Raw genomic sequence first — 144179 nt, forward strand, 5'->3', positions numbered from 1 at the left:
TGAAGGTTCCCACACCTTCTCTGAGCTACTAAGAATAGCAGTTGCTATCTTAGCAAACTCATCAGCAAATCTCTTTGGAGCTTTGCCTTTCGTGGCCCTTTCAGATCTGCGTACTAGACGCAAGTCTTCTGCACTCACCTCCTCCTTCTTAGGAGAAAAGTGACCAATGGTGAACAGTGGTTCTTCCAGTTCATTGTCAGACGCATCAGATGGTCTGACTGAGGCCTTTGCGCTCTTGTAGTCTGCTGTGTCATCACTGTCGCTGACATCAGCAGCAGCGCTGCCCACTGAGCTGGAATCCGAACTCTGATCATCATCATCATCCTCAGCTTCCTCTTCTACCTCAACATTATCTGCTTTTTTCACATCACCTTCATCTTCCTCTGGGTAACTCTGGAAAATCCCCACATTCCCCCCCCCCCACTTAGGATTGTACGCAACACTCTTTGTGAACTTAATGGACTTAGAATCAGTCATCCATACCCTGTATGCACCTTTTTCTTACCCCATGAACAAACCATGTGCCCCACGCTTCCCAAGCTTGTTGCTCTGTGGGGTGTGTACCCACATGTCAGAACCAAAGATTCTCATGTGTTTGACGTAAGGTTTCTTACCAAACATCTTTTCATAGGGAGTACAACCAATAGGTGATGACAGTCTCCTGTTATAGGAATAAACCAACGTTGATAAAGCCTCCCCCCAATACTTCCCAGGGAGATTGGCATCATGCAACAAGGTTTTTAGGCCTTGAAGCAATGTCTGGTTTGCTCGCTCCACAAGTCCATTCATCCATGGCGATCTAAACATTTACAAGTCATGCTGTATTCCCTTCTCAGTCAGGAAAGCTTCAAACTGCTGAGAAGTGAATTCCCCGCCCTGATCAGTAAAGAGACAGCCAATACGTTTACTGTGAACATTCTCCAACCAAGCACAGAATGCCTTGAACCTAGGAAACGCTTCCGATTTCTGCTGCAGCATAAACACATGAATGTACCTGGAAAAAGAATCAATTAGAACCATGAAGTACCTTGCTCCACCCAAAGAGGGCGCAAGTGGACCAACCAGGTCTGCGTGGACTAGCTGGTAGGGTTTGGAAGCCTGCCTGCTAGACTCCTTGCCTTTTGGAGCAACCTTCACCTTGTTCTCTGCACAAGATACACATTTCATGTGATACTTACAGGGCTTGATGTTCAAACCCTGAACCAACTCCGGCATCTTGGCCAGTGCCTGCCAAGACATGTGAGCAAACCTTCTGTGTGCCTTGTGAATGCATCCTGCATGAAGAACTTTGTTAGTTTGTGCAACACAACAAGAATCAACATTTGACACAGCAGCACCATTGTCATCATAAGTTATACAGAATAAGCCATCCATAAACTTTGCATGCAAAATGTCCTATTTGCCTTTCCTGATGACACAGATGCTCCTCTTGAAGGAAATCTCAAAGCCACACCCAGTCAGCTGTGGGACACTGAGCAAATTGTCTGCAGCACCTGGAACATAAAGTACATCTTTGATGGTAGTGTGCAGACTTGCAAGTCTCACAGTCCCTTCTCCTGCGATTCACAACGTCTTTCCATCAGCCTGGTGGATCTCTCCGTCTTGAGGTGTGAAGGAGATAAACAGATGCTTATCTTTTGCCAGATGGTGGGTGCATCCCGAATCAACAATAAATCTGGCTTTGGCCTTTGGAGCAGCTTTTACAGCAAGCAAAACCTTGTTTTCCACCGGCGTGGGCTTTTGCTGCTTGCCCCCCTGCTCCTGGCCATCAAACAGGCATCTGTCTCTGTTTACTTCTGGCCTTCTGGCCTCTGCAAAGACGATGACCTTGGCTCTCATGGGAATCAGAGCTCTCAGCTGCCGACTCCTTGGCTCCCCCTGGAGGCTGGAATGCTGCCTGGGATGACATCACAGTCAGCTCCCCCTGCAGCTTGCAACCGGTGCCCTCAGCATCCCTGCATTCACTCGCATTCTGGGAAACAGCCAGGACCTCCGATGCAGTCAAACTCTGGGCTGGGATGACTGGCAGATGAGCTACTTTCAAAGCATTCCACATCTGACGTGCTGTCGTATTGCCAGCTAGCGTAGCAATTTCCTCCAGAGAGACGGACAAGACAATTACGTCTATGGCCCTTGAATCTTGGGCCCTCCATCTATCTGTCAGAGGAACTAGTGGGGCTTCACACACAGTATGCCACACTCCAAACTGACGAAGTAGACTCTCACAGCAACTTGCCCAAGTCTCATAATTGTGCCTGTAACTTTGGGCACTCAGTGCCTTCAGAGGCTTGGAAAAACTCCATTCCAGGCTTTTACTTGAGCCGTGAGCCTTTATGCCTTCAAAAACTTCTTATCTCGGCAGCTCATAAATCACGAAGCGCGGCTCCCAGGTCAATTAAGCCAGCCGGACATCAAAGTCACTCTGCCTCGGCAATTTTTCCACATAACTCACAGCAGTCTGTCGCAGTCTTACTCTCCTGTAAGTGCTGTGAATCTGGGACCATAACCTGTTGTTGAGATACTGCCAGGGAGACAAAGGCCATCATGACCCCACGTCGATTCCGGACGATCCATCGATCTCCCGTAGACACGCAGTATCATTCAATTAGCAACACGAGCTCCAGAAATAGCTTGCCACATTCCAGAGCTGGTGCACGCTCTATCAGCAGAATTTGCACAGCGAAAGATGCACGCAGGAGAGCATTATTTACAACTTTATTCAGCATTGGTCAGAACAAAGAAAACATGACTGCCTGCGTTGATGTCTCGGGCACATAGAGAGAAACGAAAGCAATAGACAAACAGAAACTTCCTGTGAGCAGGAAATACGTAGGTTGTGAATCACAACAGCCTGTCCCCTTTTTAAGGTGGAACGGAAATATCCTAACAGACATGTCATCCCTACTCCACTAGAACAGCCAAGGTCATCCTTGCCGTCACAAACTGATAAAGGAGAGGGCTCTGAGCACTTGTTTATACAGCTGGGTTTTGGCTCAAGAGCTCAAGTTAAAGCATTCTAGAAATGCTCCCTTGGAAACAGAAAAAAGTGGATTTTGGGTCCCTGCACAGAAACCCATTCCTTCAATAGCGTATGCAGCCGAAAAATAACCGGGCCTTGTACTTGGACCAACAGATACTTCTTAACTTTTATTTTTGTTGTTGTTGTTGTTTGGATTTGGCATAGAATGTCATATGTTATGGGCCTTCTACCATCACTGCTGGGAGGCAGCAGCCTGCGCCAGCCCCCCAGTGCCCTTCACACTAAGAAATCTGCACAAGGGTCTATGGAGTAAATAGCCTTACAGAAGGAGGAGATTGCAGCTGACTGGATGTTATAGAGTCTTTGCTGCGCGACCCAGCTCCCTAAAATGTACCAAGTATTGCAGAACCTCAGCCTTGGTAGGGGGTGTGTCAAGCCTAGCATTTTTTAATTTGCCTTGAAACTCCATAAAGTCCAACCAAGCCTTTTTATGATGTCTAAGCGTGGATGGGACTACTAAAGCCAATACTCACTTCAGGACATCATGTTCCAAAGGTGCTCCAGGAATGGCTGTGGCAATTGCTGCGCCTCTGGTGCTAATGAGCGGAAACAGTCCATCTGAAAACGAGACAGAGCATGCACGATGTCATTGTTAACCCTAGGTGTAAATTTGGCAGAGAAATAGGTGGTTAATTCTAAGCACAAAAGGACAAAGCACCGGAGCACGTTTGCCACCCTAGGAGAGTGTGATGATTGTTTAGACAGGACACTGACAACCGCTTGATTGTCAGTCCAGAAGCATACCTGGTGATTCCTGAACTCATCAGCCCACAAGTGCACCAGAACTACGATAGGAAAATTCTAAGAAGGTGAGGTCACGCGTGATAGGTTTTCCTTGCCAGCTGGTAGGCCAACGCTGAGCACACCAGCATCCCCTAAAGTAGACACCAAACCCCAGGGAACCAACTGCATCAGACTGTACCTGAAAGTCTGAACGCAGCATCAAATTGTCCTGCCACAAAGAATTCCCCTGTACTTATCCAGGAACTTTAACCAAACCTCCAGGCCTTACTTGATCACTTTAGAGAGGCACACTCTGTGTTGAGGAGCATGCAGTCCCGCTGACAGCTAGCCAATTTCCTACAAAAGGGGCAGCCAGGGGGCACTACCCGGCATGCAAAGTTGAGGTGACCCAAGAGTGATCGACTCTGCCTAAGGGTGACCTTCTTGAGAGGAAGAAGTTACAGAATTAATTCCTTAAGTGCTGCTAGCTTCTCCCTTGGTAGGCTGATGTCTGTGCGATTGTGTCCAATTCAATACCCAAAATAGGTTATGGTCGAAACTGGACCCTCTGTTTTGTCTGCCACCAAAGGTACCCCAAGCTCCTCAGCCAGGGAGGTGAAAGCCTCTAAAGAGAAGCGCAATCAGGGCTATTACTAGTGATGCACAAGCTACTGAGCACCCTATTGGCATAAATTTGTCTATGAATAAGCCCTAAACCTAAAACCTAGCCACAGAAAGTCCTCTGGGTGAATTGGCAGGAGGCAAAAGGCTGACTCAATGACACACTTAGCCAAGAGTGCTCCCCTGCTGAACCTGCGAATAAGCTTTTATAGCCTGATCAAAGGAGGCATATTTCACAGAACAAGGCTCCTGTGGTATTGCATCATTGACTGAGCCACCTCTAGGGTAGGATGGGTTGTGGCTCATACGATACTCTCCTGGAGACTTTTTAGGGACGATGCCTAAAGGTGAAATGTGTAAAGCCAGTATAGGCGGCTCCCTGAAGGGGCCAGCCACCCTCCCAGCCAGAATTTATTTGTTTATTTTCTTTTTGCAATAGCTAGCATTTCCCTAACTGGTTTGTTTGTTTTTTGTTTGTTTGGTTTAGGGGGTCCCCTGAGTTAGGAGGGATCTAAGACGTGAGAGCTTAACAGAAGAGAACGCCAAAACCATGGGCCAAATTAATACCGGTTTGCGGCTGAATTAATACCGGTTTGTGGCTGTTCTTTGGGCTGGTCTGTGAGCATTTCAAGACCCCTGGTGGAAATGCCCCCTACCGCCCAGAAAGGGCTGTTTACCTTTAAAACATGAGGACGCCGGGTAGTTACCTAGGCACTTTTCACATTCATGTGCATACTTACAATTTGGCCCCTGGCACACACCCAGCAAACCTCACGGTGAGGGACTCGCTTAGCTTTGAATTTCCAAACTTAGAGGGATCTGGCTGCTTCTTTTCCACATAGGGACCCACGTGCTCCATCCAGTAATTCTGGTAGCTCAGGTCCCAGCAGGTGGTGGGCAGCAGGGAAGCATTTCTGAATTGTCCTCGGAATCAGAAGGCTTACTTCTCTTGCTCTTCTTGGCCGAATGCTTCTTCTTACTTAGACTTCTTTCTCCCTTGCCCATCATTGGAGACTGGTGCTGTTCTGCAGCCGCTGACACTTCCTGTTGCCCCTGCATCTCTTCCTCCGATGATGTTTCGGAGCCCCCTTCCGTAGTAAGGTTGTGAATCCTGTAGAATACTGGGAAAGTCTGGGGTATAGTGAGAGGCAGAAAGGTTATAATTGGTGGGTTTCTGGATGAAAAATCGGCTCTGGATCCATTCCAGTCCGGCTTCCGCGCTGGTCATGGGACCGAGACGCCTCTGGTCGCCCTAACAGATGATCTCCGCAGGCAGCTGGATCGAGGCGGGTCGGGGCTGCTGATTCTTCTAGACCTGTCAGCAGCCTTCGACATGGTCGATCACGAACTTCTGGACCACCGCCTTGCCGACGTGGGGGTCCAGGGCACAGTCCTTCAATGGCTGCGCTCATTTCCCTCCGGTCGGGGACAGAGGGTGGCACTTGGGGGGGAATTGTCATCGCGCCACTCCTTGGTGTGTGGCGTGCCTCAGGGTGCGATTCTCTCCCCGATGCTTTTTAACATCTTTATGCGCCCCCTCACCCAGCTTGTCCGGAGTTTTGGGCTGGGCTGCCATCAGTATGCTGATGACACCCAACTCTATCTGTTGATGGATGGCCATCTTGACTCGGCCCCAGACACACTGATCAGATGTTTGGAAGCTGTGGCTGGATGGTTACGTGGGAGCCGGTTGAAGTTAAATCCTTCGAAGACAGAGGTCCTCTGGCTGGGACGGAGCGATATGGGATTGAGGGGGCAACTCCCATCTCTTGCGGGGGTGCAATTAGTGCCAGCACCGTCCGTTAAGAGTTTGGGTGTAATCTTTGACACCTCCCTTTCCATGGAGGTCAGATTGCATAACAAAGGCGGCATTTTTTCATCTCCGGCAAGCTAAGCAGTTGGCTCCTTACCTCTCTCGCCCTGACCTAGCCACTGTGATCCACACAACGGTCACCTCCAGACTGGATTATTGTAACTCACTCTACATGGGGCTCTGGTCCATGGGGTCACGAAGAGTCGGACACGACTAAACGACTAAACAACAACAAGCACAACTGGGAAAGGAAACATCCATGCTCCTATCATGTACTAAGGAAGAGGAAAATAAAAGTACCCAACTTTACACAGAACCCTTTTAGCAGATCTTGAGATAGTTTGAGTGAGTTTGCTTCCTTAGACTAAAGAATGCAAGTTCCTAGAGAAATGATCTTTAAAGGAAAATTGAAGTGAACAGTTTTTTCCTAAGATAGGGAGAGGATCTTTTATTAAGCATAGTTAATTCAATTGACATAATCACTCACAAATGATTAAAAGAGCCATAGAATTAATCAATTAAAATAAAATTAAAATTAAAATTAAAAGGAATACAAAAGTGAACATTTTTTCTGAACTTGCCTAGGAACAGTAAGCCTAATTAAGATTTTTTAAAACAACCACACATAGGAAAGTGAGATTCAAGGTACCTTTAGAAAAGATTGCCCCCCCTCCCCGTAGTTTCCTTTTAAAGGAAGCTTACTCAGGAGTAAATTTACCTGGCACAGAAGTAAGAAGGGGGAAAAAACTGAAAGAGACTGATACAAGGGGGGGGGGGGCATTTTCCAAGAAAAGAGGCCAGGAAGTCTTATAGAGGCTGGTATCAGGGCTCAGATAGACAATTGCTGGCTATGGAAGCTTCTCCCTTTTAATAACAATTTTCTTAGAAGGAACACCATATTTTCATAGGCATATGCTTAATGAAATACGTACACTGCATATTAGCTTGAGAGAGCAGTTGGCTCAACTAGGCTTTTGCAGCAGAAACATTAGTTTCTTCACAGCACATTTCAAAATACTGGAAAAAAAGACTGGAACACGGATGTAGGCTCACAAACTCAAAAGTTGCAACAAAACATCATTTACCGTCAACTTAAAATCATAATCCTCACTTAAGCTACTCGGAGGAAGACTCTTTGGAGCCTCTCTCAAATAACAAACATTTGCACGCTTCATTCTCATTTTTGTCCTGTTTAAGATTGCTAAGGCCCTTATATTTAAAAATTTTGAAGCAAGCTTGCAATTTTAAAACTATGTGCATTTAAGAACAGTCTGTGGATGCCAAAGCCAATGTAAACACAAACCCTTTAAATATTTCTAAATCTTTGAGTACATCTCTTATTCATTTTTTTTAGAGAAACTAAGATCTCTAATGCGTGGGCTCTCAGGCTGGGCTGTTATTATATCTACTGCCTTCTGAGCACCATTAAGTTTACGGTTTCACATTCTAGCTTTAGGTTATAGTTTATAGTTTAACAACACAAATTTGATGTGTTCAGCTCTCCCTAAGGGTTCACACCCTGATTTTGTTGAAGGATCTCTGAGGTGGCCGCTGTGCCCTGGGTTCCAGGTGGTGGGCCTAAGCCACCCACTAAAAGTTACAACGGTCTCGCAATTTGTACTTGGAAAGACCATTTTGCCCCTTTATTTTATTTCATTTTATTTTTCCCAGTTGCAGATGACAAACTGGAGGGGCGTATCAGAATCCTCTCTGGGGCAAAAAGGCTTCATGGAAGCTTTGTTGCCAGGAGGAGTCCAGCTAGGGTGTTTAGAAGAGTGAGCTCCCATTTTCCCTCTAATACTGAGGGGGGGTTGCTCAGTAGATTACACTAGGAGATAGAAAAACAAGCACAAGAAAGGGACAGAGAAGGGGGGGGGTAGAGAGAAGAATATTCTATCAGTACTTGATTTTTTTCCCCTTCAACTAAAAGGCAATCCCTGCCTACCAGAAAACCACAGGCACTAGCCTGGAAACCACGGGTCTCTCTAACCCGGTAAAAACCACGGATTCGGAATTTATTCAGCGCTGCTTACAAGACTAATACTCCGAGGGAAGACGTGGGGGAAAGAGGAAAGGAGACTTTCCACGGTTTCCCCGGTCAGGCTCCGAGAGGGAAATCGGGAAAGAGAAAAGGAGAGAAAGAGTTTAGGACGCTTCCAGGCGACTCCGAGGGAAGACGTCAGAGATGGAAAGAAGAAAAGCCCAGCTGTCATGGAGACGTTACTTTCCCACCCCCTCCCAATGTATTAACTTCAAACCATACTCACATTCGTAGATGTCCCTCGTGGATCCCGGGATCCTTTCTCTTTAGCCAGCTTGACCTTGCCTTTGCTCCCCCTGGCTGGGCTTTTGGTGACAATTGATTACCGCCCGCAAAGAGGAGGTAGGGAGAGGAAAAAGGGATCCCTGGGCTAAGGTTGCCCAGTGGCACCCGATCCCCTCCATCTCCCCCCTCACCTTCACAGGAGGACCAAGTGTCCCTGAGCATGGTCGCCAAACTGTTACCAGAAAAATCTGAGGGCTCCCTTGGACAAAACAAAGACACCAACCAGGATAACTTGGAGCAAAACAGCAGCCTGTAGGGTTGGCCTTTATTGAACTGTTGCAACAGGGTGTTCCCCTCACTTGCAAGAGAGAGAAAAGACACAGAAAAATGGTGTGCAAGGCCTTATAAAAACTTTTGAAATTCTCATCCTGTAGGTCAAGCCCACCCCCAGAAACATCATGCATACATCACAGAAAGGAGGGGTTGAGGGAGGGGTGGTGGTGGTAACCTGAGTGTCCTGTCACCTGGCTGGTTCCCTTCTCCCCCTCCCCATGAGTCATTTTCCAGGTGACAGAGGGGACTTTGCAGTTTCCTGCCCCCAGAGGGAAGAGCTGATTATTGTCCTTTGTTCCAGTCTGTGCCAAATCCACTCCCATATGCAAGTTCTTGTGATCTTGATTGTCTTCTGTCTGGGACCATCAGGGTTGTAGAATCATAGAATCATAGAGCTGGAAGAGACCACAAGGGCCATCGAGTCCAACCCCCTGCCAAGCAGGAAACACCATCAGAGCACTCCTGACATATGGTTTTCAAGCCTCTGCTTAAAGACCTCCAAAGAAGGAGACTCCACCACACTCCTTGGAAGCAAATTCCACTGTCGAACAGCACTTACTGTCAGGAAGTTCTTCCTAATGTTTAGGTGGAATCTTCTTTCTTGTAGTTTGGATCCATTGGTCCGTATCCGCTTCTCTGGAGCAGCAGAAAACAACCTTTCTCCCTCCTCTATGTGACATCCTTTTATATATTTGAACATGGCTATCATATCACCCCTTAACCTCCTCTTCTCCGGGCTAAACATGCCCAGCTCCCTTAGCCGTTCCTCATAAGGCATCGTTTCCAGGCCTTTGACCATTTTGGTTGCCCTCCTCTGGACACGTTCCAGTTTGTCAGTGTCCTTCTTGAATTGTGGTGCCCAGAACTGGACACAGTACTCCAGGTGAGGTCTGACCAGAGCAGAATACAGTGGCACTATTACTTCCCTTGATCTAGATGCTATACTCCTATTGATGCAGCCCAGAATTGCATTGGCTTTTTTAGCTGCCGTGTCACACTGTTGGCTCATGTCAAGTTTATGGTCAACCAAGACTCCTAGATCCTTTTCACATGTACTGCTCTCAAGCCAGGTGTCCCTCATCTTGTATTTGTGCCTCTCATTTTTTTTGCCCAAGTGCAATACTTTACATTTCTCCCTGTTAAAATTCATCTTGTTTGTTTTTGCCCAGTTCTCTAATCTGTCAAGATCGTTTTGAAGTGTGATCCTGTCCTCTGGGGTGTTAGCCACCCCTCCCAGTTTGGTGTCATCTGCAAATTTGATCAGGATGCCCTTGAGTCCATCATCCAAGTCGTTGATAAAGATGTTGAATAAGACCAGGCCCAAGACAGAACCCTGTGGCACCCCACTAGTCACTCTTCTCCAGGATGAAGAGGAACCATTGATGAGCACCCTTTGGGTTCGGTCAGTCAGCCAGTTACAAATCCACTGAGTGGTAGCAGAGTCAAGACCGCATTTTACCAGCTTCTTTACAAGAACATCATGGGGCACCTTGTCGAATGCCTTGCTGAAATCAAGGTAGGCTACATCCACTGCGTTCCCTTCATCTACCAGGCTTGTAATTCTGTCAAAAAACGAGATCAGGTTAGTCTGACATGACTTATTTTTCAGAAATCCATGCTGACTATTGGTGATCACAGCATTCCTTTCTAGGTGCTCACAGACTGTTTGCTTCATGATCTGCTCCAGAATCTTCCCAGGTATTGATGTCAGACTGACTGGGCAGTAATTATTTGGGTCCTCTCTTTTCCCCTTTTTGAAAATAGGGACAACATTTGCCCTCCTCCAGTCTGCCGGGACTTCGCCTGTTCTCCAGGAATTCTCAAAGATGACTGCCAGTGGTTCTGAGATCACATCTGCCAGTTCTTTTAATACTCTTGGATGCAGTTCATCTGGCCCTGGAGACTTGAATACATCTAAACTAGCCAAGTATTCTTGTACTATCTCCTTAGTTATTCTGGGCTGTGTTTCCTTTGCTGAATCATTTGCTCCAAATTCTTCAGGTCGGGCATTGTTTTCTTTCTCGGAGAAGACTGAGGCAAAGAAGGCATTGAGGAGTTCAGCCCTTTCTGTGTCCCCTGTTTGCATTTCACCATCTTCTCCTCTGAGTGACCCCACTGTTTCTTTGTTCTTCCTTTTGCTACGAACATACCCATAAAAGCCTTTTTTGTTGCTTTTAACCTCTCTAGCCAGCCTGAGTTCATTCTGTGCTTTTGCTTTTCTGACTTTGTGTCTACACGTGCTGGCTATTTGTTTGAATTCCTCTTTGGTGGTTTCCCCCCTTTTCCATTTTTTGTACACATCCTTTTTTAATCTTAACTCACTTAAAAGTTCTTTAGATAGCCACCCTGGCTTCTTTAAGCACCTTCCATGTTTCCGTCTCATTGGTATTGCCTGACGTTGTGCTTTTAGTATCTCCCTCTTAACAAACTCCCAGCCATCATGAACTCCCTTTCCTTTTAGTATTACTGTCCATGGGATCTCACCCAGCACTTCCCTAAGTTTTATGAAGTCGGCTTTCTTAAAGTCAAGAAATTGAGTCCTAGTATGCTTGGCTGCTCCTTTCCGCTGTATAGTAAACTTCAGATGAGCATGATCACTCGCGCCTAATGATCCTTCCACTTCTACCCCACTAACCAGGTCATCAATATTGGTTAGGACCAGATCTAAAATGGCTGTTCCTCTTGTTGCTTCTCCCACTTTCTGGACAATGAAGTTGTCTGCAAGGCCAGTGAGGAATCTGTTTGACCGTATGCTCTTGGCTGAGTTTGACATCCAACAAATATCCGGGTAATTGAAGTCCCCCATTACTACTATCTCCCTTCCTTTTGCATGCTTGGCCATCTGTTCCAGGAAGGCATCATCTATGTCCTCCGTTTGGCTTGGGGATCTATAGTAAACTCCCACAATGAGATCTCTGTTATTCTTCTCTCCCTTAATTTTGACCCAAATGCTCTCACTTTGGCTTTGAGGTTCTAAATCTTGGATCTCTTCACAGGTATACACATCCCTGACATATAACGCCACTCCTCCTCCTTTCTTGTCTGGTCTGTTTCTCTGAAATAGATTGTATCCCCCCATTATTACATTCCAATCGTGGGACTTATCCCACCAGGTTTCAGTGATTCCTATTATGTCATATGTATTTTGCTGTACCAAGAGCTCAAGCTCATCTTGTTTATTTCCCATGCTTTGCGCATTAGTGTACAGACATTGAAGTCCATTAATCATTCCCCCGTGTCTCTTATTTAAGGATTTTTTCCTCCCACCACTAGGTCTGCGTGCTGTTTGCTCCATTTGGTCTATGACATTTGGATGATCATCTTCATCAATTGATAGACTCCTACCTTCAGGAGCACTGTCTCCCTCCCCCACATTAGTCAGTTTAAAGCCCTCCTGATGAGGTTTCTGAGATTTTTGGCAAAAACATTTCTCCCAACCGTTGTGAGGTGCAGCCCATCGCTTGCCAGAAGTCCATCTTCAAGAAACTGCAGTCCGTGATCTAAGAATCCAAACCGTTCCTGTTTTCACCATTTGCGAAGCCAGCTGTTCACTTCCACGATTTTTCCCTCTCTCCCTGGGCCACGTCGTTCAACTGGGAGGAGAGATGAGATGACAATTTGTGCATTTAGTTGCTTCAATTTCCTGCCGAGAGCCTCGTAGTCTCTTTTGATCTTCTGGAGGCTATTGCTTGCAGTGTCATTGGTTCCCACATGAACCAAGAGGAAGGGGTATTCGTCAGTGGGTTTTATAATTCCTTGCAGTCGTTCAGTTACATCTTGGATCTTAGCCCCGGGGAGACAGCACACTTCCCGAGACATCTTGTCAGGCCCACAGATCACTGCTTCTGTTCCCCTCAGTAGGGAATCCCCTATCACCACTACACGCCTCCTCTTAGGTTTGGTCGGGGTTCTTCCGTGAGCTGTCCGTTCCAAGGTCGCCTGCACATTCCCTGAGGACTGACTTTGCTGCTCGTTTTCATATACCTGATCGACTGTAATGAGGGAGAGATCCTCAAATGGAGTCTGCTCTTCGTCTTCCATGCTAGGGGAGAGGACTAGGGGAGAAATATGCCTCGATGCCGGAATTGGAGGCTTCCATTATTCTAAGCCCAATACACAATCAAGATCCACAGCTTTTGTCAAATTTTGACCCGCTAGCAGTACCGACGCAAGATGCAGCTGTTGACCTGCTACCTGTACAGCCTATACGGGTCTGCAAAACCCTTGCTCTGCAAAAACCAGCTGAACATCATGATACATCAGCTGAACAACATGATATTTGTAACAGTGTCATCGAAGATCCTCTGGGCCAAATCAACCTATTGGCCCCTCAGTTAAAGCTATCACACCTACCTAGGGACCAGCGACCTCAAACCTGGAACCACCAAGCAGGGCAGAAAGAGGAGGAGCCCAGCTCAGGAGCCTCAAACCACCGGAAAAGAGATTGACTGCCACTATTTCCACCATCACCCTATTTCCACATCCTTTCTTGGAATGTGGCGGGATGGCTATCTAAGCAGGGTGATGTCGACCTTCTGGATTTCCTTACAAAATTTCAGATTATATGTCTACAGGAGACATGGTGTCTAGATCTCCATGTCCCTTCTTTACAGGGATACGAAGCCTTTGCTACCCCTGCGATAAAACCAAATTCCCGAGGCCGACCTAGTGGTGGTTTAGTCACTTTTGTTTCTACCAAGCTAAAGTGCAAGGCCCGGCAACAGCAGTGGGTGAAGAGCAACAATTTACAAATCTTACTTATTTCTAGCAGTGAAGGAGGAGATTTCCTTTGCTTTAATATATATATCCCTCCCATAGGCACCCCTCCCCAGTCGTTACAAATCTGGGAAGATTTAGAGCTATGTTTGGAGAAGGCTGAATTAGAATTCCCTGGCATGGATATCCTGCTGGCAGGTGATTTCAACGCCAGGATAGGAAATGACATTAATACGTACTGCTCTAAATCCCAGTTCCTGCCAGAGGCAGATTGCTTTATTCCCTGGTCCTCTGACGATAAGGTCTTGAATAAGGCAGGCATTACATTAATGGAGACTGCCTTCAAACATAATTTGTATAATTTGCATGGTACCCATATGGACAGGTCAGGGGGTTTCTTTTCTTTTCTTGGACCTAGAGGTGCGAGCGTTATTGATTATATCCTGGTCTCCCCAAAACTCTTGGAGAGGTCACAGGGCTTCAGGACTTTCAATAGAATTGAGAGTGATCATCTTCCTATATCAGTTTCACTAATTCCCCGTGGTTTGGAGGATCCGCAATACCGCAATCACTGTGCAGACCCACCTCCAACTCTGGCCCTTCGTAGGCGTAAATGGAACAGCGGCCTGGAATCTAAAATCAAACTACACCTGCATTCATCAGACTTACTGGCCTTGAGAGACCAGTGTATCTCATCTAATTCTGACCCCTTTTCAACATTTCAGCAGGTCTCAGAGTCGCTCTTCCCACTACTCACGAATTCCAACCCTCCCAAACAACAAAACAACTCGAGGGCCTGGTTCAACAAAGACTGTAGGAATCTAAGATCTTTGCTTAGGAAATTACAAAATAAGGTAAAACAGGAAGGGACCCTGTCCTCAGTGGAAAACCTGCACAGGTGGCGTTCTCATTATAAAAATACTCTAAAATTTAAGAAATCCCTCTACAGAAAGGAACAATGGGAGGCACTTGACAAAGTGATCAAATTGTGGGACGACAAAAAGTTCTGGGAAATAATTGCTCAGGGAGTTTCACCCAAAGGGAAAATTGTAACCAACAGTATTTCATCTAACTTATGGTACCAACATTTTCCCCGGCTATATACAGCTCCAAACATTGCTAAACCGAGCCAGTTTCCTCCTCTTAAAAACGATCTATTAATGGGCTGGGATCCTGTTACCAAATCAGAATGTTTACAGCTAATTAAAACACTCAAGAATGGCAAAGCTCCCGGTGAAGATATGATTCCTCCTGAGGTGCTTAAATTAAATGCCTAGTGGTGGGCTGCTATTTTGGCCCAACTTTTTACAGCAATAAATGATACATGCAAAATCCCAGAAAACTGGAAACTGAGCCTGGTAGCCCCCATCTATAAGAAGGGAGACCCCCAAGACCCCTCAAACTATCGCCCCATAAGTCTCCCGGACATTGTGTATAAACTTTATACTCGATACCTGCTAAATAAACTGGTTGACTGGGCTGACCACTCTAACTTGCTTAATCCGGAACAGGCAGGGTTTAGAAAGGGCCATAGTACAACAGGCCATTGTTTGGTACTAGACAATGATAGAGAAGTATACAAAGGTACATAAGAGCAAACTTTTTGTGGCTTTTGTAGATCTCACATCCGCTTTTGATTCAATCTGTAGGGACAAATTATGGCAAAAACTATATGAAACAGATATTGATAGACGACTTCTTATCAGAGTTTGCAGGGCAGCGGCGCGCGAAGTTATACACATCTTTTAGAATTAGGGGAGCTAGTCTCAAACGTTTGTTGGGGGAGACCTAGGGTTTTTTTGTGGGGGAAGTTATTTGTCCTGTCTTCAAGCTTTTTATGATGGAGGACCTCTGTAGCCACCCCCAACGACACGATCTCAAGATGGAAGGGGAGGGAACAGCTGCAGTCACCTGCGATTCCTGCGCAATGTTTGCCATCTTGCCAAAGGTTGCAGAGGACAGGGTCACACTTCAAAACGACCTTGACAGATTAGAGAACTGGGCAAAAACAAACAAAATGAATTTTAACAGGGAGAAATGTAAAGTATTGCACTTGGGCAAAAAAAAATGAGAGGCACAAATACAAGATGGGTGACACCTGGCTTGAGAGCAGTACATGTGAAAAGGATCTAGGAGTCTTGGTTGACCACAAACTTGACATGAGCCAACAGTGTGACGCGGCAGCTAAAAAAGCCAATGCAATTCTGGGCTGCATCAATAGGAGTATAGCATCTAGATCAAGGGAAGTAATAGTGCCACTGTATTCTGCTCTGGTCAGACCACACCTGGAGTACTGTGTCCAGTTCTGGGCACCACAATTCAAGAAGGACACTGACAAACTGGAACGTGTTCAGAGGAGGGCAACCAAAATGGTCAAAGGCCTGGAAACGATGCCTTATGAGGAACGGCTAAGGGAGCTGGGCATGTTTAGCCTGGAGAAGAGGAGGTTAAGGGGTGATATGATAGCCATGTTCAAATATATAAAAGGATGTCACATAGAGGAGGGAGAAAGGTTGTTTACTGCTGCTCCGAGAAGCGGACACGGAGCAATGGATCCAAACTACAAGAAAGAAGATTCCACCTAAACATTAGGAAGAACTTCCTGACAGTAAGAGCTGTTCGACAGTGGAATTTGCTGCCAAGGAGTGTGGTGGAGTCTCCTTCTTTGGAGGTCTTTAAGCAGAGGCTTGACAACCATATGTCAGGAGTGCTCTGATGGTGTTTCCTGCTTGGCAGGGGGTTGGACTCGATGGCCCTTGTGGTCTCTTCCAACTCTATGATTCTATGATTCTATGATTCTATGATTCTATGATTCTCAAAATACTTAGAGAGTTACATTCAGACACCACAGTTAAAATCAGAACTGGGATGTCAGGCAACTATACTGACACATGTGGTAGCGGTTTTTGTGATGAAGGCCATGAAAGCCAGGGAAAGATTTATGGATGACAATGTAAAGACCCCTTCATCGTCTGTTTAACTCATTGCTGGTTTTCCCTCTCTTTCTATTTTGTGGGATGAAGGTTTTGTTGGCATAGTATGTAATGAATTTTAATATTTTTAACTATTGTTGTGTTGATGTTTGTGTACAGGCATGGTCCTCACAATAAACGGATTTGTTGTTGTTGTTGTTGGTTTAGGGTTACGGTTAGGATTATGGTTAGGGTTAGGGTTTGGGTTGGGGTTAGCGTTAGGGTTAGGGTTGGGGTTGGGGTGAATGACCACCGAAAGAACAATCCAAGCTTATTCGTCCTCTTCCTATTCAGATGGAACCCAAACACCTATGCTTGATTTGGGCTGATAAAAAACATTTCACTCTGCGATTTTTGAGTGAATGTGCATTCTAACCCCCAAAACAGCAATTTGAAATAAGCCCAATCAGGCCTTTCTCATCTTCTTTTTATGCAGATGGAACCCAAAGCACCTTTTTGCTGTGGTTGGGGGTGATTCTGGTCCACACCCCAAAAACACCATGCGAATTGAAATAAGACCAATCAAAGCTTATTCGTCTTCTGTATACACATATGGAAGCCAGGAGACTGTGTTGTTTTATTTTGGTCTCATTACACACACTTTGCGATTTCAGGGTCAATGTGCATTAACACCAAAGAACACGACATGAAATAAGCGAAATCCAAGATTCTTCTTTCTATGTAGCTGGAACCCAAAACAACCTGTTTGGCATTGTTTAGGCTTATTTTACTTCGCTTTGCTATTGTTAGTGTTAGTGTTAGTGTTAGGGTTAGGGTTAGGGTTAGGGTTAGGATTAGGGTTAGGGTTAGGGTTAGGGTTAGGGTTAGGGTTAGGGTTTTGTTTTTTTTTTTTTTTATAAAATTTTTATTGGTTTTACAACATTTTTAAGAAAAACAGACAAACATTAAGAATGACAAACATACACGTATAGTTTCAAACATACTTTCATGAACCTCCTTTCTAGGACTTCCCCATACCCCCCCTCTCTGCATCCCAATGTCCATAGTTCAACTAGCAACTCCCAGTTATTACTTTCCAATCTCTATCATCTTAGTCCTCTCTTACACTCTGACCTTATGTCCCTGTACCCCTTTGTTTCTAGAAACTACGACATTTTAACATTCATTAAGTTTATAGTAGTCCTTAAGATAGCTTTTAAATTTTCTCCATTCTTCTTCTACCGTCTCTTTTCGTTGGTCACGGATTCTGCCTGTCATCTCGGCCAATGTCATATAGTCCATCACTTTCATCTGCCATTCTTCCAAAGTGGGTAGGTCTTGTATCTTCCAATACTTTGCGATGAGTATTCTTGCTGCTGTTGTGGCATACATAAAAAAAGCTCTATCTTTCTTTGTCACCAATTGGCCGACAATGCCCAAGAGGAAGGCCTCTGGTTTTTTAGAAAAGGTACATTTAAGTACCTTTTTCATTTCATTATAGATCATTTCCCAGAAGGCCTTAATCTTCGGGCATGTCCACCAAAGGTGATAAAAGGTACCTTCAGTCTCTTTACACTTCCAACATTTGTTATCGGGCAAATGATAGATTTTTGCCAGCTTAACTGGGGTCATGTACCACCTGTATACCATTTTCATAATGTTTTCCTTTAAGGCATTACATGCCGTAAATTTTATACCGGTGTTCCATAACCATTCCCAGTCAGCTGACATAATGTTATGTCCAACATCCTGAGCCCACTTAATCATAGCCGATTTAACTGTTTCATCCTGTGTGTTCCATTTCAACAACAAGTTGTACATTCTAGATAAATTCTTAGTATTGGGTTCTAACAATTCGGTTTCTAATTTTGATTTTTCCACCTGGAAGCCGACTTTCCTGTCCTGTTTAAAAAATTCCATTATTTGACGATATTGGAACCAATTTTCCACTTTATGCTTCAATTTCTCCTGACTTTGTAATTTGAACTTATCTCCATCCTGTTCTAAAATTTCCCAATACTTCGGCCATCCGACCTCCATATTGAGTTTTTTCACTGCATTAGCCTCCACTGGTGACACCCATCTAGGGGTTTTGTTTTCCAATAGATCTTTATATCTTATCCAAACATTAAACAATGCTTTTCTGACAATGTGATTTTTGAAGGCACTGTTAACTTTATCATACCAAAGATATGCATGCCAACCAAAAGCGTTATTGAAACCTTCCAGATCCAAGATGTCTGTATTCTCGAGGAGCATCCATTCTTTGAGCCAGCAAAAAGCTGCTGCCTCATAATACAATTTTAGGTCCGGCAGGGCAAAACCCCCTCTTTCTTTAGCATCTGTCAGTATTTTAAATTTAATTCGGGGCTTTTTGCCCTGCCAGACAAATTTCGAGATATCTTTGTGCCACCTCTTAAAACATTCCATCTTATCAATAATCTGCAAGGTCTGAAACAAAAATAGCATTCTAGGCAATACATTCATTTTAATTACTGCAATTCGGCCTAACATTGACAGTTTCAAATTTGACCATATTTCTAAGTCTTTTTTAATTTCTGACCAACATTTTTCATAGTTGTCCTTATACAAATTCTGATTCTTGGATGTTAGATAAACCCCTAGATATTTGACCTTTTTGACCACAGTCAAACCTGTTTCCTCTTGAAATTTCTCCTTTTCCATATCTGTTAGGTTTTTCCCTAAAACTTTGGTTTTTAGCTTGTTCAACTTAAATCCAGCTACCTGGCCAAACTGTTGTATTATTTCTAATACCTTTTTCGTACTAGTGTTTGGCTCTTGCAAAGTCAATACTAAGTCATCTGCGAACGCTCTTAACTTGTAATGTTTAGCTCCGACCTGCACACCTTTAACCTGCTGGTCATTTCTTATCATATTCAGCAACACCTCCAGAACTGAAATAAAGAGTAATGGGGAAATCGGGCACCCCTGTCGTGTTCCTTTTTCTATCTTAAGCTCCTCAGTCACAACATTATTTACAATCAGTTTGGCTTTTTGTTCAGAGTATATTGCAGCCATACCATTCTCAAAACCCCGGCCTACCCCCATCCTATGAAGATTCTTCTTCATAAAACTCCAAGAAATATTGTCGAAGGCTTTCTCCGCGTCCACAAAGATCAATACTGCTTTAGTGTTTATATTCACCTCTAGCTTTTCCAGAATGTCTATAACATTCCTTACATTGTCCGCCAGGTGTCTTTTAGGGAGAAAGCCTGCTTGGTCCTTATGAATCATCTCCATCAAAACTCTTTTGAGTCTTTTTGCCAAAATGTCTGCAAAAATTTTGTAATCCACATTGAGCAATGATATTGGGCGGTAGTTCTTGAGTTGGGTCTTTTCAGTCTCTGACTTTGGTATGAGTGAAATATATGCCTCTTTCCACGATTCAGGTGCCCTTTTTCCTTCAAGGATCTCATTACAAACTTCTCTTAATGGTTGAATCAACCATTCCTTCAGCGATTTGTAGTATCTAGAAGTCAGTCCATCTGGTCCCGGAGATTTGCCCAGTTGCATATTCTGAATGGCAGCCTCTATCTCTTGTTCTGAGATTCTCTGGTTCAGGTCCATCTTACTTTGCTGAGAGATGTTTTGTAATCCATATCTTCCAAGGAATTTGTCTATATCTTCTTCATTTTGCGGGCCTTGAGTGTAGAGTTTTTTGAAATAACTTAAAAAGCAATTTCTGATTTCATTGGGTTTAGATATGTTCTTTCCATCCACCTCTAGACTTGTAACTGTATTTAGTTTCTGCCTTTTCTTCAATTGCCATGCCAAAAGTTTACCACATTTATTTGCTGATTCAAAAGTTTTTTGCTTCATTTGCTTTATCTTCCATTCAATCTCTTGGTTCATCAATTCCATATATTGAGTTTGATATAACTTGATCTCTCTTAAAATGTCCTGAGACTTTGGTTTTGTTCTTAATTTCCTCTCTCCTTCCTTTATCATTTCCAAGATCTTCTCTTTTTTCTCATTTTGTTTTTTCCTCTTTATTGAATTTTGTTGAATCAAAAATCCTCTCATAACCGCTTTACTTGCATCCCAGATCACTCTTTTCTCCACGTCGGTCCTCAAATTTATTTCAAAATAGTCTTTTAGGGTCTTTTGGGCCTTCGTGAGAATCTCCTTATCTCGAAAGAGGGTGTCATTCATTCTCCATCTAAATTGACCAGTTATTGTGAGTTTCATCTCCATCTTCACGGCGTTATGGTCGGAGCAAGTTTTTGGGCAGATTTCCACTTTCTTAATCTTTGGAGCCAGTCCACTAGTAACCCAGATTTGGTCAATTCTGGTCCAGGTCATCATTGCTTGGGAGAAAAAGGTTCCCTCTCTCTCCAGAGGGTTCCTTGTTCTCCAAATGTCTATCAAGTCCATATTTTCTGTCATTTCGAAAAAAGTCTTAGGGAGTCTCCCTTCTTTAGTGACTGTTAGTCTTTGTGCCTTGTCCATATTAGTGGAGACCACGCCATTCATGTCTCCCATGATTATCATATTGTAATCCAAATAGTCCGTCAAAGTTTCATGAAGTCTCTTAAAGAAGTCAGATTTGCCTTCATTTGGTGCATAAATTCCAACAACTAAGAATTTTTCTCCTTGTACTTGTATCTCCACAGCCAGATATCTCCCTTGTTCATCTTTGAATATCATTTTTGGAGCCCATTTCTCCTTCACATATATTACAACTCCTCTCTTCTTAACTTTATCTGATGAGATAAATTCTTGTCCTAGCCTTTTATTTGAAAGTAATCTCCTATGGGCTCTGGTTATGTGAGTTTCTTGTAAGCATATCAAGTCCAATTGTTCTTTATTCAATATATGAAATACTTGTCTTCTCTTCAAAGGCCCATTGAGCCCATTACAATTCCAACTAAGGAATTGCAGAGCCATCTTGTTATTTTCTTAAGGCTCCTCCAACAGCTCCAAGTTGTTGCTCTTCTTCTGATGGTGGTGGTTTTTGTCCAAACGAGAGATTCAGGATGTCCAGTGCTCTCCTCTGTTCTGCAAGTACGTCCACAGTCCCCTTCTGTAAATCCTCCTGGTATCTTGCCAAAAATTTGTCTTTATCTTGAATTGTCTTTATTTTCACTTTCTTTGCCTTGTAGTCAAATGACAGTCCTTGTGGAAACTCCCACCTAAAGCGAATAGTGTTCTTCTTTAGCAAGAGAACCAAGTCCTTGTAAAAGTTTCTTAAATCCAAAATGTATTTTGGGATGTCTTTGAAGATCTGTACAGCTGAATTTCCAATTTGCAGGGCCTTTTCAAAGTGTAATCCTAATATTTTGTCTCTTTCCTCCTTGGATCTGAGTGTGATCAAACAGTCTCTCGGTGTCTTTCTATCTTGCTTTTTACCCAATCTGAAGGCAGTCGTAATTTTAAATTCGTCTTCCTCAAGGTCCCAGCAATCCGCAAACTCCCGTGTCAAGTATTCCACAAGGCTGTCTCTTTCGTTCTCCGGAATCAGTCTTAATTTTAAATTTCTCTCTTTCCTCTGTAACTCCCACAAGGCCAAAGTTACATCATGCTCATAGACCTTCTTGGCAAGCGGCTCTAGCTTCTCCTGTGTCTCTCCGGCAGTGGCTTTGGCCTCCTCGGCAATTTGGCGCGTAGTGGCGTTCTCCTCTACCAATCTATTTATAGATTCTGTATTCTGGTTTAATCTTGCTGATATTTCTGTTAATTTTTGTGTGTTCTCTGAAGTCTGTTTTGTCAAAGACTCCAGGGTTTGGTTTATCTTGAGCAGGGCCTCTGTCACAGCTTCCATAGAAACGGCTGCTCCTTTGTCTTGACCTGTTGTTCCTGCTGATCCGGCTGTTGCGCCTGAGATTGAGCCTCTTTTCTTTGCCTGTTGCAGCTGCAACTGTTGTTGTTGCTGTTGTTGCTTAATCTTGGCTCTTGTGACTATCTCTTCTTGTGGGCCACTCATGTCAAGGTCAATTCCCACGGGATTTGTTCTCCCTTGGAAAATTCCACTGTCTTAAGCCGTGCCGAACTTTACTTTATCCTCTAGAGGGAGCAAATCAAAATGGCCATAGGGCAAAATTTCCAAGTACCAAAACAAAGGAGACAGTCCAAAAAGTAAGAAAAAGGGAGATTAACACAGTCAAAGTCAATGTTACTAAATACTTATAACTTCAAATTGCCACAGTTGCCCAATTTATACTGTTTCTTCTTATGATATACAATAGTCAGGCAGTGTGGAAACTTTGTATCAAAGTATCACTTCACAGGGAAGAGTCAGTTCAGTGTACTAAGAAGGCAGACCGTTTCGTACATTCAAACAGATGAGACAGCAGAGGTTTTTTTCCTCCAAATAAGTCATGCAGTTAATGGTCAGATTCGCCTCCCCTCTGCCCTGCTTGCTAGAGGGGAGATCAAAGGTTTAAATGTCTGGTTTAGCTGATCAAAGGACGGATTTAAACGGATGCAGGTTTAGAGCTCCGTTGCTTTCGCTTTCATGCAGTCGGGGGGAGGCAGACTTCCTTTGTTTAAATCTCCCCCGTTTTTAGCCCAATTTTTAAAATTGAAAGAGTCCCGGTTATTTTTCAGTTCTTACTCACGGGGAATCAGTCCGAATTTCTTTTCAGGAAGGAATCGGCGCTCTCCGCTTATGGCGACGCGGCTTCACTTCGCAGGCTGGGTAGCGACTCTCAGCACCGCGCTCACTCCCGATGTCGATCCGTAGCCTTTAAAAAGGCTCTTTCACGGTACCGGGGGGCGCGAAGGTGCCCACCGAGTCTCCTTGTTCTCAGGCTTCAGCGCCTGGGATTTTAGGGGTCCCCCGCTTGCCGTAGCGGGTAAGACCCGAACTTGCGAAGCAGTCCTTCTCCGGAGCTCGGAGCTAGGACCGCCATTAAGCGCTGGCACCGACCGGAAGTCCTCTAGGGTTAGGGTTAGGGTTTTGGTTAGGGTTAGGGTTAGGGTTAGGGTTAGGGTTAGGGTTAGGGTTAGGGTTAGGGTTAGGGTTAGGGTTAGGGTCAGGGTCAGGGTCAGGGTCAGGGTGAATGACCACAGAACGAACAATCCAAGCTTATTTGTCCTCCTTCAATAGAGATGGAACCAAAACACCTATCCTTGATTTCCGCTGATAAGAAACATGTCATTCTGCGATCTTTGGGTGAATGCGCATTCTAACCCCAAAAACACCAATTTGAAATAACCCAATCACAGCTTTATCATCTTCTTTTTATGTAGATGGAACCTGTCAGGGCTGCCTCAGGTCTCAGGTCACAAAAGACCAACGCCAGGTTCTTCTTATATACAAGGATGTTTATTGCAGTTCATTATTGGTTCCACAACCGAGGCGCGCAGCCCCGTGTCTCTTAGCCTAGACGTTTGAAGTCCCCTCTGAGTCGGTCCCGCCCCTACACCAGCTTAAGAGGCTTGTGCTAGTCCACCTCTTCCTGTCTTTCCTTTTCCGCAGGGTCTTTCTGCCCCCCTGGGTTCCTTCCCTCCTGCTCTCTCCTGAAGCGGATTCCTCAGATGCCTGTTCCCCCCGCCTTCGTGCTTTGGGGCCAGGCTCCTCCTCCGGGCTCTCTCCATTTCCGCGCGCCTCCACATTTGAACTTGGCGCGCGTTCGCTACCCCTGACCTTCCTCTTGACACTTACACTACTCCCTGTACTACTCTCCGCCTCTTCCGGCAGGACGTCCTGCCCCGATCTCCTTCCCCTGTCTCCTTCCTGCTCCGCTCCGTGTGTCACACTGGGAATTCCACTCTCTTCACTTCGTTCCTGCTGGGAAGCCGGCCCCGATCTCCCACTCCCACTCGGGGTTTCCCTGCTGCTTCCCTGCTCCTGGCAGGTCCCCCCTGTGACCCCCCTTGGCCTGACTAGGGGTGCCCCCTTCTGGGAATCCTCCGATTCACTTGAGAGACTCATGGAAGACATCAAGTCATTGTCATCCTCTTCCTCACTGTCCTGGGATTCTTCCCCATCGCTCTCCGTCTCCCCCCTCACCTGTGCCTCTGTCTCTGAACCCCTGACAGAACCCAAAGGACCTTTTTGCTTTGGTTGGGGGTGATTCTGGTGCACACCCAAAAAACACCATGCGAATTGAAATAAGACCAATCAAAGCTTATTCGTCTTCTCTCTACGCATATTGAAGCAAAAAGACGGTGTTGTGTTATTTTGGTTTCATTACACACACTTTGCGATTTCTGGGTCAATGTGCATTAACACCAAAGAAAACGACTTGAAATAAGCGAAATCCAAGATTCTTCTTTCTATGTAGTTGGAACACAAAACAACCTGTTTGGCTTTGTTTAGGCTTATTACACTTCACTTTGCTAGGGTTAGTGTTAGTGTTAGTGTTAGGGTTACGTTTAGGTTTAGGGTTGGGGTTGGGGTTGGGGTTGGGGTTGGGGTTGGGGTTGGGGTTAGGGTTAGGGTTAGGGTTAGGGTTAGGGTTAGGGTTAGGGTTAGGGTTAGGGTTAGGGTTAGGGTTAGGGTTAGGGTCAGGGTGAATGACCACCGAAAGAACAATCCAAGTTTATTCGTCCTCCTTCTATTGAGATAGAACCGAAACACCTATGGTTGATTTCGGCTGATAACAAACATGTCACTCTGCGATTTTTGAGTGAATGTGCATTCTAACCCTAAAAACACCAATTTGAAATAAGCCCAATAAGGACTTTATCATCTTCTTTTTATGTAGGTGGAACCCAAAACACCTTTTTGCTTTGGTTGGGGGTGATTCTGGTGCACACCCAAAAAACACCATGCGAATTGTAATAAGCCCAATCAAAGCTTATTCGTCTTCTCTCTACGCATAGTGAAGCAAAAAGACGGTGTTGTGTTATTTTGGGCTCATTATACGCACTTTGCGATTTCTAGGTAAATGTGCAGTAACACCAAAGAAAACGCCTTGAAATAAGCGAAATCCAAGATTCTTCTTTCTATGTAGGTGTAACACACAACAACCTGTTTGGCTTTGTTTAGGCTTATTACACTTCGCTTTGCTAGGGTTAGTGTTAGTGTTAGTGTTAGGGTTACGTTAAGGCTTAGGGTTGGGGTTGGGGTTGGGGTTGGGGTTGGGGTTGGGGTTGGGGTTGGGGTTAGGGTTAGGGTTAGGGTTAGGGTTAGGGTTAGGGTTAGGGTTAGGGTTAGGGTTAGGGTTAGGGTTAGGGTTAGGTTCGGGGTGAATGACCACCGAAAGAACAATCCAAGCTTATTCGTCCTCTTTCTGTTCTGATGGATCCAAAACACCTATACTTGATTTGGGCCGATAAAAAACATGTCACTCTGCAATTTTTGGGTGAATGTGCATTCCAACCCCAAAAACACCAATTTGAAATAAGCCCAATCAGAGCTATATCATCTTCTTTTTATGTAGATTGAACCCAAAACACCTTTTAGCTTTGGTCGGGGGTGATTCTGATACACACCCAAAAAACACCATGCGAATTGAAATAAGCCCAATCAAAGCCTTATTCGTCTTCTTAATACGCATATGGAAGCGGAAAGACGGTGTTGTGTTATTTTGGTCTCATTACACACACTTTGCGATTTCTGGGTCAATGTGCATTAACACCAAAGAACACCACTCAAAATAACCGAATTCCAATATTATTCTTTCTATGTAGCTGGAACCCAAAACAACCTGTTTGGCTTTTTTTGCCTTATTGATAAAGCTCTGATTGGGCTAATTTCAAATCCAAGATTCTTCTTTCTATGTAGCTGGAACCCAAAACAACCTGTTTGGCTTTGTTTAGCCTTATTACATTTCTCTTTGCTAGGGTTGGGGTTATGCTTAGGGTTAGGGTTACTGTTAGGGTTAGGGTTAAGGTTAAGGTTAAGGTTAAGGTTAAGGTTAAGGTTAAGGTTAAGGTTAAGGTTCGGGTTCGGGTTCGGGTTCGGGTTCGGGTTCGGGTGAATAACCACCGAAAGAACAATACAAGTTTATTCGTCCTCCTTCTTTTTTATATATATAAATTTTTTATTGGTTTTACAAAATTTTTCAAACAATACAAACAAATAAAAAGACATACAAACATGTATAATTTCATAGCCCTTTTTTCATATCCCTTACTTCTCGGACTCCCCCATACCTCCCCTTCGTGCATCCCAATGTCCAAATTTCTTTCAGCAACTTCTAAATAATTTTATCAAATATATGTCTTGCTAATCTTTTCTTCAACTTAATCTTATGTCGCTGTAAAGAAAGGAGGAGGAGTGGCGTTATATGTCAGGGATGTGTATACCTGTGAAGAGATCCAAGATTTAGAACCTCAAAGCCAAAGTGAGAGCATTTGGGTCAAAATTAAGGAAGAGAAGAATAACAGAGACCTCATTGTGGGAGTTTACTATAGATCCCCAAGCCAAACGGAGGACATAGATGATGCCTTCCTGGAACAGATGGCCAAGCATGCAAAAGGAAGGGAGATAGTAGTAATGGGGGACTTCAATTACCCGGATATTTGTTGGATGTCAAACTCAGCCAAGAGCATAAGGTCAAACAGATTCCTCACTGGCCTTGCAGACAACTTCATTGTCCAGAAAGTGGGAGAAGCAACAAGAGGAACAGTCATTTTAGATCTGGTCCTAACCAATGCTGATTACCTGGTTAGTGGGGTAGATGTGGATGGATCATTAGGCGCAAGTGATCATGCTCTTCTGAAGTTTACTATACAGCGGAAAGGAGCAGCCAAGCATACTAGGACTCAATTTCTTGACTTTAAGAAAGCCGACTTCATAAAACTTAGGGAAGTGCTGAGTGATATCCCATGGACAGCAATACTAAAAAGAAAGGGAGTTCATGGTGGCTGGGAGTTTGTTAAGAGGGAGATAGTAAAAGCACAACGTCAGGCAATACCAATGAGACGGAAACATGGAAGGTGCCTAAAGAAGCCAGGGTGGCTATCTAAAGAACTTTTAACTGAATTAAGATTAAAAAATGATGTGTACAAAAAATGGAAAAGGGGGGAAACCACCAAAGAGGAATTCAAACAAATAGCCAGCACGTGTAGACACAAAGTCAGAAAAGCTAAAGCACAGAATGAACTCAGGCTTGCTAGAGAGGTTAAAAGCAACAAAAAAGGCTTTTATGGGTATGTTCGTAGCAAAAGGAAGAACAAAGAAACAGTGGGGTCACTCAGAGGAGAAGATGGTGAAATGCAAACAGGGGACACAGAAAGGGCTGAACTCCTCAATGCCTTCTTTGCCTCAGTCTTCTCCGATAAAGAAAACAATGCCCAACCTGAAGAATTTGAAGCAAATGATTCAGCAAAGGAAACACAGCCCAGAATAACTAAGGAGATAGTACAAGAATACTTGGCTAGTTTAGATGTATTCAAGTCTCCAGGGCCAGATGAACTGCATCCAAGAGTATTAAAAGAACTGGCAGATGTGATCTCAGAACCACTGGCAGTCATCTTTGAGAATTCCTGGAGAACAGGCGAAGTCCCGGCAGACTGGAGGAGGGCAAATGTTGTCCCTATTTTCAAAAAGGGGAAAAGAGAGGACCCAAATAATTACCGCCCAGTCAGTCTGACATCAATACCAGGGAAGATTCTGGAGCAGATCATGAAGCAAACAGTCTGTGAGCACCTAGAAAGGAATGCTGTGATCACCAATAGTCAGCATGGATTTCTGAAAAATAAGTCATGTCAGACTAACCTGATCTCGTTTTTTGACAGAATTACAAGCCTGGTAGATGAAGGGAACGCAGTGGATGTAGCCTACCTTGATTTCAGCAAGGCATTTGACAAGGTGCCCCATGATATTCTTGTAAAGAAGCTGGTAAAATGCGGTCTTGACTATGCTACCACTCAGTGGATTTGTAACTGGCTGACTGACCGAACCCAAAGGGTTCTCATCAATGGTTCCTCTTCATCCTGGAGAAGAGTGACTAGTGGGGTACCACAGGGTTCTGTCTTGGGCCCGGTCTTATTCAACATCTTTATCAACGACTTGGATGATGGACTCAAGGGCATCCTGAGCAAATTTGCAGATGACACCAAACTGGGAGGGGTGGCTAACACCCCAGAGGACAGGATCACACTTCAAAACGACCTTGACAGATTAGAGAACTGGGCCAAAACAAACAAGATGAACTTTAACAGGGAGAAATGTAAAGTATTGCACTTGGGCAAAAAAAATGAGAGGCACAAATACAAGATGGGTGACACCTGGCTTGAGAGCAGTACATGTGAAAAGGATCTAGGAGTCTTGGTTGACCACAAACTTGACATGAGCCAACAGTGTGACGCGGCAGCTAAAAAAGCCAATGCAATTCTGGGCTGCATCAATAGGAGTATAGCATCTAGATCAAGGGAAGTAATAGTGCCACTGTATTCTGCTCTGGTCAGACCACACCTGGAGTACTGTGTCCAGTTCTGGGCACCACAATTCAAGAAGGACACTGACAAACTGGAACGTGTCCAGAGGAGGGCAACCAAAATGGTCAAAGGCCTGGAAACGATGCCTTATGAGGAACGGCTAAGGGAGCTGGGCATGTTTAGCCTGGAGAAGAGGAGGTTAAGGGGTGATATGATAGCCATGTTCAAATATATAAAAGGATGTCACATAGAGGAGGGAGAAAGGTTGTTTTCTGCTGCTCCAGAGAAGCGGACACGGAGCAATGGATCCAAACTACAAGAAAGAAGATTCCACCTAAACATTAGGAAGAACTTCCTGACAGTAAGAACTGTTCGACAGTGGAATTTGCTGCCAAGGAGTGTGGTGGAGTCTCCTACTTTGGAGGTCTTTAAACACAGGCTTGACAACCATATGTCAGGAGTGCTCTGATGGTGTTTCCTGCTTGGCAGGGGGTTGGACTCGATGGCCCTTGTGGTCTCTTCCAACTCTATGATTCTATGATTCTATGATTCTTTTTCTTTCTCAAAACCTCGCCATTTTAGCATTCATCTATTTTATAATAGTTCTTAAGATAGATTTTAAATTTCTTCCAATCCTTTTCCGCCGTCTCTTTCCCCTGGTCACGGATTCTGCCAGCCATCTCAGCCAGTGTCATGTAGTCCATCACTTTCATCTGCCATTCTTCCAGAGTGGGTAGATCTTGTGTCTTACAATACTTTGCGATGAGTATTCTTGCTGCTGTCGTAGCATACATAAAGAAAGTTCTATCTTTTTTTAACACCAATTGGCCGACAATGCCCAAGAGAAAGGCCTCTGGTTTCTTAGGGAAGGTACATTTAAGTACCTTTTTCATTTCGTTATATATCATCTCCCAAAAGGCCTTAATCTTCGGGCACGTCCACCAAAGGTGATAGAAAGTACCTTCGGTTTCTTTACATTTCCAACACTTATTATCAGGCAAATGGTAAATTTTTGCTAGCTTGACTGGGGTCGTGTACCACCTGTAAATCATTTTCATAATATTTTCCTTTAAGGCATTACATGCCGTGAATTTTATCCCGGTGTTCCACAACCATTCCCAGCCAGCAAACATAATGTTATAACCAATGTCCTGTGGCCACTTAATCATAGCTGATTTAACTGTTTCATCTTGTGTATTCCATTTCAGCAGCAAATTATACATTCTTGACAGATTCTTAGTATTGGGTTCTAACAGTTCAATTTCTATTTTTGATTTCTCCACCTGGAAGCCAATTTTCCTGTCTTGTTTATACACCTCCATTATTTGATAATAATGGAGCCAGTCTCGTACTTTGGGTTTCAATTTCTCGTGACTCTGTAACTTCAACTTATCTCCATCTTGTTCCAAAATTTCCCAATACTTTGGCCATTCCGCTTCCATATTAAGTTTTTTCAACGCCTTAGCCTCCAAGGGTGACAACCATCTAGGGGTTTTGTTTTCCAACAGATCTTTATATCTTATCCAAACATTATATAAAGCTTTTCTGACAATATGATTTTTAAAGGCCTTATGCACCTTAATTTTATCATACCATAGATATGCGTGCCAACCAAATGCATTATTAAAACCTTCCAAATCCAAGATGTCTGTATTCTCGAGGAGCATCCACTCTTTCAGCCAGCAAAACACAGCTGCTTCGTAGTACAGTTTTAAGTCCGGCAGGGCAAATCCCCCTCTTTCTTTTGCGTCCGTCAGTATTTTAAATTTTATTCTGGGCTTTTTGCCCTGCCAGACAAATTTCGAGATATCCTTCTGCCACCTCTTGAAACAATCCATCTTGTCAAGAATTTGCAATGTTTGAAACAGAAATAACATTCTGGGCAATACATTCACTTAATAACTGCAATTCGGCCTAACATGGACAATTTCAAATTTGACCATATTTCTAGATCTTTTTTAATTTCTGACCAGCATTTTTCATAGTTATCTTTATACAAGTTCAAATTCTTAGATGTCAAATGAACCCCTAGATATTTCACCTTCTTAACCACTGTCAAACCTGTTTCATTCTGGAACCTCTCCCTCTCCATGACTGTTAAATTTTTTCCCAAAACTTTAGTCTTTTGTTTGTTCAGTTTAAATCCGGCTATTTGACCAAATTCTTGAATTAACTCCAACACCCTTTTTGTACTAGCATCTGGCTCTTGTAAAGTAAGTACTAAATCATCTGCAAAGGCCCTTAACTTATAATGTACACCTTTAACCTGCTGGTCATCTCTAATCATATTTAGCAACACCTCCAGAACAGAAATAAAAAGTAATGGGGAAATTGGGCACCCCTGTCGTGTCCCTTTTTCTATCTTAAATTCTTCAGTTATCACATTATTTACAATCAACTTGGCTTTTTGTTCAGAGTATATCGCACCCATACCATTCTCAAATCCTTGGCCTACCCCCATCCCATGAAGATTCTTTTTCATAAAACTCCAAGAAATATTGTCAAAGGCTTTCTCCGCATCTACAAAGATCAGAACTGCTTTAGTGTTTATATTCACCTCCAATAGTTCCAAAATGTCAATTATGTTCCTCACGTTATCTGATAAATGCCTTTTTGGGAGAAAGCCTGCTTGGTCCCTATGAATCTTCTCCATCAACACTCTTTTCAGTCTTTTTGCCAAAATGTCTGCAAAAATTTTGTAATCCACATTAAGTAATGATATTGGGCGGTAGTTCTTAAGTTGAGTCTTTTCAGTCTCTGTCTTTGGTATGAGTGTAATATACGCTTCCTTCCACGATTCTGGCGCCCTTTTCCCCTTTAAGATCTCATTGCAGACTTCCTTTAACGGTTGTACCAAGCACTCCTTTAAAGCTTTATAGTATCTGGAAGTCAGTCCATCTGGTCCTGGAGATTTGCCCAGTTGCATGTTCTGAATGGCACCCTCTATCTCTTGTTCTGTTATTCTCTGGTTTAGATCCACCTTACTTTGATGAGAGATTTTTTGTAATCCATATTTTTTAAGGAATTCATCTATATCCTCTTCCTTCTGCGGTCCTTGTGAATATAATTTTTTAAAATAACTCAAAAAACAGTTTCTAATCTCATTGGGTTTAGATATATTCTTTCCATCCACTTCTAGGTTTGTAACTGTATTTAGTTTCTGTCTTTTCTTCAATTGCCAAGCCAGAAGCTTACCACATTTGTCTGCAGATTCGAATGTCTTTTGTCTCATTTGCTTTATCTTCCATTCAATCTCTTGGTTCATCAGTTCCATATATTGTGTCTGATATAGCTTAATCTCTCTCAAAATCTCCTGGGACTTTGGTTTTGATCTCAATTTCTTCTCTCCTTCTTTTATCTTTTCCAGGATCTTTTCCTTCTTCTCATTTTGCTTTCTCTTTTTTACTGAATTTTGTTGAATTAAAAATCCTCGCATCACAGCTTTACTTGCGTCCCAGATCACTCTTTTTTCTACATCATTTTTTAAATTTATTTCGAAATAGTCCTTTAAAGTTTTTTGGGCCTTTCTGTGGATCTCCTCATCTCGAAACAGGGTGTCATTCATCCTCCATCTAAATTGACCAGTTGTTGTAGGTTTCATCTCTACCTTCACGGCGTTATGGTCGGAGCAAGTCTTTGGGCAGATTTCCACTTTCTTGATCTTCGGAGCCAGCCCACTAGCAATCCAAATTTGGTCAATTCTGGTCCAAGTCATCATTGCTTGAGAGAAAAAAGTTCCCTCTCGAGAGAGAGGGTTCCTTGTTCTCCAAATATCTATTAAGTCCATATTTTCAGTCATTTCAAAAAAGGTCTTTGGAAGTCTCCCTTCCTTGGAGATTGTCTGTCTTTGTGCCTTGTCCATATTTGTAGAAACCACACCATTCATGTCTCCCATGATTACCACATTGTAGTCCAAATAGTCCATCAGAGTTTCATGCAACTTCTTAAAAAATTCCGCCTTCCCTTCATTTGGTGCATAGATTCCAACTATTAACAGTTTTTCTCCTTGTATTTGTATTTCAATTGCCAGGTATCTTCCTTGTTCATCTTTAAACATCATTTTTGGGGCCAATTTCTCCTTTGCATAAATCACCACTCCTCTTTTCTTAACTTTATCCGATGAGATGAATTCCTGTCCTAATCTTTTGTTTATAAGTAGTTTCCTGTGTACCCTGGTCACATGAGTTTCTTGTAAACAGATCAAATCCAATTGTTCTCTTTTCAAAATATGAAAAACTTGGCGTCTTTTCGTAGGAATGTTCAGCCCATTACAATTCCAACTAAGGAATTGCAGGGCCATCTTGTTATTTGTCTTCTACTCCTCCAACCGCTCCAAGTTGCTGCTCTTCCTCTGATGGTGGTTTAAGTCCAAACGATAAATTCAGAATGTCCACTGCTCCTTTTACCTCTAAAATTGGGTCTACCGTTCCCTTCTGCAAATCCTCGTGGTTTCTCTCCAAAAACTTCTCTTTGTCTTGAACTGTTTTTATTTTCACCTTCTTTCCCTTGTAGTTGAAGGACAGTCCTTGTGGAAACTCCCACCTAAAAGGTATGTTGTTCCTTTTCAGCAGGTAGACCAGATCTTTATAGAAGGCTCTCACCTCCAGGATGTATTTAGGGATGTCCTTAAAGATTTGTATATGAGAATTTTCAATTTCCAAGGCCTTTTGGTAATGTAGGTTTAGTATTTTGTCTCTTTCTTCCTTGGATCTGAAAGTAATCAGACAATCCCTCGGGGTCTTTCTATTCTGTCTCCTGCCCAGTCTGAATGCTGTTGTTATCTTGAATTCTTCCTCCAATTCTTCCTGCCAAAAGTCAGAAAACTCTTGTGTAAGGAACTCCACAAGGCTGTCCCCTTCACTTTCAGGAACTAATCTTAATTTCAAATTTCTCTCCTTTCTCTGTAATTCCAGCAAAGACAAGGCCACATCATGTTCATTCACTTTTTTGGAGATCGGTTCTAATTTTCCCTGTGTCTCTTCAGCAATATTTCTGGCGTCCTCTGCAATCTTGCGTGTTGCAGAATTTTCTTCAATCAACTTATTTATAGATTCTGTGTTAGATGTCACACTTTTCGTATTCAAGTCCAGCCTTGATGTTAATTCTGTTAATTTTTGTGAGTTTTCTGTACTCTGCTTTGTCAAGGCTTCTAAAGATTGGTTTATCTTGAGTAACGCCTGTGTCATTGAATCCATGGAAGCAGCTGTCACTTTTTCTTGCCCGGCTGCTCCTGCTGGTGTTACACTTGATATTGAGCCCCTTTTCTTTTGTGCTTGTTTTGCTTTAGCTCTAGTTGTTATCTCGTCTGCTGGGCCACTCATATCCCAAGGACTTTCTCACAGGAGCAGTTTCCTGATGGAAAATCCCACTGTCCTATTCCGTTGCTCTGCAATTGTTACTCCTCAACCCTCTAGAGGGAGCAATCCAAAATGTCCAACTGAAAAAGACAAAGAATAAAGAACAAAGAAACCAGGAATCCTCTGTATAAATGCTGCAACACTTTTTCTATATAGTTTCTCTATCAACACTGTCCAATAAATTGTTGCAGCAAAGCCCCAAAACTTTGTATCAAGTAGCACTCCAACTATGTAACTTTGTAACAAGTTTCTAAATGCAGATCACTGTCCTGGTACTTTACTTTGGCAGTCCGTTTCAGGAGATTAAGGCAGCGGAAAACTTTTTTCTCTCAATAAGTCATGCAGGTTAATAAAGTCACTTTTTCTCCCCTCTGCCCCTGCTTGCTAGAGAGGAAATTCGTATCCAATGCCAAGGTTAGACAGTCTTAAGGTTATTTTCGTTCTGATGCAGCTTTATACTTTCGTTGCTTTATCTATCATGCAGTCGGGGGAAGGCAGACTTCCTTATTTTTAGCCTTTCCTGTTTCCAGCCGAATTTTAAAATTTTATTTTTAGGGTCCCAGGTAGTCATTCAGTCCTACTCACGGGTTTTTCGATCCAATTTCAATTTACAGGAAGGAATCGGCGCTCTCCGTTCATGGCGACGCGGCTTCGCTCCGCGGGCTGGGTTGCGACTCTCAGCGCCGCGCCCACTCCCGATGCCGTTCCGGAGCCTTTAAAAAGGCTCTTTCGCAGTAAGGGGTGCGCTTCTGATGCCCACCGAGTCTCCTTGTTCACAGGCTTCCGCGCCTGTGATTTTAGGGGTCCCCCGCTTGCCGTAGCGGGTCAGACCCGAACTCGCGGAGCAGTCCTCCTCCGGAGCTCGAAGAGAGGACCGCCACTGAACGCTGGCGCCGACCGGAAGTCTATTCGTCCTTCTATTGAGATAGAACCGAAACACCTATGGTTGATTTCAGCTGATAACAAACATGTCACTCTGCGATTTTTGAGTGAATGTGCATTCTAACCCCAAAAACAACAATTTGAAATAACCCAATCAGGACTTTATCATCTTCTTTTTATGTAGGTGGAACCCAAAACACCTTTTTGCTTTGGTCGGGGGTGATTCTGGTGCACACCCAAAAAACACCATGCGAATTGTAATAAGCCCAATCAAAGCTTATTTGCCTTCTCTCTACGCATATTGAAGCAAAAAGACGGTGTTGTGTTATTTTGGTTTCATTACACACACTTTGCGATTTCTGGGTCAATGCGCATTAACACCAAAAGAAAACGATTTGAAATAAGTCACATCCAAGATTCTTCTTTCTATGTAGCTGTAACACAAAACAACCTGTTTGGCTTTGTTTAGGCTTATTACACTTCGCTTTGCTAGGGTTAGGGTTAGGTTTAGGTTTAGGGTTAGGGTTGGGGTTAGGGTTAGGGTTAGGGTGAGGGTGAGGGTGAGGTTTAGGGTTAGGGTTAGGGTTAGGGTTAGGGTTAGGGTTAGGGTTAGCGTTAGGGTTAGGGTTAGGGTTAGGGTTACGGTTAGGCTCAGGGTCAATGACCACCTATAGAACAATCCAAGCTTATTTGTCCTCCTTCTATTGAGATGGAACCAAAACACCTTTGCTTGATTTCGGCTGATAACAAAAATGTCACTCTGCGATTTTTGAGTGAACGTGCATTCTAACCCCAAAAACACCAATTTGAAATAAGCCCAATCAGAGCTTTATCATCTTCTTTTTATGTAGATGGAACCCAAAACACCTTTTTGCTTAGGTCGGGGGTGATTCCGGTGCACACCCAAAAAACACTATGCGAATTGAAATAAGACCAATCAAAGCTTATTCGTCTTCTTTCTACGCATATGGAAGCGAAAAGACGGTGTTGTGTTATTTTGGTCTCATTAGGCGCGAGTGATCATGCTCTTCTGAAGTTTACTATACAGCGGAAAGGAGCAGCCAAGCATACTAGGACTCAATTTCTTGACTTTAAGAAAGCCGACTTCATAAAACTTAGGGAAGTGCTGGGTGAGATCCCATGGACAGCAATACTAAAAGGAAAGGGAGTTCATGATGGCTGGGAGTTTGTTAAGAGGGAGATAGTAAAAGCACAACGTCAGGCAATGCCAATGAGACGGAAACATGGAAGGTGCCTAAAGAAGCCAGGGTGGCTATCTAAAGAACTTTTAACTGAGTTAAGATTAAAAAAGGATGTGTACAAAAAATGGAAAAGGGGGGAAACCATCAAAGAGGAATTCAAACAAATAGCCAGCACGTGTAGACACAAAGTCAGAAAAGCTAAAGCACAGAATGAACTCAGGCTTGCTAGAGAGGTTAAAAGCAACAAAAAAGGCTTTTATGGGTATGTTCGTAGCAAAAGGAAGAACAAAGAAGCAGTGGGGCCACTCAGAGGAGAAGATGGTGAAATGCAAACAGGGGTACATGCAGTACATGTGAAAAGGATCTAGGAGTCTTGGTTGACCATAAACTTGACATGAGCCAACAGTGTGACGCGGCAGCTAAAAAAGCCAATGCAATTCTGGGCTGCATCAATAGGAGTATAGCATCTAGATCAAGGGAAGTAATAGTGCCACTGTATTCTGCTCTGGTCAGACCTCACCTGGAGTACTGTGTCCAGTTCTGGGCACCACAATTCAAAAAGGACACTGACAAACTGGAATGTGTCCAGAGGAGGGCAACCAAAATGGTCAAAGGCCTGGAAACGATGCCTTATGAGGAACGGCTAAGGGAGCTGGGCATGTTTAGCCTGGAGAAGAGGAGGTTAAGGGGTGATATGATAGCCATGTTCAAATATATAAAAGGATGTCACATAGAGGAGGGAGAAAGGTTGTTTTCTGCTGCTCCAGAGAAGCGGACACGGAGCAATGGATCCAAACTACAAGAAAGAAGATTCCACCTAAACATTAGGAAGAACTTCCTGACAGTAAGAGCTGTTCGACAGTGGAATTTGCTGCCAAGGAGTGTGGTGGAGTCTCCTACTTTGGAGGTCTTTAAGCAGAGGCTTGACAACCATATGTCAGGAGTGCTCTGATGGTGTTTCCTGCTTGGCAGGGGGTTGGACTCGATGGCCCTTGTGGTCTCTTCCAACTCTATGATTCTATGATTCTATGATTCTACACACTGCGATGTCTGGGTCAATGTGCATTAACACCAAAGAACACGACTTGAAATAAGCGAAATCCAAGATTCTTCTTTCTATGTAGCTGGAACCCAAAACAACCTGTTTGGCTTTGTTTAGGCTTCTTACATTTCTCTTTGTTAGGGTTAGGGTTAGGGTTAGGGTTAGGGTTAGGGTTAGGGTTAGGGTTAGGGTTAGGGTTAGGGTTAGGGTTAGGGTTAGGGTTAGGGTTAAGGTTAAGGTTAAGGTTAAGGTTTAGGTTTAGGTTTAGGTTTAGGTTTAGGTTTAGGTTTAGGTTTAGGGTTAGGGTTAGGTTTAGGTTTAGGTTTAGGTTAACGTTAAGGTTAAGGTTTAGGTTAACGTTAAGGTTAAGGTTCGGGTTCGGGTTTGGGTTCTTTGGCAATTAAATCCTGCCGTCCAGTCAGCACAGCTCTGCTTGGGGCTTGAGGCCGACCTGTGCAGGAAGACAGAGTCGCAGCGGTCCTGCAGTCCGTGTGAGATAGAGAGATAAATGAAGTCCAGAGACATTTCATTGCTATCTCTAAAAAGCGTTTATTTACAAGCCATAAATCAGTCACATTCCATCGGAGCTTTCCGGCATCTTTCCCGTGCTAAAAGCACACACAATCTCTCTTGCAGCATCTCTCAGTCTAAAGTGAAACCAAGTCTCCCAGACAAAGCCTCTGACGCACTTCCCTGCGTCAGGCCCCTCCCCAGATACAGGACACCAAGGAGTTTTAACCCTGTAAACTCCAAACTCCACACCCCCTCTTGCCCTGCATCTGGGGAAATAAGCAACAATGCTCACCCCAAACACAGACCTTCACAGAACTCCTCGTGCTTCTGGAAGGTTAACGGTTTTGTGAAACCACCAGCGAGGTTCTTGGTTGAGGGACAGCATTTTAGAGCAAGTAGCCCTTCACGAACGCTCTGACACACATTCTGAAAACGTATGTCCAAATGTTTGGTCCTGGCCTTGAATTGCGCCGTCTCGGCCAATTTGAGGCATGGTTGATTGTCTTCATGCACCACGACGGGCAGACAATGCTCTCCACAGAGTTCCTCGACCAAACACACATAGAACTCCAACTCTCTGCAAACCTCAGATAGCGCACTGAACTCAGCTTCGGTAGATGAAAGCGCTATGAGACTTTGCTTCCAGGACCTCCACCCAACTACTGAGTTCCCAAACTTCACCACTAGGCCTGACACTGATTTGCGGTCCTCAAGGTTAGCCCAATCTGAATCCACCCATGCAGTCAGCTTGACACCGCCCTCAGCTGACATCTTGAGGCAAAAATCTTTGGTATCTTGCAGGTAACGTAGCACCCGTTTAATACCATTCCAGGCCTGCACACTAGGACTTGAAGCCTCTCTACTGAGCAGATTGACAGCAAACGCTATGTCTGGTCTGCTCCACTGTGACAGATACAATAGACTACCCAGAGGTGACTGAAAGAGTTCAGTATTTTCGAACACAGCACGTTCTACTTGCTGACATTCTTTCACGTAACCAGCCTCCATGGGTGTTTTGACACCTGTACACTCAGACATTCTGAACTTCTCAAGCAACTGCTCAATCTTACCTTTCTGGCTGAGCAAAAAGCTTCCATCTCTTGCTCTCATGATCTCTATGCCTAGATACGACTTGACCTCTCCAAGCTGCTTGAGCTTGAACCGCTTTCCAAGCTCCCTAGCAAACTTCTCCACTTGTTTACTTGTCTGTGCCATGATCAAGATATCATCGACAAAAACCTGAGCAGCTTGCTGTGTCTCACCTGATCCTTTAAGGTAGAGACAGCTGTCCGCAACACTTCTCCTGAAACCTAGCTCTTCTAAGGCTTCATTCAGACACATGTTCCAATTTCTGGCAGATTGGCGTAATCCATAGATGGATTTGTGCAACCGCCACACAGTGCCTGGCACACTGACTCCAAACCCTGGAGGAGGAAGCATGTACAACTCCTCCTGGAGGTCTGAGTTCAGGTAGGCAACATCCACATCAAAATGGTTCACCTTCCAACCTCTCTGTGCAGCAACCGCTAAAAGTGTCCTCAAAGTCTCTGCTCTCGAGGTCGGCGAATAGACCTCCGTGAAGTGGACACCCTTCTTCTGTGTGAATCCACGAGCTACTAACCTAGCTTTATACTGTTTTTCTCCAGCTTCTGTGGGTTTAAGATGGTAAACCCATATGCAACCCACAGCCTGATTGCCAGACGGCAGCTGAGTGAGTGAGAACACACCAAGAGACTCCATTGAGTTCATCTCCTTCTGCATCGCCTCACGCCATTTGCTAGCTTCTTCCTGAGGCAACTTCTGAACATCCTCAAAGGATTCAGGTTCACATCTAGCCACACCTACCCAGACACTAGTGGCTTCATACCTTTCCGGTGGCTTTCCCTTGGTTGACCTTGCTTTTTTTTTTATAAAATTTTTATTGGTTTTACAAAGATTTAAACAACAAACAAACACTTAAATGAACAAACAAACATGTATAGTTTCATCGCCTATTTTCATAAACCTCTTTTCTCGGACTTCCCCATACCCCCCCTTTTCTGCATCCCAGTAAACAGTATAAGCTAAGAGCATTTGCAGACGACCTAGTATTGACTTTGCAAGAGCCAAACACTAGTACGAAAAGGGTCTTAGAAATAATCCAACTGTTTGGCCAGGTGGCCAGATTTAAGTTGAATAAACAAAAAACCAAAGTTTTAGGAAAAAACTTAACAGATATGGAAAAAGAGGAATTCCAAGAGGAGACAGGGTTGACGGTGGTTAAGAAGGTTAAATACCTAGGGGTTTATTTGACATCTAAAAATGTGAATTTGTATAAGGATAACTATGAAAAATGTTGGTCAGAGATTAAAAAAGATCTAGAAATATGGTCAAATCTGAAATTGTCAATGTTAGGCCGAATTGCAGTGATTAAAATGAATGTATTGCCTAGAATGCTATTTTTGTTCCAGACCTTGCAGATTCTGGATAAGATGGAATGTTTCAAGAGGTGGCAGAAAGATATTTCGAAATTTGTCTGGCAGGGCAAAAAGCCCAGAATCAAATTTAAAATATTGACAGATGCTAAAGAAAGAGGGGGTTTTGCCCTGCCGGACTTGAAATTGTACTATGAGGCAGCAGCATTTTGCTGGCTGAAAGAATGGATGCTCCTCGAAAACACAGACATCTTAGATCTGGAAGGTTTCAATAATGCTTTTGGTTGGCATGCATATCTATGGTACGACAAAGTTAACAGTGCCTTTAAAAATCATATTGTTAGAAAAGCATTGTTCAATGTCTGGATAAGATACAAAGATCTGTTGGAAAATAAAACCCCTAGATGGGTGTCACCAGTGGAGGCCAAGGCAGTGAAGAAACTCAATATGGAGGTCGGATGGCCGAAGTATTGGGAAATTTTGGAACAGGATGGAGATAAGTTCAAATTGCAAAGTCATGAGAAATTGAAACATAAGGTACAAAATTGGTTTCAATATCATCAAATAATGGAATTTTTCAAACAGGACAGGAAAATTGGCTTCCAGATGGAAAAATCAAAACTAGAAACTGAATTGCTAGAACCCAGTACTAAGAATTTATCTAGAATGTATAACTTGTTGCTGAAATGGAATACACAGGACGAAACAGTCAAATCAGCTATGATTAAGTGGGCACAGGATGTTGGTCATAACATCATGTCAGCTGACTGGGAATGGTTATGGAACACCGGTATCAAATTTACGGCATGTAATGCCTTAAAGGAGAATATTATGAAAATGGTATACAGGTGGTACATGACCCCAGTCAAGCTGGCAAAAATTTATCATTTGCCCGATAACAAATGTTGGAAATGTAAAGAGACTGAAGGTACCTTCTACCACCTTTGGTGGACATGCCCGAAGATTAAGGCTTTCTGGGAAATGATCTATAATGAAATGAAAAAGGTACTTAAATGTACTTTTACTAAAAAACCAGAGGCCTTTCTCCTGGGCATTGTCGGCCAATTGGTGTCAAAGAGGGATAGAACTTTCTTTATGTATGCTACAGCAGCAGCAAGAATACTTATCGCGAAGTACTGGAAGACACAAGATCTACCCACTCTGGAAGAATGGCAGATGAAAGTGATGGACTATATGACATTGGCCGAGATGACAGGCAGAATCCGTGATCAACGAATAGAGACGGTGGAAGAAGAGTGGAGAAAATTTAAAAGCTATCTTAAGGACTATTACAAACTCAATGAATGTTAAAGTGTTCTGGTTTTCAGAAACAAAGGGATACAGTGACACAAGGTCAGAATATAGAGAGGACTAAGATGACAGAGGCGGAGAGTAACAATTGGGAGTTGCTATAAAACTATGGACACACTTGGTTGACCTTGCTGACCTCCTCAGTGTGAACTCTGGAACTGCGCCTGATTCACTTGGACCAGCCAGACCATCCCCTGTGTCAGAACCCCCCCCTGACCTGCTGCGCCTTTTTGGCCTCACAGCTGGGTCTGCTGGCGAGGATGGCTCACTCCTTGGCTCAGACTTGACAGAGACCTGTGGAGGGGTCTTGGGACTCCCCTTTGGAGAGGTTCGGAGCCTCTGCCTTGGAGATCCCGGCTCTGGACTCTGTGGCTATGGACTGTCTACCTCAGCAATAGGTTCAGCTTCGTCCTCCTCCTCTTCCTCATCTGAGTCTGACAGAACATCCGGGTTCCCGTGAATAGGTTTCCACCCACTCTGCTCGCAAAACTCAGCACTGCCGCTAATAAGCAGCTTAGACTGGTTGCCAGTAGGGTATGCAAAACGCCACGCCTTTGAGTCTGGCTCATAGCCTACAAAGATCGTTTTCCTAGATCTTGGTTCACCCTTTCTGCGGGTGGCCTTTGGAATGATGACCCAAGCCTCACAGCCAAACACACACAAGAAATCCACTTTGGGTTTTTTCCCATGCAGCAGAAAATACGGTGTGTCACCCACACTTGAATTGAACACCCTGTTCTGAACAAAACATGCCGTCTTATAACTCTCAGCCCAAAAGCGCTGTGGCAGACCCGAGTCTGCCAGCATAGCATGCGCTGCTTCCTGTAGGGTGCGGTGTTTTCTCTCCGCAATTCCGTTCTGTTGCGGAGAGTAGGGGGCAGTCAATCGATGACTGGTACCTTTCTGCCTGAAGAAAGATTGCAGCCCAGAACCTGTGAACTCGCCCCCCCCCCCCGATCAGATTGAAAGGAAACCACCCTGGCGGAGAAACGCAGCTCTACCGCTGTGATCCAATCCCTGATCAGTGCAGCCGCCCCCACTTGTGTTTAAGTGTAAACAGCCAGGTGTGTCTCGAAAAATCATCAATCAGAACCAAAACATGCTTCGATCCACTTAAAGAAGCTATTTGCATCGGCCCAGATAAATCTGCATGAACCAGCTCAAAGGGTTTGCTGGTCCTCTTTTCTGACCTGGGATATCTGCATGTCGTGACCTTCAATTTTTTTACAAGCTTGACAATCTAAGTATTTATCACATGCCTTGAACCCACACCCAATTGTGTTCTCTGCGGCCCTTTTAACATATGACCACCCTGCATGTCCAAAGCGTCTGTGCCAGAGGTGTAAACAATCATGGTGTGGTGGTACATTTGCACACTGCACTTGTGCTTCTTCAGGGGACTCTGCAACAGTAGCATCAGTGACAGGCATCTGCACCAGAAAGAGCCTGTCCTTCCCCTCAACACTGTAGAGCTTCTTCCCATCCCTGTAAAAATAACACGTATTGTTAGTAAACAACACATCAAACCCATCGGCAACAAGAGCTGATACACTTAAAAGAGAATGTGCAAGCTCGGGCACCACGTAAGCTTGCACCTCATGATCTATAAAGGGACAGTATAAGAAACCAGTTTCAGTTAGCTGTCTCTTAGATCCATCTGCCATCGTGACAAAACGTCCAGATTTAACTGTCTTGCAATTTTTCAGGAGCCCACCAGATGGCACAAGGCTGTGGGTCGCTCCAGTATCAACAACAAGAGATAACGTGGCTCTCTGGCTATCTTCCAAAGTTGCCATGGCAATGTTTGCACCCCCACCAGGGCCTCTGCCAGTGTCCTTCCTGGTTGCCATTGTTGCTGCAAGGCCTCTGCTGGTGTTCTCACGCTTCGCCGTCTGAGAACCGTTGCTTATCTGCCTTAGCAGGTGGCTGACCTTGCATTCCAGAGCCTCTGCAGAACAATGCCCTTCGCTGTTGGACTTCGCCTCAGAGCACAAACAACTCTTGGGGACTTTGGCTTTCCCAGAGCTCTTGGAACGGCCTGCACCCCAACTCCTGGGTGCCCAGCTGCCTGAGGAACGGTCTGCTACTGCCTTCCTCTTCCCAGCTCTCAGCCTCTCTCCCGGACCATCACACAGACGTGTTGAAGCATAGAAGCAGCTTCCCAAAACAGTCCCCGCCCCCTCTGGGCTTAATGCTCTCTCTGGGCATCTCCTAGCCCCCTCTGGTCTGGCTCCCACTGCGGCCTGACATGCTGTCTTCAGTGTGTGCCATGCGACCCAGGGCTTCTTCCCTTGGAGCTTTGGCAACAGCCAAGCATCAACGCTGGCCCTTAAAATGGCTAGCACCCTTTGCTCTCTTTCCAGAGCAGCAGCCACGTCTGCTTCACAAGCTTCCACTGCTCCTGCAGACCTCTCAACCTCTGCAGCTGCAGCACCAGGCTGGGCAAGGACTGGTTCGGCTTGTGGATGTTGGGAAAAAGCACCAATGCAAAAGCCAGCTCCAGATGGCTGGAATGCAAAACAGGATGTTGTGTTTTGCAGATCTACTGTTGGAGAAAAGGTGGAGCCTATTCTCTGTACTGAGCACCGGATGTTAGCTCAGAGTGTTATCTGACCTGTGCTGGAAGTACAGGGGAGGAGTTGAGTCTCTTCTGATGGAGTCTGAAGGGAACAGACGCATTTCTATGTACTGTTGAGTGACAGGAATAAAACATGTAGAAAGGACTCCTGTCTGTCTCATTTCTCCTCCCTGGGAGAATGCAGGGAGGGAGAGAGAAGCAGAGTAGCGGAGGGTGTGTTCTCTTCACGTCTGATTGATGAGGAGAATCGCCGGAGTTATGACCTAGCCTGCCGGGAGACGCAGCGGAGAGGTCATCAAGTATCCAGCTTAATTGCCTCGGGGGAGGCCAGGTACCTCTGACTGAAGCTGAGATACTAACATAGTGGCAGCCTTCGGATGGTTTCGATCCATCGTACATCTGCATGAGAGGCTGGTGAATTGTCCTCCTCTGCTCCATGGAAGCCTGATTTGAGAGGCTGATTCTCTGCAGCCAGAAGCTGACCAGAAGAAGCTGACAGCCAAGCCGATGCCCAAGGTATGAGATTATAAGGGCTTAAAAGTGTGAATGCAGAATGGTTCATTCTCTGCTTCACGGAGAGCGAGTGTGGGAAAGCAGCTCCAACTTAGAAGAGGCCTGCATACCAGGCATTTTTGTGGTTTCCTGTCTGAGGAAAGGAATGCGCTGTTGCTAAGCAACGTCCTTCAGAAGGCTGTGCCTCAGAGAGGAAAATGGAAAGAAACTCGAGAGGGCTGGACAGTCAGACTATGCCTCAGAGAGGCGAAAACAAAGTTTTGTTATGACTAGGTCCTCACGAACTGCTGGAAGGGACTTTCCAACCCAGCCAGTGTCAGAGTTGCCAGGTGTCAAGAGAGTAAACAAGCCAGCTATTGGATTTTAGAGGCTTGTGTTTTAGAGTCAATGCAAGGACTCAAAATGGATGCTAAGAAGGGGGGAGGCTTGCCTTCTCCACCCCTCCTGACCAATGACAATTATTCATCTTGGTCTGTAAAGATGAAGGCCCTGCTGCAGAATCAGAGACTGTTTGGGGTGATTGAGAATCCCATCCCTGCAGCACCAACGCGTGCTTGGGAGTCACAGAATGTGAAAGACAGAGGGAGGCAAGAACAGAGTTCAAATCTTCCCACTGCTGAATCTACTGGAGAGCATGCCGTAGCATTGAGTGCCGTCCGATGCCACAATTGTGGACAGACTGGGCATCTACAGCGAAACTGTAGGAAGCCGCGACAGTCAAGAGGAGCAAAGAACAGCTCTACGAAGCCTGAGGCGTCAGGCAAAAGCCGTACCAAATACCAGGTGAAACCTGCAAAGGCTATGATGGCGAAAGGAACCACGCCAGATGTTGGGAACGCGTTCATAATCGACACGGGATGTACAAAGCATTTATGCCCGCACCAAGGACTATTTTTGACGTTGAAGAAGCAAAGCTTCACTGTGAAACAGGCCAACGGTCAAGAGTTGGAAGCGACCGGAATTGGAACTGTGTATCTTGAGAGTCTGAACTTGACTATAAGTGATGTTTACCTGGTTCCAGAACTGAAATTTAATCTGCTGAGCGTGTCGCAGATTGCAAAGAAAGGACTGAAACTGTCCTATGATGCTAAAAGCTGCAAGATCTACAAAGATGGAGAACTGTTTCTTACTGCCAAAGAGAAAGATGGACTGTATTTGTTGACTTTTGATCAAAGTGATTACATGAAATGTAATTCTTCTGATTCTAACGAAATCTCTCTTGCAGGTGTGACCAAGAGCGCCCGGAAGGTACCGAAGGTTGACAGAGCGTTTCAGCGGGTGTATGCTGATGTGATTGGTCCTCTAGAACCATCTAGGGGCAATGCAAAATATTACCTTTTGTGTGTGGATTGTTTCACTAATTATTCTTGGGTTTATATGATGGAGAAACCGCAAGAAACTTTAGAAAAGTTTCAGGAGTTTTGTGACAAGGTTAAGAGTATGCATGATGCTAACATTGATTGTCTTTTCACAGATGAGAAGCAAATTTTTCTGTTACAGAAGTTTCAGAAGTTTCTGGATGGAAAAGGGATAGACCACAAAGTTGCTGTCTCGCCAGAAGCGTGGAACAAGGGGGTCTGTGTGAGGGTGAACAAAGAATTGCAAAAGGGGATGAATGCGCAATTGCTGAGTTCACATTTGCCACATGATTATTGGGCCGAATCTCTAGCGTCCTATCTTCATGTGTGGCTGAGAAAAGTCTCAACAGAGTTGGGATGTTCTCCTTTTGAGAAGCTGTTCAATAGAAAACCTTCTGTTGCCTATTTTAAGGTTTTCGGGTCTCATGTGAGAACAGAAGCTCCAGGTGGAGTAAAGAATGCCAGAGGCATTTTTGTGGGTTATGAAAAGGGTCTCTACAGAGTAATCTTGTCTGAATCTGGTCAGGTGATTCTCACAAAGTTCCTAGAGAGTGCTCCAGAGCAAGAGCGGGTTGTAGAACAAATATTTCCCACAGGTGGCGATTCAGATGATGATGATTTTTCTGATGTCACAGATTACAGTGGTACTGATGATGACACTGATAGCTCAGAGAGTTCAGTTGTAACAGTCATTGAGAGAAAATCTCACACAATGGATAGACCTTCACAGGTGAAGGAAGAACCACTGATTGCTACTGGTTCTCAACAAAGTCCAGAGGTTGAACCAGTAAGCACAGAGGATCAGAACCTCATACGCAGGTCTGAGAGAGTCACAAAGGGTGTACCACCACAGAGGTACTCAAAAGAGTTTGCTAACTTAGCTGTTGCATGTGTTGCTATTGTTAACAACTCAAAGCAAATTAAAGCAGTGTCTAAGTCAGAGACAAAGACACAACAGAGAGTAGCTAACCAAGGTAATGCAGAAGCACTCATTCCTTGGAAGCCAGACAACCAGAGAGGTACACTGGTGAAACCAGTGGTGGGGAGTTCCAAGGGTGGAACTGAAACAACAGGGGACTGTTATATGAATAACAACTGTTTGTTTTCTTCTCTGGATCATGTTTTGCCAATTGATGCTTTTGGGGGAGGATGTTGGGAAAAAGCACCAATGCAAAAGCCAGCTCCAGATGGCTGGAATGCAAAACAGGATGTTGTGTTTTGCAGATCTACTGTTGGAGAAAAGGTGGAGCCTATTCTCTGTACTGAGCACCGGATGTTAGCTCAGAGTGTTATCTGACCTGTGCTGGAAGTACAGGGGAGGAGTTGAGTCTCTTCTGATGGAGTCTGAAGGGAACAGACGCATTTCTATGTACTGTTGAGTGACAGGAATAAAACATGTAGAAAGGACTCCTGTCTGTCTCATTTCTCCTCCCTGGGAGAATGCAGGGAGGGAGAGAGAAGCAGAGTAGCGGAGGGTGTGTTCTCTTCACGTCTGATTGATGAGGAGAATCGCCGGAGTTATGACCTAGCCTGCCGGGAGACGCAGCGGAGAGGTCATCAAGTATCCAGCTTAATTGCCTCGGGGGAGGCCAGGTACCTCTGACTGAAGCTGAGATACTAACAGTGTACACTCCCAAAGCTGCCTTTCTGCCAGCCAGTAGTACATGCGCTTAGACCAGGCTTCCCAATTGGCCCCATGCAGTCTTTCACCGGGGTAGCTCTCATGGCCTTGCTGTTGCTGAGCAGCAGCCATCTTCCTCCCCCCGGGGCTTAAGTGTACTCACGAGTTGCCAGCTAGCTGGTCCTCTGAAACAGCAGCCTCCTCTTGGCTCCGTTCTCCACCAGCGTCTCCCACAGCCCTTCCTGGCAGGAGCTCAAAGCAGCTCAAAGCTGGCAGCCTTCTTCCCTCCTCACACTTGGCAGGAAACACGGAAGAGCCATAACCTTTGGCAATTAAATCCTGCCGTCCAGGCAGCGCTTCCCCTGCGCAGCTCTGCTTGGGGCTTCAGGACGACCTGGCCAGGAAGACAGAGTCACAGCGGTCCTGCAGTCCGTGTGAGATAGAGGGATAAATCAAGTCCAGAGACAGTTCGCTGCTATCTCTAAAAAGCGTTTATTTACAAGCCATAAATCAGTCACATTCCATAGGAGCTTTCCGGCATCTTTCCCGTGCTAAAAGCACACACAATCGCTCTTGCAGCGCCTCTCAGTCTAAAGTGAAACCAACTCTCACAGACAAAGCCTGTGACGTACGGCCCTGCATCAGTCCCCTCCCCAGATACAGGACACCAAGGAGTTTTAACCCTGTAAACTCCAAACTCCACAGGTTCGGGTTAGGGTGAATGACCACCGAGAGAACAATCCAAGTTTATTCATCCTCCTTCTATTGACATAGAACTGAAACACCTATGGTTGATTTCGGCTGATAACAAACATGTCACTCTGCGATTTTTGAGTGAATGTGCATTCTAACCCCAAAAAACACCAATTTGAAATAAGCCCAATCAGGGCTTTATCATCTTCTTTTTATGTAGGTGGAACCCAAAACACCTTTTTGCTTTGGTTGGGGGTGATTCTGGTGCACACCCAAAAAACACCATGCGAATTGTAATAAGCCCAATCAAAGCTTATTCGTCTTCTTTCTATGCATATGGAAGCAAAAAGACGGTGTTGTGTTATTTTGGTTTCATTACACACACTTTGCGATTTCTGGGTCAATGTGCATTAACACCAAAGAAAACGACGTGAAATAAGTCACATCCAAGATTCTTCTTTCTATGTAGCTGTAACACAAAACAACCTGTTTGGCTTTGTTTAGGCTTATTACACTTCGCTTTGCTAGGGTTAGGGTTAGGGTTAGGGTTGGGGTTGGGGTTGGGGTTAAGATTAGGGTTAGGGTGAGGGTTAGGGTTAGGGTTAGGGTTAGGGTTAGGGTTAGGGTTAGGGTTAGCGTGAATGACCACCGAAAGAACAATCCAAGCTTATTTGTCCTCCTTCTATGGAGATGGAACCAAAACACCTATACTTGATTTGTGCTGATAAAAAACATGTCATTCTGCGATTTTTGAGTGAATGTGCATGGTAACCCCAAAAACACCAATTTGATATATGGCTCAGAGCTTTATCATCTTCTTTTTGTGTAGATGGAAACCAAAACACCTTTTAGCTTTGGTCGGGGGTGATTCCCAAAAAAACACACAAAAAACACCATGCAGATTGAAATAAGACCAATCAAAACTTATTCGTCTTCTCTATACGCCTATGGAAGCGAAAAGAGGGTGTTGTTTTATTTTCGTTTCATTACACACACTTAGCGATTTCTTGGGCAATGTGCATTAACACCAAAGAACACGACTTGAAATAAGCGTAATCCAACTTTCTTCTTTCTATGTAGCTGGAACCCAAAACAACCTGTTTGGCTTTGTTTAGGCTTATTACACTTCACTTTGCTAGGGCTTGGGTTAGGATTAGGGTTAGGGTGAGGGTGAGGGTTAGGATTGGGGTTAGGGTTAGGGTTAGGGTTAGGGTTAGGGTTAGGGTTAGGGTTAGGTTTAGGTTTAGGTTTAGGTTTAGGTTTAGGTTTAGGGTTAGGTTTAGGGTTAGGGTTAGGGTTAGGGTTACGGTTAGCTTTAGGGTTAAGGTCTGGGTGAATGACCACCGAAAGAACAATCCAAGCTTATTCGTCCTCTTTCTATTGAGATGGAACCATAACATCTATGCTTGATTTGGGCTGATAACAAACATATCACTCTGCGATTTTTGAGTGAATGTGCATTCTATTTTTTAAAAAAAATCATATTTATTGAAATTTCCAAAACTCAAAATAGAAAAAGAACAAAAGAAAAAGAAAAAAATAAACCTTTACAATTAAAGCCTTATTTTCATTAACATCTTTTAGGACTTCCCCATCCCTCTCCCTATTGTATTCCCCTTTCATTAATTTAGTTCCACAAGTTCTTACTCCCAATTTAAAACTTATTTTGTTTAACCCAATAATCAATTTAGTTATATAACCACGTTCCCTTTAAATTCCACCATCCCTCATCATTAAAAGAAAGTTTTCCCCCCAAGGTCCACCCCAATTTCCTTCCACGAATTCCCGTTTTGGTTAAACACGTCCAAACAAAATAAAAAATATAAAAAGATTCAAAAAATAGTTTTACACCCTTTGGATTCCAAATCTCCCCCCACCCTTCCCCGGTTTCGATTCCCCATGTCCATCAGTCTATCTACTATCAGCCTGAAGATCTCACGTCCATAGCCGATTTTTTTTTTTTCAGTTCCACCTTGCCGGTTTTTTTTAATAATGTTTAACTTCAGACGCCCAGTCTTAAAGAGGCCCCTGACAGGCCTTTGGTTTTCCTTGGTCTTTCACAATAATTTGGCTCCTCCCTTGTTCTTTCCAAGTCGTCATCAGTCCTTTGTTCTTTTTTCTCACTTTCTCAGGTTTCTTTTCCTGTTCCGCTGCAAGAACATTCTAATTCAGAAATTTAATACCTCTACAGGGGTTGTTGTTAGTTCAGGAACAAAAACTTGCTTCCAGTCCCTTCCGTTCTTCAATAGATATTTCTATTGTCTCCTTTAATATAAACACCTCTGTAGACAAAATACTGTTTCGTTTTTGCAGCTTTCCCAGAAGATAACAAATCCTGTGGGATTCCAAGAGTGTTTTTCCACTTACAACCGTTCTTGTAATGTCCCGAGACCCCTCTAGGGGGATTATAGTAACTTTGTTTCCTCAAATCCAAAAGTCAAATTGTTATTCCTTATTTTCGACAATTTATATCCAAATTGTAACAAATTTAACCAGCAAAGTCCTCATAGCAAAGTTCTCTTTATATTCTCCAACTTTGACAGCTACTTTGACAGCTGTCAAGGTCTCTGTCTCTCTTCACCAGGCTCTCTCGCGGATCACCGTGGTTCCCGGGGGGTTTGCACTTTCACTCTCACCCTCCACTCTTCTCCTCCAGCACAGTTCTTATAATTTCGCATTGTGGAATTAATATTTTTTATCAGAAGCAAGCTCCTCTTACGACCTTAGTTGCCAAATCCTTGTTTTAAAATGTCTACAATAGGGGGGAGACTGACTTCCTTTTTGGATCTCCCCCGCTCGTGCCAAATCCGAAAAAAAAAATTCCTCCTTTTAAGTCCGATTTCCAAATTACTCACGGGTTGTTGTTTATAGTCCAAATTTTCAATAGAAGAAGTCAGCGCTCTCCGTCGAATGGCATGCGGCTTCGCTCGGCAGGGAAAGCAGAGGACTCATAGCACCACGCCACTCCCCGGCACCCGTTCCGTAGCCTTTAAAAAGGCTCCTTCACGAGTCAGGAGGGCGCTAATGGTGCCCGCCGAGTCAACCATGTCCACGGGCTCCGTGCCCGTGGTTTTTGAGGGTCCCCGCGTCGCCGGTGCGGTAGGACCCAACCCCTGCCGAGCAGACTCCCTCCGGAGCTCGGAGGGAGTCCGCCATTCGGCGATGGCGCCAACCTGGAAGTCAGAGTGAATGTGCATTCTAACCCCAAAAACACCTATTTGAAAAAAAGCCCAATCAGAGCTTTATCATCTTCTTTGTATGCTGATGGAACCCAAAACACCTTTTTTCTTTAGTTGGGGGTGCTTCTGGTGCACACCCAAAAAACACCATGCAAATTGAAATAAGTCTAATCAAAGCTTATTCGTCTTCTTTCTATGCATATGGAAGCGAAATGACAGTGTTGTGTTATTTAGGTCTCATTACACACACTTTACGATTTCTGGGTCAATGTGCGTTAACACCAAAGAACACGACTTGAAATAAGCGAAATCCAAGATTCTTCTTTCTATGTAGCTGGAACCCAAAACAACCTGTTTGGCTTTGTTTTGCCTTCTTACACTTCGCTTTGCTAGGGTTAGGGTTAGGGTTAGGGTTAGGGTTAGGGTTAGGGTTAGGGTTAGGCTCAGGGTGAGTGTTTTTTTTAAATAAATATTTATTGCAATTTTTTAAACAAAAGAAAAACGAACCAATAAACATATAAAAACCCATCACCATACACCATAACAAAGACAACAGAAAAAATTAGAAAATACACATACCCTAAAAGAAAAAAGTACAAAGTCAATTTATCTTTAAATCTTATTTTCATGATCTTAGGACTTCCTCGCATCACCCTTTCCTGCGTTCTCAGCCATATAGTTATAAACAGCAAATTATTGCCTTATTTCAATTCTTGTTTTATAGTTCTCAAATATTATGTCTCAAATTTTCAATAATTTATCATATACTGACCTGCTTAACTTAAACATAATATTGCTTCAAATTTCATCCTTTTCTTAGTCATCGCTTATTCATACAATCATACAGCTAAATTACTGATGCCATGTTGTTTTCTATCATGCATTCTCTTAGCATTCATACAGTTTATATTGCTTTTGTAAATAGTCTTTAAATTTTTTCCAATCCTCTTCCATCGTCTCTTCTCCCAGGTCTCGAATTCTGCCAGTCGTTTCAGCCAGTTCCATATAGTCTATCAGTTGCGTCTGCCATTCTTCTAGAGTGGGCAAATCTTGTGTCTTCCAGTACTTTGCGATGAGTATTCTTGCTGCTGTTGTTGCGTACATAAAGAAAGTTCTATCCTTCTTTAGCACCCCTTGTCCCACAATGCCCAAGAGGAAGGCCTCTGGTTTCTTGAGGAAGGTATACTTAAATACCTTTTTTAATTCATTATAAATCATTTCCCAGAAAGCCTTAACCCTTGGGCATGTCCAGCAGAGGTGAAAGGATGTTCCTTCAGTTCCTTTACATTTCAACATTTATTGTCGGGCAAATGATATATTTTTGCGAGCTTGACTGGGGTCATGTACCACCTATATATCATTTTCATAATATTTTCTTTCAAGGCATTACATGCCGTGAACCTCACTCCGGTGGTCCATAATTTTTCCCAGCCAGCAAACATAATATTATGCCCAATGTCCTGTGCCCATTTTATCATAGCTGATTTGACCGTTTCATCCTGAGTATTCCATTTCAACAGAAAGTTATACATTTTTGAGAGTACCTTGGTCTTAGATTCTAACAATTCTGTTTCTAATTTCGATTTTTCCACCTGGAAACCTGTTTTTTTGTCCAAATTAAAGACCTCACTAATCTGAGTGTAATGTAACCAATCTCGCACTTTATCCTTTAATTTCTCAAAACTCTGCAATCTCCAAGTATCTCCTTCTTTTTCTAATATTTCCCAATATTTCGGCCATGCGGCCTCCATATTGAGTCTTTTCTGGGCCTTGGCTTCCATTGGTGAGAGCCACCTTGGGGTCTTGTTCTCTAATAAGTCTTTATATTTTGTCCAGAATTAAACACTGCCTTTCTGACAATATGGTTCTTAAAAGACTTATGGATTTTAACCTTGTCGTACCACAAATATGCATGCCATCCAAAAGCATTATTAAACCCTTCCAGATCTAGGACATCAGTGTTCTCAAGAAGAAACCAGTCTTTCAACCAGCAGAGAGCTGCAGATTCATAATATAGCCTCAAATCTGGCAGGGCAAACCCCACACTCTCCTTAGCATCAGTTAGTATTTTAATCCCAGAAACACCAATTTGCATTCTAATCCCAAAAACACCAATTTGAAATAAGCCCAATCAGAGCTTTATCATCTTCTTTTTATGTTGGTGGAACCCAAAACACCTTTTTGGTTTGGTTGGGGGTGATTCTGGTGCACACCCAAAAAACACCATGTAAATTGAAATAAGTCCAATCAAAGCTTATTCGTCTTCTTTCTACGCACATGGAAGCGAAAAGACGGTATTCTGTTAGTTTGGTTTCATTACACACACTTTGCGATTTCTACGTCAATGTGAATTAATACCAAAGAAAACGGGTTCGGGTTAGCCTTAGGTTTAGGGTTAGGGTTAAGGTCAGGGTCAGGGTCAGGGTCAGGGTTAGGGTTAGGGTTAGGGTTAGGGTTAGGGTTAGGGTTAGGGTTAAGGGTTGGGTTTAGGGTTAGGGTTAGGGTTAGGGTTAGGGTTAGGGTTAGGGTTAGGGTTAGGGTTAGGGTTAGGGTTAGGGTTAGGGTTAGGGTTAGGGTCGGGGTGAATGACCACAGAAAGAACAATCGAAGCTTCTTCGTCCTCTTTGTATTGAGGTGGAACCAAAATAACTATGGTTGATTTGGGCTGATAAAAGACATGTCACTCTGCGATTTTTGGGTGAGTGTGCATTCTAACCCCCAAAACACCAATTTGAAATAAGCCCAATCAGAGATTCATCATTTTCTTTTTATGGAGATGGCACCCAAAACACATTTTTTCTATCGTCGGGGGTGATGCCCAAAAAACACCATGCGAATTGAAATAAGACCAATGAAAGCTTATTCGGCTTCTTTCTACGCATATGGAAGCGAAAAGACGGTGTTGCGTTATTTTAGTTTCATTGCACACACTTTGCGATTTTTGGGTCAATGTGCATTAACACTAAAGAACACGACTTGAAATAAGCGAAATCCAAGATTCTTCTTTCTGTGTAGCTGGAACACAAAACAACCTGTTTGGCTTTTTTTAGCCTTATTACACTTCGCTTTGCTAGGGTTAGGGTTCGGGTTAGGGTGAATGACCACCGAAAGAACAATCCAAGTTTATTCGTCCTCTTTCTTTTGAGATGGAACCAAAACACCTATGCTTGATTTGGGCTGATAACAAATAATAAATAATAATAATAAATTTTATTTATATCCCGCCCTCCCCAGCCGAAGCCGGGCTCAGGGCGGCTAACAACACTAAACTAGTGCAGCATTATAAAACATCATAAGAATGTCACTCTGCAATTTTTGAGTGAATGTGCATTCTAACCCCAAAAACACCAATTTGAAATAAGCCCAATCAGAGCTTTATCATCTTCTTTTTATGTTGATGGAACCCAAAACACCTTTTTGCTTTGGTCTGGGGTGATTCCCAAAAAACACCCAAAAAACACCGTGCAAATTGAAATAAGACCAATGAAAGCTTATTCGCCTTCTTTCTACGCATATGGAAGCAAAAAGACGGTGTTGCGTTATTTTCGTTTCATTACAGACATTTTGCAATTTCTGGGTCAATGTGCATTAACACCAAAGAACGCGACTTGAAATAAGTGAAATCCAAGGTTCTTCTTTCTATGTAGCTGGAACACAAAACAACATGTTTGGCTTTCTTTAGGGTTATTACACTTCGCTTTGCTGGGGTTAGGGTTAAGGTTAGGGTTAGGGTTAGGGTTAGGGTTACGGTTAGGGTTGGGGTTGGGGTTGGGGTTAGGGTTAGGGTTAGGGTTAGGGTTAGGGTTAGGGTTAGGGTTAGGGTTAGGGTTAGGGTTAGGGTTAGGGTTGGGGTTAGGGTTAGGGCTAGGGTTAGGGCTAGGGTTAGGGTTAGGGTTAGGGTTAGGGTTAGGGTTAGGGTTAGGGTTGGGGTTAGGGTTAGGGCTAGGGTTAGGGCTAGGGTTAGGGTTAGGGTTAGGGTTAGGGTGAATGACCACCTGTCAGGGGTTCAGGGACAGAGGCACAGGTGAGGGGGGAGACGGAGAGCGATGGGGAAGAATCCCAGGACAGTGAGGAAGAGGATGACAATGACTTGAGGTCTTCCATGAGTCTCTCAAGTGAATCGGAGGATTCCCAGAAGGGGGCGCCCCTAGTCAGGCCAAGGGGGGTCACAGGGGGGACCTGCCAGGAGCAGGGAAGCAGCAGGGAAACCCCGAGTGGGAGTGGGAGATCGGGGCCGGCTTCCCAGCAGGAACGAAGTGAAGAGAGTGGAGTTCCCAGTGTAACACACGGAGCAGAGCCGGAAGGGGCGGAGAGTAGTACAGGGAGTAGTTTAAGTGTCAAGAGGAAGGTCAGGGGTAGCGGACGCACGCCAAGTTCAAATGTGGAGGCGCGCGGAAATGGAGAGAGCCCGGAGGAGGAGCCTGGCCCCAAAGCACGAAGGAGGGGGGAGCAGGCATCTGAGGAATCCGCTTCAGGAGAGAGCAGGAGAGAAGGAACCCAGGGGGGCAGAAAGACCCTGCGGAAAAGGAAAGACAGGAAGAGGTGGACTAGCACAAGCCTCTTAAGCTGGTGTAGGGGCGGGACCGATTCAGAGGGGACTTCAAATGTCTAGCCTAAGAGACGCGGTGCTGCGCGCCTCGGTTGTGGAACCGAAAATGAACTGCAATAAACATCCTTGTATATAAGAAGAGCTTGGCGTTGGTCTTTTGTGAGCTGAGACCTGAGGCAGCCCTGACAGTAAGTCCCCTCCCAAAGATACGCAAAATTTTTTTTTTGCAAAGCTCACGAAGTTTGGCAGCCATGAGTATGGAGCAGCAGATAGCTGAGCTACGCAACACAGTCTCCCAGCTTACCACTGAGGTAGTGGTCTCCCAGAAGAGGGGGGAAGAGGCGGAAAAGTGGTGCCAAGATCTGCAAGCCAGGTGGGATCATGCATGCCAGGTGGGGTTCCCGGGGGCCAAAGCTGCTGGAGTAGCACTAGGCAGAAGAGGAGGCACCTTGGTAGCCCACTTCGATGGGAACCTGAAGCAGTACCCCAGTTTTAAAGCAGACATAGAATATGCGTTGCATTTGCTTCGCGATGACTTTAAAGATGAGGAGGAGAAGGTGGGTTTCATTGTGTCCCACTTGCATGGGGAAGCGAGGGCTTGGCTGCGCAATCTGTGGCGCGAGGATTGCCCTGCTCGAAGGGACTCTGCTGAATTTATCAAATGCATGGACGCTTGCTTTCAGTTTAGCGTGGATGTGGATGTGGCACGCCAGCAGATGCATGGTTTAAGGCAAGGCAAGGCTTCAGTACGCCAGTACCATGCTCGCTTTTTCGCCTTGCTGAATGTGCTGCGATGGGAGAAAGATTCTCTGGCAGTCAGAGACTTGTTTTGGGAGGGGCTCTCTGGCCCTGTGAAAGACGAACTGGCAAGGGGGGACCGACCTAAAACCCTGGCAGACGTGGTGCAGCGGGCGCTTGCCATTGGAGTACGCCATGAAGAACGCCCTTGGTGCGATGAGGGGGGTAGCCAGCTTCACGCACCGTCTAGAGTGCCTCCGTTCTTTCCCAGAGATCCAGGACGTACGCGTCCCTCACCTCAGCTGCAGGCAGGGGAGGAACCGATGGAACTGGGGAGTGCAAAGGCTCAGTCAGCGACTGGAGCCCCAGCGTCCGGAGCAGTCAAGACAAAGCCTCCTAGAGGGAACAGGAAGTGTTACATCTGTGACAGTGGGACGCACATGGCCAAAGAGTGTCCCCAGAGGCTCCAAAAGCACACTGCAGCCTTAGCAACAGTAACTGCAGCAGCACAACATGAAGAGCAGTTTCAGGGAAACGGCAATGCCTGGCTGGAAGCAGAAATGCTGGGGCACAGCCAGGCAAGCCAGTAGGGCAGTCCCCAGCGCTTTTGCAGCCTACAGACCCCCTGCCACCTAAGCCAGTGGTGCAGCTCACTGCAACTCTCCAACTACCTAATGGACGCACCCTAGAAGTCCCCATTACAATTGACAGTGGGAGCAACGCAGACTTCGTGGGGGTGCACTTCGTCAAGCAGCATCGCATAGAGCTCCTACCAGCCACGCTGCCTTTGAACGTCGTCACGGTGGATGGCAGGAAGTTGCTGGGTGGGCAGGTGGTGCAACAGACGCCACCCATGGTGATGCAGATTGGCAATCACCGAGAAATCATCAGTTTCAACGTCACCCGCCTGTCAGACACGCCTATCGTGTTAGGCATGAGTTGGCTGGATAGGCACAGCCCAACCATGGCGTGGTACCAGCGGCAGCTCACCTTCGGCTCGTCCTACTGCGCGCAGCATTGCATCCAGACCGGTCAAGAGGAGGAGGGCCCAGAGGAAGGGCAGCAGCTGAGGCTCAGCATGGCGCAAGCTGTACCCCTCAAGTACAAGGGGTTTTTGGAGGTCTTCTGCGAGAAGGAGGCTGACCAGTTGCCACCCCACCGGCCCTACGACTGCGCAATTGACCTCTTGCCAGGGACAACGCTACCGACTGCGAAGCTGTATTCCATGTCCGAGGACAAGCTGCAGGAGCTCAGGGAGTTCATAGATCACAACCTGCAGCGGGGATTCATCCGAGAATCGAAGGCTGTAGGGGGCAGTCCTGTGTTTTTTGTGAAGAAGAAGGACACGCCCCCAAAAAGGCTGATCGTAGACTTCAGATTCATAAACTCTAAGACAAAGCCCGTGGCCTTTCCCATGCCCAAGATTGACGACCTGCTCGCGACGGTGAGGAAAGGGAAGATCTTCACCAAGTTGGATCTCCGCGGCGCATACAATCTCATACGCGTGCGAGAGGGTGATGAGTGGAAGACGGCCATGTTCACACCGTTGGGCACCTACGAATACAGAGTTATGCCGTTTGGTCTCCAAAATGGCTCCCACTTTTTCCAAGCTTTTATGCATCACGTGCTAGCGGGACTCCTCTACAAGAAGTGCGTATGTTTCCTCGACGACATTCTTATCTTCTCGGAATCGCCGGAGGCTCATGAGAGTGACGTTAAGGAAGTCCTGCAGAGGCTACGGGAGCACAGGCTCTACGCCAAGCTGGAGAAGTGCCAATTCGACGTGACGGAGGTGGATTTTCTGGGCTATAGGCTGTCCGACAGGGGACTAGCCATGGACAGCGCCAAGGTCCGTGCGGTGTTGGACTGGAAGAGCCCGCGAACGCGGAAGGAGGTCCAGAGGTTCGTCGGTTTCGCCAACTGTTACCGCAAGTTCATCTGGGGTTTCGCCAGGGAGACGGCAGCTATCACGGACACTCTCAGCTCCAAGAAGAAGACGTTCACTTGGACGGACCAGGCGGAGCAGTCCTTCAGGAGACTTAAGAGTCTCTTTGCGTCCGAAGAACAGCTGTTACACGTGAATCCCGGCAGGCCCATGAGGGTGGAAACTGACGCATCTGACAGAGCGGTGGGGGCCGTCCTCTTACAGGAAGACCCGCAGGGGTACTGGAGGCCCTGTGCTTTCTACTCCCGGAAGCTCAGCAAGTCGGAACGGAACTACACCATCTGGGACAGGGAGTTGCTGGCCATCCACGCAGCTTTCAAGGCATGGAGGCACTTTCTCATCGGAGCCAAGCACACCGTGCAGGTCCGCACGGACCACAAGAACCTAGAGTACTGGCGCACGGCGAAGCTACAGAGCCAGAGGCACATACGCTGGGCGGAATTCTTTGCGGATTTCGATTTCAGGATAGAGTACATCCCAGGCGACAACAATGTCATAGCAGATGCGCTCTCCAGGAAACCGCAGTATCTCGAGGAAGCGGCACCGGCGGCAGCCAAGCACATTTTTGCACCACAGGCGTGGGCGTGCGCTTCAGCCGCCGTGGACCTGGAGGCGGTGCGGCGCGCGTTGCAGACGGATCCGTTCGCACAGTCCAAAATGGAAGAGGTGCGGAGAGGCACAGCGAAGGACGACGAGTTCCAGATACGCGACGGCCTGCTGACCCGTAAAGGTGCTCTCTACGTTCCGGGAGACGATCTCCGTGCGAAGGTTCTGCAGCAGTTGTACGACGCACCCAGCGCTGGCCACTTCGGCAAGGAAAAGACGACGGAATTAGTGGCCAGAGACTTTTGGTGGCCCCAGATGCGAGGGGAGGTCGCGGAGTACGTCGCCAGGTGTGACACATGCCAAAGGTCCAAGCCAGTGCACCAGAAGCCAGCGGGACTGCTGGAACCGCTGGAGACGCCACTGCAACCGTGGGAGAGGGTGGCGCTGGACTTTGTCACTGATCTGCCCAGTTCGCGAGGCAAGACGGCGGTGCTTGTGGTTGTAGACCTGTTCACCAAGATGGCGCATTTCATTCCTTGCGCGAAGGTGGCGACAGCGGAGCAGACCGCCAAACTGTTCATCGACCACGTGTTCAAGGTGCATGGCTTGCCACGGTCCATTCTGTCCGACAGGGGGCGCCAGTTCGTGTCCAGCTTCTGGCAGAAGCTCCTAGGGATTCTGCACGTCAAAATCAACCTGTCGTCAGCGAGACATCCGCAGACCAACGGCCAAGCGGAGAGGGTCAACGCGATCATGCAGCAGTACCTGAGATGTTACGCCAATCAGCGACCCGCGGCTTGGGTGGATTACCTGCCGATGGCTGAGTTTGCCTACAACAACACGAAGCACGCGTCGATGGGGGTGACGCCGTTCTTCGCCAACAATGGAAGGCATCCCAGAACCTTCCTGGGGCTCGTAATGACGGGGGAGGGGGCGCCACAGGAAGCCGACCATTTCGCAGCAGAATTGCAAGAGGTCCACGACGAGCTACGGAGACATTTAGAGCTAGCCAAACAGGCATATAAGGTGCAGGCAGACAAACACAGGAGGGAGGGGGAGGACATCCAGGTGGGAGACTGGGTATGGTTAGCGTCCCAAGCAATGCCGGCCAAGTCGTTAGCTAAAAAGAAGCTAGGACACAGGCAACTAGGGCCGTACCAAGTTGAGGCCAAGATCAATCCCGTAGCGTTTCGACTGGCCCTCCCCGAAGGTTCCAGAATGCACCCGGTCTTTCATAGGTCGGTGCTCACCCCTTACAGGGCCCCACACAGATTTCAGGAGTCAGGGACGGCACCAGAACCGAGCAGAGAGTCGCCCAAGAGGGGGAGGTCACCTAGGGACGAACCAATCAACGAGGTCACAGAGATTCTGGACTCGAGATGGGGGGAAGAGGGAGTAGAATATTTTCTCGCCAGGGAGGGCGCCCCGGCCAGCGCCAACAGTTGGGTGCCGGACTACGCTTTGGACGAACCCCTCCTCAAGGACGGGTTCCATGCCCTTTTCCCACACAGGCCCATGCCAGCACAGTTTTTCGACGATTGGCTTTTTACGCCCACACTTTCCGCCAGCACCTTCCGAGGGTTCTCCTCTGCAGAGGAGACGACGCCAGAGTCGAGCCCTCCAAGGGGATCGTGTTCGGGGGTGGACACCGACCCTTCTTACTGGTGGGACGACCAACAAGAAGAGGACTGGCGCACGAGCTGGCGGATGGGTCCTTGGCAAGCAGACCCCACCCAGGCAACAGGGGGAGGGGAGGACGTGAACATGTTGGGAGAGGACCATGGGTTCGAGCACACAAACAACGAACTGGAAGCAGAGGAGATCGACGTCGACGACCTGTATCCGGCAGCGACCTCCGCAACGACGGAGCCCCCAGAACCTGCGCCCGAGCAGCGGGAGGGGGCAAGGGGGGGCTTCGAGGGGGGGATGGATGTCAGGGGTTCAGGGACAGAGGCACAGGTGAGGGGGGAGACGGAGAGCGATGGGGAAGAATCCCAGGACAGTGAGGAAGAGGATGACAATGACTTGAGGTCTTCCATGAGTCTCTCAAGTGAATCAGAGGATTCCCAGAAGGGGGCGCCCCTAGTCAGGCCAAGGGGGGTCACAGGGGGGACCTGCCAGGAGCAGGGAAGCAGCAGGGAAACCCCGAGTGGGAGTGGGAGATCGGGGCCGGCTTCCCAGCAGGAACGAAGTGAAGAGAGTGGAGTTCCCAGTGTAACACACGGAGCAGAGCCGGAAGGGGCGGAGAGTAGTACAGGGAGTAGTGTAAGTGTCAAGAGGAAGGTCAGGGGTAGCGGACGCGCGCCAAGTTCAAATGTGGAGGCGCGCGGAAATGGAGAGAGCCCGGAGGAGGAGCCTGGCCCCAAAGCACGAAGGAGGGGGGAGCAGGCATCTGAGGAATCCGCTTCAGGAGAGAGCAGGAGAGAAGGAACCCAGGGGGGCAGAAAGACCCTGCGGAAAAGGAAAGACAGGAAGAGGTGGACTAGCACAAGCCTCTTAAGCTGGTGTAGGGGCGGGACCGATTCAGAGGGGACTTCAAATGTCTAGCCTAAGAGACGCGGGGCTGCGCGCCTCGGTTGTGGAACCGAAAATGAACTGCAATAAACATCCTTGTATATAAGAAGAGCCTGGCGTTGGTCTTTTGTGAGCTGAGACCTGAGGCAGCCCTGACACCACCGAAAGAACAATCCAAGTTTATTCGTCCTCTTTCTATTGAGATTCAACCAAAACACCTATGCTTGATTTGGGCTGATAACAAACATGTCACTCTGCGATTTTTCAGTGAATGTGCATTCTAACCCCCAAAACACCAATTTGAAATAAGCCCAATCAGAGCTATATCATCTTCTTTTTATGTTGATGGAACCCAAAACACCTTTTTGGTTTGGTTGGGGGTGATTCTGGTGCACACCCAAAAAACACCATGCAAATTGAAATAAGTCCAATCAAAGCTTATTCGTCTTCTTTCTACGCACATGGAAGCGAAAAGACGGTATTGTGTTATTTTGGTTTCATTACACACACTTTGCGATTTTTAAGTCAATGTGCATAAATACCAAAGAAAACGAGTGATATCCAAGATTATGCTTTCTATGTAGCTGTAACACACAACAACCTGTTTGGCTTTGTTTAGGCTTATTACACTTCGCTTTGCTAGTGTTAGGGTTAGGGTTAGGGTTGCGGTTAGGGTTGGGGTTAGCGTTAGGGTTATGGTTAGGGTTGGTGTTGCGGTTACGGTTGGGGTTAGCGTTAGGGTTAGGGTTAGGGTTTGGGTTAGGGTTAGGGTTAGGGTTAGGGTTAGGGTTAGGGTTAGGGTTAAGGTTAAGGTTATGTTTAGGTTTAGGGTTAGGTTTAGGTTTAGGGTTAGAGTTAGGGTTAGGGTTAGGGTTAGGGTTAGGGTTAGGGTTAGGGTTAGGGTTAGGGTTAGGGTTAGGGTTAAAGTCTGGGTGAATGACCACCGAAAGAACAATCCAAGCTTATTCGTCCTCTTTCTCTTGAGATGGAACAAAAACACCTATGCTTGATTTGGGCTGATAACAAACATATCACTCTGCGATTTTTGAGTGAATGTGCATTCTAACCTCAAAAACATGAATTTGAAATAAGCCCAATCAGAGCTTTATCATCTTCTTTTTAAGTAGATGGAACCCAAAACACCTTTTTGCCTTAATTGGGGGGTGATTCCCAAAAAACACCATGCGAATTGAAATAAGCCCAATCATAGCTTATTCGTCTTCTTTCTACGCATATGGAAGGGAAAAGACGGTGTTGTGTTATTTTGCTCTCATTACACACACTTTGCGATTTCTGGTGCATTAACACCAAAGAACACGACTTGAAATAAGCGAAATCCAAGATTCTTCTTTCTATGTACCTGGAACACAAAACAACCTGTTTGGCTTTGTTTAGGCTTATTACACTTCGCTTTGATAGGGTTAGGGTTAATGTTAGGGTTGGGGTTGGGGTTGGGGTTAGGGTTAGGGTTAGGGTTAGGGTTAGGGTTAGGGTTAGGGTCAGGGTGAATGACCACCGAAAGAACAATCCAATCCGACCTCGTTGAGTGTCGCCGCCCTCGGTGACTTCCTCCCCTCTGGTGACTTTCTGCGTGGGTCTGGTGCGGTTCCTGGCTCCTGAAACCTGTGTGGTGCCTTGTAGGGTGTGAGCACCGACCTATGAAAGTAACAAAGTGCATTCTGGAGCCTTCCGGGAGAGTCAACCGGTAGGCTACTGGATTGATTTGTGCTTCGACTTGGTACGGTTCTAGCTGCTTGTGCCCTAGCTTCTTCTTAGCTAACGACTTGGCCGGCACCGCCTGGGCCGCTAACCATACCCAGTCCCCCACCTGGATGTCTTCCCCGACTCTCCTGTGCCTGTCTGCCTGCACTTTGTAGGCGTGTTTAGCTAGTTCCAAGTGCCGTCGGAGTTGCTCGTGAACCTCCTGTAACTCTGCTGCTAAGTGCTCTGCTCCCTGCGGCTCCCCCTGCGCCGTCGTCTCTAACCCCGGGAAGGTTCTGGGATGCCGCCCATTGTTGGCGAAGAACGGTGTCACCCCCGTGGACGCGTGCTTTGTGTTGTTGTAGGCAAACTCGGCCAGCGGTAGGTAGTCCACCCAAGTCGCAGGCTGTTGATTCGCGTAGCATCGCAGGTACTGCTCCATGATGGCGTTGACCCTCTCCGCTTGTCCGTTGGTCTGCGGATGTCTCGCCGACGCTAAGTTAATCTTGACGTTCAGGATACCCAGCAGCTTCTGCCAGAAACTGGAGATGAATTGGCGACCCCGGTCAGACAGGATGGACCGTGGCAAACCGTGAACTCTGAACACGTGGTCTATGAACAGCTTGGCGGTCTGTTCCGCTGTGGCCACCTTCGCGCAAGGAATGAAGTGTGCCATCTTGGTGAACAGGTCTACAACCACTAGTACAGCTGTCTTGCCTCGCGAACTGGGCAGGTCAGTAACAAAGTCCAGCGCCACCTTCTCCCAAGGCTCTAGTGGCGTCTGCAGCGGTTCCAGCAGTCCTGCCGGCTTCCTGTGCACTGGTTTGGCTCTCTGGCAAGTGTCACACCTAGCGACGTAATCCGCAACTTCTCCTCGCATCTACTAATTCCGCCGTCTTTTCATTGCCGAAGTGACCCGCGCTAGGCGCGTCGTGCAACTGCTGCAGGACTCTCGCGCGTAGGTCGTCCCCCGGCACGTAGAGAGCAGCTTTGCGGGTTAGCAGTCCGTCGCGTATCTGGAACTCGTCGTCCTTCGCCGTGCCCCTTCGCACCTCCTCCATCTTGGATTGTGCGAACGGATCTGTCTGCAGCGCGCGACGCACCGCGTCCAGGTCCACGGTGGCTGAGGCGCATGCCCACGCCTGCGGTGCGAAAATGTGTTTGGCCGCCTCCGGTGCCGCTTCCTCGAGATACTGCGGCTTCCTGGAGAGTGCAACTGCAATGACGTTGTTGTCTCCCACGATGTATTCTATCCTGAAGTCGAAATCCGCAAAGAACTCCGCCCAGCGTATGTGCCTCTGGCTCAGCAGCTTCGCCGTGCGCCAATACTCCAGGTTCTTGTGGTCTGTGCGCACCTGCACCGTGTGTCTGGCTCCGATGAGGAAGTGCCGCCACGCCTTGAAGGCCGCATGAATGGCCAGCAACTCCCTGTCCCAGATGGTGTAGTTCTGTTCCGACTTGCTGAGCTTCCTGGAGTAGAAAGCGCAGGACCTCCAGTTCCCTTGCGGATCTTCCTGCAACAGGACCGCCCCCACCGCTCTGTCTGAGGAGTCAGTCTCAACCCGCATTGGTTTGCTGGGGTTCACGTGTAGCAGCTGTTCTTCGGACGCGAAGAGGCTCTTGAGTCTCCGAAAAGACTGTTCCGCCTGGTCCGTCCAGGTGAACTTTTTCTTTTTGGAACTGAGGGTGTCTGTGATAGCCGCCGTCTCCTTCGCGAAACCCCTGATGAACTTGCGGTAAAAGTTGGCGAAGTCGACGAACCTCTGGACCTCCTTCCGATTGCGCGGGTGTCAGGGCTGCCTCAGGTCCCAGCTCACAAAGGACCAACGCCCGGTTTACTTTATATACAAAGAAGTTTATTGCAGTTCATTTTCCGCTCCACAGCCGAGGCGCGCAGCCCCACGTCTGTTATGCTTAGACCGTTGAAGTCCCCTCTGAGTCAGTCCCTCCCCTGCACCAGTTTAAGAAGCTTGCGCTGCTCCACCTCTTCCTTTCTCTCCTTTTCCGCAGGGTCTTCCTGCCCGCTGGGGTTTCGCCCCTCCTGGATTCCCCTGACGCTGAATCCCCAGACTGCTCTCCCTCCCTCCTGCGGGCTTTGGGACCTGGCTCCTCCTCCGGGCTCCCTGTTCTTCCGCGCGCCTGCACATTTGAACTTGGCACGCGCGCCCAACTTCTAACCTTCCTTTTGACAGCTACACTACTCCCTTCACTACTCCCCTCCCCTTCCGGGGGGATGGCTTGCTCTGACCTCCCCTCCTTTTCTGCTGCCGGAGCTGCTTCCCCTGTCACACTGGAATCTCCTCCCCCTTCGCTCCGCTCTGGTGGGGAAGCTGGCCCTGACTCCCAGCTGCCACTTTGGGATCCCCTGCTGGCCCCCTGCCCTCGCTGCGTCCCCCCTGGGACTCCCCTTGTCTTGACCACAGGCGCCCCCTCCTGGGAATCCTCAGATTCGCTGGAGAGGGTCATGGAATCCTCCAACCCACTGCAATCTTCTTCCTCGCTGTCCTGGGATTCTTCCCCATCGCTCTCCATCTCCTGCCTCCCCTGTGCCTCTGTCCCTGAACCCCTGACAGCGGGCTTTTCCAGTCCAACACCGCGCGGACCTTGGCACTGTCCATGGTGAGTCCCTTGTCGGACAGTCTGTAGCCCAGAAAGTCCACCTCCGTCACGTCGAACTGGCACTTCTCCAGTTTGGCGTAAAGTCTGTGCTCCCGGAGTCTCTGCAGGACCTCCTTTACGTCCCTCTCGTGAGCCTCCTGCGATTCCGAGAAGATCAGGATGTCATCGAGGAAGCACATGCACTTCTTGTAGAGGAGTCCCGCCAACACGTGGTGCATAAACGCTTGGAAGCAGTGGGAGCCATTTTGGAGACCAAACGGCATAACTTTGTATTCATAGGTGCCTAACTGCGTAAACATGGCCGTCTTCCACTCATCGCCCTCCCGCATGCGTATGAGATTGTATGCGCCGCGTAGATCCAACTTGGTGAAGATCCTCCCCTTCCGCACCATCGCGAGCAGGTCGTCGATCTTGGGCATGGGGAAGGCTTTGGGCTTTGTCTTCGAGTTTATGAGCCTGTAATCTACGATCAATCTCTTTTGGGGCGTGTCCTTCTTCTTCACGAAAAACACGGGACTACCCCCCACTGCCTTTGATTCTTGGATGAATCCCCGCTTCAAATTGTGCTCTATGAACTCCCTGAGTTCCTGCATCTCGTCCTCGGACATGGAATACAGCTTCCCCGTCGGCAGCGTCGCCCCTGGCAGGAGGTCAATCGCGCAGTCGTAGGGCCGGTGAGGGGGCACCTGGTCAGCCTCCTTTTCGCAGAAGACCTCCAAAAACTCCTTGTACTTGTGGGGCACCGCCTGCACCATGCCTAGGTGCATCTGCTGCCCATCCTCCTGGCCCTCCTCTTCCTGGCCGGTCTGGATGCAGTGCTGTGTGCAGTAGGATGAGCCGAAGGTCAGCTGCCGCTGGTACCACGCTAAAGCTGGGCTGTGTCTATCTAGCCAACTCATGCCTAACACTATAGGTGTGTCTGACAGGTGGGTGACGTTGAAGCTGATGACCTCGCGGTGATTTCCAATCTGCATCACCATGGGTGGTGTTTGGTGTACCACCTGCCTGCCCAGCAGCTTCCTGCCATCGACTGTGACGACGTTTAAGGGAAGCATGGCTGGTAGGAGCGCTATGCGATGCTGCTTAATGAACTCCGCCCCCACGAAGTCCGCGTTACTTCCAGAGTCAATGGTAATAGGGACTTCCAGGGTGAGTCCACTTGGCAACTGGAGCGATGCGGTGAGCTGCACCACTGGTTTGGGTGGGAGGGGGTCTGTGGGTTGTAAGATCTCTGAGGACTGCTTCATTGACTTGCCTGGCTGGGCCCCAGTGCTTCTGCTTCCAGCCAGGCATTGTCGTTTCCCTGAAGCTGCCCCCCCCGCTGCACTGCTTCTTTTACTGTTGCCAAGGCTGCAGTGTGCTTCTGGAGCCTCTGGGGACACTCTTTGGCCATGTGTTGCGCACTGTCACAGATGTAACACTTCCTGCCCCCTCTAGGAGGCTTCATCTTGGCTGCTCCTTGTGCTGGGGCTCTGGCTGCCGTCTGAGCCTTGGCACCACCAATCTCCATTGGTTCCTCCTTAGAAAGGAGGACAATACATAAACATATTGGCTAAAACGAACGTTTAGAGAAGAGGGGTTTGGGGTCCTCTTTCTACCTTTGGTAATCTATCACCTGTCTTTACGTGTGGTTAACATTATATGTTGTTAATATACAAAGGGGTTTATAGCAACTTTGGAGATTAATACCCCTTAGGGGTTAATTGAGCAACTGGATAGCCCAACTATAAGGATAGGAGGATACATACCGGGAGGACAGGTGATTTAGTGACATACGTAGCAATACAAAGGAACCCACGAGGTTTAAAGAAAATGTCACACACTCAAAAGAAAGGGGCAGAAGGAGGAACCCCAACTGATAGGAGAGCCTCAAAACAAGAAACTGAATTTAGAACAGAAATATTGAGGATGTTTGCAGAAATAAAGCAAAGTGAAAAGAACTTAGAGACAAAATTGGAACAGGTGGACAATAAAATTGGAAAAATGGATAAAAAGATTGAGGAGACAGTAAGTGAGTTAAAAGGACAGATTAAAGAGGTTTCAAAAAGAGTGGATGAGGGATTAAAGAAGACAAAGCAGGAAATGAAAGAAATGAAGCGAGAAGAAGAAAGAATGAGGAATGAGATAGCAGACTTAAACAGAATACAGGAAGAAATAAAAGACTCTATTGCAATGAATGAATTAAAACAGAGGGAGATTAATTTAAGACTGAGGCAAATCCCGGAAGTACAAAATGAAAATATAAAGGAAAGATTAGTAAAAGAAATAGCACAGTGGATGGAGGTAGAGGAGGAAGATGTTGCGAGGACAATTATAAATGCATATAGAATGAAAATAAAATCAAGTAAAGCCAGGAAATTCCCAGGGGACTGTTTAGTCACATTTAAAGATAGAGAGATGAGAAATCTGATTTTGCAAAGAAATAGGGAAAAGAGACTTTATATTGACGGACATTACATAATCATATTTAAAGATATTCCAATAAGGCTGCTAAAACGAAGAGAACCCTATAAACCATTAGTGCAATTGCTCAAAAAGAATAGGATTGACTTCCGATGGGAATTTCCGGAAGGTGTCTCCTTTTTTTATAAAGGGGTTAAAAGAAGATTAACCAGCCCCGAGGAAATAGGAAAGTTTACAAGAAGATATAAAGAGCTTCAGTCGGGAGAGGAGGAGTTGAAAGGTGCAGAAGGCGGTGTCAGGGAACTGCCATCAGAGCATCAGGTGGTGGAGGGACTCAGGCAGGATGAAAGAGACTCAACTGCTGAAGCAGGGACCAGCAGGGGGAGGAGTGATTCTCTGAGGGAATGTGAGCAGGAGGGAGGGCTCAGGGACGCTTCCAGCGAAAATAGTGGGGAGGCATCTGAGTCTCACATAGGGAGACCCATACCTCGCAGGAAACTGTCACGCCGTGAGTCCAGGAGACGCGTTTCCGTTAAGGAACTTCTTTGCTGGAAACGCTTCCGCAGGCAGCCACTGTCGGACTCTACTAGTGACTAGAGCAGACATGTCTGAGGAGCTTCGTCACACACGGAGGTTTGTGGGGGGCACACAAACTCTGAGGGAGCACGTTTTCACGCACAAGCAGCTAATCAAACCCTCACAGCAGTCCGACAGTCTTTGTACGCTGCCTGTGCAAGAGAAGGCATCATGAGCGAACCAACCGGAACCGGAGGAGCAGGGGCTGGAGCTGGTCCAAGCTTGGAAGATAGATACCGAGCGTTGGAGGTTCAACTGGCCCTGCAGACGGCGAGGCTGGAGGAGAGAAGGGCTCAGGATGCAGACAAGAAGGGGAGAGCCACTCAATTCCCCAGAAAGGTACCAGGATTGGTGCAGAAATTTGGGGGGGACCCCAAGGACTACCATGCTTTTAGGACAGAGATGCAATATGCCCTTAATGTGCAGTTCGATGAGTTCCCTGATGAGGAATCGCGAGTTGCTTTTGTAATTGGGCATCTTGAGAAAGGGGCTAGAGACTGGGTTCGACCCCTAATGGCAACGCACAATGACATACTAAAGGACACAATGAAGTTCTTTCGTGCAATGGATATCATGTTTTCCAGCGATATTGAGGAAGGGGTGGTGCGCAGACAGCTAATGGCTTGTAAGCAGGGGAGTCGATCTGTCCGTGAATATTGGACTGAGTTTACCATGCTGATTCACAGACTGAGTTGGGATTTATCGGCGGCACCCGTTCAAATGCTATTTGAAGAAGGTCTTTCTTCGGGGGTGAAAGACGAGCTGGCACGGAGCCCCAGGGCGGAGTCTATGGATCAGCTGACCAAATCTGCGCTGACCATAGGAGCGCGGCAGGAGGCAAGAACCTTGGAGAGGCGGGAAGGGAGAGGGGAACGTTGGAAGGAGTTCCGCATTCCAGACATTCCTGAGCCAGCTTTCCCGCCGGCAGAGCCGATGGAAATCGGAACAGCGCGCGCGCGCGCATTTTCAAAAACCAGCGAGGGAGCTAAGAAGGAGGGAAAGGGCCCCCGGAAATGCTATCTCTGCCAACAGCCAGGCCACTTTGCCAGAGTCTGCCCCCAGAGGAAGGAATGGCAAGGGATGGTGGGAGCTGTTGAGGGGGGAGAAGAAGGGGGAGAGGAGCAGGTAAAAGCCAACGCCTGGTTGCCACAATTGGGGCACTGCAGCCAGGCCAAAGAGCAGTGAAAGTGCCCGTGCCAGAAGCTCCTCGACCTGCTCTAGTGATTGAAGTGTCGCTAGAGCTGCAGAATGGGCACCCCCTAAAAATAAAGGCGCTATTGGACTCAGGCAGCTCCTGCAATTTTATGAGCAAGGAGTTTGCTGCTGAACACCAGATACAGACTATCCCTTTAAGCAACCCCCTGCAGGTGACCACGATTGATGGCAGGGAGTTGTTGGGAGGAGGAGTCCGCTTGCAGACTGTCCCAATGATAATGAGGGTGGCAAGGCACACAGAACTGATAGCGTTTAATGTGGCCACCCTGGGAGGCGCTCCCATTATTTTGGGAATGAGCTGGCTAGCTCTACATGATCCGCTGGTTGGCTGGCATCAAAGAGTGGTGTCCTTTGGTTCAGCACATTGCCTAGAACACTGCAAAGGGGAGAAGGGTTCAGTAGGGGCCCAAGCCACCCTAGCAGGGACTGAAGTAATGGGGAAGGTGAAGGTACCACCACAGTATGCAGATCTCAGCGACGTGTTCAGTGAGAAGGAAGCTGACCAACTACCACCTCATAGACCCTTTGATTGTCAGATCAATTTACTCCCTGGAGCACAGCTTCCCGTGGGCAAGGTGTATGCCATGTCAGACAGGGAAATGCAGGAGTTGCGAGGGTTCATTGACAAGAACCTGAAGAGAGGCTTCATCAGAGAGTCCAAAGCAGCAGGGGGGAGCCCAGTGTTCTTTGTGGACAAAAAAAATGCGGACAAGCCGAGACTTGTATGTGATTTTAGGCGGCTGAATGCAGTGACTGAACCGGTGGCGTTCCCTATGCCCAGAATTGATGATATTTTGAACATGGTGAGGAAGGGAAAGATTTTCACAAAGCTGGATCTAAGGGGGGCGTACAACCTGATACGCATAAGGAAAGGGGATGAATGGAAAACCACCATGTTTACCCCTTTGGGGGCGTTTGAATACCTCGTTATGCCATTTGGATTACAAGCAGGCTCCGCGTGTTTTCAATCTTTTATGAACCACGTGCTGGGCCCTTTGCTCTACAAGAATTGCGTTGCCTTTCTAGATGATGTGTTGGTGTATTCTGAGAATGAGGAGCAACATGTGAGAGACGTCAGAGAAGTGTTGAGCAGACTGCAAGCCAACAGGCTGTGGGTCAAACTGGAGAAGTGTCGGTTCCATACCAAGGAGGTGGAATTCCTGGGGTACCGCCTGTCAGACAAGGGATTGGCCATGGATCCCGGCAAGGTACAGGCAGTGCTGGAATGGAAAACACCCAAAACCAAGAAGGATGTGCAGAGGTTCCTAGGGTTTGGAAACTTTTATCGTAAGTTCATCCGCAACTTCGCCCATCTGACGGCGCCCATCACTGACTGTCTCAGCAGTAAGAAGAAGTTTGTATGGACGGCGGAGGCGGAGCGAGCGTTTGAGGAACTGAAAAGGGCCTTCGCCTCTGAAGAACAACTTCTGCATGTGGATTTACGAAAGAAGCTAAGGGTGGAAACAGACGCATCTGACAGAGCCATAGGGGCGGTGCTTCTTCTGCAGCCGGGGAAGGAGGAGTCGGAGTGGCGTCCGTGTGCCTTCTTCTCGCGGAAGCTGAACAAATCCGAGAGGAACTACACGGTGTACGACCGAGAACTGCTTGCTATTCATGAGGCGTTCCGGAGATGGAGGCATCTGCTAGTTGGTGCACAACATAAAGTGCAAGTGTGCACGGACCATAAAAATCTAGAGTACTGGAGAACGGCGCGAGTGCTCAACCAAAGGCAGTTGAGATGGGCCCAAGAGTTCTCCAAATTTAACTTTGAGATTTGTTATGTGCCAGGCCCAGAGAATGTTAGGGCGGACGCTCTCTCACGCAAACCTGAATATTTGGAGGGGGAGGGAGCACCCGAAGAAACCCATATCATTCCAGAGGACCGCTGGGTGTGTGGGGCGACTTTGGTGGGGCAAAGGGAATTGGTAGAGGGTACGGTGCAGGATGCATACGCCCAGGGGAAACTCAGGGATCTCAGAGGGGAGGAAGACAAACCCGGTGGTTTTGAGGAGAGAAATGGGGCATTGTATTATAAGGGAGCGTTATATATACCTGAAGGGGAATTGAGGGAGAAAGTACTCAAGCAGCTGCACGATAGCCCCACAGCAGGGCACTTTGGGCAACACAAAACCATGTGGCTGGTTACCAGGGAATTTTGGTGGCCCAAGGTCAGGGAAGATGTGCGGGAGTATGTGAGAGGGTGTGAACAATGCCAAAGAGCCAAGGGGGAGAGGCAGGCGCCGGCTGGTTTATTAGAACCACTGCCCACACCTGAGAGACCGTGGGAAGCAGTGGCAATAGATTTCATGACTGATCTGCCAAGGTCTAGAGGGAAAACAGCCATCATGGTTGTAGTAGACCTGTTAACTAAAATGGCCCACTTCATAGCCTGCTCACATGCGGTTACAGCAGAAGAAACCGCCAAATTGTTTGTAGAGAATGTGTTTAGGTTGCATGGCGCCCCCTTGAGGGTGGCTTCAGACCGAGGGAAACAATTTACTTCCAGGTTCTGGAGGAAGCTCATGAGCTTACTGCATGTAGAGGTTAATTTCTCGACGGCCCGTCATCCTGAAACCAACGGGCAGGCGGAAAGAGCAAATGGGGTTCTCCAACAATATTTGAGGTGTTATGTTAATGACAGGGAGAATGATTGGGTGGAGAAGCTGGCGTTGGCAGAATTTGCCTACAACAATGCAGAGAACGTGTCCACGGGGATGAGCCCCTTTTTGGCCAATCACGGGTGCCATCCCAGAGCCTTCCCAGGGGGGGAAGGGGAGAACTGGAGCGTTCCAGCTGCAGAACAGTTCGTGGAAGAAATGGAAGCGATCCATCGCCAGCTCCAACTCAACTTAAACAGGGCTAAGGAGGAATATAAGAGGCAAGCAGACAAAAACAGAAGGGAAGGTGAAAGCATCAGGGTGGGGGACCAGGTGTGGCTGTCTACCCAAGGGTTGCCATTCAAAGGAGGTTGTAAGAAATTAAGACCCAAAAGGCTGGGTCCGTTTGAAGTCATACAGCAGGTCAATCCAGTGGCTTTCAGGCTCCGGTTACCGAACCACATGAAGCTGCACCCAGTTTTTCACAGGTCGTTGCTGTCACCGTATAGAGGAGACAGTGAGGGGAGGGTCACTAGGGGACCAGCAATGGAGGAGAAGGAACACAGCTACCATGTAGCGGAGATCCTCGATTCCAGGTGGAAGGGAGATCAAGTAGAGTATTTGGTAATGTGGGAAGGGGAACCGGAGTCGGAAAACACCTGGGTTAGGGCAGAGGATGTCAATGACGAGGTTTTAATAGAGACTTTTCATCAGAGGTTCCCACGTAAACCTCAGCCTGTAGCGAGGTTCCGAAGGGAATACTTTGCCACCACCGACGAGGAAGAGGAGTTGGAGGGGTTCCCAGATTCTGAAGAGGAGGAGGATTCAGCTGGCCAGGACGACGATCGATGGAGAGAATTGTTCGAGACGTCAGAAGATGAGGAAGATTCGTTTCGGGGTTTTAGCCCTTCACCTCCCAGGGGGGAGGAATTGGGAGGGGGTGAGGGGGGCCCTGGAGGGGAAGTGGATGTCAGGGAACTGCCATCAGAGCATCAGGTGGTGGAGGGACTCAGGCAGGATGAAAGAGACTCAACTGCTGAAGCAGGGACCAGCAGGGGGAGGAGTGATTCTCTGAGGGAATGTGAGCAGGAGGGAGGGCTCAGGGATGCTTCCAGCGAAAATAGTGGGGAGGCATCTGAGTCTCACATAGGGAGACCCATACCTCGCAGGAAACTGTCACGCCGTGAGTCCAGGAGACGCGTTTCCGTTAAGGAACTTCTTTGCTGGAAACGCTTCCGCAGGCAGCCACTGTCGGACTCTACTAGTGACTAGAGCAGACATGTCTGAGGAGCTTCGTCACACACGGAGGTTTGTGGGGGGCACACAAACTCTGAGGGAGCACGTTTTCACGCACAAGCAGCTAATCAAACCCTCACAGGCGGACTTAAATTGAGGGAAGAACTAGAGTTAGGGGAAGAGGAAGACCAAAGCAGAGGAGAATTAGAAGAAGACGAAGAGGAGGAAGAAGGAGAGGAGACAGAAAGGATATAGAGTAACACCTAAATTAGAGTAACACTGAAATTAATATGTCTTTAAAAATATGGAATTGGAATATTAATGGAATGAACGATAAGAAAAAACGGAATGGAATCGAACGCATTTTAAAAAAGAAAAATCTAGATATTATATGCCTCCAAGAAACACACGTGGCCAGCAAACATAAAAAAATCCTTATTAATAAGAGGCTAGGGAATGAATTTATCTCTTCGGATAAAAAGAAAAAAAGAGGAGTAATACTCTACATCAAAAATAATATCGAAGCACACCAATTATTTAAGGATGAGGAAGGGAGAATAATAGCAGTTCGCATTAAATGGCAAGGTGAAACGTTGATAATAGTGGGGATCTATGCTCCAAATGGAAATAAAACGGAATTTTTCAGACTACTGGAAGAGAGATTATTTGAATACCTAGATCAAAAAATTATAATAATGGGGGATATGAACGGGGTGGTCTCAACGGAAATAGACAGACTAAGAAAAACAAAGACAGAAGGAGGGAAACTACCTAAGACATTTTTTGAAATGGTCAAGAACTGTAATTTAGTAGATATATGGAGATTGAAACACCCCTTGGAGAAACAATATACATTTCACTCTGAACCAAATCAATCGATGTCAAGATTAGACCAAATATGGGTATCAAATGAACTAACAACAAGAATTACAAAAACTGAAATCCAGGCTAAAGTTATTTCTGACCACAATCCCATAACAATGGAGATGAGGGGAATTGAAAAACGAACCTTCAGATGGAGACTAAATGATAATCTGTGGGACGACCAAAAATTTGTGGAAAAAATACGGACGAGACTATTTGAATATTTTACAGACAATTTAGATAAAGGGGTAAAAACAAGTGTGGTATGGGATGCCAGTAAGGCTGTAATGAGGGGCCTGTTTATTCAACAAAATGTGTGGAAAAGAAACAACAAGGAAAAAAGATCTAAGGAGATTTTGAGACAGATTATGGATTACGAACAAAAATTGACTAAAAAACCAAACAATGAAAGGATATTGCAGGAAATAAAGTCCCTCCAAACACAATTTGCAATGTTAATAAATAAGGAGGTGGAGTGGAATATTAAAAGACTAAGACAGAAAAATTTTGAATTTGCCAATAAGTCAGGGAAATGGCTTGCATGGCAAGTCAAAAAGAGAAAGGAACAAAAAACAATTAACAAAATACAACTAAATGGAGAAGAGGTAATAGATCCCAAAAGAATTAGAAAAGGATTTGTGGACTTTTACGAGCAATTATATAGAAACAAGGATAAAAACAACAACAGGAAAATACAAAGATATCTAGAAGAAAAAATGGTGAGGAAAATCTCGACAGAGCAAAAAGAAAGGTTAAATGCCCCAATTTTTAGAGAAGAGGTGGAAGAAGTGATAAAGGAATTGAAAAGAGGGAAAGCCCCTGGCCCGGATGGGTTCACTTCAAGCTATTACAAAGAAATGAAAGATATATTGATGACTCCGCTAGTCAACGTGATGAATAACATCTTAAAAGAAAGAGAGATCCCAAGTACTTGGAAGGAAGCTTTTATTACAATAATTCCAAAACAAGATGCAGATCTAACTCAAGTAAAAAATTACAGACCCATTTCTTTATTAAATACAGATTATAAGATCTTCGCCGGAATCTTAGCAAAAAGATTAAAAAAGATATTAATAAAGGTCATCCACAAAGACCAAGCGGGCTTTCTACCGGGAAGACAAATAAAAAACAATACAAGAAGTATAATTAATATAATAGAATATTTATCGGACAGATATGACAAACCAGCTAGTTTAATTTTTGTAGATGCGGAGAAAGCCTTCGATAACGTAGTCTGGGATTTTATGTTGAGAAATTTGGAATTTATGGATGTGGGCCAAGAGTTTTGGAATGGGATAAAGGCAATATATACAGAACAGAAGGCGAAGTTGATAATAAATAATGTCATCACTGAAGATATAAAAATCTCTAAAGGAACAAGGCAGGGCTGCCCTCTTTCGCCGCTCCTCTTCATAATTGTTTTGGAGGTCCTACTAAACGCGATAAGGCAAAATAAACAAATTAAGGGGATAACATTAGGTTCAAATGAATACAAGGTTAAAGCTTACGCTGATGACGTGGTTTTAACGGTGGAAGAACCTATAGACAGCATAAAGGGAATTTTGGAAGAGATGGAGGAATTCGGGAAGTTAGCAGGATTTAAACTGAATAAGAGCAAGACTAAAATGATTGTTAAAAATCTGGACCAAGACAAGATACAACTATTACAACAACAAACAGAAATTGAAGTCGTAAATAAGGTAAAATACTTAGGTCTTTGGCTCACTAATAAAAACATCGATTTGTACCAAAATAACTACATCCCGGTCTGGAATGAAATTAAAAAAAATTTGGAGATTTGGGCCAGGATGAAACTATCTTTTTGGGGAAGAATATCTATGGTGAAAATGATGATACTCCCAAAAATGATATTCCTATTCCAAACGATACCCATAATTAAAGGCACCAAAAATTTTAAAGAATGGCAAAAGGCGATCTCTAGATATGTCTGGGAAGGAAAGAAGCCCAGAATTAAGTTTAAGTTATTAACAGATACAACGGAAAGAGGGGGCTTTGCCTTACCAGACATGAGATTGTATTACGAGGCCGCATGCCTTTGCTGGATAAAAGAGTGGATAAAGCTGGAAGACACAGAATTACTGGATCTAGAAGGGTATAAGAATAGATTTGGGTGGCATGCATACCTGTGGAGGGATAAAATAAGAGTACATAAGGGATTTTGCAACCATATCTTTAAGGGTCCTTTGATAGAGGTCTGGAATAGGTATAGGAATATATTAGAACCAAAAACCCCACATTGGTTGTCCCCATTAGAGCTGATAAGTGTAAAAAAAGTTAACATGGAGAAAAAATGGGGCAGGTATGGAGAAATGGTAATGAAGGAAGGAGCGAAATGGAAAATAAAACCATATGATCAGGTTAAAATATATACATATGACTGGCTGAGCTACTTCCAGATAAATGAAATATTTAAAAAAGAGGTGAAGGAAAGGGGCTATGAAGAAAAGGTATCGACATTTCAGAGAGAGATAATAAATAATGATCGTAAAAATCTGTCAAAAATGTATAATATACTGTTAGAATGGAATATGAAAGATGAGAAAGTTTAAAAGGTGATGAGTCAATGGGCAAAGGACTTCGGCTACGAGATTCAACTAGAGAATTGGGAAAAACTGTGGAGAGTGAATATAAAGTTCACTGCATGTGTGTTACTAAGGGAAAATATGATGAAGATGCTATTCAGATGGTACATGACACCTGTAAAATTAGCTAAGATGTATAAAACAGACAACAAATGCTGGAAATGCAGACAAAAAGAAGGAACGTTCTATCATCTATGGTGGGAGTGTACGAAAGTTAAAGGCTTCTGGGATGAAATTTACAATGAAATCAAAAAAATACTAAGCTATACCTTCGTAAAGAAACCTGAAGCTTTTCTATTAGGATTGACGGGAAAAGACATCAAAAGAGAGGATTGTAAAATCTTCCAGTATGCGGTAACGGCAGCTAGAATTGTGGTAGCGCAGAAGTGGAAACAGGAAGAAAGCCCAACGATAGCAGAGTGGAGACTAAAACTGATTGAATATGCTGAGCTGGATAAATTAACAGGGAAAATTAGATATATTAAGGATCAAAAGTTTATTAATGACTGGGGAAAATTTGTGGGATATCTGGAGAACAAATGTTTTGTAAACACAACGCTAGTGGGATTTAAAGAGGCACTGTAAAGTATTAAGAGGTACTGCTTATTGGATATAATGTAGGAAGGGAGGTATAAATGGCAGTATGAACGATTGGAATGTGCTATAAAGAAACAAATACGAATGAATGTCAACGACGCTGAAGGAAGTCTAAAATGTATGAGATGTATGCAATACGAATATAATGTACATATATGGAATACTAATAAAATTTTAAAATGCAAAAAAAAAAAAAAAAAAAATCTCCATTAGTTCCTCCCCCTCCCCCAGCGGAGGCGTGGGGTGCGTGTGCCCTAGGTCCCTGGGAAGAAAAGGAGGCGTTCTAGCTGGTGCGCGCACCTGGCGACCCTCATCACTGTGCCAAGGGCGTTCTTCGTGGCGCACTCCTATCGTGAGCGCTCTCTGTACCACCTCTGCGATGGTCCGAGGTCTGTCCCCCCTTGCCAGCTCATCTTTGACGGATGCATTGAGCCCCTCCCAGAACAAATCTCTCACTGCCACGGAGTCCTTTTCCCAGCCCAGCACATTCAGCAATGCAAAGAAGCGGGAGTGGTATTGTCGCACTGTAGCCTTGCCCTGGCGCAATCCATGCATTTCTCGTCTTGCTACGTCTATATCCACGGTAGATTGGAAACAAGCGTCCATGGCCGCGATGAATGCGTCTGAATCCCTTAGGGCAGGATCCACGTCGCGCCATAAATTGCGCAGCCAGGCTTTAGCTTCCCCATGCAGGTGGGATATTATGAAGCCCACTTTCTCCTCCTCATCTCTAAAGTCCTTCCGAAGCAAATTCAGCGCATAAATGACATCTGCTCTGAAACTGGGATAGTGCTGCAGATTCCCATCGAAGTGGGCTACCAAGCTGCCCCCCCCCGCTTTCCGAGTCCAATTCCCTCTGACCTGGACCCCGGGAACCCTTCCTTGCACGCACGTTCCCACCTGGCTTGCAGATCCTTGCAACGCGCTTCTGCTTCCTCTCCTTTCTTTCTGGAGACCACTACCTCAGTGGAAAGCTGCGAGACTGCGTTCTGCAGGGCTGCCAGCTGCTCCTCCGTAGTCATGTCTGCCAAACTTCGTGAGCTTGCAAAAAAAAAAAAAAATTGCAGGTAGAGAGGGGACTTACTGTCAGGGCTGCCTCAGGTCCCAGCTCACAAAGGACCAACGCCGGTTGCTCTTTATATACAGAAATGTTTATTGAAGTTCATTATCAGCTTCACAGCCGCGGCGCGCAGCTCTACGTCTGTAACGCTAGACCATTGAAGTCCCCTCTGAGTCAGACCCTCCCCTGCACCAGTTTAAGAGCCTTGCTCTGCTCCACCTCCTTCTTTCTTCCCTTTTCCGCAGGGTCTTCCTGCCCGCCGGGGTTTCGCCCCTCCTGGATTCCTCTGATGCCGAATCCCCAGATTGCTCCCCCTCCCTCCTGCGGGCTTTAGGACCTGGCTCTTCATCCGGGCTCTCTGTTTTCCCGCGCGCCTGTACATTTGAACTTGGCGCGCGGTGCCCAACTCCCAACCTTCCTTCTGATCGTTACATTACTCCCTTCACTGCTCCCCTCCCCTTCCGGGAAGATGGCTTGTTCTGACCTTCCCTCCACTCCTGCTGACGGAGCTACTTCCCCTGACACACTGGAACTCCCCCCCCCCTCGCCACGCTCTGGTGGGGAAGCCGGTCCTGATTTCCAGCTGCCGCTTTGGGATTCCCTGCTGGCCCCTTGTCCCTGATGCGTCCCCCCTGGGACCCCCCTTGTCCTGACCACAGGCGCCCCCTTCTGGGAATCCTCTGATTCGCTGGAGAGGCTCATGGAATCCCTCGGGCCAATGTCATCCTCCTCCTTGCTGTCCTGGGATTCTTCCCAATCGCTCTCCATCTCCTGCCTCCCCTGTGCCTCTGTCCCTGAACCCCTGACAGCACTCAATACACCTTTTTGCTATCGTCGGGGGTGATTCCCAAAAAACACCATGCGAATTGAAATAAGACCAATCAAAGCTTATTCGGCTTCTTTCTACGCATATGGAAGCGAAAAGGCGGTGTTGTGTTATTTTGCTCTCATTGCACACACTTTGCGATTTCTGGGTCAATGTGCATTAACACCAAAGAACAAGACTTCATATAAGCGAAATCCAAGATTCTTCTTTCTATGTAGCTGGAACACAAAACAACCTGTTTGGCTTTGTTTAGCCTTATTTAACTTCGCTTTGCTAGGGTCAGGGTTAGGGTGGGGTTGGGGTTAGGGTCGGGGTTGGGGTTAGGGTCAGGGTTAGGGTTAGGGTTAGGGTTAGGGTTAGGGTTCGGGTTCGGGTTCGGGTTAGGGTTAGGGTTAAGGTTAAGGTTAAGGTTAAGGTTAAGGTTAAGGTTAAGGTTAGGGTTAGGGTTAGGGTTAGGGTTAGGGTTAGGGTTAGGGTTAGGGTTAGGGTTAGGGTTCGGGTTCGGGTTAAGGTTCGGGTTCGGGTTCGGATTGGGTTTAGGGTTCGGGTTCAGGTTCGGGTTCGGGTTCGGGTTCGGGTTCGGGTTCGGGTTCGGATTCGGGTTCGGGTTTGGGTTCAGGTTCGGGTTCGGGTTCGGGTTTGGGTTAGGGTTAGGGTTGGGGTTAAGGTTAGGGTTAGGGTTAGGGTTAGGGTTAGGGTTAGGGTTAGGGTCAGGGTTAGGGTCAGGGTGAATGACCACTGAAAGAACAATCCAAGCTTATTTGTCCTCTTTCTATTGAGGTGGAACCAAAACACCTATCCTTGATTTGGGCTGATAAAAACATGTCACTCTGCGATTTTTGGGTGAATGTACATTCTAACCCCAAAAACACCAATTTGAAATAACCCAATCACAGCTTTATCATCTTCTTTTTATGTAGAATCATAGAATCATAGAGTTGGAAGAGACCACAAGGGCCATCGAGTCCAACCCCCTGTCAAGCAGGAAACATCATCTGAGCACTCCTGACATATGGATGTCAAGCCTCTGCTTAAAGACCTCCAAAGTAGGAGACTCCACCACACTCCTTGGCAGCAAATTCCACTGTCGAACAGCTCTTACTGTCAGGAAGTTCTTCCTAATGTTTAGGTGGAATCTTCTTTCTTGTAGTTTGGATCCATTGCTCCGTGTCCGCTTCTCTGGAGCAGCAGAAAACAACCTTTCTCCCTCCTCTATGTGACATCCTTTTATATATTTGAACATGGCTATCATATCACCCCTTAACCTCCTCTTCTCCAGGATAAACATGCCCAACTCCCTTAGCCGTTCCTCATAAGACATCGTTTCCAGACCTTAAACCATTTTGGTTGCCCTCCTCTGGACACGTTCCATTTTGTCAGTGTCCTTCTTGAACTGTGGTGCCCAGAACTGGACACAGTACTTCATGCAAATGGCGTGAGGCGATGCAGAAGGAGATGAACTCAATGGAGTCTCTTGGTGTGTTCTCACTCACTCAGCTGCCGTCTGGCAATCAGGCTGTGGGTTGCATATGGGTTTACCATCTTAAACCCACAGAAGCTGGAGAAAAACAGTATAAAGCTAGGTTAGTAGCTCGTGGATTCACACAGAAGAAGGGTGTCCACTTCACGGAGGTCTATTCGCCGACCTCGAGAGCAGAGACTTTGAGGACACTTTTAGCGGTTGCTGCACAGAGAGGTTGGAAGGTGAACCATTTTGATGTGGATGTTGCCTACCTGAACTCAGACCTCCAGGAGGAGTTGTACATGCTTCCTCCTCCAGGGTTTGGAGTCAGTGTGCCAGGCACTGTGTGGCGGTTGCACAAATCCATCTATGGATTACGCCAATCTGCCAGAAATTGGAACATGTGTCTGAATGAAGCCTTAGAAGAGCTAGGTTTCAGGAGAAGTGTTGCGGACAGCTGTCTCTACCTTAAAGGATCAGGTGAGACACAGCAAGCTGCTCAGGTTTTTGTCGATGATATCTTGATCATGGCACAGACAAGTAAACAAGTGGAGAAGTTTGCTAGGGAGCTTGGAAAGCGGTTCAAGCTCAAGCAGCTTGGAGAGGTCAAGTCGTATCTAGGCATAGAGATCATGAGAGCAAGAGATGGAAGCTTTTTGCTCAGCCAGAAAGGTAAGATTGAGCAGTTGCTTGAGAAGTTCAGAATGTCTGAGTGTACAGGTGTCAAAACACCCATGGAGGCTGGTTACGTGAAAGAATGTCAGCAAGTAGAACGTGCTGTGTTCGAAAATACTGAACTCTTTCAGTCACCTCTGGGTAGTCTATTGTATCTGTCACAGTGGAGCAGACCAGACATAGCGTTTGCTGTCAATCTGCTCAGTAGAGAGGCTTCAAGTCCTAGTGTGCAGGCCTGGAATGGTATTAAACGGGTGCTACGTTACCTGCAAGATACCAAAGATTTTTGCCTCAAGATGTCAGCTGAGGGCGGTGTCAAGCTGACTGCATGGGTGGATTCAGATTGGGCTAACCTTGAGGACCGCAAATCAGTGTCAGGCCTAGTGGTGAAGTTTGGGAACTCAGTAGTTGGGTGGAGGTCCTGGAAGCAAAGTCTCATAGCGCTTTCATCTACCGAAGCTGAGTTCAGTGCGCTATCTGAGGTTTGCAGAGAGTTGGAGTTCTATGTGTGTTTGGTCGAGGAACTCTGTGGAGAGCATTGTCTGCCCGTCGTGGTGCATGAAGACAATCAACCATGCCTCAAATTGGCCGAGACGGCGCAATTCAAGGCCAGGACCAAACATTTGGACATACGTTTTCAGAATGTGTGTCAGAGCGTTCGTGAAGGGCTACTTGCTCTAAAATGCTGTCCCTCAACCAAGAACCTCGCTGGTGGTTTCACAAAACCGTTAACCTTCCAGAAGCACGAGGAGTTCTGTGAAGGTCTGTGTTTGGGGTGAGCATTGTTGCTTATTTCCCCAGATGCAGGGCAAGAGGGGGTGTGGAGTTTGGAGTTTACAGGGTTAAAACTCCTTGGTGTCCTGTATCTGGGGAGGGGCCTGACGCAGGGAAGTGCGTCAGAGGCTTTGTCTGGGAGACTTGGTTTCACTTTAGACTGAGAGATGCTGCAAGAGAGATTGTGTGTGCTTTTAGCACGGGAAAGATGCCGGAAAGCTCCGATGGAATGTGACTGATTTATGGCTTGTAAATAAACGCTTTTTAGAGATAGCAATGAAATGTCTCTGGACTTCATTTATCTCTCTATCTCACACGGACTGCAGGACCGCTGCGACTCTGTCTTCCTGCACAGGTCGGCCTCAAGCCCCAAGCAGAGCTGTGCTGACTGGACGGCAGGATTTAATTGCCAAAGAACCCAAACCCGAACCCGAACCTTAACCTTAACGTTAACCTAAACCTTAACCTTAACGTTAACCTAAACCTAAACCTAAACCTAACCCTAACCCTAAACCTAAACCTAAACCTAAACCTAAACCTAAACCTAAACCTAAACCTAAACCTAAACCTAAACCTTAACCTTAACCTTAACCTTAACCTTAACCCTAACCCTAACCCTAACCCTAACCCTAACCCTAACCCTAACCCTAACCCTAACCCTAACTGTAACCCTAACCCTAACCCTAACCCTAACAAAGAGAAATGTAAGAAGCCTAAACAAAGCCAAACAGGTTGTTTTGGGTTCCAGCTACATAGAAAGAAGAATCTTGGATTTCGCTTATTTCAAGTCGTGTTCTTTGGTGTTAATGCACATTGACCCAGACATCGCAGTGTGTAGAATCATAGAATCATAGAATCATAGAGTTGGAAGAGACCACAAGGGCCATCGAGTCCAACCCCCTGCCAAGCAGGAAACACCATCAGAGCACTCCTGACATATGGTTGTCAAGCCTCTGCTTAAAGACCTCCAAAGTAGGAGACTCCACCACACTCCTTGGCAGCAAATTCCACTGTCGAACAGCTCTTACTGTCAGGAAGTTCTTCCTAATGTTTAGGTGGAATCTTCTTTCTTGTAGTTTGGATCCATTGCTCCGTGTCCGCTTCTCTGGAGCAGCAGAAAACAACCTTTCTCCCTCCTCTATGTGACATCCTTTTATATATTTGAACATGGCTATCATATCACCCCTTAACCTCCTCTTCTCCAGGCTAAACATGCCCAGCTCCCTTAGCCGTTCCTCATAAGGCATCGTTTCCAGGCCTTTGACCATTTTGGTTGCCCTCCTCTGGACACATTCCAGTTTGTCAGTGTCCTTTTTGAATTGTGGTGCCCAGAACTGGACACAGTACTCCAGGTGAGGTCTGACCAGAGCAGAATACAGTGGCACTATTACTTCCCTTGATCTAGATGCTATACTCCTATTGATGCAGCCCAGAATTGCATTGGCTTTTTTAGCTGCCGCGTCACACTGTTGGCTCATGTCAAGTTTGTGGTCAACCAAGACTCCTAGATCCTTTTCACATGTACTTCTCTCAAGCCAGGTGTCACCCATCTTGTATTTGTGCCTCTCATTTTTTTTCCCCAAGTGCAATACTTTACATTTCTCCCTGTTAAAATTCATCTTGTTTGTTTTGGCCCAGTTCTCTAATCAGTCAAGGTCGTTTTGAAGTGTGATCCTGTCCTCTGGGGTGTTAGCCACCCCTCCCAGTTTAGTGTCATCTGCAAATTTGATCAGGATGCCCTTGAGTCCATCATCCAAGTCGTTGATAAAGATGTTGAATAAGACCGGGCCCAAGACAGAACCCTGTGGCACCCCACTAGTCACTCTTCTCCAGGATGAAGAGGAACCATTGATGAGCACCCTTTGGGTTCGGTCAGTCAGCCAGTTAGAAATCCACTGAGTGGTAGTATAGTCAAGACTGCATTTTACCAGCTTCTTTACAAGAATATCATGGGGCACTGTCAGAGCTGCCCAAGGTCCCAGCTCACAAAGGACCAACGCCGGTTCATTGTTATATACAAAAGTCTTTATTGAAGTTGAGTTTCGCTTCCACAGCCGCGGCGTGTAGCTCTACGTCTGAAACTCTAGACCGCCGAAGCTCCGTCTGAGTCTCCTCCCCCCAGACACCAGTTTAAGACTCTGGCCTTGCTCCACCTCTTCCTTTGCTCTTTCCTCCTCTGGTTCCGCCCGTCCGCTGGGGTCTTGCCCTTCCTAGACTCTTCTGACGCTGAGTCCCCTGAATCTTCCCCCTGCCTCTGGTGGGCTTTAGGACCTGGTTCCCAATCCGGGTTTTCTGCTGTCCCACACACCTGTACATTCGAACTTGGCGCGAGCGCCCAGCCGGCAACCTTCCTCCTGACCGTTACACAGCTCCTGTCACTGCTTCCCCCTTCGGGGGGGGGGCTAGCTGGACCTGACCTCCCCTCTGTTCCCCCACTCTCCGATAGAGGCGTGGTCAGCCCTGACTCATCTTCTCTCCCTGCTGGGGGAGACGCTGGTCCTGACACCTGGGACTCTTCCCCCCCACTACGCTCTGGTGGGGAAGCTGGTCCTGATCTCCCGCTGCTGCTTTGGGAGTCCCCGCTGGCCCCTTGTTTCTGGTGCGCCCCCCCTGGGACCCCCCTTGCCCTGACCATCGGCGCCTCCTTCTGGGAATCTTCCGATCCGCTGGAGAAGCTCATGGAATCTCTCGGGTCACTGTCATACCCCCGTACGCTGCCCTCAGATTCTTCCCCTTCGCTCTCCATTTCCTTCCTCCCCTGTTCCTCTGCTCCTGAGCCCCTGACAGGCACCTTGTCAAATGCCTTGCTGAAATGAAAGTAGGCTACATCCACTGCGTTCCCTTCATCTACCAGGCTTGTAATTCTGTCAAAAAATGAGATCAGGTTAGTCTGACATGACTTATTTTTCAGAAATCCATGCTGACTATTGGTGATCACAGCTTTCCTTTTTAGGCGCTCACAGACTGTTTGCTTAATTATCTGCTCCAGAATCTTCCCTGGTATTGATGTCAGACTGACTGGATGGAACACAAAACACCTTTTTGCTGACTGGATGGAACCCAAAACACAAAACAACCTGTTTGGCTTTGTTTAGGCTTATTACACTTCGCTTTGCTAGGGTTAGGGTTAGGTTTAGGGTTAGGGTTGGGGTTAGGGTTAGGGTTAGGGTTAGGGTTAGGGTTAGGGTTAGGGTTAGGGTTAGGGTTAGGGTTAGGGTTAGGGTTCGGGTTCGGGTGAATGACCACCGAAAGAACAATCCAAGCTTATTTGTCCTCCTTCTATTGAGATGGAACCAAAACACCTACGCTTGATTTCGGCTGATAAAAAACATGTCATTCTGCGATTTTTGGGTGAATGTGCATTCTAACCAAAAAAACACCAATTTGAAATAAGCCCAATCAGGGCTTTAGCATCTTCTTTTATGTAGGTGGAACCCAAAACACCTTTTTGCTTTGGTTGGGTGTGATTCTGGTGCACACCCAAAAAACACCATGCGAATTGTAATAAGTCCAATCAAAGCTTCTTCGTCTTCTTTCTACGCATACGGAAGCAAAAAGAAGGTGTTGTGTTATTTTGGTTTCATTACATACACTTTGCGATTTCTGGGTCAATGTGCATTAACTCCAAAGAAAACGACTTGAAATAAGTGAAATCCAAGATTCTTCTTTCTATGTAGCTGTAACACAAAACAACCTGCTTGGCTTTGTTTAGGCTTATTACAACTCGCTTGTAATAAGATCTGCAAGCCAGGTGGGAACGTTGGGGCAAAGAGGGGCTGCCAGGACCCAAGCCGGAGGGAGTTGGCCTCGGGAAACGGGGGGGCAGCATCGTAGCCCATTTCGACGGGAACCTGGAGCAGTATCCTAACTTCAGAGCAGACATAGTTCTCGCGCTCAATTTGCTTCGGAAAGACTTTAGAGATGAGGAGGAGAAAGTAGGCTTCATAATAACTCATCTGCATGGGGAAGCTAAATCGTGGCTGCGCAATTTATGGCGCGAAAATAATCCCGCCCTCCAAGATTCAAAAGCATTTATCGAGGCTATGGACTCTTGTTTTAAATCAACGGTAGATGTGGATGTGGCCAGGAGGGAAATGCACGGGCTGAAGCAAGGCAGAGCCACGGTGAGACAATATCACTCCCGCTTTTTTGCGCTAGTTAATGTGCTGGGCTGGGAGAAGGACTCAGCTGATGTGAGGGATCTGTTCTGGGAGGGGCTAAATGGGGCCGTGAAAGATGAGCTGGCGAGGGGGGAGAGACCTAACAATACCACAGAAGTCGTCCAGAGAGCGCTGGCGATAGGAGTGCGCCTGGAAGAACGCCCTTGGAGCAGGGATGAGGGACGTATGGCACGCACACCAGCCAGAACAACTCCCTTCCTACCCAGGGAGACAGGGCACGCGCAATCCACGCCTCCACTGGGGGGGGGAGAAGAGCCGATGGAGAAAGGTGGTGCCAGGGCTCAGACAGCAACCGGAGCCCAACCACCAGGAGCAGTCAAGGCGAAGGCTCTTAGAGGGAACAGGAAGTGTTTTATCTGCGACAGTGCACAGCACATGGCCAAAGAGTGTCCCCAGAGGATCCAGAAGCACACTGCAGCCTCAGCAACAGTAAGGGGAGCAGTTCAGCAGGGGGAACAGCTGCAGGGAAACGACGAAGCCTGGTTGGAGGCAGAGGCACTGGGGCCCAGCCAGGCGAATCAGTGAAGCAGTCCCCAGAGATTTTGCACCCCACAGACCCCCTCCCACCCAAACCAGTGGTGCAACTCACCGCATCGCTCCAGCTGCCCAATGGACACACCCTGGAAGTCCCTATCACCATTGACTCTGGTAGTAATGCAGACTTTGTAGGAGTGGACTTCATCAAGCTACATCGCATAGCGCTCCTGCCAGCCACAATACCCCTAAACGTTGTCACGGTCGATGGCAGGGAGCTACTGGGTGGACAAGTCGAAACAGAACTACACCATCTGGGACAGGGACTTGCTGGCCATTCATGCAGCCTTCAAGGCGTGGCGGCACTTCCTCATCGGAGCCAGACACACTGTGCAGGTCCGCACGGACCATAAGAACCTGGAGTACTGGCGCACGGCGCGGTTCCTGAACCAGAGACACATCCGCTGGGCGGAGTTCTTTGCGGATTTCGACTTCCGGATAGAATACATCCCGGGAGACAACAACGTCATGGCAGATGCACTATCCAGGAAACCGCAGTATCTCGAGGAAGCGGCACCGGTGGCGGCCAAACACATTTTCGCACCGAAAGCGTGGGAATGCGCTTCAGCCACCGTGGACCTGGACGCAGTGTGTCGCGCGCTGCAGACGGATGCCTTCGCACAATTCAAAATGGAGGAGGTGCGGAGAGGCACAGCGAAGGACGGCGAGTTCCAGATACGCGACGGGCTGCTCACCCGCAAAGGGGCTCTCTACGTGCCGGGAGACGACCTCCGCGCGAAAGTCCTGCAGCAGTTACACGACGCGCCCAGTGCTGGGCACTTCGGCAAGGACAAGACGGCGGAATTAGTGGCCAGAGACTTTTGGTGGCCCCAGATGAGGGGAGAGGTCGCGGATTACGTCTCTAGGTGTGACACATGCGAAAGGGCCAAACCAGTGCATAGGAAGCCGGCGCGACTGCTGGAACCGCTACAGACGCCGCTCGAACCGTGGGAGAGGGTGGCCCTGGACTTTGTCACAGATCTGCCCAGCTCGCGAGGCAAAACAGCGGTACTCGTGGTCGTCGACCTGTTCACCAAGATGGCGCACTTCATTCCTTGCGCGAAGGTGGCCACAGCGGAACAGACCGCCAAGCTGTTCGTAGAACACGTGTTCAAAGTTCACGGCTTACCATGGTCCATCCTGTCCGACCGTGGTCGCCAATTCGTCTCGAGCTTCTGGCAGAAGCTTCTGGGCATCCTGAACGTCAAGATCAACTTAGCGTCGGCACGACACCCGCAGACCAACGGACAAGCAGAGAGGGTCAACGCCATCATGCAGCAGTACCTGTGATGCTATGCGAATCAACAGCCCTCGACCTGGGTGGACTACCTACCGCTGGCCGAGTTTGCCTACAACAACACGAAGCACGGGTCTACAGGGGTGACACCGTTCTTCGCCAACAATGGGCGGCATCCCAGAACCTTCCCGGGGTTAGAGACGAAGGGGGAGGGGGAGCCACGGGGAGCAGAGCACTTGGCAGCAGAGTTACAGGAGGTCCACGAGCAACTCCGCAGGACCTTGGAACTAGCAAAACACGCCTACAAAGTGCAGGCAGACAGGCACAGGAGAGTCGGGGAAGACATCCAGGTGGGGGACTGGGTCTGGTTAGCGGCCCAGGCAGTGCCGGCCAGAACGTTAGCTAAGAAGAAGCTCAAACACAAGCAGCTAGGGCCTTGCCAAGTCGAGGCACAAATCAACCCAGTGGCCTTCCGGTTAACACTCCCGGAGGGCTCCAGAATGCACCCGGTGTTGCATAGGTCAGTCCTCACACCCTACAAGGAACCCCACAGGTTTCAGGCGCCAGGGACCGCACCTCACCCACTCAGAAAGTCGCCAACGGGGGAGGGGTCACCGAGGGCGGCGCCACTCAACGAGGTCACGGAGATTTTAGACTCAAGATGGGGGGAAGAGGGAGTTGAATATCTCCTCGCCAGGGAAGGTACCCCGGCAAGCGCCAACAGGTGGGTGCTGGACTATACCTTGGAGGAGCACCACCTCAAAGACGAGTTCCATGCACTCTTCCCGCACAGACCTATGCCGGCAGATTATTTCGACGACTGGCTTTTCACACCCACACTTTCAACCAGCACGTTCCAGGGGTTCTCATCAGCTGAGGAGACGGCGCCGGACACAAGCTCCCCGGAGGGTTCTCCCTCGGGGTCTGCCACAGACCACTCTTATTGGTGGGAAACTCAACCGGAGGTGGGGTGGAGCAGGGAACTGCTGAGGGGGCCCTGTCACGCAGCATCACCCGAGGTAACAGGGGGAGAGACGGACATGGACGTGTTGGGGGAGGACTTTGGGTTCGAACACGAATGCAGAGAGATGGAAGCAGAGGAGATTGCCGTCGACGAGCCCATTACGGGCTGGCCGGCTCCAACTGGTCGGCCGCACGCCAGGGGGAAGGAACTGTATCCCACACTCACCCCCACAGCACTGGAGCACCCGGAACCCGCCCCAGAAGAGGGGGAGGGGGGAAGGGGGGCTTCGAGGGGGGATGGATGTCAGGGGCTCAGGAGCAGAGGCACAGGGGAGAGAGGAGATGGAGAGCGAAGAGGAAGGATCTGAGGGCAGCGTAGGGGAGTACGGCAGTGACCTGAGAGATTCCATGAGCTTCTCCAGCGAATCAGAAGATTCCCAGAAGGAGGCGCCGATGGTCAGGGCAAGGGGGGTCCCAGTGGGAACACACCAAGAACGGGGGGCCAGCGGGGACTCCCAAAGCAGCAGCTGGAGATCAGGACCAGCTTCCCCACCAGAGCATAGTGGGGGGGAAGAGTCCCAGGTGTCAGGGGCAGCATCTCCTCCAGCAGGGAGTGAAGATGAGTCAGGGCTGACCACGCCTCTATCGGAGAGTGGGGGAACGGAGGGAAGGTCAGGTCCAGCTAGCCTCCCCGAAGGGGGAAGCAGTGACAGGAGCAGTGTAACGGTCAGGAGGAAGGTTGCCGGCTGGGCGCGCGCGTCAAGTTCAAATGCACAGGCGCGCAGGACAGCAGAAAGCCCAGATGGGGAACCAGGTCCTAAAGCCCGCCGGAGGCAGGGGGAAGACTCAGGGGACTCAGCGTCAGATGAGCCTAGGAAGGGCGAGAACCCAGCTGGCAGGAGGGCCCAGAGGAGGAAAGAGCAAAGGAAGAGGTGGAGCAAGGCTCGGGTCTTAAACTGGTGTATGGGGGCGGAGCCTCAGACGGAGCTTCGGCGGTCTAGAGTCTCAGACGTAGAGCTGCACGCTGCTGATGTGAAAGACAAACTGAACTTCAATAAAGACTTTTGTATATAACAACGAAGTGGCGTTGGTCCTTTGTGAGCTGGGACCTTGGGCAGCTCTGACATAAGCGAAATCCAAGATTCTTCTTTCTATGTAGCTGGAACACAAAACAACCTTTTTGGCTTTGTTTAGGCTTATTAAACTTCGCTTTGATAGGGTTAGGGTTAGGGTTAGGGTTAGGGTTAGGGTTACGGTTATGGTTGGGGTTGGGGTTAGGGTTAGGGTTAGGGTTAGGGTTAGGGTTAGGGTTAGGGTTAGGGTTAGGGTTAGGGTTAGGGTTATGGTGAGAGTGAGAGTGAGAGTGAGAGTGAGAGTGAGAGTGAGAGTGAGAGTTAGGGTTAGGGTTAGGGTTAGGTTTAGAATTAGGGTTAGGGTTCGGGTTCGGGTTAGGGTTAGGGTTAGGGTTAGGGTTAGGGTTAGGCTCAGGGTGAATGACCACCGAAAGAACAATCCAAGCTTATTTGTCCTCTGTTTATTGAGATGGAACCAAAACACCTATGCTTGATAACCCTAGCAAAGAGAAGGGTAATAAGCCTAAACAAAGCCAAACAGGTTGTTTTGGGTTCCAGCTACATAGAAAGAAGAATCTTGAATTTCGCTTATTTCAAGTCGTGTTTTTTGGTGTTAATGCACATTGACCCAGAAATCGCAAAGTGTGTGTAATGAAACCAAAACAACACAACACCGTCTTTTTGCTTCCATATGCGTAGAAAGAAGATGAATAAGCTTTGATTGGTCTTATTTCAATTCGCATGGTGTTTTTTGGGTGTGCACCGGAATCACCCCCAACCAAAGCAAAAAGGTGTTTTGCGTTCCATCTACATAAAAAGAAGATGATAAAGCTCTGATTGGGCTTATTTCAAAATGGTGTTTTGGGGGTTAGAATGCATGTTCACTCAAAAATCGCAGAGTGACATTTTTGTTATCAGCCCAAATCAAGCATAGGTGTTTTGTTTCCATCTCAATAGAAGGAGGACAAATAAGCTTGGATTGTTCTTTCGGTGGTCATTCACCCTAAAACTAACCCTAACCCTAACCCTAACCCTAACCCTAACCCTAACCCTAACCCTAACCCTAACCCTAACCCTAACCCTAACCCTAACCCTAACCCTAACCCTAACCCTAACCTTAACCTTAACCTTAACCCTAACCCTAACCCTAACCCTAACCCTAACCCTAAGCCTAAGCCTAACCCTAACCCTAACCCTAACCCTAACCCTAACCCCAACCCTAACCGCAACCGCAACCCTAACCATAACCCTAACGCTAACCCCAACCCTAACCCTCAGCCTAACCCTAACCCTAATCCTAATCCTAACGCTTACCCTAACCCTAACCACAACCCCAACCCTAACCCTAACCCTAACCCTAACCCTAATCTTAACATTAACCCTAACCCTAGCAATGCGAAGTGTAATAAGCCTAAACAAAGCCAAACAGGTTGTTTTGTGTTCCAGCTACATAGAAAGAAGAATATTGGATTTCGCTTATTTCAAGTCGTGTTCTTTGGTGTTAATGCACATTGACCCAGAAATCGCAAAGTGTGTGTAATGAAACGAAAATGGCGCAACACCGTCTTTTCGATTCCATATGCGTAGAAAGAAGCCGAATAAGCTTTGATTGGTCTTATTTCACTTCGCATGGCGTTTTTTGGGAATCACCCCCTTCCAAAGCAAAACAGTATTTTGGGTTCCATCTACATAAAAAGAAGATGATAAAACTCTGATTGGGCTTATTTCAAATTGGTCTTTTAGGGGTTAGAATGCACACTCACCCAAAAATCGCAGAGTGACATGTTTTTTAACAGCCCAAATCAAGCATAGGTGTTTTGGTTCCACCTCAATAGAAAGAGGACGAATAAGCTTGGATTGTTCTTTTTGTGGTCATTCACCCCGACCCTAACCCTAACACTAACCCTCACCCTAACCCTAACCCTAGCAAAGCGAAGTGTAATAAGCCAAAACAAAGCCAAACAGGTTGTTTTGTGTTCCAGCTACATAGAAAGAAGAATCTTGGACTTCGCTTATTTCAAGTCGTGTTCTTTGGTTTTAATGCACATTGACCCAGAAATCGCAAAGTGTTTGTAATGAGAACAAAATAACGCAACACCGTATTTTCGCTTCCATATGCGTAGAAAGAAGACGAATAAGCTTTGATTGGTCTTATTTCAATTCGCATGGTGTTTTTTGGGAATCACCCCCGACCAATGCAAAAAGGTGTTTTGGGTTCCATCTACATAAAAAGAAGATGATAAAGGTCTGATTTCAAATTGGTGTTTTTGGGTTTAGAATGCACATTCACTGAAAAATCGCAGAGTGACATGTTTGCTATCAGCTCAAATCAAGCATGGGTGTTTTGGTTAGATCTCAATAGAAAGAGGACAAATAAACTTGGATTGTTCTTTCGGTGGTCATTCACCCTAACCCTAATTCTAACCCTCACCCTCACCCTCACCCTAACCCTGACCCTGACCCTGACCCTGACCCTGACCCTAACCCTAACCCTAACCCTAACCCTAATAATAATAATAATAAATTTTATTTATATCCCGCTCTCCCCAGCCGAAGCCGGGCTCAGGGCGGCTAACAACAATCAAAATAGTCCAACATTTTAAAACATTCATTATAAAATTAATTAAATCAAATTAAAATCAAATTAATGGCAACCATCAAGCAAAGTTTTGTGCAGATTGCCAGAGGAGGGGGTCAGGCTGCGCCCTGACAAAAGGCCTGGTGGAACAGCTCTGTCTTGCAGGCCCTGCAGAAGGATGTCAGGTCCTGCAGTGCCCTAGTCTCTTGTGACAGAGTGTTTCACCAGATTGGAGCCGCGGCCGAGAAAGCCCTGGCTCTAGTTGAGGCCAACCTAACCTCTCTGTGGCCTGGGATCTTTAGGGTGTTTTTATTTGCAGACCGTAAATTTCTCTGTGGGACATACCAGGAGAGGCAGTTCCATAGGTACGAGGGTCCTAGGCCGTATAGGGCTTTAAAGGTTAAAACCAGCACCTTAAACCTGATCCTGTACTCCACCGGGAGCCAGTGCAGCTGGTATAGTTCCGGATGGATATGATCTCACAGCGAAGACCCCATAAGGAGTCTCGCCGCGGAATTCTGCACCCGCTGGAGTTTCTGGGTCAGTCTCAAGGGCAACCCCACGTAGAGCGAGTTACAATAATCCAGTCTGGAGGTGACCGTCGCGTGGATCACAGTGGCTAGGTCAGGGCGAGAGAGATAAGGAGCCAACTGCTAAGCTTGGCGGAGATGAAAAAATGCCGCTGTCAGGGGTTCAGGGACAGAGGCACAGTGGAGACAGGAGATGGAGAGCGAATGGGAAGAATCTGAGGACAGCGGGGGGGGGGAGAATGACAGTGATCCGAGGGATTCCATGAGCCTCTTCAGCGAATCAGAGGATTCCCAGAAGGGGGCGCCGGTGGTCAGGACAAGGGGGGTCCCAGGGGGGACGCACCAGAAGCAAGGGGCCAGCGGGACTCCCAAAGCGGCAGCTGGAGATCAGGACCAGCTTCCCCACCAGAGCGTAGCAGGGGGGGGGGAAGGTTCCCGTGTGTCAGGGCCAGCGTCTCCTCCAGCAGGGAGAGGAGATGAGTCAGGGCTGACCACGCCTCCATCGGAGAAGGGGGGAATGGAGGGGAGGTCAGAACCAGCTAACCTCCCGGAAGAGGAGGAAAGCAGTGACAGGAGTAGTGTAACGATCAGAAGGACGGTTGGAAGCTGGGCGCGCGCGCCAAGTTCAAATGTACAAGCGCGCAGGACAGCAGAGAGCCCGGATTGGGAACCAGGTCCTAAAGCCCGCCGGAGGGAGGGAGAACAATCCGGGGAATCAGCGTCGGAAGAGTCTAGGAAGGGAGAAACCACAGCGGGCAGGAGGACCCGGCGGAAGAGAGAACAAAGAAGGAGGTGGAGCAAGGCAAGGGTCTTAAACTGGTGTCGGGGAGGGACGGACTCAGACGGAGCTTCAACGGTCTAGGGTTTCAGACGTAGGGCTGCGCGCCGCAGCTGTCAAACCGAAAATGAACTTCAATAAAGACTTCTGTATATAAAGAGAAACTGGCGTTGGTCCTTTGTGAGCTGGGACCTGAGGCAGCCCTGACAGCCGCCTTTGTTATAGCTGTAATCTGCGCCTCCATAGAGAGGGAGGTATCGAAGATTACACCCAAACTCTTAACGGACGATGCTGGCACTAATTGCACCCCCGCAAGAGATGGGAGTTGCCCCCTCAATCCCATATCGCTCCGTCCCAGCCAGAGGACCTCTGTCTTCGAAGGATTTAACTTCAACCGGCTCCCACGTAACCATCCAGCCACAGCTTCCAGACATCTGGTCAGTGTATCTGGGGCCGAGTCAGGATGGCCATCCATCAACAGATAGAGTTGGGTATCATCGGCATACTGATGGCAACCCAGCGCAAAACTCCGGACAAGCTGGGCGAGGGGGCGCATAAAGATGTTAAAAAGCATCGGGGAGAGAATCGCACCCTGAGGCACTCCACACACCAAGGAGTGGTGCGATGACAATTCCCCGCCAAGCGCCACCCTCTGTCCCCGACCGGAGGGAAATGAGCGCAGCCATTGAAGGACTGTGCCCTGGACCCCCACGTCGGCAAGGCGGTGGTCCAGAAGTTCGTGATCAACCATGTCGAAGGCTGCTGACAGGTCTAGAAGAATCAGCAGCCCCGACCCGCCTCGATCCAGCTGCCTGAGAAGATCATCTGTTAGGGCGACCAGAGCCGTCTCGGTCCCATGACCAGCGCGGAAGCCGGACTGGAATGGATCGAGAGCAGATGTTTCATCCAGAAACCTACCAAGCTGTTCAGCAACCGCTCTCTCAATCACCTTACCCAGGAATGGAAGATTCGAAACCGGGCGGTAATTGGATAGATCTAAAGGATCTAATGATGTTTTCTTTAAGAGCGGACGCACCACTGCCTCCTTCAGTTCCCCTGGGAATATCCCAGTGCCAAGGGACAAATTGATGATATCACCCAGGGGGGCCCGTACCTCGTCTGGACACGCTCTAATCAGCCAGGACGGGCATGGGTCAAGAGGGCAAGTGGTGGGCTTTCCAGCTTGGAGGAGTCTGTCCACATCGGCTGGGGATATCCGGTCAAAGTGGTCCAATACTGGACCCGAGGACAGTCGAGGGGCCTCCAGTTCCTTTATTGTACCCAAATTGGCAGGGAGGTCATGGCGGAGCAACAAGACCTTCTCCGCAAAAAAGCTCGCAAATGCCTCGCAGCTGTGTGTCGAATTGTTATTTAAATTTGGCTGTCCTTCAAGGGACGTTAAAGACCTAATTATACTAAACAATTGCGCCGGGCGAGAGCTAGCGGAGGCGATGGAGGCCGAGAAGTAGGACTTCTTAGCGGCCTTCACTGCCATCTCGTAGGTTTTCATAAAAACCCTATAAGATGTTCTTGAAGCTACGTCACGGGCACCCCGCCATACTTGCTCTAGCCGTCTGAGGTCCCGCTTCATTTTCTGAAGCTCCTCGGTAAACCAGGGAGCCCGGTTTCTGCGGGGTCGCAGAGGGCGCCTAGGTGCGATCTCATCGATGGCTGCTAGGAGCTGGATATTCCAGCCCTCAACAAGCTCAGTCAAGGAGTCGCCAGGGGGAGCAAGGTCCCGCAAGGCCTGACGGAATCTATCAGGGTCCATCAGCCTCTGCGGGCGAGCCCAAATCGGCTCGCCACCTAAGCAGGGTGGGGGTGGAAAGTCAATCCTGACTTTCAGTGCATAGTGATCAGACCATGGCACCTTCATCGAGGGAGACATGATCACATCTATACCGGCGCCAAAGATCAAATCCAGCATATGGCCTGCTTGATGTGTGGGGCCCGAAACACACTGGGAGAGCCCTAGTGTCGCCATGGAAGACACCAGGTCCAGAGCCTGTGAGGAGGGAATGGCATAGGTGCTTTGGATCCACCTCCATAGAAAGAGGACAAATAAGCTTGAATTGTTCTTTCTGTGGTCATTCACCCCGACCCTAACCCTAACCCTAACCCTAACGCCAACCCCAATCCTAACGCTAACCCTAACCCTAACCCTAACCCCAATCCTAACCCTAACCGTAACGCCAACCGTAACCGTAACCCTAACCCTAACGATAACCGTAACCCTAACCCTAACCCTAACCCTAACCCTAACCCTAACCCTAACCCTAACCCTAACCCTAACCCTAACCCTAACCTTAACCCTAACCCTAACCCTAACCCTAACCCTAACCCTAACCATAACCGCAACCCCAACCCTAACTGCAACTCCAACCCTCACCCTCACCCTCACCCTAACCCTAACCCTAACCCTAACCCTAACCCCAACCCTAACCACAACACCAACACCAACCCTAACCATAACCCTAACGCTTACCCTAACCCTAACCCTAAACCTAAACCTAACACTAGCAAAGCGAAGTGTAATAAGCCTAAACAAAGCCAAACAGGTAGTTGTGTGTTACAGCTACATAGAAAGCAGAATCTTTGATATCACTCGTTTTCTTTGGTATTAATGTACATTGACGTAGAAATCGCAAAGTGTGTGTAATGAAACCAAAATAACACAATACTGTCTTTTCGCTTCCATGTGCGTAGAAAGAAGACGAATAAGCTTTGATGGGACTTATTTAAATTTGCATGGTGTTTTTTCGGTGTGCACCAGAATCACCCCAAACCAAAGCAAAAAGGTGTTTTGGGTTCCATCAACATAAAAAGAAGATGATAAAGCTCTGATTGGGCTTATTTCAAATTGGTGTTTTTGGGATTAGAATGCAAATTGGTGTTTTGGGGATTAAAATACTAACTGATGCTAAGGAGAGAGGGGGGTTTGCCCTGCCAGATTTGAGGCTATATTATGAATCTGCAGCTCTCTGCTGGTTGAAAGATTGGTTTCTTCTTGAGAACACTGATGTCCTAGATCTGGAAGGGTTTAATAATGCTTTTGGATGGCATGCATATTTGTGGTACGACAAGGTTAAAATCCATAAGGCTTTTAAGAACCCTATTGTCAGAAAGGCAGTGTTTAATGTCTGGACAAAATATAAAGACTTATTAGAGAACAAGACCCCAAATTTCAAATGGGTGTTTTTGGGGTTGGAATGCACATTCACCCCAAAATCGCAGAACTTCAGGTATTTTATCAGCCGAAATCAAGCGGGTTAGGGTTAGGGTTAGGGTTTGGTTTAGGGTTAGGGTTAGGGTTAGGGATAGGGATAGGGATAGGGATAGGGATAGGGATAGGGATAGGGATAGGGATAGGGTTAAGGTTAAGGTTAAGGTTAAGGTTAAGGTTAAGGTTAAGGTTAAGGTTAAGGTTAAGGTTAAGGTTAAGGTTAAGGTTAAGGTTCGGGTTCGGGTTCGGGTTCGGGTCTGGGTTCGGGTTCGGGTGAATGACCACCGAAAGAACAATCCAAGCTTATTCGTCCTCTTTCTATTGAGATGGAACCAAAACACCTATGCTTGATTTCGGCTGATAAAAAACATGTCATTCTGCAAATTTTGGATGAATGTGCATTCTAACCCCCAAAACACCAATTTGAAATAAGCCCAATCAGAGCCTTATCATCTTCTTTTTATGTAGATGGAACTCAAAACACCTTTTTGCTTTGGTTGGGTGTGATTCTGGTGCACACCCAAAAAACACCATTCGAATTGAAATAAGACCAATCAAAGCTTATTCGTCTTCTTTCTACGCATATGGAAGCAAAAAGACGGTGTTGTGTTATTTTGGTTTCATTACACACACTTTGCGATTTCTGGGTCAATGTGCATTAACACCAGACTTCCGGAGGCGGAGCCAACGGTAATGGCGGTCTCCTTCTGATCGGGAGGGAGAAGCTCCGCAGAACTTGGGGTCTTACCGCTACGGCGCAGCGGGGACCCGTTAAAAAAACGCAGGCGGGGGAAGCCTGCGGCCGTGGGACTCAGCAGGTGCCAGAAGCGGCTCCCCCAATAGCAAAGGAACCCCAAGAGGGGCGCCGGAGCGGAACGGGGGTGCCGTGGCGCTGGGAGTCAATCGCTACTTCCGTGGAGTGAAGCTGCGCAGCTGTTACCGGAGAGCGCTGACCTTTTTTCCTCTGACAATTCGGCTGTCAAAATAACAACCCGTGAGTAGGACAAGTATTAAGATTGGGAATTTTAAAGAAAACTAATCTGAATCGGAACCGAAGCGGGGAGGTGCAAAGAGGAAGTCCACCTTCCGTTCTGTAAAAACATTAAAGCAAAGAACGTCCAAGCCGGTTACCGGGTGAGGAGCATTAGGAAGAAAGACTGATTAAATGTCAAGCTAAGAGAACCCCTTCCCTGAACTGAGAGGGAGGGAGGGGATAAGGGACAGTGCTTTTGGTGCCAATTTTTAACATAAGAAAGAAAGGAGAGACAAAAGACCACCTCTCAATCCCTGGGAACAGACTGCCTAGACTGAAATAGTCTGGTTACATTGAATACTGCACTCTTTATTAACAATGTAATAATGGATGGTTAACACTCTGCAAATAGACATTCTGAACTGCTAAAATTGTTACTTCTCCTGCTGAAGGGGGCATTTGGGAACTTAGCCATTTTGTTGCGAAACCATTGTCTGTTACTGTGTCCCCCTAGAGGCTTACTGAAAAAGAAACATTGGCTGGGGAATTTTCCACTTTGAGCCTGAGAAAGTCTCACAGTAAAGCTGTGGGAGTGACCTTGACTGTCAGATAAAGTGCCATGGATGAAAAGCCAACAAAACCGGAGGACAAAACAACGAGATCAGGCAGAGTCAGATACCAACAGCCTATTACAACACAGCATCAACGCAGGGCATCTGCCTCAGGCCCCTCTGTACCAAAAGGAGACGGGATGTCAGAAGAAGGATTCACCTCTATCTTGAGTAAGATTTATGAGTCTTTGGATAAACTGAGCAAACAAGTGGCAGAGGCCACAAATAAAATTGACCAAAATACCATAAGCATTAAGGATTTGAGCCAGAAAGTGAATGTAAATACAGGTTCTAGCGAAAAATTATCGCAACAGTTAGAATCGAACCAAAAGACGGCTCAGGAAGCTAAAGAAAAAGTAGAGGCTGTAGAAGGAAAGATAATACCGATAAGCAAACAGTTGGGGGACCACCAGGTACGTCTTGGGGTTCACCAGGAACTCCTGTCTATGATTGAATTGAGAGAAAAACAGACCAACTTGAGGGTCAGAGCGGTGCCTGAACTTGAGAAAGATAGTTTGTGTGATTTCCTGACACAGGAATTTGCGGATTTCTGGAAATTGGATGATAAACAAGACTTTAAAATAACAAAGGCTTTCAGACTTGGAAGAGGAGGGAGGAAGGGCAGGGTGAGAGACTGTCTGATCACCCTTCGATCTAAAGAGGAGCGAGACAAAATACTAAATCTACACTACCAAAATACTCTGATAATACAGGAGTCAAAAGTGGAAATCTTCAAGGACATTCCGAAACATCTCTTGGACCTCAGGTCTAACTACGGGGACCTGGTGACTTTACTGAGAGGGAACAGAATCATTTTCAGGTGGGAATTCCCTCAAGGCCTATCTTTCAGCTTTAAAGGTAAGAAGTTTAAAATAAGATCATTGGAGGAGAAGGAAAAAATTCTGAGAGACCACGAAGAAGACCTGCAAAAAGGAGTAGAAGGTTTGCTGGCTGCCTTACCACCAGGATTATTAGACATAGTATCACTACCTTTGGGAGTGGACAAGACAAAGAAAGTGATACCACCGCCAGAAGAAGACGTACTGGGAGCTGTCAGAGGACAGTAAACCTAGATACATCATGTCTCTACAGCTACTAAGCTGGAACATTCACGGATTTAATTCCCCGGAGAAAAGGAAAAAAAGTTTTTCACATACTTAAGAATGAACAATTGGATCTAATTTGTCTACAGGAAACACATGTGACAAGGCTGCATAGGAGAATATTGATTAATAAGAGACTGGGCCAAGAATTTATTTCATCGGACAAAGTAAAAAAGCGAGGAGTGGTCATTTATGCAAAAGAGAGCCTGTCACCGAAATTCGTTTTTAAAGATGAGCAAGGAAGATATATTGCAATTGAAATTCAATCACAAGGAGAAAAATTTCTGATAGTAGGTGTATATGCACCAAATGAGGGGAAATCTACATTTTATAAGAAGTTGCATGAGACTTTACTGGATTATATGGACAACAATATCGTCTTGATGGGAGATATGAACGGGGTGGTATCTACAAATATGGATAAGTCGCAGAGACAGGTAGTTACTAAAGATGGTAGACTACCAAAGACCTTTTTTGAATTGACTGATAATATGGACTTGATTGACATTTGGAGGAACAGGAATCCCCTGGGGAGAGAAGGAACCTTCTTTTCTGAAGCCCAAAAGACATGGACAAGAATTGACCAAATCTGGATAACTAGAGGACTGGCACCCAAGATCAGGAAGGTAGAGATCTGCCCAAAGACGTGCTCCGACCACAATGCCATGAAAATGGAGATGAGATTAACATTAACTGGTTTCTTCAGATGGAGGATGAATGACACCTTGTTTAGAGATCAAGAAGTGATTAAGAAGGCCCAAAAAACTTTGAGAGATTACTTTGAAATAAATTTGAATACCACTGTGGAAAAAAAGAATAATTTGGGATGCAAGTAAAGCAGTTATGAGGGGATTTCTGATCCAACAGAACACATTAAAGAAGAGAGCCCAGAATGTGAAATAGAATTTTTTTTGGATAAAATAAAAGAGGGCGAGAAAAGACTGAGATCGAAACCCAATTCACAAGAGATTTTGAGAGAAATAAATTTATCCCAAGTGCAATATATGAAGATGATGAACCAGGAAATTGAGTGGGAAATTAAACAAATGAGGCAAAAGACTTTTGAATCAGCAAATAAATGTGGGAAACTGCTAGCTTGGCAGATGAAGAAAAGACAAAAACTCAGTACTATTACCAACCTGGAAGTGGAGGGGAAAAATATTGAGAACCCAGTGGAAATCAGAAAATGTTTCCAGAGGTATTTTAAACAACTATATACACAAGGGCCTCAGAAAGACTTTGATATAGACCAGTTTTTGAAAGCAAACGGATTACAAAAAATCTCACAGGAAAATAAGACAATCTTGAACTATAAAATCACAGACCAGGAGGTGGAAGGTGCCATTCAGAACATGCAGCTGGGAAAATCTCCAGGGCCGGATGGCTTAACCTCAAAATACTATAGAACTTTGAAGGATTGGATAATCCAACCACTAAAGGAGGTTTGCAATGAAATTATGGAGGGGGGAAAGGCGCCAGAGTCGTGGAAAAAAGCATATATTACACTCATACCAAAAACAGAGTCTGAAAAGACACAACTTAAGAACTACCGACCCATATCCCTGTTAAATGTGGATTACAAAATTTTTGCTGATATTTTGGCAAGGAGGCTAAAAAAAGTTTTAAAGGAAGTGATACATAAAGACCAAGCTGGTTTTCTGCCGGGCAGACATTTGTCTGACAATGCGAGGAATATAATTAATGTTTTGGAAAAGCTGCAAGAGGATATTAATACTAAAGCAGTATTAATTTTTGTGGATGTCGAGAAAGCCTTTGATAATATTTCTTGGAGTTTTATGAGGGAAAACCTTCAAGGGATGGGGGTCGGTCAGGGGTTTGAAAATGGTATAAGTGCAATTTATTCAGAACAAAAGGCAAAATTAATAGTCAACAATGTGGTGACAGAGGAATTTAAGATAGAGAAAGGGACACGGCAAGGTTGCCCCATTTCCCCATTACTCTTTATTTCCGTCCTGGAGGTTTTGTTAAATATGATAAGAAGGGACCATTTGATTAAAGGCATAACGGTCAGAGCCAAACAATACAAATTGAAAGCCTTTGCAGATGACCTGGTATTGACACTACAGGAGCCAGAATCTAGTGTTAGAAGAGTATTAGAACTGATCCAGGAGTTTGGTCATGTGGCAGGATTTAAGTTGAATAAGTCAAAAACTAAAGTGCTTGAGAAAAACTTAACAATGACTGAAAGAGAGAGGTTTCAGAATGAGACAGGTTTAACATTGGTTAAGAAGGTGAAATATTTGGGGATTAATATGACTGCTAAAAATGGGAACTTATTTAAGGACAATTATGAAAAATGTTGGTCAGATGTTAAAAAGGATTTAGAAATATGGTCAAACTTGAAGCTTTCCTTGCTGGGACGAATTGCGGCTATCAAGATGAATGTATTGCCAAGAATGTTGTTTTTGTTTCAATCGTTACAAATTTTGGACAAAATGGACTGTTTCAAGAAGTGGCAGAGAGACATTTCTAAATTTGTCTGGCAGGGCAAGAAACCCAGAATAAAATTTAAAATATTAACCGATGCAAAAGAAAGAGGGGGATTTGCCCTGCCAGACCTTAAACTCTATTATGAATCGGCAGCTTTCTGCTGGTTGAAGGACTGGCTGCTTCTTGAGAACACAGACATTTTGGATTTAGAAGGCTTCAACAATGTTTTTGGGTGGCATGCATACCTATGGTATGACAAAGTTAAAGCACATAAGGCTTTTAAGAACCATATTGTCAGGAAAGCACCGTTTAATGTCTGGACACGTTACAAAGACTTACTTGAAAACAAAACCCCAAGGTGGTTGTCACCAATGGAGGCAAAAGCTCAAAAAAAACCTCAATATGTAGGCCAAGTGGCCAAAATATTGGGAGATTTTAGAGCGAGAAGGAGACAAATTGAAATTGCAGAGCTTTGAGAAATTAAAAGATAGAGTGCAAGATTGGCTTCATTATTTTCAAATAAGAGAGGTATACAATCTAGACAAAAAAAATTGAATTCCAGGTGGAAAAATCAAAGTTGGAAACAGAAGGGTTAGATCCCTATATCAAGATACTTTCAAGAATGTATAACTTGCTGTTAAAGTGGAATACTCAGGATGAAACAGTCAAATCTGCTATTGTCTGGGGCTCAGGAACAGAGGCACAGGGGAGAGAGGAAATGGAGAGCGAAGGGGAAGAATCTCAGGGCAGTGTAGGGGAGTATGACAGCGACCCGAGAGATTCCATGAGCTTCTCCAGCGAATCAGAAGATTCCCAGAAGGAGGCGCCGATGGTCAGGGCAAGGGGGGGTCCCAGGGGGAACACACCAGAAACAAGGGGCCAGCGGGGACTCCCAAAGCAGCAGCAGGAGAGCAGGATCAGCTTCCCCACCAGAGCATAGTGGGGGGGGAAGAGTCCCAGGTGTCAGGACCAGCGTCTCCTCCAGCAGGGAGAGAAGATGAGTCAGGGCTGACCACGCCTCTATCGGAGAGTGGGGGAATGGAGGGGAGGTCAGGTCCAGCTAGCCTCCCAGAAGGGGGAAGCAGTGACAGGAGCAGTGTAACGGTCAGGAGGAAGGTTGCCGGCTGGGCGCGCGCGCCAAGTTCGAATGTACAGGCGTGGGGGACAGCAGAAAACCCGGATTGGGAGGCAGGTCCTAAAGCCCGCCGGAGGCAGGGGGAAGACTCAGGGAACTCAGCGTCAGATGAGTCTAGGAAGGGCGAGACCCCAGCTGACAGGCGGAGCCAGAGGAGGAAAGAGTAAAGGAAGAGGTGGAGCAAGGCTAGAGTCTTAAACTGGTGTCTGGGGGGAGGAGATTCAGACGGAGCTTCAACGGTCTAGAGTTTCAGACGTAGAGCTGCGCGCTACGGTTGTGAAGGTGAAACTGAACTTCAATAAAGACTTTTGTATATAACAACGAAGTGGCGTTGGTCCTTTGTGAGGTGGGACCTCGGGCAGCTCTGACAGTAAGCTCCGTCTCAAAAAAATTTTTTTTTTGCAAGCTCACGAAGATAGGCAAGGATGACTACAGAGGAGAAAGTGACAGAACTGCAAGAAGCAGTCACGAAGCTGTACGAAGAAGTAGCAGCATCCAAAAAAAGAGAGGAAGAAGCAGAAGCGCTCTGCCGGGAACTGCGAACCAGGTGGGAACGTTTGGGCAAAGAGGGGCTGCCAGGACCCAAGCCGGAGGGAGTTGGCCTCGGGAAGAGGGGGGGCAGCATCGTAGCCCACTTCGACGGGGACCTGCAGCAGTATCCTAACTTCAGAGCAGACATAGTTTTCACGCTCAATTTGCTTCAGAAAGACTTTAGAGATGAGGAGGAAAAAGTAGGGTTCATAATCACTCATCTGCATGGGGAAGCTAAATCGTGGCTGCGCAATTTATGGCGCGAAAATGATCCCGCCCTCCAGGATTCAAACGCATTTATCAAAGCTATGGACGCTTGTTTTAAATCAACGGTAGATGTGGATGTGGCCAGGAGGGAAATGCACGGGCTGAAGCAGGGCAAAGCCACGGTGAGACAATATCACTCCCTCTTTTTAGCGTTAGTAAATGTGCTGGGCTGGGAGAAGGACTCAGCTGCCGTGAGGGATTTGTTCTGGGAGGGGCTAAATGGAGCCGTGAAAGATGAGCTGGCGAGGGGGGAGAGACCTACCAATACCACAGAAGTCATCCAGAGGGCGCTGGCGATAGGGGTGCGCCTGGAAGAACGCCCTTGGAGCAGGGATGAGGGACGCGCACCAGCCAGAACAACTCCCTTCCTTCCCAGAGAGACAGGGCGCACGCAATCCACGCCTCCACTGGGGGGGGGGAGAAGAGCCGATGGAGATAGGTGGTGCCAGGGCTCAGAGGGATTTGTTCTGGGAGGGGCTAAATGGAGCCGTGAAAGATGAGCTGGCGAGGGGGGACAAACCCAACAGTACCACGGAAGTCGTCCAGAGAGCACTGGCGGTAGGGGTATGCCTGGAGGAACGCCCGTGGAGCAGGGATGACAGGCGTAGGGCGCGCACACTAGCCAGAACAACTCCCTTCCTACCCAGGGAGACAGGGCACGCGCAATCCACGCCTCCACTGGGGGGGGGGGAGAAGAGCCGATGGAGATAGGTGGTGCCAGGGCTCAGACAGTGACCAGAGCCCAAACACCAGGAGCAGTCAAGACGAAGGCTCCTAGAGGGAGCAGGAAGTGTTATATCTGCGACAGTGCACAGCACATGGCCAAAGAGTGTCCCCAGAGGATCCAGAAGCACACTGCAGCCTCAGCAACAGTAAGGGGAGCAGTTCAGCAGGGGGAACAGCTGCAGGGAAACGACGAAGCCTGGTTGGAGGCAGAGGCACTGGGGCCCAGCCAGGCGAGTCAGTGAAGCAGTCTCCAGAGATTTTGCAGCCCACAGACCCCCTCCCACCCAAACCAGTGGTGCAACTCACCGCATCACTCCAGCTGCCAAATGGAATCACCCTGGAAGTCCCTATTACCATTGACTCTGGTAGTAATGCAGACTTTATAGGAGTGGACTTCATCAGGCTACATCGCATAGCGCTCCTACCAGCCACGATGCCCCTAAACGTCGCCACGGTCGATGGCAGGAAGCTGCTGGGTGGACAGGTGGTGCAGCAAACACCGCCTATGGTAATGCAAATTGGAAATCACCGCGAAGTCATCAGCTTCAATGTCACCCACCTGTCGGACACGCCCATAGTGTTGGGCATGAGTTGGCTGGATAGACACAGCCCGGCATTAGCATGGTACCAGCGGCAATTAACCTTCTGCTCCTCCTACTGCGCAGAACACTGCATCCGAACCAGCCAGGAAGAGGAGGGACAAGGGGATGAACCACAGCTACACCTAGGCATGGTGCAGGCGGTACCCAACAAGTACAAGGCGTTTTTGGAGGTCTTCTGTGAGAAGGAAGCGGACAAGCTGCCTCCCCACCGGCCCTACAACTGCGCGATTGACCTCCTACCGGGGGCGACGCTGCCGACTGGAAAACTGCATTCCATGTCTGAAGACGAACTGCAAGAACTCAGGGAGTTCATAGATCACAACTTGAAGCGGGGATTCATCCAAGAATCCAAAGCAGTGGGGGGCAGTCCCGTGTTTTTCGTGAAGAAGAAGGACACGCCCCAACGCAGATTGGTAGTTGATTACAGAATTATCAATTCCAGGACAAAGCCCACAGCATTCCCCATGCCCAAGATCGACGACCTGCTCGCGACGGTGAGGAAGGGACGAATCTTCACCAAGTTGGATCTACGAGGGGCGTACAACCTTATACGCATGCGGGAGGGCGATGAGTGGAAGACGGCCATGTTTACGCCTTTAGGCACCTATGAATATCGTGTTATGCCATTTGGTCTGCAAAATGGCTCACATTGTTTCCAAGCCTTCATGCACCACGTGTTAGCGGGCCTCCTCTACAAAAAGTGCGTATGCTTCCTAGACGACATCCTGATCTTCTCGGAATCGCAGGAGGTTCACGAGGGGGACGTCAAGGAGGTCCTGCAGAGACTGCGGGAGCACAGACTTTACGCCAAACTGGAGAAGTGCCAGTTTGACGTGACGGAGGTGGATTTCCTGGGCTACAAGCTGTCCGACAAGGGACTCGCCATGGACAGCACCAAGGTCCGCTCAGTGTTGGACTGGAAGAGCCCGCGCAATCGGAAGGAGGTCCAGAAGTTCGTCGGCTTCGCCAACTTTTATCGCAAGTTCATCAGGGGTTCGCGAAGAAGACGGCGGCCATCACGGACACCCTCAGCTCCATGAAGAAGAAGTTCACCTAGACGGACCAGGCAGAACAGTCTTTTCGGAGACTCAAGCGTCTCTTTGCGTCCAAAGAACAGCTGCTACACGTAAACCCCAGCAAACCAATGAGGCTTGAGACGGACGCATCGGACAGAGTGGTGGGGGCGGTCCTGTTGCAGCGAGATCCTCAAGGGAACTGGAGGCCCTGCGCATTCTACTCCAGGAAACTCAGCAAGTCGGAACAGAACTACACCATCTGGGACAGGGAGTTGCTGGCCATTCATGGAGCCTTCAAGGAGTGGCAGCACTTCCTCATCGGAGCCAGACACACTGTGCAGGTCCGCACGGACCATAAGAACCTGGAGTACTGGCGCACGGCACGGTTCCTGAACCAGAGACACATCCGCTGGGCGGAGTTCTTTGCGGATTTCGACTTCTAGATAGAATACATCCCGGGAGACAACAACATCATGGCAGATGCACTATCAAGGAAACCGCAATATCTCGAGGAAGCGGCACCGGTGGCGGCCAAACACATTTTCGCACCGAAAGTGTGGGCATGCGCTTCAGTCACCGTGGACCTGGACGCAGTGCGTCGCGCGCTGCAGACGGATGCCTTCGCACAATCCAAGATGGAGGAGGTGCGAAGAGGCACAGCGAAGGACGACAAGTTCCAGATATGTGACGGACTGCTCACCTGCAAAGGGGCTCTCTACGGGCCGGGAGACGACCTCCGCGCGAAAGTCCTGCAGCAGTTACACGACGCGCCCAGTGCTGGGCACTTCGGCAAGGACAAGACGGCGGAATTAGTGGCCAGAGACATTTGGTGGCCCCAGAGGAGAGGAGAAGTCGCGGATTACGTCTCTAGGTGTGACACATGCCAAAGGGCCAAACGAGTGCACAGGAAGCCGGCGGGACTGCTGGAACCGCTACAGACGCCGCTCAAACCGTGGGAGAAATTGGCTTGGACATTGTCACGGATCTGCCCAGCTCGCGAGGCAAAACAGCGGTACTCGTGGTCGTAGACCTGTTCACCAAGATGGCGCACTTCATTCCTTGCGCGAAGGTGGCCACGGCGGAACAGACTGCCAAGCTGTTCATAGACCACGTGTTCAAAGTTCACGGCTTACCACGGTCCATCCTGTCCGACCGGGGACGCCAATTCATCTCGAGCTTCTGGCAGAAGCTGCTGGGCATCCTGAACGTCAAGATCAACTTAGCGTCGGCACGACACCCGCAGACCAACAGACAAGCGGAGAGGGTCAACGTCATCATGCAGCAGTACCTGCGATGCTACACTAATCAACAGCCCTTGACCTGGGTGGACTACCTACTGCTGGCCGAGTTTGCCTACAACAACACGAAGCACGGGTCTACAGGGGTGACACCGTTCTTCGCCAACAATGGGCGGCATCCCAGAACCTTCCCGGGGTTAGAGACGAAGGGGGAGGGGGAGCCACGGCGTGCAGAGCACTTGGCAGCAGAGTTGCAGGAGGTCCACGACCAACTCCGAAGGCACTTGGAACTAGCAAAACACGCCTACAAAATACAGGCAGACAGGCACAGGAGAGTCGGGGAAGACATCCAGGTGGGGGACTGGGTCTGGTTAGCGGCCCAGGCAGTGCCGGCCAGAACGTTAGCTAAGAAGAAGCTCAGACACAAGCAGCTAGGGCCTTACCAAGTCGAGGCACAAATCAACCCAGTGGCCTTCCGGTTAACACTCCCGGAGGGCTCCAGAATGCACCCGGTATTTCATAGGTCAGTGCTCACACCCTACAAAGAACCCCACAGGTTTCAGGCGCCAGGGACCGCACCACATCCACTCAAGAAATCACCAACGTGAATTAACATGCCGTGAATTTAATCCCTGTGGTCCACAACTGTTCCCAGTCAGCGAACATAATGTTATGACCAACGTCCTGTGCCCATTTAATCATAGCTGTCAGAGCTGCCTGAGGTCCCAGCTCACAAAGGACCAACGCCAGTTCGTTGTTATATACAAAAGTCTTGAAGTTCAGTTTCACCTTCACAACCGTAGCACGCAGCTCTACGTCTGAAACTCTAGACCATCGAAGCTCCGTCTGAATCTCCTCCCCCCAGACTCTAGCCTTGCTCCACCTCTTCCTTTGCTCTTTCCTCCTCTGGCTCCGCCTGTCAGCTGGGGTCTCGCCCTTCCTAGACTCATCTGACGCTGAGTCCCCTGAGTCTTCCCCCTGCCTCCGGCGGGCTTTAGGACCTGGTTCCCAATCCGGGTTTTCTGCTGTCCCCCGCGCCTGTACATTCGAACTTGGCGCGCGCGCCCAGCCAGCAACCTTCCTCCTGACCGTTACACTGCTCCTGTCACTGCTTCCCCCTTCTGGGAGGCTAGCTGGACCCGACCTCCCCTCCGTTCCCCCACTCTCCGATAGAGGCGTGGTCAGCCCTGACTCATCTTCTCTCCCTGCTGGAGGAGACGTTGGTCCTGACACCTGGGACTCTTCCCCCTCACTACGCTCTGGTGGGGAAGCTGATCCTGATCTCCCGCTGCTGCTTTGGGAGTCCCCGCTGGCCCCTTGTTTCTGGTGTGTTCCCCCTGGGACCCCCCTTGCCCTGACCATCGGCGCCTCCTTCTGGGAATCTTCTGATTCGCTGGAGAAGCTCATGGAATCTCTCGGGTCGCTGTCATACTCCCCTACGCTGCCCTCAGATTCTTCCCCTTCGCTCTCCATTTCCTCTCTCCCCTGTACCTCTGTTCCTGAGCCCCTGACACCTGCCAATGCCTAACCGCCACTCGAGCGAAGCTCGCCGCCAATACCTTCAAGCCTGCAACCAACTCCTAATGCCAGCTAAGATGTCCCCCAACCAGATATCGTTTACAACGCCAGATAGATGCACGCCATCACATCTGTAGAGGGCCTCGTTGCTGTACTGGATGCCGGGGTGGCCGATGACACACCCGCCCAGAGCCGCCACTCTACGCTCCACGGCCCGCTGCAAGACCTTTCTTGCCTTATTGATTCCAACCGGGCTCACACAATCCCTCCATGTCCTCCTCTCAAGCAACGAGGACCACAAAATAGTCACGTTTGGGTAAACCGCCATCAATTCTGCCAAGTCGTCAAAAATGTTCCATCTCAAGTCAGTAGCTTTGCGGTACGCTAGGTCATTCTCCCCCAATTGGATAACCAGGGCATCCGGGGGGCCCTCAGAGGCAGCTCTCGCCATCACAACTGGCATGAATTCACACCAACGCATGCCTCTTCTCGCCATCCAGGTCAACTGGACACCCGCCGGCAAGTTCAAGTTTTTTCCCAGCCCGGTACTCATTGCACGCAGCCTTGCCCAATGCACAATACTATGGCCTACCAGCCAGATGCGTACCCCTCGGCAATCTGAAAATGAAATAAACAGGGAAAGCGAGGTCAGAAGTGTACCTAGTAGTCATAAAGTCCCCCTTACATAAGCTCTGAATGCATTCGACTTCCAGTGGCCCAGATCCTTTATCCTCTCTGCGGAGAGACCAAGATGCGCCGCCGTGGTTGCAGCGCCGATCCGAAAAGAGTGAGCCGCAAATTCACCCGCGGGTAGCCCACATGCGGCCAAAGCCCTTCGCATCACCCGTGTAAACTGATGCCTGGCCAAAGGTGAGCCGTCGGCATGAATTAAGAGGGGGCCTGGGCTACCAGGCCTTAGGTAAAGAAAACGCCTCGTATCCCTAACCGGGCATGGGCCACGGCCTTGCACCGCCGGCAACCTTAGAAGGGCCCCCCTCCCCTGCTGGTCGGTCTTGGAGCTCCTAACTTGGACTATAAGCTCGTTTGTTGACAGGGTCAGATCACCAAAGAGGATACCCCTCCGGGCTTGGACGGCCCCTCCATCGCAAACCACCTCCCCTATGCGAAGGGCCCCGAAGAAGGCTATGGAGTAGGCAGCCGAGAACAGGCGAGCCTCATATTTTGACCAGCATATGGCACATAATTTTTTGTGTATTTGGGTCAGAACCAGGTGGTTGCTGCCGGCGCCACCCATCTAAAGCCTTACGCACTATAAATTTGGCGCATGGGTCAGTGTCGAAAAATGTTTTGCCAAAATATTAAATCCCCTGCAGACTGAATATTGAGAGTCCTGGGGCCCTGCCCAGCTCCCTCAAGTGAGCTAAATAATGGAGGACTTCCCTCGCTGAGGGAACCGGGTTGCGTTTTGACTTGGGAAACTTATTGCGGAACACTAGGAAGTCGGCCCACGCTTTCTTGTAGGATCTCATTGTGGAAGGGGCAACTGCACCGAATACTCCCTTCATCATTTCCTGCTCCCAAGGCTCCAGAGATGCTCCGGGAAAGGCATCGATGACTGTTCCGCATCCGGCGCTAATAAGTGGAAGCGCTCCATCTGAAAGCGAGACAGAGCATCCGCGATGTCATTATTAATGCCGGGCACGAATTTGGCCGAGAAATATATATTGTTCTCTAGACACAGGAGGACAAGGCACCGCAACAAGTTTCCCACCCTAGGGGAGCGGGTGGCCTGCCTGGCAAGAACCACTACCACTGCCTGGTTATCTGTGTTGAAGCAGACCCTATGATTGCGAAACTGGTCTGTCCAGAGGTGCACTGCCACCAAGATGGGGAAAAATTCAAAAAATGTGAGGTCCCGGGAGATAGGCTGGCCCTGCCAGTCTTTTGGCCACCTTTCTGCACACCACTGGCCCCTGAAATATACTCCGAAACCTAGGGACCCCGCAGTATCTGACTGAACCTGGAAGTTGGCATCAAGCGTCAAGGAGTCCTGCCACAGGGATATCCCATTATAATTTTCAAGGAATTGCAACCAGACTTCCAAATCTGCCTTGACTTCTTTTGAGAGGCGAACCCTATGCTGTGGTGCCCTGAGACCTGCCGACAGTCTTGCCAGCCGGCCACAGAAAGGGTGACCCGGGGCCACTACCCTACAAGCGAAATTTAAGTGACCTAGCAGAGATTGAATTTGCCTTAAAGTCACCTTCTTCAGCGGCAAAAGCTGTAGTATTGTCTCTTTAAGGGCACACAGTTTTTCCCGAGGCAGTCTGGACGTTTGGGCTATAGTATCTAATTCAATGCCTAGGTAAACCAAAGAAGTGGAAGGCCCCTCAGTTTTTTCTGCGGCTAATGGCACCCCTAGCTCGCCTGCTAAGGCGGTGAAGGCCTCCAGGAGGGTGGAGCACCGCTGCCTGCTATCGGCCACCAAAATAAAATCATCGAGGTAATGCGATATGCCCGACGACCCTGTCCTAAAGCGTAAGGCCCAGTCGAGAAATGTACTGAACGACTCAAAAGCTGAGCATGCCATGGAGCAGCCCATAGGCATTGCTTTGTCAATGAAATACGCCCCCTCGAATCTAAACCCCAGCCAACGGAAGTCAGCCGGATGCACGGGAAGAAGGCGAAACGCCGACTCAATTTCACATTTGGCAAGAAGTGCCCCACGCCCGAACTTGCGGATCATTTTTACTGCTTGGTCGAAGGAGGCGTATTTTACTGTGCAAAGCTCCTGGGGGATCGCGTCATTAACCGACCCTCCCCTTGGGTATGAGAGGTTGTGGATCATGCGGAATTCCCCTGGGGTCTTTTTTGGTACAATGCCCAACGGGGATAGATGAAGACCTTCCACTGGAGGCTCAACAAAAGGACCTGCCACCCTACATGCACTGATTTCCTTCTCTATCTTTTTCTTTACTTCCTCTGGCCTCTCCCTGACTGATTTCTGATTTTGTGGGTCCCTGGTGTTAGGGGGGAAAGATACAGGGATCCTGAAACCCATGGAGAACCCCTCCCACAGGTACTGCGCAGCTTTTCGATCGGGATATTGATCCAACAGGGTTTTGAGGGGCTGAAGGCGGATGGGGGAGAAGGCTAAGCCAAGATGCAAGTTACTGGCGGCCACCTGGCCCTTGTTGGGAGGATCTGGGGGCACCCCTGTTATTACCGTGGGAGAACCCCCGGGCCCCACGAAAGGGCTGCTGCTTGTTCTTGAAGCATGCAGAGGCAGGGTGGTTGCCCCAGCACCGCTCACATTCATGCAGATACTTACAGGAAGGCCGCGAGCATACTCCCCTGTTGTATTCCCAGCAATGGCGGTGCCGACTAGCCTCTGTCTTACCCGCCTTGGCTGAGTCTTGGCCTTTCTTTCCGATGTACGGGTTGACGTCCTCGCCCCAGAAATTAGGATCTGTCAGATCCCATCGCGTGGAAGGCAGGAGAGAAGCGTTTCTACGGAAATTCTCATTGTACGTTAGAGCGGCATTTTGCCCCGCGAGCGCGTGGGCCCTCCTCACGTGAGCCAGGTACGCAACAAAATCCATGGAACGCCGCGGATAAGCCACACAAACGACTCCCATAAATTCCTGGTATCCATCCAGCCAGTTCTCGAAGGTGCGCTCTGCCCTAGGCGTCCTATACCTCCGCCTACCATAGGAGCGCCTCTTCTCACCTTTACCCGTTATCTTAGTCGGGGGAAAAAGGGTAAACATGTCAACATAGTCACCATTGAGGATCTTATTCCTCTTCTTCTGTGACAAATGGTTCCCCAAAATATAATCAGTGGGTTGATTAGTAGCGACTTTTACATCTTCCACTAATGCCCCATCCTTCCATTCTAGCACGCCATTAAAGGTTCTACGATGGGAATTGGCCCTCCTTTCATGTGCCCAAAGTGGAATCCCATGATTCGCCTCACCCAAACCCCAGTAACCATCCAAGGGGCCCTCGCTATCCGAATCCGAGGATGACGTACCTGAGTCGTCCTCCGTCTCGGACTGCTTACTTATTTTCTTCTTCGAAGAGGTATGTTTCTTCTTGGACTTTCTTTTCCCTCCTTGCACCTCGACGTTGGCTGGGTTCATGCTGGCGGCTGCCTGGACAACTTGGGGCTGCGCGTGCTCCTCCTCCAAGGCGGAGCCCGCACTGTCCTCGGTAGAGCTGTGCTGGGTCTGCTGCTCCTGAAACACACTAGGGATATCTACAACGTGTGAGACAGCGCTGCCACTGGTACCCGTGGCTGTCGCCCTCCCCTTCCCGGTACTTTTTGCAGGCGCCTTTCCTTTACCACTGCTTTGGTTGGCTTTTCTAGCGATGGCTGCCTGGGCACGGGTATTAGGGCGGCTGACGGTAGCCGTGACCGACGGGGTGCTAACTCCACCCCCCGCTGAGCTGCCCTGCTGCCCTTGACAGCTGGGAGGAGTATCCGGTATCACGACCTGTGATGGTTCAGGGACCGGCAGAGACAAAGTCCCTCTGGACCTGCACTGTTTGTAAAAAGTTTCGAAAGCTGCCATGAAACATTGGGCAAAAGCTTGGGGATCGTATGGCATGGCCGGCACCTGGGCACCACCAATGCCTGCGGCGGGTGCGGCTTGATTACCTGAGGTGGATGGTTGCTGGTCCCCACCGGAAGCCATTTGCTCTCCTGACGTAGCAAGGGTAGGTACTAAGACTATTCGTTCGATAATACAGTGCTGTCCCCCCCTAGGATGACTGTGTTCCCCGCTAGTCAGTGCTCACTAAGATGACCTAAATTGTGCTCAGCTCAGAATTGACTGTGAACTCCCCCCTAGTTCTGTATATCCTAAGCAAACTTACAAACCACCACCGGCCAATGCCCAGCTGTTGGCAACACCACCTAAAGCTGCACCCAGTTCAGTATTGTTTACAATGACTTGGCACAACGTTGAATCTGGAAGGGCTGGTTGCCCTAGTTCAGAATTATCAACACTGACCCAGCTGTTCCTTTACCTGTGGTACTGGCTGCCAAGTTCAGTACTATCGGCACTGGCTAAGGTTCAACTTAAAATAGAAATGCAAGCTGCAACAAAGTTCGATAATCTCAACACTGGCTTAGCCGCTACTTAACTCGTTAGACGTTAGCAGAACTAATTCCAAGAAATACCTACGCTGGTGCAGCTGTAACTTAAACCAGTAAAAGCTAGTTCAGAACCACTAGACGTTGGCAGGACCTATTCTAATAATACCTACGCCGGTGCAGCTGTGACTTAATTCAATAAAAGCTAGTAAGACCCACTAGCTCTATTAAGTAAAAGAATTAATTTTTTTTTATAAATCAAATACTGCTATTATTAGCATTTAACTATATATTGAATTGTATATCCTAACCAGTAAGCTCAAATTAAATTTTCCTAACCAATAGGTTCAAGCAAAACCCAAATCCCAGTGAGTGAGGACGTTTATATTTATAGAGGCTATTAGTTCAACTTCCTGAATGAAGGAGAGGGCTTAACTAACCACTGCCAAATAATCTCCACTATACCAGGCACTGTGCCCCAACAGCATAAAAGCCACTTAATTATTTACAGCACTCAGCACTTTAGCACCAACAGCATAGAAGCCACTTAACACTATACCAGGCACTATGCCCCAACAGCATAAAAAAACCACTTAATTATTCCCAGCACTCAGCACTTTAGCACCAACAGCATGGAAGCCACTTACAAATACTAAAGCACACAGCACTTTTGTCCCCCAGCCGAATGAAAACCAAGCAATCCAAGAATTAACCCCCGATGCCTTCAGACTTACTGCCTAAATCAATGCACAACTATACCCTGAAAAGGAAAGTTCCTAATCAGTAAAACTATGAAACCGCGTACGTAAAGGGTCTGATTGAACTGTGTGCAAACCTTGCTTGCCCAATTGCCGCTTGCAAAGCTGCTACCTCCGCTTTTTTTTTCAAAGAATACTCTGCTTGCATTCAGAATATGTTCCTAACGCCACACCTAAAATGGCCGCCCGTGCCTCCACAAGTGTCCCTTCCCAAGATGGCAGCCGTGATCTCTTCCCCTTACCTCAACAAAGATGGCCGCTCGCACTACCACCACGTGTGCCCACAAAGATGGCGCCTGTTCTCTGCCCTTAACAAGCCCTTAACAAAAATGGAAGCCTCTGCTTCAAAACCCACACTTAGTGGAGGCGGGGGTTAGAACGGGGGGCGCAGACCTGGCGCTAAGAGGGAGAAAAGCAGGAGAACAGCTAAGTGAGGCAGCCAGCCGTTAAAGCCAAGAAAGTAACAAACAACCAAACGCACAAACAAAATAGCAAACTGAAGGGGGAAAACCAGGAAACCCGAGAGCACAGCAAGGAAGACAAGAAAACAAACCGCTGGCGAGTACCCCCGCGATCCAGCGAGAAGGGGGGAGCGGAAGGTGGCTGCGCTCTGTGTACTTTACCCCTCCTGCTCTCCGCCTTCAAACAATACACTCCCTGCATTGCCTGATCGTCGGTGTTGCAGCCGCTGCCTGGTCCTCCAAACTAACAAGGTAAGTGTCCTCCACGTGCAGGCAAGCAAATTGGAAAGTTCCCAAGGAGCCGCTGGTGCCTCCCAACCTTCTTTCTGCCGTCAAAACACCCCAGCAAAAGTGATTTCAGCTCTAGTGGAGACTGTGGTCTCCTTAGTGATTTAGCTCTGTAAGTGTGAAGCCAAGCACGTGGCAGAAGGTGCGGCTCGCAACGGCTCCAAAACAGCGACGAAAACCTCACAGAGAAAACCCGCTCAGCTGGAAGGGGCAAAGAGGGCGGTCCCCGGGCGTGCCTAGCCTTAAATAGGCTAGACCACGCCTCCCCGGCCCGCTGATTGGCGGGCCGGGTCGTCGACACGCCCGGGGATTCCCTATTCTCGCGGGGGCAAAGGCTAGCCCCGCGTGAGGATGTGGGAGGATTTCTGCCCGCAACCCCCTCTCCTCTCAAGTCGGAAATGGCTTTCTGGGAAATGATATATAATGAATTGAAAAAGGTATTTAAATATACCTTACTGAAGAAACCAGAGGCCTTTCTCCTGGGCATTGTCGGCCAATTGGTGTTAAAGAAGGATAGAACTTTCTTTATGTACGCAACAGCAGCAGCAAGATTACTCATCGCAAAATATTGGAAGACACAGGAGCTACCCACACTGGAAGACTGGCAGATGAAGGTCATGGACTACATGGAATTGGCAGAGATGACCAGCAGAATCCGTGACCAGGGAGAAGAGTCGGTGGAGGAAGATTGGAAGAAGTTTAAAGATTACCTGCAGAAGCACTGTAAAATTAAGGAATGTTGAAAGGACGTTTGATTGAAAATAAGTGGTACTGGTTAAGAGATGCTTGTGAAAATGTAAATAGGGAATGATAATTGGAAATGGATATTTATAATAATAGGTTAATATATGGAGTAAGGATAAAATGCTAGAGGGTAAGGATTTGCTGAATTTAATATTTGAACTGGAATACAAAATGGGAGGTGTGAGGAGGTCAAGAAATTAGTGAAGAAAACATAAGATTTGAAAATATCAATACATTTTTAGCCGTTTGGTGGTTTTTTCCTCTTCTTTTTATTCTCCATTTTTAATTTTTTTCTATCCTTCTTCTATCAACTGTTTTTCTACAGTGTATTTTTTATTTGTCTTGTTTTTGTAGTTTAAATGTTTAAACGTTTAAATGTTGGATTTTGTTTTTATTGTTTCTTGTCTGTGAAAAATTAATAAATATCATTTTTTTTTAAAAGTGCATTAACACCGAAGAACACGACTTGTAATAAGCGAAATCCAAGATTCTTCTTTCTATGTAGCTGGAACCCAAAACAAGCTGTTTGGCTTTGTTTAGGCTTATTACATTTCTCTTTGCTAGGGTTGGGGTTATGGTTAGGGTTAGAGTTACTGTTAGGGTTAGGGTTAGGGTTAGGGTTAGGGTTAGGGTGAATTACCACCGAAAGAACAATCCAAGTTTATTTGTTCTCCTTCTATTGAGATAGAACCGAAACACCTATGGTTCATTTCGGCTGATAACAAACATGTCACTCTGCGATTTTTGAGTGAATGTGCATTCTATAAAATAAATGAATCTTTGGAATCTCTGACAAAACAAGGTGTGGATAATAGTAGACAATTGGCAGAGCTCTCAGCAAAACTTGATCTGAACACGCAAAGTGTGAATGAACTCAGCAAGAGGGTGTCTTCAAATACAGAGACTATTAATAAACTTCTAGAGGACTCTGCCACTACTCGAAAGATTGCAGAAGAAGCTAAGGTTTCTGCAGATGCCACTCAGGAAAGGATAATACCAGTCTGTAAAAAGTTAGAAGACCATGAACTGGCTTTGTCTATGCTCGAGATACAAAGGAAGGAGAGAAATCTGAGATTGAGAGCAGTGCCTGAAAGCGAAAAAGACGACCTGGTGGACTTCCTTTCTAAAGAATTCTCGGACTTTTGGCAACAGGAGTTGGAGAAGGTAGAAATTAAGATAGTGTCTGCGTTTAGATTGGGCAGAAGACAAGGCAGAAAGAAGCCAAGGGACTGCTTGATAACTTTAAGATCAAAAGAAGAAAGAGATAAAATGTTGAATCTGCATTTTCAAAGAACTCTGGAAATTGAAAATGCTTTCGTGGAGATTTTCAAAGATATACCAAAACATATTTTGGATGTAAGAGCCCATTATAAAGAGCTGGTTGATTTATTGAGAAAGAACAAAATACCCTTTAGGTGGGAATTCCCTCAAGGCCTATCCTTTAAATACAAAGGAAGGAAAACCAGAATAAGATCTGTCCAAGACAAAGAGCAATTCTTACGAGACAACGAAGAAGATCTTGTGAAAGGGACGGTCGAAGTGGAACCAACCCAAGCAGTAAAGGAAGCAACAGACATTTTGAACTTAACATTTGGATTGAAATCACCGATGGAAGGTGAACAACTACTTGGAGCAGTGGGAGGAAAAAGTAAATAGCAACAGGATGGCTCTGCAACTTCTAAGTTGGAATTGTAATGGTCTTAACCTTCCCCGAAAAAGACGAAATGTTTTTCATATATTGAAAAAAGAACAATTGGACTTGATTTGTTTACAAGAAACTCATGTGACAAGACTGCATAGAAAACTACTTATCAACAAAAGATTAGGATAAGAATTTATTTCATCTGATAAAGTTAAGAAAAGAGGAGTGGTAATCTATGCAAAGGAAAATTTCCCCCCGAAATTGATGTTTAAAGATGAACATGGAAGATTTTTGGCAATTGAAATTCAAGTTCAAGGTGAAAAATTCTTGATATTAGGGATCTATGCACCAAATGAAGGGAAGTCGGAATTCTTTAAGAAGCTGCATGAGATTTTACTGGACTATTTGGATTACAATTTAATCTTGTTGGGAGACATGAATGGAGTAGTATCTACAAATATGGACAAATCACAAAGACAGGTAGTTTCCAAGGATGGGAGACTACCAAAGACTTTTTTTGAAATGACTGAAAATATGGACTTGATTGACATTTGGAGAACAAAGAACCCTCTTGAGAGAGAGGGAACTTTCTTTTCTGAAGCTATGATGACATGGACTAGAATTGACCAAATATGGGTTACTAGTGGGATGGCTCCAAAGATCAAGAAAGTGGAAATCTGCCCAAAAACCTGCTCCGACCACAATGCCGTAAAGATGGAGATGAAGTTAACAACAGCTGGTTCCTTTAGATGGAGGATGAATGACACCTTATTTAGAGATGAAGAGGTCTACAAAAAGGCTCAAAAAACTTTGAGAGACTATTTTGAAATAAATTTAAAAACGGATGTGGAAAAATGAGTAATCTGGGACGCAAGTAAAGCTGTTATGCGATGATTTTTAATACAACAAAACTCTATAAAGAAGAGAAACCAAAATGAGAAGAAGGATAAGAAGGAAAAGATTAAAGAAGGAGAAAAGAAATTGAGATCTAAACCAAAGTCCCAGGAGATTTTGAGAGAAATTAAGTTACATCAGACACAATACATGGAATTGATGAACCAAGAAATAGAATGGAAGATTAAGCAAATGAGACAAAAGACATTTGAATCTGCGGATAAGTGTGGTAAACTTCTGGCTTGGGAATTGAAGAAAAGGCAAAAACTAAACACGGTTACAAGCCTAGAGGTGGAAGGAAAGAACATTTATAAGCCAAATGAGATTAGAAACTGTTTCCAGAGTTATTTCAAAAAATTATACTCACAAGGGCCGCAGAATGAAAGAGATATAGATGAGTTTCTTAAGAAATTTGGTCTACAAAAAATCTCTCATCAAAGTAAAATAGACCTGAATCAGAAAATAACTGAACAAGAGATAGAAGGTGCCATTCAAAACATGCAACTGGGCAAATCTCCAGGACCAGATGGGTTGACTTCCAGATACTACAAAGCCTTGAAGGAGTAGTTGTTACAACCTTTGAAGGAAGTCTGCAACGAAATTTTGGAGGGGAAAAAGGCACCAGAATCATGGAAAGAAGCGTATATCACACTCATACCGAAAACAGAGACTGAAAAGACTCAGCTTAAGAATTACCGCCCTATATCAATACTTAATGTGGATTACAAAATTTTTGCAGACATTTTGGCAAAAAGATTGAAAAAAGTATTGGTGGAAGAGATTCACAAGGACCAAGCAGGCTTTCTCCCAAGAAGACACTTGTCAGATAATGTGAGGAACATAATAGACATTTTGGAATTATTAGAGGTGAACATAAACACTAAAGCAGTTCTGATATTTGTGGACGCGGAGAAAGCCTTTGATAATATTTCTTGGAGTTTTATGAAGAAGAATCTACATGGGATGGGGGTAGGGCAAGGATTTGAGAATGGTATGGGTGCAATATATTCTGAACAGAAGGCTAAATTAATTGTAAATAATGTGGTAACGGAAGAATTTAAAATAGAAAAAGGGACACGACAGGGGTGCCCAATTTCCCCACTACTTTTTATATCAGTCCTGGAGGTTTTGCTAAACATGATTAGAAGTGATCAGCTGGTTAAAGGGGTTCAGGTTGGAGCCAAACAGTATAAGTTAAGGACCTTTGCAGATGACTTGGTACTTACTTTACAAGAGCCAGACACTAGTACGAAAAGGGTTTTAGAACTAATTCAAGAATTTGGTCAAGTTGCAGGATTCAAGTTGAATAAACAAAAAACTAAAGTTTTGGAGAAAAACTTAACAGCTATGGAAAGGGAGAGGTTCCAGAATGAAACTGTTGGAGTTGGAACTTAACAGGTTAAGTTCTTCCCATGATGCCACACCATTCTGACGTCAATTTTAGAAGCTTGGGAGGAGCTTTGGGCAAGGTTTGCCAGTCTCACTCTGTACTGTGAGGGAAAAGGAGTAGCCATACAAATGGCTGCAAGCAGTCCAGGAGAATCCTGGGGAATATCGGAATAAAAGCTGTAAATAGACAAACCTGGACTCTCTGTGTGTTTGTCTGGAAGCTGAATCAACCTGCGTGACAGTTTTACACCGCTGTGCGAAACTCTGCTGAGCCGTGAAGAAGAGCTGCGAGCGGAAGTGTGCCGGGCGCCATAAATCGCTAATCGAGGTTCGTAAATCAATTAGCGGGAGTCACGGCTGATAACAAAGTGCCATAGGTTATGGATGTCCTTAATTACCGCTTGTAAAACCGTCACGGGAGTCTGCCGAAAGCTTTGATCTGCGGTGTCGAGCAGAGGAACACGGCAGGAGGCGGAGGCAGAAGCAAACAAGCAAGCTGCAAGACGCAGAGAGTGCCTGTGTTGCTGAGAACTGCGCAGAGCTGAGGTATCGTTTCTCCAGGGAGAAATGCCAGAGGAGCTGATGTTCTTGTGAGTACAGCTTGGGGCGCCTTTGGAGAACGGGAGGCAGGAATCTGAGGCAAGCAGGCAAGCAAGCTGAAAGACGCTGTGCAGGAGCTGTGCCTAACGTTTGAAAGGCAAGCTGACGACGATGCTGATGCCAGCTTGAAGTTCTGCCTGGAATTGTGAGAGGCAGGAGAGCTGATCTGCTAAACCGGGAGCTGAAGAGCGGCTGGTTGTTTACGTGAGTACGCTGGGCCCCGGGGGAAGATGGCAGATGGCCAGGAGGTGATTCAAGCTCCGTTTGAACAGCTTGAGGAACTCACCGTCCAAGCGTGGAATACCTGGACAAAAAGGGTGAGGGCGTGGTTCATGGCCACGGACGTGTGGGACATTTCCCAGAGGGAACCAGTGCAACTGGTGGACAGAGATGCAGGCAAGCTAAAGTCTGTTTCTCTGGAGGAGAAAATGCAGAGGGAGAAAGCTATGAGAGCTGAGGTCTGCATGTTAAGAGCAGGTGTTCATGCTAAGTTGCAACAGCACCTGGAGGGCGTTGAATCTGCATGTGAGGCTTGGCGTGTGCTGAAACGTCTGTGTGAAGGCTCAGCAGGAGGCCAAGGGCAAATGGAAGCTGGAAGCCTAGAGATGGCTGCAGTCCATGTTCCTGACAAGTTAGCCTCAAGGAGTGCTAGTGAGCAAGTCGGGGGGGCAGAAAGTTCCAAAGGCAAGTTTGAAAAGTTTTCCACTGAACCTGCTGGAATGAAGCGGCAGTTCAAGGGGGGCGGATCTGGCAAGGAGTGCTTTTCCGGAAGAAGGAGGGCCAAGCCAGCTAAAAAGAGCCCCAGGCAGTGTTTTTCCACTGGAGTTCGTCGTTGCTACTTGTGTAATGCAGCGGGACATTTGCGTCGAGATTGCCCACACCGGAGCAGAGAGGCAAGACAGGATGTTGCCAAGGTCAAACTGATTAACTCTCATGGGAACCAGTCGGGTTTCCATGGGAACCAGTCTGGGAGAGGCGGCCAGCATGGGAACGCAAGAGGAGGACGTGGAAAACAACGTGAGGAGACGTATAAGATAACAGCTAGTTTGGCTTTGTCTGAAGACAGCTGTGACACAAGCCCAAAGGAGCTAAGTTTTATTATTGACTCTGCTGCTAATCGCAATTTGATTCCAGAGACACCTGCTGTCGAGAGGTGGAACTGCACGGCAATACCTGCCGGGAAATCTGTTCTGTTTGCAAATGGACAGAAAGGAAATATAAAAAATGTTGTAAATTTGAATTTTGCTGTTTTGCAGGAAACGCTGGAGTGTTGTACCGTTCCTGGGATGCACCACTGTCTTTTATCTGTGCCCTATTTACTGAAAATGGGATTTACGGTTTGTTTTCAGGATGATGTGTGCACAATCTCCAAAGGAGGGAGGATGCTTGCCAAGGTTAAAAAGGGGCAGAATGATCTTTTCATTCTTAAAACGTCTCTGGAGGGTGATGGGAAGGTTGAAAAAGCACAAGCACTGCGTGCTACAATTCCCAATCATGATGAATGTGTTCATGCTTGGCATACACGAACAGCCCATAGTTCTCTAGAAGAACTACAGGTGCTACCAGAAGTTTCTAAAGGGTGTAAGATTTCAGAATGTGGACATGCTGTAAGTTGTGAAACTTGCAAGCTGGCAAAGGTAAAAGGATGCAGTTATCCAAAGGTTGAGAGGATAACCACTAGGCCTTTTGAACAAATTCACATAGATTTGTGGGGTCCGGTAAAGGAACCAAGTCTGGGAGGGTCAAGGTTTCTGCTCTCGATGCAGGATAATTTTACACAGAATTCCTGGACTCACGGTCTCAAATCCAAGGATGATGCAGCACAGCTGATCAAACGTTGGATTGAGGAGGTAGAAGTAAGGTTTTCCACCAAAGTGCAGGCTGTCACAAGTGACAGAGGAGCTGAGTTTACAGGTTCTGCTTTGCAGAAGTACTTTCGCAAGAAAGGGATACGTCACACAGTGACTTCACCCAATCAGAGGGGGGAGGCAGAGCTCAAGTGTCAGGCTCTGGTTAAAACTGCACAGGTGTTGCTGAAAGATTCTGGGTTACCTCCAAGGTTTTGGCTGGAGGCAATCAAGTATGTGAGCTTCACCTGGAATCGCACCTACAATTCCATGGTAGGGGACACACCGTTTGGGTTGTTGCATGGCAGGAAACCCCAGATTCATTTTTTGCGCAGGTTTGGATCGCATGCGTCTGTGTCAGTACCTGCAGCGTTGCAGGGGCCAGATGGATCCAAGTTCCGGAAAATGATCTTCTGTGGGTATGAGCCAACAGCGAGTGCATGGAGGTTTGCATTTCCATCAGGTGATCAGAGTAAGTTACTGATCAGCAAGCACGCTGAGTTCTATGGGCAGGATAAAAAGTCACAACCTGCTGTCAAGCGTGATGTTCTCTCAGAATGTCTTTCTGATTCAGAACAGGAAGATTCTGGGGGGGAGGAAGAAGAAACTGAGTCTGATGATGACGATCAGGTAACTGACCAAAGTCAGGAACAGGAGGAGGTATCTGTAGTTTCTCCACAGGTTAAGAGAACACCCAAAAGCGAGCCCAGTTCTCCTGTGAGTGTAATGGAGAGGATTCGAAAACGTTTTAAGTCAGAAGGGGAATCCCGTGATGCTGAGGACACAGTTCCTGGTGGCAGTGAGTCAGAGGTAACATCTGAGTTTGTGCCCAGAAGGTCAAGTCGCGCAACAAAGGGCATTCCACCTGAAAGGTACCAAGCGACAAGTGCGTGGGCAAAATTCACACAGTGTGATTCTGGGAGTGTTGAAAGGGTTCAACAGGTGCCTGGGAAAGATGCTGGGAAGGAGCACAAGGCAAAGGGGAAGGTGTTGAACTCAAAAGGGTCTTGTCAGAAGGTGCGGCAAAGGGGGGTGTTGGAGTTGGAACTTAACAGGTTAAGTTCTTCCCATGATGCCACACCATTCTGACGTCAATTTTAGAAGCTTGGGAGGAGCTTTGGGCAAGGTTTGCCAGTCTCACTCTGTACTGTGAGGGAAAAGGAGTAGCCATACAAATGGCTGCAAGCAGTCCAGGAGAATCCTGGGGAATATCGGAATAAAAGCTGTAAATAGACAAACCTGGACTCTCTGTGTGTTTGTCTGGAAGCTGAATCAACCTGCGTGACAGTTTTACACCGCTGTGCGAAACTCTGCTGAGCCGTGAAGAAGAGCTGCGAGCGGAAGTGTGCCGGGCGCCATAAATCGCTAATCGAGGTTCGTAAATCAATTAGCGGGAGTCACGGCTGATAACAAAATGCCATAGAAACAGGGTTGACAGTGGTTAAGAAGGTGAAATACTTGGGGATTAATATGACATCTAAGAATGTGAATTTGTTTAAAGATAATTATGAGAAATGCTGGACAGAAGTTAAGAAGGATCTAGAAATATGGTCAAATTTAAAGCTTTCCTTGTTAGGCCGAATTGCAGTTATTAAGATGAATGTATTGCCTAGAATGTTATTTTTATTTCAAGCATTGCAAATTCTTGACAAGATGGACTGTTTCAAGAGGTGCCAGAAAGACATTTCTAAATTTGTCTGGCAGGGCAAAAAACCCAGAATAAAGTTTAAAATTTTAACGGATGTAAAGGAAAGAGGGGGATTTGCCCTGCCGGACTTAAAACTGTACTATGAATCAGCAGCTTTTTGCTGGATGAAAGAGTGGCTGCTCCTCGAGAATACAGATATTTTGGACTTGGAAGGTTTTAATAATGTATTTGGATGGCATGCATATTTATGGTATGATAAGGTTAAAGCGCATAAAGCTTTTAAAAATCACATTGTTAGGAAAGCATTATATAATGTCTGGATCAGATATAAAGATTTGTTGGAAAATAAAACCCCAAGGTGGCTGTCGCCAATGGAGGCTAAAGCCGTGAAAAAACTTAATATGGAGGCCAAATGGCCAAAATATTGGGAAATTTTGGAACAAGGGGGAGATAAAATGAAATTACAGAGTTATGAGAGATTAAAGTCTAAAGTACGAGACTGGCTCCATTAGTATCAAACCTCCGGCGAGGTTCGCAAGAAGGAGGGGAAAATGACCAAGAAGTGTTTTCTCTGCCAACAGCCGGGACATTTTGCCAGAGTCTGCCCTCAGAGAAAGGCGTGCCAAGGAATGGTGGGGGCAGCTGGTGGTGAGCAGGAGCAGGGAAACGGCAATGCTTGGCTGCAGGAGAGCGGGCACAGCAGCCAGGCGAGCAACCAGTGAATGTGCCCAAACCAGACCCCCCCCCCCGGGCAGCCATAGCCATAGAGGTGGTGTTAGAACTCCCTAACGGACACCCTATTAAGGTGAAGGCAGCTCTTGCAACTTCTTTAGCAGGGATTTTGCACTAGAACACCAGCTCCACGTGGTGCCTCTAGAACACCCCTTGCAAGTAACGGCCATTGATGGGAGAGAACTCTTGGGGGGGGAGTGACCCACCAGACCCCTCCCATGAAAATGAGGGTCTCCAGACACACTGAGACAATTGCCTTTCACGTTGCCACATTAGCCGGGCCACCAATCATACTGGGAATGAGCTGGCTGGCACTGCACAATCCAGTAGTGGGGTGGCACCAGCGGACAGTCACCTTTGGGTCAGCTCACTGCGTAGAGCACTGCCACGAAGGGGAAACCCCGAGGATGGCAGTAGCCAGGGTGGCAGGGATGGCGGTGGGAGAAAAGGGGAGAGTACCACCTCAGTATGCAGACCTGGAAGAAGTCTTCAGTGAGAAAGAGGTGGATAGACTGCCCCCTCACAGGCCCTTTGACTGTCAGATCAACCTACTCTCAGGGGCTCAGTTACCAGTGGGTAAGCTGTACGCCATGTCGGACAGGGAGATGCAGGAGTTGCGGAAGTTCATTGACAAGAACCTGAAGAGGGGTTTCATACGAGAATCAAGGGCGGTGGGGGGCAGTCCAGTGTTCTTTGTAGACAAAAGAGACTCCAAATAGCCCAGATTGGTCGTAGATTACCGCGCGGTGAACCGGGTATCAGAACCAGTGACCTTCCCTATGCCCAGAATTGATGACATTTTGGCCAGGGTAAGGAAAGGGAAGGTCTTTACCAAGCTGGACCTTCGGGGGGCGTACAATTTGATAAGGATGAGAGAGGGGGACGAATGGAAAACCACGATGTTCACCCCTCTGGGGGCCTTTGAGTACCTAGTTATGCCCTTCGGATTACAATCCGGTTCGACCTGCTTTCAAGCTTTCATGCACCACGTGTTGGGGTCCCTGCTGTACAAGAATTGCGTGGCCTTCCTAGATGATGTGCTAATCTACTCGGAGAACGAGGAGCAGCATGTTAAGGATGTCAGGGAAGTGCTGAAGAGGCTGCAGGAGCACCAGCTGTGGGTCAAACTGGAGAAATGCCAATTCCACGCCCGAGAGGTTGAGTTCCTGGGCTACAGGTTGTCGGACAAAGGCTTAGCCATGGACCCAGGCAAGGTGCAGGCGGTACTAGAATGGAAGACTCCCAAGACCCGGAAGGACGTGCAGAGGTTCCTGGGGTTTGGAAACTTCTATAGAAAGTTTATCAAGAACTTTGCCCACTTAACGGCACCCATAACTGATTGTCTCAGCAGCAAGAAGAAGTTTGAATGGACAGAAGCGGCTCAGCAGTCTTTTGAAAAGCTAAAGAGGGCATTCGCTTCGGAAGAGCAACTCTTACACGTGGATCTGCAGAAGCCTATGAGATTGGAAACAGACGCGTCAGACAGAGCGGTGGGAGCTGTGTTGCTCCAGCCGGGAAATCGATCAGAGTGGAAGCCGTGTGCCTTTTTTTCAAGGAAGCTGAACAAGTCCGAACAGAACTACACAGTGTATGACCGGGAACTGCTTGCAATTCATGAAGCCTTTCGACGTTGGAGACATTTTCTAATAGGCGCGCAGCACAAGATCCAGGTGTGCACGGACCATAAGAACCTGGAATATTGGAGGACTGCACGAGTTCTCAACCAAAGACAGGTGCGATGGGCACAGGAGTTTTCCAAGTTCTTCTTTGAAATTCAGTATGTGCCGGGAAAGGAAAACGTCAGGGCAGATGCCCTTTCCCGTAAACCAGAGTACTTGGAAGGAGAGGGGGTGCCGGAAGTACGACATGTGATACCCGAGGACCGATGGGTGTGTGTGGGAGTGTTGGTAGGGAGACAAGAACTAGCCGGGTTGACGAGGAATGACGAGTACGCACAAACTAAAATCAGGGAGATACGAGACGCAGAAGAAAATCAGGGGGGTTTTGAGGAAAAGGAGGGGGCTCTGTACTATAAGGGAGCATTGTACATACTAGAAGGGGACCCGAGGAGAAGAGTACTCAAACAACTACATGATAACCCCACGGCGGGACATTTTGGTCAACACAAAACCATGTTGCTTGTCACCAGGCAGTTCTGGTGGCCAAGAGTGAGGGAAGATGTGCGGAAATACGTACGGGGGTGCGAGCACTGCCAGAGGGCTAAAGGGGAGAAGGCAGCACCTGTGGGGTTACTGGAGCCCTTACCCACCCCTGGAAGGCCCTGGGAAGTGGTATCCATGGATTTTATGACCGATTTACCCAAGTCCAGGGGGAAAACAGCAGTCATGGTGGTAGTGGACTGTTGATTTATTAGTGCGTGACCTGCTAATTGATTTACGGTCCAATTAGCTCTTTACAGCGGTCCGGCACGCTTCCCACTTAGCGGCGCAATCTGCTTCGTTCCGTCACGCCTAGCAGAGTAAAACACAGCGGCAAACTGTCACGTAGCTTCCGACAAATACACAGAGCACCAGATTGTCCATTTACAGCTCTTTATTGCATCCTTTCTCAGAAAACTCCAGGACTTCTCGCAGCCATGACAAACTGCGTCTTTCTCTCTCAAAGACCGAGAGGAACAGTCAGAAAACTCCTCCCAGCTTCCAAAGCTGACGTCAGAATGTTGAGGCATCATGGGAACAACTTAACCTCTTAAGTTCCGACTCCCATATGGACTTGATGACCAATATGTGCCATTTTATTGCTTGCTCGCATGCAGTGACAGCGGAGGAGACAGCTAGGCTGTTTATAGATCACGTTTTCAGGTTGCATGGCGCCCCCTTGAGGGTTTTGTCCGACAGAGGCAGGCAATTTACTTCCAGGTTCTGGACGTCGAAGTGAGCTTCTCGATGGCCAGACACCCGGAGACCAACGGACAAGCAGAAACAGTCAATAGCGTACTTCAACAGTACCTACGCTGCTACGTCAACGAAAGGGAGAACGATTGGGTGGAAAAACTAGCGGTGGCCGAATTTGCATACAATAACGCTGAACACGTGTCCACGGGGATGAGTCCCTTCATGGCCAATTACGGGTGTCACCCCAGGGCCTTCCCAGGGGAGGGGGAGGGGAGTGTGCCGGCGGCCAAACAATTTGTGGAAGAAATGGAAGCTTTACATCAACAACTTAAGGTTAACCTGGAGAGGGCTAAGGAAGTGTACAAGAGGCAGGCAGACAAGCACCGCAGAGAAGGGGAGACAATAAGGGTTGGGGACCAGGTGTGGTTGTCAACCCAAGGGTTACCGTTCAAAGGGGGGTGTAAGAAATTATGGCCAAGGCGACTGGGACCCTTCGAGGTAACCCAACAGGTGAATCCTGTGACCTTTAGACTCAAATTGCCCACCAACATGAAACTACACCCGGTGTTCCACAGGTCCTTGCTCTCACCGTACCGGGAAGGGAGGGAATTTCAGGGGCGAGAAAGAGAAATCCCCATGCATCCACTGGTGGAGGAAAGGGAATTTAGTGGTCACGCAGCGGAAATTCTCGATTCAAGGTGGAGAGGGAGAAGGGTGGAATATTTGGTGGCTTGGGAAGGGGAACCAGAGTCGGAAAACACTTGGGTTCCTGCAGAAGAGATCAGGGATGAGTATCTGCAGGAGGAGTTTCATAGCAGGTTCCCAAAGAAGCCCAAACCCCTAGGAAGGTTCTGGGAAGAGCAATTTGGCACCACGGATGATGAAGAAGAGTTTGAGGGGTGGCCAGCCTCCGAAGAGGAGGAAGGAGGGGTATCCGAGGGAGAGGAATCCAACTGGGGAGATTGGGCAGCGGAAAGAGACAGCAGCAGATGGGGAGCGGTGTTTGAATCTTCTGAGGAAGGGGATAGCTCCTTCCCGGGGTTTCCCACCTCGCCGTCCAAGGAACGGAAAACCGCTCAGCTGGCAAGGGGAAAGAGGGCGGTCCCTGGGCGTACCTGGCCTTAAGTATGCTAGGCCACGCCTCCCCAGCCCGTCGATTGACGGGCCAGGTCGCAGGCACGCCCGGGGATTCCCTGGATCTCGCGGGGGCAAAAGGCCAGCCCCCGCGTGTGTGGGAGGGGTAACCCGCAACCCCCTCTCCTCCCAAGGTCGGAAATGGCTTTGCGTGGCAAGTCCCCTCCCCCATGTGAAATGAAGACACTGGACACATTATATAAGGTTAATGGGCATAAAAAGGCCACAACTGTATTGATTACAGAATTGAAAGGTATTGGCCTTAGGCATTGGCTCCTATCGACTACCCGGCATGGAGACCGGGAAGGGTTATCCACAAGCCGTGGGAGTCCTGTTGAAGTACGCCAACTAGGATCCCACGGGTGTCACCGCTCGGGGGCGTGCCAGAGGCCCTTACCTCCCTAGGTTTCGGACAAGGCAACGCCCCCCGGAGTCCTCTACCGGACTACCCTTTCCTTGGGGGAAGGTGATGGCGCTTCCTTCCCCCCCATTCATTTGCATAACAATGAACCCCTGCCAATGAACCCCACACCTTCGTTGCTGTACTGGATGCCTGGGTGTCCTATGACGCACCCGCCCAGAGCCACCACTCTACGTTCCACAGCCCGCTCCAGGACCTTTCTTGCTTTATTGATTCCAACCGGGCTCACACAATCCCTCCATGTCCTCCTCTCAAGCAACGAGGACCACAAGTTAGTAATGTTTGGGTAAACCGCCATCAGATCAGCAAAATCGTCAAAAATGTTCCATCTCAAGTCAATAGCTTTGCGGTACGCCAGGTCGTTTTCCCCCAACTGGATAACCAGGGCATCAGGTGGGCCCTCCGAGGCAGCTCTCGCCATCACGGCTGGCTTGAATTCGCTCCAGCGCATCCCTCTTCGCGCTATCCACACCAGCTCCACATTTGCGGGACCTCCGCTTGGCACGCCCACGCTGCGCAGAAGGCTTCCGCGCAGAGAATCTAGGAGGAGACTTGGAGTCAAAGAATTTCTATGTTGGAGGAAGTTTAGGAGACGCCCACTCACGGATTCTGCCAGCGACTAAGACAGTCGCGTTGTAAGGGCTGTCAAACCAGGGAAAGGTTTAGCTATACGACCAGCTTGGAGCAGTTTGCAGTTTACGCACAAGTAACCCCAATTCCCATTACACAAGGCCTTGAAGGAGTGGCTATTACAACCTTTGAAGGAAGTCTGCAATGAAATTTTAGAGGGGAAAAGGGCACCAGTATCGTGGAAAGAAGCTTATATTACACTCATACCGAAAACAGAGACTGAAAAGACTCAGCTTAAGAACTACCGCCCTATATCGTTACTTAATGTGGATTACAAAATTTTTGCTGACATTTTGGCTAAAAGGTTGAAGAAAGTATTGATGGAAGAGATTCACAAGGACCAAGCAGGCTTTCTCCCAGGAAGACATTTGTCAGACAATGTGAGGAATATAATAGATATTTTGGAAAAACTAGAAGTGAATATAAACACTAAAGCAGTACTGATATTTGTGGATGCGGAGAAAGCCTTTGACAACATTTCTTGGAGTTTTATGAAGAAGAATCTACATGGGATGGGGGTAGGCCAAGGATTTGAGAATGGTATGGGTGCAATATACTCTGAACAAAAGGCTAAGCTAATTGTAAATAATGTGGTTACGGAAGACTTTAGAATAGAAAAAGGGACATGACAGGGGTGCCCAATTTCCCCTTTGCTTTTTATATCGGTCCTGGAGGTTTTGCTGAACATGATTAGAAGGGACCAGCTAGTTAAAGGGGTACAGGTCGGAGTTAAACAGTACAAACATAGAACATTTGCAGATGACTTGGTACTTACATTACAAGAGCCAGACACTAGTACTAAAAGAGTTTTAGAATTAATTCAAGAGTTTGGTCAAGTTGCAGGATTCAAATTGAATAAATTAAAGACTAAGGTATTAGAGAAAAACTTAACAGCTACAGAAAGGGAGAGGTTCCAGAATGAAACGGGGTTAACCGTGGTTACGAAGGTGAAATACTTGGGGATTAATATGTCAGCTAAAAATGTGAACTTGTTTAAAGACAATTATGAGAAATGCTGGACGGAAGTAAAAAAGGATCTAGAGATATGGTCAAATTTGAAGATTTCACTGTTAGGCCGTATTGCTGTGATCAAAATGAATGTATTCCGGAGGCGGCGCGAAACGGCAATGGCTGCGGCAGAGCGGAGACCCGTTAAGAAAACCCACAGGCAGAGTGAGCTTGTGGTCGTGGGACTCGGCGGGCACCAGGAGCGACCCTGGAAACGAAGAAGGAACCCCGTAAGGGGCTCCGGAACGTGAAAGGGGGAGCGGTGCTGTGAGTTCATCGCTCTTTCCGCGGAAGTGAAGCCGCGCGGCTGCTGCTGATGAGCGCTGACCTTTCTTCTATGAATATCCGACTCTAAACAACATACTCGTGAGTAAGAACCACAAGATTGGGGAACTAAATTATTGAATTCGGCTGAAAACGGGAGACGTCAAAAGGGAAGTCCGTCTTCCGATTCTGCTTAAGTTCAAAGCAAAGACCTCGACAAGCGGGAAGCGCTGAAAGAGGGACTTTAAAGGGAATCCGCTTATACTGTGCAAATTCTGACTTCGCTACTTATAAGTAAAGAGGATTACTTTTGTGTAAATGAACTGGACTTGGACTGGGATTGCGCCTTCTCTTGGTGGATTACAAAATTTTGAGAAAAAATAGTCTGCGGACTGCCTGGATATAAAGATCTGTCAATTTGCGGAAACTGTATCTAAAGTTTCAACGTGCTACATTTGAGCCTTACTGTGGGATACAAATAGGGAACTGTTGCATGCACCATTATTGAGACTTTCTTTTCAACTCGGGCAAAGCTCTGCAAGTTTAAAGGAATGTTGAAGGTACTTCCTATTTTTTTCTTCTTTGTTGGTCCATTGGGAATTTAATGGTGGAAAGTTTTTACTTTTTTTTTTTTTTTTTGACTACAGGGGAGCTCCCCCTAGAGGACTGTGGATTATTTAGTCTCTGAGAACTGCTTATTGTTTTGTTCATCTTCTGCCTGGATGTTTTTATTCTGGACTGTTTTTCCCATGGGATTTACAATTTGACCTTGATACATAGACAGCTGTGGAATGAGTGGCACAGGGAGAACAAGGGCTGCCAAATCAAAACCAAAACAATCTGAACTGTTGCAAACAACTTTGACTGCGCAGACACGTAGATCATCTGTCCCAACTGTCCTAGGCTTGCAAGAAGGAGAAATCAAGCAGCCAGACCTAGGGGATATGGCTTCAGGAGGGCTTGACCCAGTCTCTAAAGAAATTTTGGAACAATTGGCAGCTTTAAACAGGAAAGCGGATGAACAGGCGGAAAAAATTGATCAAGTGACAGCCACTATCAACAAATTGACTGAGCAAGTTTCCCAAAATACACAAGCAATTGGGAATATTCAAACAACAACAGCAGAGAATCGCAAACTGGCTGAAGAAGCGAATCAAAAAGCAGAACAAGCCAATAAGAAAATTGAGGAAGTAAGAAAGGAAGTAAGGCCACTGAGCAGGCAAATCAACGAACAACAGGCCTATCTGTCCATGGTGGAATTGAAAAATCGGGAGAACAATTTTAGATTGAGATCAATTCCAGAACTTGAAAAAGAAGATTTGATTGGCTTTTTGACAGCAGAATTTTCAAAGTTCTGGGGTATAGCGGAAGATAAGGACTTTAAAATCGTCACCGCTTTCAGACTGGGAAGAGTGGTGAGGAAGGATAGATCTAGAGACTGCCTGATCATTTTAAGATCTAGGCAAGAAAGAGATAATATACTAGGCCTACATTTCAAAAATCCACTGGTGATTCAAGGCAAGAAAGCAGAAATCTACAGAGATGTTCCGAAACAACTTTTGGATTTAAGAACTACATATAAAGACCTAGCAGGACTGTTGAGAAACAACACAATTCCCTACAGGTGGGAGTTTCCCCAAGGAATATCCTTTAACTTCAAAGGGAAAAAAGTAAAAATCAGATCAGCAGAGGACCAAGAGAAGTTTCTACACGACTACGGGGAGGACCTTCGGAAAGGAGTGGCAGGAGTCTGGCCACCACCTTCGCCTGAATCAACACCAGGGCCACCTGCAGGTCTGGACGAAAAGGAAGTCGACTCCCTATTAGGACTTACAAACTGATTCAGGATGTCTCTACAGCTGCTTAGTTGGAACATTCATGGCGCAAATTCCCCGGAGAAAAGAAGAAAGATATTTCATATTTTGAAAAAAGAACAATTGGACATTATTTGCTTGCAGGAAACACATGTGACTAGGCTCCACAGAAAAGTGCTAATTAACAAAAGATTAGGTCACGAATTTATTTCTTCAGATAAAGTTAAGAAAAGAGGCGTAGTGATTTATGCAAAGGAGAACCTGTCGCCGAAATTTCTGTTTAAAGATGAGCAAGGAAGAATCATGGAAATAGAGATACAATCACAAGGAGAAAAATTCTTGATAGTAGGAATCTACGCACCAAATGAGGGGAAATCGGAATTTTACAAGAAGCTGCACGAGACAATGCTGGATTATTTGGACTATAATAACATCATCATGATGGGAGACATGAATGGAGTGGTCTCTACTTATATGGACAAGTCACAAAACCAAAATTTGACTAAAGATGGCAGACTACCTAAAACTTTTTTTGAACTAACTGACAGTATGGACTTGATTGACATTTGGAGGACAAAGAACCCCCTAGGGAAAGAAGGAACATTCTTCTCTGAGGCCCACCTATCATGGTCAAGAATCGACCAAATATGGACAACTAGAGGGCTGGCACCTAAGACTAAAAAAGTGGAAATCTGCCCAAAAACCTGCTCCGACCATAACGCCTTGAAAATGGAATTGAGACTTACTCCAGCCGGTTCCTTCAGATGGAAAATGAATGACACTCTGTTAAGAGATCAGGAGATCATGAAGAAGGCCCAAAAAACCTTGAAAGATTATTTTGAAATAAATTTAAACACTTCGGTTGAAAAGAGAACAATCTGGGACGCAAGCAAAGCTGTGATGAGAGGGTTTCTGATACAACAGAATACGATTAAGAAAAAACTCTGGAGTGGAAAAAAGGATAAGATATTAGAGAAGATAAGAGACGGAGAGAAAAAGTTGAGACTAAAACCAAAATCAAAAGAAATTTTAAGAGAGATTAAATTCCACCAAGCACAATATGCGAAATTGATAAACCAAGAAGTGGAATGGAAAATCAAACAAATGAAACAAAGATCTTTTGAATCGGCGAATAAATGTGGAAAGCTGCTAGCATGGCAGCTGAAAAAGAGACAAAAATTGAACTTTGTCACCAATCTGGAGGTTGAAGGGAGAAATATTCAGAAACCAGAAGAAATTAGAAAGTGTTTCCAGAGATATTTCAAAAAACTGTTCACGCAAGGGCCACAGGAAGAGACTGAGATAGACCAATTTCTAAAAAATAATGGATTACAAAAATTATCTCAAGAGAAGAGAACAACCCTGAATTATAGAATAACACAACAGGAAATCGAGAGTGCCATTCAGAATATGCAATTAGGGAAATCTCCAGGCCCAGACGGACTTACCTCCAAGTATTATAAGACATTAAAAGACTTCTTGATTCAACCATTAATGGAGGTATGTAATCAGATCATGGAGGGGAAAAGGGCACCAGAATCGTGGAAAGAAGCATTCATCACATTGATACCTAAATTGGAATCTGAAAAGACCCAACTTAAGAATTACCGTCCCATCTCACTCCTTAATGTGGATTATAAAATTTTTGCTGATATTTTGGCAAAGACTCTCCTCCCTGAAAGAGAGGGGAGGGGTTGTGGTCGGGAGCCTGAGCCCCGCCTAGCAGGGGGCGTAGCCCCCTGCCTCCAGCTCACCTGGCTGGTGCTCACGCCCCCTCGGAGGGCCACCCAACCAGGTGCCACTGAGGGGGCGTGTTCAGCAGCTTTTGCTGCAGCGACAGCCTTTCCCCGGCCTCATTCTCCGTCGTCGCCTCTTCGGGAAGTCCCTCAGCGAGTCATCAGCTAGGAGTCATCTCAGTTATCACAGGGAAGAGCCATGAGGTTTGGAGTCGGGGGAGGGGTCTGTGTGTGTGGAGGCTGCCTGGTTCCTGGCTTGCCTTTTAACTTTAAAAACCCAGGCAGCCAGGTTTGCCTTGCTGTGTCTTCTTTTCCGGGTAAAAACCTACATTTAACCTTCTATTTCCCCCCCACTCCTGGTGCCTGATTTGTTTGTGCAGCCTGAGTGCGAATTAACCTTTCTTAAGCTGCAGCTTGTTCCCTTGCCCAGCACATGCCCCCAGCGAGGTCTGAGTGTGAGTGTGGCTCCGTCTTTCTTTCTTCCTCGTATCCTCGCTTTCCTTACCCTGCCTCTGCCTTGGTGGCAGTGCGTTTTTATTTAATTTTTGGCCAGGGTGCTTGTACGTTTTCCCCTCTATTGCCCTTACCTGTCCAATTGCATGGCTGGTCTGGGTGACTGAGTGGGTTTGCCTTACATTTTAATTTGTTGGCCAGTGTGCTGGCGCGTTTTCCCTCTCCATTGTCCTTGAGAGCCTGGATAGCTCAGTTGGTTAGAGCATGGCACTGACAATGCCTAGGTTGCAAGTTCGATCCCTGTTTGGGACAGCTGAATATTTCTGCATTGCTTGGGTTGGACTAGATGATCCTCAGGGTTCCCTTTCCTCTTCCTCTCTAATTTTAAGTTGTGTGTGTGTGTGTGTGTGCTTGCAGCGTGTGTTTGTGCTTGCTGTTTATTGTGCCTGCCGTTTATTTATTTATTACTCTTCTAGTGTGGGTTTAATTTACCCTGCCATCCCTTCCATTGGTAGCACTTGAAGCGGGAGCCCCCTGAAAAATTTTAAAGGCTGCCGGGGCTTGGAATAGACTGTGCGCTTAAACCTCACCCCTCTTGGTTTCTCTAAGTCACCCCCCCTTCGCTTGATGTTTGGGGGAAGAAATAGGGCAGGGCTTGGGGTAGACAACTCAGGGTTTTCTGATCAGGGAACCATTCCTCAGCACTCCATGTCTATACGTTTAAAACCTTTGAGGGTGTGCCTTTGCCTGGTTCTTGTCACTGGCTTCACTTGCCAGTACAGGCTCCCTAAAGAAAACCACTTTTACACAACAACAACAACAACAAAAGTTTTCGGCTTATAGTACCTTACTGAAAAGTCCAGGTTAACCCACGGTTTATATTTCCATTTCTTTTTGGCTCACTGTAAAGGACAGCTATTTTCCTTTTCTTCAAAAACTTCCTTGCCCAGCATGTTCATTTTACTCCCCCCACCCCTCACCCCTCCCAACTCCCCCCCCCACGCTTTCCTCCTCCCTCCACCCATCCTCCCTCCCTCCCCCCCCACCCTTTCAGGAGATACATCGGGGTCTTGGGAGTTCCCTTTGCTTCTTGCCAGAGTCATCACAGTTGCCAGACAGGTTTTTCAACTCTCTGCTCTTTCAGCAGCTCTAGTTGCATTGTCAGTTTAACTATCCAGCAGTTTGACCAATTGCAGTCTTTTGTCTGTTTAAGTACCCTTATTTCAATCAACTGATATTGAGCCGACCTTGTGGGCAAAGATTTATTTTTCTTTGTTTGGCAAAGTTTCCTTTGTTTCAAAGAAGTTTCCCCAGCAGTGGGATATTAAGAGCAACCCCACCCCTCCTTTTCTGAGGGCCGCTGGTGTGGGCCTGGAATCTCATTGATTTCCTTTTCTCTTAATTTGGCTGCAGCTTCTGAGCATCTCCTTGTAAGCAGTTATTTTCAATTCTGTTTGATTACTTGGCAATGCTTTGTGCCTAGATTTGCCTATCATTTAAAAGGGGCAACTCTTATTATAGGCAACTATCTTCTAATTCTGGCTGACTGCAGTTGGGGTTGCTCTGTGTATGGTATTGTTCCTTGGAGCCAGGTGCTAATATGTAGTTGAGCGCTGCTGCAGTGCAGTTAAGTGACGTATAGCTTGTTCATTTTGTCAGCAGTTACGCAGAGCAACTGATAATAGTAATTCCTACTCATAGCTATAAATCCATTGGCTATTAATTGAGATACTATCGATTAATAATTAATCCCTCAACAGTGCTCTGAACTTTATTGATGCACAATAATTGTATACTAGCATTTAATTACAGTTAAGTTATTAATCGAGTGATGATATTAATACTAATTAAAAAATAACAACAATAATACAATAAAGTAATAAAATAAAATAAATTCAAAATATAAATAATTAATAATAACAATAAATAAATAATTATAATTATAAATAATAAATAAAATAATAATAATAATTAATATTAAAATATAAATAAATGAATAAAAATTAAATAAAATAATAATAATAATAATAATAATAATAATAATAATAATAATAATAAGTGACAAAATAAATAGTAGGCACATTTTTCTAGTGCACAGAGCAGGCACGGGTGCAGTACCAGCACACACTGCAGTTGTCAACCGTCATAATAATAAACCCAAACCCATTTCGCAGTTCCTTAATGCCTTCAGATCATTCATTGTTGACTATGAATAGCGCTTTCTCTTAGCTATTCTTTAGTTCAATTTGCCTTGCGTTTCTTACTTCCTTGTTTTGCAAACCAGTGGCCAGCCTTTAAACTACCCAGGTGCAGGCCCAAGCCCTCAGACAGGAACGGCGGCTGTGCAAACTAGGTCTCAGGCTTGCTCGCCGACTTTGAGAACTGCACCAGGGCGCCTGCATGGAGACTGCCGGCCCGTATCAATAACCCGGTTGCTTCCAGTTCTTCTAGTTCTTTGCAGAATAAGCAGCCCAGGGTCCAGCTTCCAGAATCAGGCACCTCATCAGCCAGTGATGATGAGTCAGAATGGCTTACGCCCTTTCTGGGGAGGCCGCCGCTATTAGCATCTGGCAGTTAGCCCGTATGTCGAGAAGAAGCCATCAGAGGTGTATCGCACTGGAAAGCTGGGCCTTAGAAAGGATTTAAAACGTAAGGTGTGCTGGTAATTCAATAAAGGGCAATGCCAAAGGCAGTCTTGTAAGTACCCGCATGAGTGTGAGAGATGTGTGGGGGCTCACCCAGCCACAGCGTGTTACAAAGGGAAGCGGCCCTTTTGGGGAGGTCAGGGCTTCCACCACTCTAGTTCCAGACGAGCCCCCACAGCAGGGAACCATCGATAAAGTCCTTCTGGGTCTAGCATTTTCTTCAATTCAGCTTTCTCCTCTCCTCAACCTCTTGTCTATCCATCCGGACGGAAGTGCAGCATCCTATCTTTGGAAGGGTTTCTCAGAGGGTTGCAGAATCCCAGTAGTGGCTCCTTAACCGCGAAGGACTCTCCTAATCAGAAGTCAGTAAGGGGAAGGACGCTCGCCTCACCCAACGGGCAGCTACAAAATGTATCATTCCATAACACCTCATACAGGAATTATTTATTTATTTATTTATTTATTTATTTATTTTTTCCCCTGGGTAACCTGCCTTTTTCTCCCAGATCAACTACAAGAGCAAGACCACAGCTTTAACAAAATGACAGCTCAAACAGGAAGACACATGGGAGCAATGATACTGCTTTGAAGTGTTCCAGATCCATTTCCTGTTCTCCCAATTAGCAGGGCAGCTGTGGGCAAAATTGCAAAGAAGTACAATAATGATTTAGTCCTTAGTCCTATAATCTAGTAAGCCTTTAAGCCCAACAGGCGAAATCACATAATTTCAATGCTTTAACTATATTAGGGAACATGTATAGTTAGTAAACAAATTGCTAGTTTGGTGAGAAATAACACTTCACTGAAGTGGATAACGCTTTGGCCAAGAGCTCACCTTTGGCAATCTTCTAGAACATGTTGCATATGTAGCAGTTTTTTCTAGCTTGAGTGAAACTCAAACCTGACATTTACAGTACCAGATAGAAGTGTTCTGGAATGTCCTGGCTGTGTCTGTAGTACAACAGTTTTGGGAAATCTGTAGGAGAGCATCCCACCAATCTCTTGTCATACTAACAACCGTGTTATCAGCTAACAATCAAAAGTGCTAAAATTTTAGCTACATTGGCAACAGGATGTTGGATAGAAGCAACTGGTTTTCTGAAGCAAAAACTTACAATTTTGTTCTAGGAGTTACTTGATCACAATATAGAACTATTTGTTTATTCATTATGAGTTTTACACATGATGAAAACATATACTCAAGCAGATATTCTATAATCACTGTACTATACTATGATACAGTGCAGAATGGACATCCACATTCAACTAGTCTGTGTGTCAGCCCCCTTCAGATTCAGCACAGAGAGCACCAAGTGACTCAGAAACAAATCAGAAGTTTAAAAGTCATGATACAAAATGAGGCTTGGGGCCTATGTGCATATCTAACCTTAAAAATAAAATAAAATAACAAAAACAAACAAACAAACCGCACCACAGGGTAAGACTCCCAAAATCAGTTAAGACAGACCTTGAGATTTGGATCACGTTTCTGCAACGCTTCAATGTAGTCTCCTTATGGCAGGAAATCCTCAACCTGTCCTCAAATTGCCAGGTTCACTGATGCCGCTGGGTCCTTGGGCTTCAGTTTATTCTTTAGGGGACGCTGATGATTAAGGGAGTATTAGCGTCTGTCGCACCCTCCACCCTCAGGTCTTACAAGAAGGCCTGGTGCGATTTCTTGGGCTTCAGGTTTGGATCTTCGGGGCTTTCTGCTAGCGCACCTCCCACCACCAATGACGTTTTTGCAATACCTTTCACACCTTGATGAACTAGGGCGCACACCTAAAACATTAAAAATACATGTAGCCGCCATTAGCTTCTTTGCTACGGTCACGTTCTCCGATCCATGCAGTGACTTCCTGGCCTTCCTAGAAAATTACAATGGGGTATCTCTATGGCAGGACGTTTTAAATCTGTCCTCAGACTTCCAGGTACAATCGGACGCGGCCGGATCCATAGGCTTCGGCCTGTACTTCAAGGGGCGTTGGTGTGCTCAGCGTTGGCCGATGGCTTGGTTAGGCCAGGCCATCACACGGGATCTCACCTTTCTTGAGTTCTTTCCTATAGTGGTGGCCGTTCACATTTGGACGGAGGAGTTCCGGGACCACCGTGTGTGCTTCAGGACCGACAACCTGGCGGTGGTGAACATTCTTGCCAGCCAGTCATCTCGGTCTGAGAGGGTTTCCTCCCTTTTGCGGGCCTTCGTCCTCCGTTGCCTTGAGTACAATATAATATTTTCAGCCAAATTTGTACCTGGAGCCAATAATGATATAGCCGATGCCTTGTCTCGATTCCAGATTCCTCGCTTCCGGTCGCTTGCACCTGGAGCACAACAGTTGCCCGAACCCTTTCCGGAGTACCTGTGGAACGTTGGAGACGCAAAGTGATACAGGGAGTATTAGCGTCCGTAGCACCTTCTACGCTCAGGTCATACAAGAAGGCCTGGAGTGATTTCATGGGTTTCAGGTTTAGGTTATCCGGGCTCTCATATAATGTGCCTCCCACCACAGACGACGTTTTACAGTATCTTTCGCATCTCGACGACTTGGGACGTGCCCCAAAAACTTTAAAGATTCATGTAGCAGCTATCAGTTTCTTTTCAAAAGCTACATTTGCTCATGACCCGTGTAGCGACTTCATGATACGTAGGGCTATCGAGGGTTGGAGCAGGTTACAGCCTCCCAGGGACGAAGGCCGTAAGCCGATTTCCTACGGGTTGTTGTCCCAAATTCGCAAAAAACTCAGGTTGATTTGCTGGTCCAGGTTCGAAGCACGCCTTTTTTCTGCGGCATATTCTATCGCCTTTTTCGGCGCACTAAGGGTTGGGGAGGTTGTGTTTGAAGTTAGTGCACGGGGTTCAAACCACGGACTCCAGTGCGAGGATGTGCAGCTGTCTAGCTCTTCTGTGTCAGTGCTCATACGACAGTCCAAGACCGATCAGGCTGGCAAGGGTGTCCTGGTCAAACTCTCAGCGTCAACACAGCAGGGCCCATGTCCGGTAAAGGACACTAGGCGGTATCTCGACCTTAGGCCACCTGGCCCAGGTCCGTTTTTGATTCACGAGGATGGGTCGCCCATGTCGAGATACCAATTCACCAGGGTGCTGCGCAAGGCGATTGAGGCCTGTGGGCTATCTGCCCAGGAGTACGCTGCTCACTCTTTTAGGATTGGTGCCGCAACCACGGCTGTGCACTTAGGGCTACCGGCGGATAGGATCAAAGAAATGGGCCGTTGGAGATCAAATGCTTATAAGTCTTACATTCGCTAGTACGCCTCCAGTCGCTGGGCCCCACTCACCTGCCGTCTTTCTGTCTTTACTCCTAGTGTTGCTCAGAAGAAATGTGTGGATCTGCGGCCACAGTATTGTTCATTGGGCCCGCGTACGTGCAGCAAGTTGCGGCCTGGCACTTAACCTTGGCCTCCCAAATGATGTCCGAGTTTCCTGGTTTGCGAGAAGAGGCATGCGATGGGAGGAGCTGATGCCCTTGCTCCGGGAGAAAGTAGCCAATTGTGGCCCTCCCGACGCCATCGTGATACAGTTGGGAGAGAATGACCTAACCAGCAGAAAGAGTGTGGACTTATTGGGGAGCATTAAAAGAGACTTGAATACTTTGGCAGCCTTGTGCCCCAGAACGATGGTGTTCTGGTCCTCCTTCCTGAAAAGACTCGAGTGGCGCGGAGCGCAAAATTGTTTGGCCATTGAAAGAACCAGGAAACTCGTAAATCGGGCGGTAGCCCATTGGGTGCGCTTTATGTCTGGCCGTGTCATCCGGCATGATCGTATTCGTATTAGCGACCAAGCGCTATACCAGGAAACTCGTAAATCGGGCGGTAGCCCGTTGGGTGCGCTTTATGTCTGGCCGTGTCATCCGGCATGATCGTATTCGTATTAGCGACCAAGCGCTATACCGGAATGATGGTGTCCACTTATCGGACTTGGGGAGCGACATTTGGCTAGCTAGTGTCAGCAAAAGCATCTGGGATTGGTTGCAGCAGTGAGGGTATTGGCGGCGAGCCTTTGGCTCGGGTGGCGGTTAGGCATTGGAATAATGTGTTGTGGTGTGTCGAAGTGCTAGGTGTGGCCATCGCCTATGCCTTCAATTTTTTAGGGGTATTCCGTTAAAGGAATCTGGGGGTCGTGTATCCGTCCGATGCCTGCTTGGCGGGAGGCCTTGGCACGACCCTCGGTGACAACAGGGGTGAGCCTAGAGTCGGATCAGCATCGACAGGCTCCACCTACTGGTTGAATAACCCATCGTCCAATGCCTAAGCCAATACCTTTTCCATTGCTGTAACCAATAAAGTTGTGGCCTTTTCTTGCCCATTAACCATATATCACGTGTCCTTGTGTCTTTATTTCACCACACGGGGGTCGGGTCCTCGAACCACAAATAGACTTAAAAAAGTGTTAAATGAAGTAATTCATAAGGACCAGGCTGGCTTCCTCCCTGGTAGACATTTGTCTGATAACACTAGGAATATTATTGACATTTTGGAATTATTGCAGACCAATATCAACACGAAAGCAGTTTTAATCTTCATAGATGCAGAGAAAGCCTTCGACAACATTTCTTGGAAGTTCATGAAGAAAAACTTGGAAGGGATGGGAGTGGGACAGGCGTTTCAAAACAGTATAGAAGCAATTTATTCAGAGCAAAAGGCCAAATTGATAGTGAACAATGTGGTGACGGAGGAGTTCAAAATTGAAAAAGGGACACGACAGGGGTGCCCTCTCTCCCCTCTGTTATTTATTTCAGTCCTGGAGGTGCTTTTGAATTTGCTTAGGAAGGACCGGTTGGTGCATGGAATACAGGTCGGAGTGAAACAATATAAACTGAAAGCTTTTGCAGATGATTTGGTGTTAACACTACAGGAGCCAGAACCTAGTACAAAAAGAGCTCTAGAACTGATTTATGAGTTTGGTCGGGTGGCAGGATTTAAGTTGAATAAGCAAAAAACCAAGGTTTTTGGGGAAAATTTGACACCTTCAGAAATAGATGGGTTTCAG

Source organism: Podarcis bocagei (assembly GCF_964188305.1).
Source record: "Podarcis bocagei genome assembly, chromosome: W".
NCBI classification, from domain to species: Eukaryota; Metazoa; Chordata; class Lepidosauria; order Squamata; family Lacertidae; genus Podarcis; species Podarcis bocagei.